This window comes from Ranitomeya imitator, chromosome 7, assembly GCF_032444005.1.
Source record: "Ranitomeya imitator isolate aRanImi1 chromosome 7, aRanImi1.pri, whole genome shotgun sequence".
NCBI lineage: Eukaryota > Metazoa > Chordata > Amphibia > Anura > Dendrobatidae > Ranitomeya > Ranitomeya imitator.
In genome coordinates this window covers 98,873,343-99,017,521 of record NC_091288.1, presented here as the reverse complement: position 1 = coordinate 99,017,521, position 144,179 = coordinate 98,873,343, and the positions used below count along the sequence as shown (strand labels likewise).

The 144,179-nt window shown below is 45.7% G+C and overlaps 1 protein-coding gene and 1 long non-coding RNA gene across 2 annotated transcripts; one reads left to right on the top strand and one right to left on the bottom strand.

Moving 5' to 3' along the window:
• Positions 1 to 28,485: 28,485 nt before the first annotated feature.
• On the bottom strand, positions 28,486 to 139,978 carry ZDBF2 (zinc finger DBF-type containing 2). The gene is made up of 7 exons (XM_069733680.1): positions 139,868 to 139,978; positions 121,187 to 121,286; positions 119,858 to 119,909; positions 117,395 to 117,446; positions 66,281 to 66,386; positions 42,297 to 42,424; positions 28,486 to 31,416 (listed from the first exon to the last, which is right to left on the bottom strand). Exons 3-7 carry the CDS (start codon positions 119,907 to 119,909, stop codon positions 28,803 to 28,805), a joined length of 2,952 nt encoding a protein of 983 aa, XP_069589781.1. The 5' UTR covers positions 121,187 to 121,286; positions 139,868 to 139,978; the 3' UTR covers positions 28,486 to 28,802.
• On the top strand, positions 70,769 to 72,420 carry LOC138644823 (uncharacterized). Its single transcript, XR_011314663.1, has 5 exons — positions 70,769 to 70,834; positions 70,914 to 70,985; positions 71,181 to 71,372; positions 71,533 to 71,689; positions 72,075 to 72,420. It is a non-coding gene; the product is annotated as an uncharacterized lncRNA (long non-coding RNA).
• Positions 139,979 to 144,179: the final 4,201 nt, after the last annotated feature.

Here is a 144,179-nt window from a genome sequence, read left to right as displayed (position 1 = left end):
TAGTAAGGTGCAATTAATGCCAAAAGCCTATAGTTGCATGAAACTTAATAGGCACAATACGCAATCTCTATAAAAAACTCATGAAGAGATAAACTTCCAAAATACGATACCATGCCTGTATGTAGCAGTACCCGTGTAATAGGTCAAAACAAATGTGCACTAAATAAGTAATACGCACGCACATAAATGTAACTTACATAATGCTATGACAGATGTCTGGTGCCTGTGTTGGGACCCCGACAGCGCCGTTTCGCCAATCAGGCTTCTTCCATGAGGGGGCGAGTGTGTTCTATGTGTAGAGGTGCTCATTTTATATGGTAAAGACCAGCCCCGAAATACCTAACAGCTGATAGTAAAGACCGCGTCCCGGATGTATCACGGCGCATGCGTCGGTTACTAGCCGCTCATAGATAAAAAATGACTTCCGGACCTCCGCATCTGGAGCGCAAGCGTGGAACGCTCGCGTCACCCTATGAGCGGGGCCGGAAGTCACAGAGCAATCCCTGGACACCGGTATATGTGTAAGTATATCGCTACCATAGTGGAGCGAAGCTAGTAGGGGGCGTAACAAGGGCGGGCTATACAATAGTAGCCAAAGTTCAATATCAACAAAATAACAAAATATCTGATAGTGACTAATGTGCATATGTAAGATAATAAATAAGTGTATAAAACAATATATTATGAAAATAAGCAATATAAAAACAATAATAATAAACAAATAACTATAATTCCATAATGAAAAAATATACAATATAATCTATACACTCTATACCCTAAATAAATAATACATAAATTAGTGCTAAAAATGATATATTTTTACTTCCGTAATGGTAATATAGTAACGAGGTGTTAATAGACAAATATTTATAATTACTATAAAAAATTTACATTATATTAAACTGTATATAATAAATAAATGTCGATATGAACATTACATATAAATTAGCAGCAATGGAATAGGTATCTGGGTACATATAAATAAGCAACAATAAAATAGGTATCTGAATATAGACAACAGGTATTATATTAAACAGTATGATATAATAATACAACAAATTAGACAAATTTTGATAGTAGATTGTCGAATCCATGGCAACTGGCTGTTATCAAAATTCCGAAACGATAAGTAAAATGGATTCCCCAATATGATCAACGATCCTAAACATTAAATATAACAAAATGAGACAAACACACTAAAAACCGCACAGAGATGTACATAAAAGAATGCAAGCAAGGGATCAAGAGGGAAAAGGGAAGGATAAAATAGAATGGAATAGAAAAACTATTTGGGAAGGAGAGACAAAAGAGACATCAAGGGGAAAGGGTGAGGTAACTAGTGCAAAGAGGGCCGATGACGCATGGAGCAGAGTATTCATGGCAGTCGGTTTTCTGAAGACATCTGTGATGATCTTACCAGTGGAAGCCACCATCATTTTGAGATCTAGAAACTCTAAAGACCTCCCCCATTTATACGTGAGTTTGATGTTATAATTGTTCTCATTTAACATTTCCATCAGAGATGTTAATTGACCAACACTCCCCTCCCAGATGAACAGGATGTCATCAATGTAACGACTCCACCCTTGTACAAATTCCATTCCTGTCATTTGATCATTTTGAAAAATTCCTCTCTCCCAATAACCCATAAAGAGATTAGCATAAGTGGGGGCGCAAGTAGCGCCCATGGCAGTTCCCTGCTTTTGGAGAAAAATAGTTTTATTAAAGATGAACACGTTGTGTTCCAATACGAACTTAAGTAAAATCAAAATAAGTTCAATTAATGCCTTGTCCAAGTTACTTTGATTTAGATAGTAAGAGGCAGCATTTAAGCCATCCATGTGCCTTATTGAGGAATACAGTGCCTCTACATCTGCTGTCACTAAAATTGCACTATCCTCCAAAAAATTGAATCTAATCTTTGTAAAACAGACGTTGTGTCCTTGATGTATGAAGGAAGTGTGGACACTAATGGTTGTAAGTGAAAGTCTATAATAGTACAAACTGTTTCACATAGACTCTCTTTTCCAGAAACTATCGGCCTTCCTGGAGGATCAAACGAATCCTTATGTAGTTTCGGTAGAAGGTAAAATGTGGCCATTTTAGGCTGTAATTTCACAATGTGGTCAAGTAATCTTTTTGGAATAATCCCTTTCTCATGTGCTGATTCTAAGATTTTAATTAGCTCTTGCTGAAATTGTGTCAGCGGATTATAGGTCATCTTTTTATAACACGATTTTACAGATAATATTTTGTCAGCTTGCCTTACATACATCTTAACAGGCCAGACAACGGTGTTATCACCTTTGTCTGCCTGTTTTATGACCACATTGCTGAGGTTTTGTAGTTCTTTTACTGCCACACGTTCTTCCCTATTCAGATTAGAGTTCCAACTTGGACTGTCGGGTAAAAGTTCAATGTCTCTAGTTACTAATTTTGTAAAGACATCCACTGCTGAGCATGTACTAAGACTTGGAAAAGTTTTGGACTTGGCAATTAAATGTGTAGGGAACTTACCAATCTCAGTCTGGGCATTCTCTTCCAATAGATCCTCAAGATCCCTCAAAGCCTCTCTTTCCATGGCAGTAGGGAACTGTTATATTTGCTAATGACAGGTGTTATGAAGGCAATCCAGAAACACAGTGTGCTTAGCGATCAGAGCGCACACAGTGATCTGACAAATACCCAAAAATACAAGAACGAGCTCTGAGACGTGGAAACTCTGTAGACTGCACACCTGATCCTATCCTAAACACAACTAAAAGCGGCTGTGGATTGCGCCTAACAACTACCTAGGCAACTCGGCACAGCCTAAGAAACTAGCTAGCCTGAAGATAGAAAAATAGGCCTGACTTGCCCCAGAGAAATTCCCCAAAGGAAAAGGCAGCCCCCACATATAATGACTGTGAGTAAGATGAAAAGACAAAACGTAGGGATGAAATAGATTCAGCAAAGTGGGGCCCGATATTCTAGGACAGAGCGAGGACAGTAAAGCGAACTTTGCAGTCTACAAAAAACCCTAAAACAAAACCACGCAAAGGGGGCAAAAAAAACCCCACCGTGCCGAACTAACGGCACGGCGGTACACCCTTTGCGTCTCAGAGCTTCCAGCAAAAACAAAGACAAGCTGGACAGAAAAAAAAGCAACAAAAAAGCAAAAAGCACTTAGCTATACAGAGCAGCAGGTCACAGGAACAATCAGGAGAAGCTCAGATCCAACACTGAAACATTGACAAGGAGCAAGGATAGCAGCATCAGGCGGAGTTAAGTAATGAAGCAGTTAACGAGCTCACCAGAACACCTGAGGGAGGAAGCTCAGAAGCTGCAGTACCACTTGTGACCACAGGAGTGAATTCAGCCACAGAATTCACAACAGTACCCCCCCCTTGAGGAGGGGTCACCGAACCCTCACCAGAGCCCCCAGGCCGACCAGGATGAGCCGCATGAAAGGCACGAACAAGATCGGAAGCATGAACATCAGAGGCAAAAACCCAGGAATTATCTTCCTGAGCATAACCCTTCCATTTAACCAGATACTGGAGTTTCCGTCTAGAAACACGAGAATCCAAAATCTTCTCCACAATATACTCCAATTCCCCCTCCACCAAAACCGGGGCAGGAGGCTCAACAGATGGAACCATAGGTGCCACGTATCTCCGCAACAACGACCTATGGAATACATTATGTATGGAAAAGGAGTCTGGGAGGGTCAAACGAAAAGACACAGGATTGAGAACCTCAGAAATCCTATACGGACCAATAAAACGAGGTTTAAATTTAGGAGAGGAAACCTTCATAGGAATATGACGAGAAGATAACCAAACCAGATCCCCAACACGAAGTCGGGGACCCACACGGCGTCTGCGATTAGCGAAAAGTTGAGCTTTCTCCTGGGACAAGATCAAATTGTCCACTACCTGAGTCCAGATCTGCTGCAACCTATCCACCACAGAATCCACACCAGGACAGTCCGAAGACTCAACCTGTCCTGAAGAGAAACGAGGATGGAACCCAGAATTGCAAAAAAAAGAAGAAACCAAGGTAGCCGAGCTGGCCCGATTATTAAGGGCGAACTCAGCCAACGGCAAAAAGGACACCCAATCATCCTGGTCTGCAGAAACAAAACATCTCAGATATGTTTCCAAGGTCTGATTGGTTCGTTCGGTCTGGCCATTAGTCTGAGGATGGAAAGCCGAGGAAAAGGATAGGTCAATGCCCATCCTACCACAAAAGGCTCGCCAAAACCTTGAAACAAACTGGGAACCTCTGTCAGAAACAATATTCTCAGGAATGCCATGCAACCGAACCACATGCTGAAAGAACAAAGGTACCAAATCAGAGGAGGAAGGCAATTTAGCCAAGGGCACCAGATGGACCATTTTAGAAAAGCGATCACAGACCACCCAAATGACTGACATCTTTTGAGAAACGGGAAGGTCAGAAATGAAATCCATCGAAATATGTGTCCAAGGCCTCTTTGGGACCGGCAAGGGCAAAAGCAACCCACTGGCACGAGAACAGCAGGGCTTAGCCCTAGCACAAATCCCACAGGACTGCACAAAAGTACGTACATCCCGTGACAGAGATGGCCACCAGAAGGATCTAGCCACTAACTCTCTGGTACCAAAGATTCCAGGATGACCAGCCAACACCGAACAATGAAGTTCAGAGATAAGTTTATTAGTCCACCTATCAGGGACGAACAGTTTCTCTGCTGGACAACGATCAGATTTATTCGCCTGAAATTTTTGCAGCACCCGCCGCAAATCAGGGGAGATGGCAGACACAATGACTCCTTCCTTGAGGATACCCGCTGGCTCAGATAAACCCGGAGAGTCGGGCACAAAACTCCTAGACAGAGCATCCGCCTTCACATTTTTAGAGCCCGGAAGGTACGAAATCACAAAGTCGAAGCGGGCAAAAAATAACGACCAACGGGCCTGTCTAGGATTCAAGCGCTTGGCAGACTCGAGATAAGTCAAGTTCTTATGATCAGTCAATACCACCACGCGATGCTTAGCTCCTTCAAGCCAATGACGCCACTCCTCGAATGCCCACTTCATGGCCAGCAACTCTCGATTGCCCACATCATAATTACGCTCAGCGGGCGAAAACTTCCTGGAAAAGAAAGCACATGGTTTCATCACTGAGCAATCAGAACCTCTCTGTGACAAAACCGCCCCTGCTCCAATCTCAGAAGCATCAACCTCGACCTGGAACGGAAGAGAAACATCTGGCTGACACAACACAGGGGCAGAACAAAAGCGACGCTTCAACTCCTGAAAAGCTTCCACAGCAGCAGAAGACCAATTAACCAAATCAGCACCCTTCTTGGTCAAATCGGTCAATGGTTTGGCAATGCTAGAAAAATTACAGATGAAGCGACGATAAAAATTAGCAAAGCCCAGGAACTTTTGCAGACTTTTCAGAGATGTCGGCTGAATCCAATCCTGGATGGCTTGGACCTTAACTGGATCCATCTCGATAGTAGAAGGGGTAAAGATGAACCCCAAAAATGAAACTTTCTGCACACCGAAGAGACACTTTGATCCCTTCACAAACAAAGAGTTAGCACGCAGGACCTGAAAAACCATTCTGACCTGCTTCACATGAGACTCCCAATCATCTGAGAAGATCAAAATGTCATCCAAGTAAACAATCAGGAATTTATCCAGATACTCACGGAAGATGTCATGCATAAAAGACTGAAACACAGATGGAGCATTGGCAAGTCCGAACGGCATCACTAGATACTCAAAATGACCCTCGGGCGTATTGAATGCAGTTTTCCATTCATCTCCTTGCCTGATTCTCACCAGATTATACGCACCACGAAGATCTATCTTAGTGAACCAACTAGCCCCCTTAATCCGAGCAAACAAGTCAGATAACAATGGCAAGGGATACTGAAATTTAACAGTGATCTTATTAAGAAGGCGGTAATCAATACACGGTCTCAGCGAACCATCCTTCTTGGCTACAAAGAAGAACCCTGCTCCCAGTGGTGATGACGATGGGCGAATATGTCCCTTCTCCAGGGATTCCTTCACATAACTGCGCATAGCGGCGTGTTCGGGCACGGATAAATTAAATAATCGACCTTTAGGGAATTTACTACCAGGAATCAAATTGATAGCACAATCACAATCCCTATGCGGAGGTAGAGCATCGGACTTGGGCTCTTCAAATACATCCTGATAATCAGACAAGAACTCTGGGACCTCAGAAGGGGTGGATGACGAAATCGACAAAAATGGAACATCACCATGTACCCCCTGACAACCCCAGCTGGATACCGACATGGAATTCCAATCCAATACTGGATTATAAGTCTGTAGCCATGGCAACCCCAACACGACCACATCATGCAGATTATGCAACACCAGAAAGCGAATAACTTCCTGATGTGCAGGAGCCATGCACATGGTCAGCTGGGCCCAGTATTGAGGTTTATTCTTGGCCAAAGGTGTAGCATCAATTCCTCTCAATGGAATAGGACACCGCAAAGGCTCCAAGAAAAACCCACAACGTTTAGCATAATCCAAATCCATCAGATTCAGGGCAGCGCCCGAATCCACAAACGCCATGACAGAAAACGACGACAAAGAGCATATCAAGGTAATGGACAGAAGGAATTTGGACTGTACAGTACCAATGACGGCAGACCTAGCGGACCGCTTAGTGCGCTTAGGACAATCAGAAATAGCATGAGTGGAATCACCACAGTAGAAACACAGACCATTCAGACGTCTGTATTCCTGCCGTTCAACTCTAGTCATAGTCCTATCGCACTGCATAGGCTCAGGTTTAACCTCAGGCAGTACCGCCAAATGGTGCACAGATTTACGCTCGCGCAAGCGTCGACCGATCTGAATGGCCAAAGACAAAGACTCATTCAAACCAGCAGGCATAGGAAATCCCACCATGACATCCTTAAGAGCCTCAGAGAGACCCTTTCTGAACAAAGCTGCCAGCGCAGATTCATTCCACTGAGTGAGTACTGACCATTTCCTAAATTTCTGACAATATACTTCTATATCATCCTGACCCTGGCACAAAGCCAGTAAATTTTTCTCAGCCTGATCCACTGAATTAGGCTCATCGTACAGCAATCCGAGCGCCAGGAAAAACGCATCGACACTACTCAATGCAGGGTCTCCTGGCGCAAGAGAAAATGCCCAGTCTTGAGGGTCGCCGCGCAAAAAAGAAATAATAATCAAAACCTGTTGAATAGGATTACCAGAAGAATGAGGTTTCAAGGCCAGAAATAGCTTACAATTATTTTTGAAACTTAGAAACTTAGTTCTATCTCCAAAAAACAAATCAGGAATAGGAATTCTTGGTTCTAACATAGATTTCTGATCAATAGTATCTTGAATTTTTTGTACATTTATAACGAGATTATCCATTGAAGAGCACAGACCCTGAATATCCATGTCCACACCTGTGTCCAGAATCACCCAAATGTCTAGGGGGAAAAAAAAAAAAGTGAACACAGAGCAGAGAAAAAAAAAAACTGCACACCTGATCCTATCCTAAACACAACTAAAAGCGGCTGTGGATTGCGCCTAACAACTACCTAGGCAACTCGGCACAGCCTAAGAAACTAGCTAGCCTGAAGATAGAAAAATAGGCCTGACTTGCCCCAGAGAAATTCCCCAAAGGAAAAGGCAGCCCCCCACATATAATGACTGTGAGTAAGATGAAAAGACAAAACGTAGGGATGAAATAGATTCAGCAAAGTGGGGCCCGATATTCTAGGACAGAGCGAGGACAGTAAAGCGAACTTTGCAGTCTACAAAAAACCCTAAAACAAAACCACGCAAAGGGGGCAAAAAAAAACCACCGTGCCGAACTAACGGCACGGCGGTACACCCTTTGCGTCTCAGAGCTTCCAGCAAAAACAAAGACAAGCTGGACAGAAAAAAAAGCAACAAAAAAGCAAAAAGCACTTAGCTATACAGAGCAGCAGGTCACAGGAACAATCAGGAGAAGCTCAGATCCAACACTGAAACATTGACAAGGAGCAAGGATAGCAGCATCAGGCGGAGTTAAGTAATGAAGCAGTTAACGAGCTCACCAGAACACCTGAGGGAGGAAGCTCAGAAGCTGCAGTACCACTTGTGACCACAGGAGTGAATTCAGCCACAGAATTCACAACAGGGAACAGGGAATCCAGATCCGTTTTGTGATGCATTTTTTGGAGTACAATTTTACGGGCAAAAAGGTGCAGGTCTTTTACCACCGTGAATTTGTCTAGTGTAGAGGAAGGGGAAAAGGTTAAACGCTTTTCTAATACTCTAATCTGGATCTCTGATAATTGATGGTCTGATAAATTAATTACCTTCATGCGGTCATTTTGGAGAAAATGTCTGCATACTTTTTATTATTCCCCACTCTTGTCCGCATGAAGTAGTCACTTGTGCTTTCTGACTCACTACACGAAGCACTGCTTTCAGAGCCGGATGGTGTCACTATGGACGTTCCTTTCCCATTAGATGTTAATTTTGTTCTTTTCTTGGGAAAGTGCCATTTAAAGATTTTATCCATTTCATAATCTTTGGAATCCCTCAGATATTTCTTTAGTTTCAATTGGCTAATGTCATGTTCCTACTTATCAATGTCTCTCTCAATGGCTTGCATATAATTTTCCAATTTTTCGGAAGTAAGATGTTTTTTTAGATTTTTTTGCAAGTCATCAATTTCTTTGTCAATTAAGATTAATGATGCTGAATTCTTATTAATAATAATTTTAATGAATTCCAAGGAACACATAGTAGCAGCCTTTTTCCACCTCTTAATCAGTTCTACATCATCCAAATCAAAGGAGGGATAAACCTGCACACGTAGGCCTCTAGGGATAATGTTTTGTTCAACATAATTCTCTAGGGCGGTTCGATTCCACCAAGTTCTAAGTTTCTTATGTATTGCATTTTTATATTGGATCGTAAGCTCTTGATTCTCTGAATTACCATCCTGTGCGGCAGCAGAGGTACCCTGTTTGAATAGATCTGTGGCTTTAGACCGCCAGGAAGATTCCCTAGCTTTGAGGTCCATCTTAAGTAGCCAAGATAATCTGTTAGAAAACAGTAACATAAATATATAATACAAAATCCAAAAAATCATATAAACCTTCAATTAATATTGCAAAACACAATTCTCTATATATATAGGGGAAAGAAAAGGCATACAGAAAGATGTAAAATTGAAAACAACTTTATTAACAATAACCATAAAAGTTACCAACAAAAACCATGAAAATAAACAAACAGGGAAAATCTCTATTAAAAACAAAGCAAACACCAGGCAGATGTAGTATACCAGACAAAATAGGTATGCATTATTTTTGAAAGACAATTCAATACAACTTTTATGTGGAACCCAGTCAATGCAGTCTAAAGAACATAGTCTGTATTGTATGCTATGATATATCAAATATGCCAGAAGACTAGCTGAAAAAATGCAGCACCATATGTGGTGCAACGACTACTATAAAATTAGGTTCACATAGCCTGTATGAAAACAATGCGTCTAGTAAGCGATCAAAAAGGTGCTACATATATTAGACCAAAAAATGGTCAAAATAAGAACTAGAATGTAACGTATGCTGAAGTTGAAAACCTAAATGTATGACCAATACACTATAGAGGGCTGATGGTAAAGTGCTATGTGCTAAATAAATGAGTAGCAGGCATGAAGCAATATTATAAAGATATATAGTAAGGTGCAATTAATGCCAAAAGCCTATAGTTGCATGAAACTTAATAGGCACAATACGCAATCTCTATAAAAAACTCATGAAGAGATAAACTTCCAAAATACGATACCATGCCTGTATGTAGCAGTACCCGTGTAATAGGTCAAAACAAATGTGCACTAAATAAGTAATACGCACGCACATAAATGTAACTTACATAATGCTATGACAGATGTCTGGTGCCTGTGTTCGGACCCTGACAGCGCCGTTTCGCCAGTCAGGCTTCTTCCATGAGGGGGCGAGTGTGTTCTATGTGTAGAGGTGCTCATTTTATATGGTAAAGACCAGCCCCGAAATACCTAACAGCTGATAGTAAAGACCGCGTCCCGGATGTATCACACAAGTAATATCGAAGAAATGTTACCACTAACATGAATTACAATATGTCATGAAAAAGCATTCTCAGAATCAGCGGGATCCGTTAAAGCATTCCAGAGTTATAACCTCATAAAGTGGCAGTGGTCAGAATTGTAAAAATTGGCCCGGTGATTAAGTACCAAATTGGCTGTCACTAAGGGGTTAAACTATATATATATATATATATATATATATATATATATATATTTGTTTTTATTTTAGAGGCAGCAGCAGCAGAGAAGGCGTGCGTGAAAAAGACTATGGGTGCACCCGCTTGTAGCCGAACGCACACAAAAAGGCCACTTTTATGTCCTTTACAACGATTTGAGGAGGTAAGTTGAAATACATGTAAAGACAAAAAAGACAAATTTTACTTTTTTTTCAAAAAATTTTATACGTTAATTAACCTTTTTTTTTCTTTTATAATGTTCAGATATCCCGAAAAATGTATATCCTTCTGCCGTCTCTCCATTCCGGCTTTCGACAGACTGCTGACAATACTGTTGCCCCATCTGACACTGCAAGACACATTGATGAGGAAGGCCATCTCTGCTGAGGAAAGGCTGCTCATCACCTTGCGGTAACAAATTATTTGTTAATATGTCATTATTAGGTCTCTTTCACACATCAGTGTGTCCGGTATGTGTGATGAAAGATTTCACATGTCCCGGAGACACTGGCAAACTTAGAACCACTCATCTATGCACGTCAGCGCGTTTTCAGCGTCTGTGCGTCTGTGGCCAAAACATGCTGACATGGCAGATTTTTACCATTTGCACGTTCCCAAAAGTGTCCCACACACGTGCACACGGAGAACACACATTGATGTCCTCTGTGTGACACACACTGCACTGGTAAAGAAACGCTACAGGAAGCGCTGTTCCCTGGCGGCTGGTGATGAAGATGCTGTCATCATTCTCCCCTGCTCTTTATGATTTCTGAGGCATCAGGGAAGAATGGAATTTGTCTTCATCACCTGCCACCGTTAACTGCGCTTACTGTACTGCTTTTATCCCTGATAGCCATCCATGTGGGAATGATTCAGCACATGGACAACACACGGTTTGCCTCAGGTGTGCCGCACACACACATGGACATGGATATCTCTGGTAGTGTTTTATGTTACCTGAAATATCATGTGTAAAAGACGCCAGGAAACTGTAACCATTTTTGGTTGCTTGCAGATGCGCACACTGTATTTTCCGTCTTATCTACAGCATTCTGTAATTAAGGCCCCGGGTCAGTGGAGATAGATCAGAACAATTAGACACATAATTTTTATTATACCCATGTGTGGGGTGCTGTAGTGTGATCTTATCCCATAGCAGTGTCCAGGTCCTGCGCCTCCCGTCTTGCGATACCACTCTCCTGCTCTACTGCGCAGAAGCACTTTAGTGTCCTGATGAGGATAGAGCAAAGTGCGCAGATGTGCATGCACTGGGCCTCTCACCTTTCCTTGCGTTCGCTCACTGCAGGACTTAATTCTGCCCTCAACAGGCCGGATTAGTTTGTTGAAGCAAGCAGGAGGGCGGTGTCGTTGGCTACACATTGGAGAGGCTGGAAAAGGACCTGCAAGCCCTTTCTGATGTGACTGGCGGTTTATTTTTTGACACCCTTTGTGTTGTGCCGGGTGCTAAGGCCACCATTATAAAATGCTGGACGCAAATTATAGCACCCATAACTGCTGACATGTTTCCTTCCATTTTTGTGTGACATTTCTAATATTCTTTTTTGTTTCTTTGCAGATTTTTGGCCACAGGAGAGAGCTATACATCCCTGTACCTTCAATTTAGGGTTGGTAAATCCACCATCTCTAAAATTGTGAGGTGCACATGTACCGTCATCTGGCAGAAGTTGCAGCCCATTGTGATGACTTCCCCAACCGAGACGTGGCTGCAGGTTGCAGCAGGCTTTCAGTCTGTGGCCAATTTCCCAAACGCATAGGTGCAGTCGATGGTAAACATGTAAGGGTTCAGCAGCCACCACGATCTGGATCACGCTTCTTTAATTATAAGAAGTATTTTTCAGTGGTCCTGATGGCGGTGGCTGATTGTTGCCATTGATGTTGGTGCGTATGGCAGTACTGATGATTCTTGGGTGTTGCGAACGTCACAGATTGGGCTGCAAATTCTTCAAGATGGCGGAACACTCCCAGCCCCAAGACCTTTGCCGGGTTCCACACATCCAGTACCATTTGTGATGGTGCGTTAGCACCACGTTATCAATACAATGTGCTAGTTATCTTGCTGAGGCAAAGCGCCAATGCAAGATTAATACACATGAATTAATACACATGGTGTCAAGAAAAACTACGCACGTGTGGTGCCACAGGTATGACACCTCTATTTTGTAAGCATAGTGCAGACGGGATTTCTGAAAATCCTCTCTTCACTATACTATCACATCTGGATGTTGCTTATTGAACGCTTTGGCAGGACACAGCGTTCAATACACAGCCAACTGTGCTAGACCACATGGAAACATTGAGGCTACATGTATATTTGTGGTTTATAACTTGCCTCCGCAAGGTCCAGCTGGTGATTAGGAACTGAAGCTAGTCATAGAATGGGAACATTTTTCTACTGGGTGACGATCCACTTTTGTCACACGAATTTAGATACTTATGGAAACGGTCCCTGACTGATCTCCATCTTTGCTTTATATCTTTAATTATAAGAAGTATTTTTCATTGGTCCTGATGGCGGTGGCTGATGCCCATTACAAATTTGTTGCCATTGATCTTGGTGCCTATGGCAGTACTGATGATTCTTGGGTGTTGTGAACGTCACAGATTGGGCTGCAAATTCTTCAAGATGGCGGAACACTCCCAGCCCCAAGACTTTTGCCGGGTTCCACACATCCAGTACCCTTTGTGATGTATCGGATGAGGCATTTCCCTTAACGACAATCCTGCTGCACCCATACCCACGAAGGGGACTAAATGCCCGGCGGAGGATTTTTAATTATCGGCTGAGTCGTGCATGCAGATATGTGGAATGCACCTTTGGGATCATGAGTAGTCAGTGGAGGATCTTTCACACTGCCATCCAGCTGGATACTGACACCGTTGACGCTGTGATTAAGGCTTGCTGTGTACTCCACAACTATGCTCGTGAGACCAACACTGACGTAGATGTGGAGTTCCAGCAGCCAGTATTTAATCCAGTAGTCAACGTGAGTCTGGGAAGGCCCTCCAACTCGGGTGTGCGTGTGAGAGAAACCTTCAAGGTATGTACACACGTCAGGAATTTCTTGCAGAAATTTCCTGACAAAAAATGGACATTTCTGCCAGAAATCCGCATGCGTTTTCGACTCGTTTTTTGCGCGTTTTTTCCAAATGCATAGAATAGCGGGAAAAATGTGAGAAATCTGCAAAATTAATGAACATGCTGCTTTTTTTACCGCAATGCTTTTTTTTGCGAAAAAAAAACGCATCATGTGCACAAAAATTGCAGAATGCATTCTAAATAATAGGATGCATATGTCTGCGGTTTGTAATGCGTTTTTATCGTGGAAAAAATGCGAAAAAACCTGAACGTGTGCACATACCCTGACTGACTACTCTATGCTCTATGAGTCCTGAAGGTGCCGTGCACTGGCAATACTCCTGTACTGGTGTTGGGCAGCCTGAGGAGAAGAGAAGGATGGAAGAACTATGACCGACCAATAAAAGATGGCAAGATCGTTACCAAAAGCTAGAAGTAGTGAAGATCCATATGAATCGACTTCAAGATCAATATACAATTGTGTTATGTATATATATTTTTTTTAAATTTTGATGAAATTTCAAGTTAATTAAAAAAAAAGTTTGTCACTTCCATGTGGTGATTTTTCTATATGTGTTGTTTGTTGAAAAAAATATGCTTCTTCACCATCCCATATTTCAGCGGCCATATACCGATCACACAACCCCAATCCCATACTCCAGTGCCCATATACCCATGACACCATCAGACATAGAGGCCTTGTCCCTGTACGCAAAAGTATATGAAAACCAGACATGCCATTTTTAAACATAACTTTATTTTATAACAAATAAACAAATTATGACAAACTTTGTCATACATTTTTCAATATGAAAATAACTGAACTGGCCCTTGTCTTGGCAACGTGCAACTTGACCAGTAAAATGTTGAAATAATTCCAAAAATAATTACATCCTACTGCAAGTTGGTATATTCTGGACAATACCCATAGTTAGTAGGGTCTGTCTGGAAATTGCCAGCCGGTAATGAGCCTGCAGCAGCTGAACATGTGGCACCAGCAGAAGCGGTTGTAACGGAGGCAGAAATGGTCCCTCCCGCTCCAGAATAACTGCCTGAGGCATCGGCGTCATACACAGGAGGCTCTGGGGTTGAAATATTGCCTTCAGTCCTATGTGAAAAAAAGATAAAAATAATTAAGACGGCATTGTACAAGGCTGCGAAGGATCAAATTTTTAGACGCAGCAAAAAGGCCGCTCAATCAAAATGGATGTGCACTATTTTGCTTGTGTGGTGATAACGCATGTTTTCATGAAAGTCATGCGTTAGCACCACGTTATCAATACAATGTGCTAGTTATCTTGCTGAGTCAAAGCGCCAACGCAAGATTAATACACATGAATTAATACACATGGTGTCAAGAAAAACTACGCATGTGTGGTGCCGCAGGTATGACACCTCCATCTTTGTAAGCATAGTGCAGACGGGATTTCTGAAAATCCTCTCTTCACTATACTATCACATCTGGATGTTGCTTATTGAGCGCTTTGGCAGGACACAGCGTTCAATACGCAGCCAACTGTGCTAGACCACATGGAAACATTGAGGCTACATGTATATTTGTGGTTTATAACTTGTCTCCGCAAGGTCCAGCTGGTGATTAGGAACTGAAGCTAGTCATAGAATGGGAACGTTTTTCTACTGGGTAACGATCCACTTTTGTCACACGAATTTAGATACTTATGGAAAAAGTCCCTGACTGATCTCCATCTTTGCTTTATATCATTTTCTAAGAAAAAAACATATTCAAATTAATTTTTTAATAAACTCTAATAATAATTAGTAAATAACATTATAATTACCAATTTGCAATTGCCTGGCCCTGAATAAGAATCCCATTCAGGATAAAGGTCTCGAAATATTTTGGTCCAGGAAAGGTCCCTATAGTGTTTGTCCTCACACTGTGTTCCAAATTATTATGCAAATTGGATTTAAGGGTCATAAAGATTTAATTGTTTTGTTTTTCAAATAAACTTGTGGATGGTATTGTGTCTCAGGGCTCAATACATAACTGAAATCAATCTTAAACACATGTGATAATTAGTTTTCCAGGTGATTCTAATTAAAGGAAAACTACTTAAAAATGATGTTCCACATTATTAAGCAGGCCAAAGTTTTCAAGCAATATGAGAACTAAAAAGAATCTCTCTGATGCTGAAAAGCGTTATATAGTGCAATGCCTTGGACAAGGTATGAAAAAATTAGATACTTTACAAAAACTTTGTGATCATTATACTGTGAAGAGATTTGTGACTGAAACAGAGCACAGACAGAGTTCATGCAGATAAAGGCATAATGAGGAAGGTTTCTGCCAAATTAATTGGATTAAGAGAGCAGCTGCCAAAATACCATTACAAAGCAGCAAACAGTTATTTGAAGCTGCTGGTGCCTCTGGAGTCCCTCGAACCTCAAGGTGTATGATCCTTCAAAGGCTTGCTGTGGTGCATAAATCTACTATTCGGCCACCCCTAAACAGTGTTCATGAGCAGAAACGGTTGCAGTGGGCCCAGACATGCATGAAGACTAATTTTCAAACAGTCTTGTTTACTGATGAGTGTCGAGCAACCCTGGATGGTCCAGATGGATGGAGTAGTGGATGGTTGGTGGATGGCCACCATCTCGCAACAAGGCTGCGACGTCAGCAAGGAGGTGGAGAAATCATGTTTTGGGCCGGAATCATGGGAAAACAGCTGGTGGTGCCCTTTAAAGTTCCTGAAGATGTGAAAATGACCTCTGTAAAGTAAATAGTTGACTGACAACGTTCTTCCATGGTCTAAAAGGAGAAACGTGCCTTCAGGAGCAAAATCATCTTCATGCATGACAATGCCCCATCTCATGCTGCAAATAATACCTGAGTCATTGGCTGCTATGGGCATAAAAGGAGATAAACTTATGGTGTGGCCACCATCTTCCCCTGACCTCAACCCTATAGAAAACCTTTGGAGTATCATCCAGCACAAGATCTATGAGGGTGGGAGGCAGTTCACATCAAAACAGCAGCTCTGGGAAGCTATTCTGACTTCATGCAAAGACGTACAAGCAGAAACTCTCCAAAAACTCAAGAATGCAAGAATTGTGAAGGTGATATCAAAGAAGGGGTCCTATGTTAACATGTAACTTGGCCTGTTAGGATGTTTTGGAGTTAAATAGCTTTTTTGTTCAGTGAATGTGACCTCCTAATGCTGCAAATTCCATAAATGAGCATTTTCAGTTCTTTAAAACATATCAAATGTTTAGAAATTCTATTGTGCCTAATAATTTGGAAAAGTGCATTTTGAGTTTTTATTCATTTTGGAGATTATACTGTTATCATTGGGAGGTTTCTTGAATAAAATTTGATGTATACTCTAACGGGAGATGACTTATTAGACTGACTGTCATTTGCACCGATCATTTAGGAAAATCCGAGAAAAATGTAATCTGCATAATAATTTGGAACATAGTGTATAACACTCAGTCGCAGGGTCCCAAATAGCCGGATAATCACGAACCTACAATGAATACAATAAGTGTCATTAGAGACTATATTCAACAGCGAAGTAATCTTAAAGGAAATATGTGTACATTTTGGTATAGATATCACCCACACCGTAACCCAAGGACAAACAAGAAAGCCAAACACCAAAAAAGACCAAAAAACACAAACAAAACAGAACGGCAGGCCGAACAGAAGAACACAGTCTCGTAACTGCACACTCATGGGCAACAATGCGAAAGATAACTGGGCCCCCTAATTTTTTTAAATCTTTAATAGCAATAGTCTTTTTATATAGGCCAGAGACTTCGTTGGCCCACCTATGCTCCAGGGCCCTGGTGAAACTGCAACCCCTGCCAGAACCTCTTTCACACTTGCGTCGTGTGACGTACGTCGCAATCCGTCGTTTTGGGGAAAAAAAGGATCCTGCAAATGTGCCCGCAGGATGCGTTTTTTCCCATAGACTTATATTAGAGACGGATCGCGACGGATGGCCACACGTCGCATCCGTCGTGCACTGGTTCCGCCGGCATTTGGCAGACCGTCTGCACGAAAAAACGTTCAAGTGAACATTTTTCCGTCCGTCGCATCTGTCATTTTCTACTGTACATGCGCATCCGGAACTCCGCCTCCTCCTCCCCGGACTTCAGAATGGGCAGCGGATGCGTTGAAAAACTGCATGCGCTGCCCACATTGTGGCACAATTTCACGTGCGTCGGCCCGACGCATAGCGATGGACCCGTACATACGCAAGTGTGAAAGTAGCCTAACCACAACACACCTCTATCCCTAATCTCAACACCAACCCTAATCACAATCCTAGCCCAAACAAAAATCCTAATTAAAAAAAGGAAACAAAAAGGCGATGGGCCAAAAATTCACGTGGCCTCCCGTGGAATTTTCAGCAACGGAGTGGGAAAGCTGACGGGCGCGGGCCAGTATTTGCTGCCTGGGAAGGGTGTTATGCTCTGGTGGTTTAGGAGCAACATGGGATGAGCTCTAAAGGAAGTGGTACCTGTACTGACCGCAGTCCCTAAGCTCAACACAACACTAGAAGTAGCCGTGGGATGCTCCTGACACTCCCTAGGCACCTCGTCACAGCCTGAGAACTAACTACCCCTAAAGATAGAAACAGGAAAACTATCTTGCCTCAGAGAAAATACCCAAAGGATAGATAGCCCCCCACAAGTAATGACTGTGAGTGGAGAGGGAAAAGACATACACAGAATGAAACCAGGATGAGCACAGGAGGCCAGTCTAGCTAGATAAATAGGACAGGATGGAATACTGTGCGGTCAGTATTAAACAGTACAAAAAATCCACACAGAGTTTACAAAAATCTCCACACCTGACTAAAGGTGTGGAGGGTAAATCTGCTTCCCAGAGCTTCCAGCTACACAGAATTAATTCATACTGACAAGCTGGACAAACATAGAAAGCACAGAACGGATAAGTCCACAACCTGTGGACAGAAAAGAGCAAGCAAGGACTTAGCTTTGCTGAACTGGTCAGGATATCAGGGAAATCCAAAGAGATGTGAATCCAACCAGGAACCATTGACAAGTGGCACTGGCTGAAGAGAGAGCCAGGCATAAATAGCCGAGGAGAAAGACAATCAGTGGAAGCAGCTGCAGACTGCTAAATCCAAGGAGCAGCCATTCCACTTAAAACCACCGGAGGGAGCCCAAGAGCAGAACTCACAAAAGTGCCACTTACAACCACCTGAGGGAGCCCAAGAGCGGAATTCACAACACAACAGCCCAAAACACAACACAACAGAAGGGGTTAAAATACCCATGGATGTTCCCAGGCTATGAATAGTAACCCACAGCTGTCTGCATAGCCTTTCTGGCTCTAAAATATAGGGAGATCCCCATAAAAACGACGTGGGGTCCCCCTATATTTTTAGGCCAGAAAGGCTAGGCAGACAGCTGCGGGCCAATATTTGTTGCCTGGGAATGGGTTAAAATACCCATGGCCCCTCCCAGGCTATGAATATTAACCCACAGCTGTCTGCGTAGCCTTTCTGGCTCTAAAATATAGGGAGATCCCATACCGAGTGTCCCACGATGATCTGCCATGGAGAACAGACACATCCGGAGATGTGTCTGCTCTTCACAGCTGCAGCAACACACTGACAGGATGTTGTGAATTCTGCTGTCAAGCTCCCTCCTGTGGTCACGAATGGTACTTCGGCTGGTTCTGTCCATGGGCTTCCTCTGGTAGTTGTGAGTGGGGCTGCGGCTTCTGAGATTCCTTCCACAGGTGACAAGGTTAATTCGTTAGCTGGCTGCTCTATTTAACTCCACCTAGATCATTGCTCCATGCCACCTGTCAATGTTCCAGTATTGGTCTGTTCACTCCTGGATCGTTCTTGTGACCTGTCTTCCCAGCAGAAGCTAAGTTCCTGCTTGTTTTTCTTTAGTTTGCTATTTTTCTGTCCAGCTTGCTATTTTGATTTTTGTCTTGCTTGCTGGAAGCTCTGGGACGCAGAGGGAGCGCCTCCGCACCGTGAGTCGGTGCGGAGGGTCTTTTGCGCCCTCTGCGTGGTCTTTTTGTAGTTTTTTGTGCTGACCGCAAAGTTACCTTTCCTATCCTCAGTCTGTTCAGTAATTCGGGCCTCACTTTGCTAAATCTATTTCATCTCTGTGTTTGTATTTTCATCTTTACTCACAGTCATTATATGTGGGGGGCTGCCTTTTCCTTTGGGGAATTTCTCTGAGGCAAGGTAGGCTTTATTTTTCTATCTTCAGGGCTAGCTAGTTCCTTAGGCTGTGTCGAGTTGCATAGGGAGCGTTAGGAGCAATCCACGGCTATTTCTAGTGTGTGTGATAGGATTAGGGATTGCGGTCAGCAGAGTTCCCACGTCTCAGAGCTCGTCCAATATTATTTGTAACTATCAGGTCATTCCGTGTGCTCTTAACCACCAGGTCCATTATTGTCCTTACCACCAGGTCATAACACAGGAGCTATGGCTCCTGTCAGTGTGTAACTGCGCATGCGCGAGTTTACCGGAGTTCATTGACCCCGATACTCTTGCTTTACGGCACTGCTGCGTGGGAAAGTGCCGTAAAATGAGAGACCGGAGCAGCAAAACTCCGGTAAACTACGTGATACACTGCTAGGAGCATCGCTCCTGGTGGTGTATCGCCGGAGAGCAAGCGATCGGCGTGGGACACTCGTTGGGATATCTGTGGATAGGGAGTATGGATTTATTTTATTATTTTTGGACTTTTTCTCTGGGGAAACGAGCACTTCGCGTACCAGTGTGCTGTATGGTATGTAGTCTATGTTCTATGTTGTAGGTACTGTCTGTCATGTACGTTACATGTATTGTGTGTGTATTGTATGTGTTGTGTTTTTTGTTTTACTGACAATTGCGCAAAGTCGCCGAACACAGGGACTACGCTCCCATCCTAATACCGGATAGGAGCAGTAGTCCCATACGGCGACTTAGCACAATTGGGTGGCACTATCGTCACATGGGGACACATACACACAGACAGACCACACACATAGACAGACACACACACACACACATACATACCAGATCTATCAGACGCCCGACATCAATGCCCATGCGATGATGTGCCTCCATGATGGTCACTTCCGACTTTCAGGACACTACTCTCTGCCCACACACTTCCTCCCGCCTGACATCACTTCCTTGAGCGGCGGTTTCTGACACCCTAATCCACAGCAAACCTGCAAATATTTTTACATCTGCGGTTTTTGCTGCGGATTTGACCCACACAATGGAAGTCTATGGGTGCAGAAACGCTGCAGTTCCTCCAAAAGAATGGACATGCTGCGGAAAAAACAACGCTGCGTTTCCGCACGTTTTTTCCACAGCATGTGCATAGCGGTTTTGGTTTTCCATAGGTTTACATGATACTGTACACCGAATGGAAAACTGCTGCAGATTTTTGACGCTGCGGATCCGCGGTAAAAACTGCAACGTGTGAACATGTTTAATCAAATAAATTAAATTTTATTTTTCCTTTTTTGGGTGTTTTGTCTTTGAAGAGGTTTTTTCTGAAATAAAATCTGGTAGAAGTCTTGTAGAAAACACAGGGGTAAATTCATTAACAGGAGAAGTTTTTTTTTAAAGGGGGGGAGGTAGATTTGGCTTTACTAATGGGAAACATAAAAATTCACATTCCACAGTTTTATTACTGTATTAATAGACTGAGATAAAAGGAAACTATCGACTATTGCTGCTCACTTCCAAAAACCGTTTTCCATCTGATCATTGACTGTGTAGTATTGCACTGCGACCCTACTCAGATCAGTGGAGAAAAGAAAGCCCCAATGCACTCTAGCAAATGAGTTATAACGAGCGAGAAAAGCCCAAAACACATTTGCTCGTTGCTCGACGGCTCCAGGCAGAGTATGGACACCCAACTTTAAAAAATAGTTGCACAAAAAGGGGAGATCTTTCAGACAATTAATGTAAAAAGAGCATACTTAGTCTGAGTGTCACTTTTTACTATTTGTTATTGCAGTTATACATATGACAAAAATAAATGGTTCAAAATTTATAAAATTTGTCTTCATTAGCGGGAGAAAATCTCCAATTTTTGTTGTTTAATTTCCTATAAAAAAAATAGGGCAAAACTTGTATTTTTCATTTTTTCTCAAATACCAAACATTTGCATAGAATTTTCAGTATCAATACCTCTGAATTGGTTAATGTCAACTACAACTAGAATGGACTAAAAATATACTGTTATCATAAATAATTTCTTGTCATATTGTCATTGATAAAAGGGATAATGTAGACGATAGCTCATTGAATACATTACCTATTTATCTTCATAATTATGACCAAGGTAAAAACAAGAACAGAAAACTGCCGACCCAGTGGTATTACATAGCAATACATTTCAAACATAAATTACAAACTATACAAAAATAATCTGTGAACACAAAACAACTTAAATTGACTACGATAAGTGCTTTACAAGATAGCGACCATATTATTACTTTTCATGTATTCAAATTGATTAGTCATTTTTACATATGATCTCTATTTTGTGTAGGAAACAAAAGTTGCATCTTTCAGGAGTTAGGGAAACATTCTCTGGACAGAATTACTCCTGGAGAATTAATGCTATAAACCTTTTCTTTACTAGGGTCTAATAGCGGTGCTATGTCTCCAAGAAACATATGACACTTAGTGATGCTTTTCAGAAAAGCCTCAAGTTTAGACATAAATTCAGCTTATAGATTATTTGTATAAATCGATTGTTTATAAAACACAATTTTCCAATTTCTCACAGGTTCCAGACTGTTATTACATTAAATTTAAAATGTAAGAATAGTGTTAATTGTAAAATATTGAGAAGACTACATGGCAGATCAGTTTTGAAAATGTACTAACAGTTTGTCAACAGTGGTGGAGCGAGCGTGTGACTTCGGCGTGCTCAAAAAATATGTCCCACTAACAAACAGGCAATCCCTCCATTTTTTTTGCGGCTGTCGAACAGCTGGGAGACATACAGCTGCGGGGACTCGAACATTTGTTTGAGCACGTCAAAGTCACTCGGTTAGCACCCGAACATGTATGGACAACACCTTATATATGAGAACGTTTGCTCACCACTATTTTTCAACAGTTTAAGTATTAATACAGATTGCTGTCTAATACATTTTAATGTCCAATCACTATATTCCCTGGTTTTAACTGACAAGATAAAAAAAAACTGTGGAACTGTACAAAAATATACAGTGGGGCAAAAAAGTATTTAGTCAGTCAGCAATAGTGCAAGTTCCACCACTTAAAAAGATGAGAGGCGTCTGTAATTTACATCATAGGTAGACCTCAACTATGGGAGACAAACTGAGAAAAAAAAATCCAGAAAATCACATTGTCTGTTTTTTTAACAATTTATTTGCATATTATGGTGGAAAATAAGTATTTGGTCAGAAACAAAATTTCATCTCAATACTTTGTAATATATCCTTTGTTGGCAATGACAGAGGTCAAACGTTTTCTGTAAGTCTTCACAAGGTTGCCACACACTGTTGTTGGTATGTTGGCCCATTCCTCCATGCAGATCTCCTCTAGAGCAGTGATGTTTTTGGCTTTTCGCTTGGCAACACGGTCTTTCAACTCCCTTCAAAGGTTTTCTATAGGGTTGAGATCTGGAGACTGGCTAGGCCACTCCAGGACCTTGAAATGCTTCTTACGAAGCCACTCCTTCGTTGTCCTGGCGGTGTGCATTGGATCATTGTCATGTTGAAAGACCCAGCCACGTTTCATCTTCAATGCCCTTGCTGATGGAAGGAGGTTTGCACTCAAAATCTCACGATACATGGCCCCATTCATTCTTTCATGTACCCGGATCAGTCGTCCTGGCCCCTTTGCAGAGAAACAGCCCCAAAGCATGATGTTTCCACCACCATGCTTTACAGTAGGTATGGTGTTTGATGGATGCAACTCAGTATTCTTTTTCCTCCAAACACGACAAGTTGTGTTTCTACCAAACAGTTCCAGTTTGGTTTCATCAGACCATAGGACATTCTCCCAAAACTCCTCTGGATCATCCAAATGCTCTCTAGCAAACTTCAGACGGGGCCGGACATGTACTGGCTTAAGCAGTGGGACACGTCTGGCACTGCAGGATCTGAGTCCATGGTGGCGTAGTGTGTTACCTATGGTAGGCCTTGTTACATTGGTCCCAGCTCTCTGCAGTTCATTCACTAGGTCCCCCCGCGTGGTTCTGGGATTTTTGCTCACCGTTCTTGTGATCATTCTGACCCCACGGGGTGGGATTTTGCGTGGAGCCCCAGATCGAGGGAGATTATCAGTGGTCTTGTACGTCTTCCATTTTCTAATTATTGCTCCCACTGTTGATTTCTTCACTCCAAGCTGGTTGGCTATTGCAGATTCAGTCTTCCCAGCCTGGTGCAGGGCTACAATTTTGTTTCTGGTGTCCTTTGACAGCTCTCTGGTCTTCACCATAGTGGAGTTTGGAGTCAGACTGTTTGAGGGTGTGCACAGGTGTCTTTTTATACTGATAAGTTTAAACAGGTGCCATTACTACAGGTAATGAGTGGAGGAAAGAGGAGACTCTTAAAGAAGAAGTTACAGGTCTGTGAGAGCCAGAAATCTTGATTGTTTGTTTCTGACCAAATACTTATTTTCCACCATAATATGCAAATAAATTGTTAAAAAAACAATGTGATTTTCTGGATTTTTTTTTCTCAGTTTGTCTCCCATAGTTAAGGTCTACCTATGATGTAAATTACAGACGCCTCTCATCTTTTTAAGTGGTGGAACTTGCACTATTGCTGACTGACTAAATACTTTTTTGCCCCACTGTATAAATTCTCGGTTCTAATCAAACATTACTATTTGTGATAGATGTTTTCAGAAAACACTTTCCCTAGGAGCAGTTTATTCATATACAGCTTTGGCAAAAATTAAGAGACCATTTTCAGTTTGTCTGATTTTTCTCTTTATAGGTATGTTTTTGAGTAAAATGCAAATTGTCTCCGAATTTCCAAGCAATACATTTTGTTTTTGTTTTCTGAAATGAGAAATGGTCAAAATAACAAAGATGCATTGCTTACAGACCTTAAATAATGCAAAAAAAAGCAAGCAAGCAATGCATTTTTTTGTTATTTTGACCATTTCTCGTTTTCAGAAAATATATACAAAATTTATTGATTGGAACTTCGGAGACATGTCAGTAGTTTAAAGAATAAAAGAACAAATTTACATTTTACTCAAAAGAGTAAAAGAGAAAAATCAAGACAAACTGAAAATATTTTCCAGTGGTCTCTTAATTTTTGCCAGAGCTGTATACAAAAAACACAAACAAAAAAACTATGCTTTCCTCACTCTCCCCAAGTTTAACAATGAGTCTCTGCCGCCGCATTGTGTGTGTCTGTGTGTCCAGTTTCCGCAGCCCTGATGACTACAGCCAATCAGTAAGCTCAATTGAGTTCATGATTTCAGAGCTGTGAACACTGCAGACAACAGACACCAAGAGCAGCGGCAGAGACTCGGTGGTAGATCTGGGAAGGTGGAGTTTTCTTATTTTTAATACAAACTGCATCTGGGGACATGAGGTTTTCTGAACACAGAGAACCCTTTAAAGGGAACCTGTCAGCAGGATTGCGCACAGTAACCTACACACACTGAGGTTGGCACCGTTATACTGAATAAAATGATATCTTGGTTGATGAAATCCGTCTTGTGGCTGTTTTTTAATCTTTATTTTCAGCTTTGTGTTAATGAGATTCTTGTGTCCTAAGGCTGGGCTGGTGCATGTGGTGCTCTGATTAGATATTCATAATGCAGACTGCTGACAGGTCACTGATCCCTCACTGACCTGCCCCCTAGTTTGCATAATGAATATACTAATGTATTTGAAAAAAAAAGCATGTCACAATCAAAATTGCAGCGCCTGCGCACTTTCTCTTACCAGTTAATGCCTATTATATTCCTGTCTTTCAAAGAAAAAAAATCAGAATCAATATTGCGCCGTCGGGTGCGCTATATTATCATGTTCTGAAAGATGATACTGTGCAAGTGACGCTGCCAAATCCTTGTTGCTGCAGCCCAAAAAATGTACAGTACAACAAAATGACGCTGGCTCTTGCGCATTAGCACCTCTCGGTACGCGATAGATGCTACTGCGCATGCACCGCCTCTGGCACCATTTTGTTGTAGTGTAAATATTTTTTTTTACTGCAGCATCAAGGTGCCGGCGGAGGCACTTGCGCTGTAGCATCTATCTCGCACTGAGAGATGCTAATGCGCAAGTGCCGTCGCCATTTTGTTGTAGACTGTGGTGCGCAGTAAAATCTATCAAAATGTGAGATGCTAATGAGCAGGTGCACCCAACAGCGCCATATTGATGGTGATTTTCTTTTTTTTAAACACTGGAAGATAATGGGCACTAACCGATAAGAGAAAGTGCGCAGGCGCCGTCATTTTGATTAAGTGACATGATTTTTTTCAAAAACATTAATTAGTATATTCATTATGGAAACTAGGGGGCAGGTCAGTGAGGGATCAGTGACCTGTCAGAAGTCCGCATTATGAATATCTAATCAGAGCACCTACACCCCAACCCTGCCTTAGGGCGCAAGAATCTCATTAACCAACTTTTATCTAATTTGTTTGCAAGACCTAAAGAAGCACCCACAGCTATTTATTTTCTTCAATCCTCACTAAATTATATATACATACACACACACACACACAGTGCTCAGCATAAATGAGTACAGCACCTTTCATTTGAAAGCTACGATTTTAAACAATATCTCACTGAACACAAGAACAATTTCCAAAATTTTGAAAAGACTTCGTTTCATAGAGCATTTTTTTAAACCTGTAACATGAAAGTAAGGATAATAATGTAACTTTCATTAAAATTCATTGATGCAAAATATGCAAATATATGTGCGTATAATATATGTATATACATTCATACACAGCCAAAAGCGATACCTTTTCTTGTACATTCAGATTGAAGGAAACAAAGACACAAAGGAGACGTGATACAAACCAGTCTGTGTGGTAAACTTTTGATTCCTCAAAGTACCTCCCTTTTACTGATCACAGCTTTACACCCCACATTCTCTCTAGAAGCGTCATCAAGTAGTCCCTTGGAATTAATGGCTTTCCAAAACTCTTGAAGGCGTCCACAGGGGTGCTGAACGTTGGTGGCTCCTTTGCCTTCACTCTGCTGTCTACCTCATCCCAAAGCAGCTCACTTGGGTTGGGTGTGTGCAGAGACAATGTCTTCTGACACAGCAGCTTTCCTTCTTGGTCATATAGCACTTACATAATCTGGAAGCGTGTTGTTCATCACTGTCTTGTTGCAACACAAATGATGCCCCACTAAGTGCAACCAGACTGAATGACATTTTGCTGCAGAATGCTGTGGTATCCATGCTTGTGAATGTACCCTGAAATTGGAGTAAATCAACACCAGAAAAGAAACCCCACAACTCTCCTGCATGCTTCACAGTGGGCTCTGTACATCTGGAGCCATCTGCTCACCTTCCCTGCATTTCACAAAGTTTGGTACCAAAAGTCTCAAATTTTGGTTTACACCGCAAAACAAATTTCCACTAATCAAATGTGCAGTCTGTGTGTTACGTGGCAAAAACAAGTCTCTTCATCTTCTTTGCAATGCTCAGTTGTGGCTTCTTTGCAGAAATGTGACCATAATTTGCAGTCTCCTCTGAATATTTGATGTTGAGAGGCATCTGATGTTGAAATGTCTCTGATACTTTAACCCTTTCAATTTTCGGTTTCTGAAGCTGACTGCACTAATGAACTTATCCTCTGCAGCAGAGGTAATTATTCCTCTTCCTTTTCTTTGGCAGTGCTAATGAGAGCAAGTTTCATTTTAGTGACAAATGGTGCACTTGAGGATATCTTAAAGGTTCATGTCTTAAAGTAAAGATGGACTGTTTCTCTTTAACTAGTTCACTGGTTCTTGCTTTATTCGGACTTAGAACAGATATGAAATAGGGCTCAGCATTGTAAGGAATTATGTACCAACACTGCCTCGGCAAAACACACCTGATGGTAAAAACTTTCTGAAGGCTGGTGATTCTAAAAACAAACTCTTAACAAGGTGCACCGGTTCAATGGAAGCCATTCCCGATTACAGGATAAAGCTGCTTGAGAAAATGCAAAAGGGTATTTACAGCTGTCAGAGTAAAAGGGAGGCGCTTTAGGAATCTAAGTTGTAACACAATCTGGTTTATTTCACATGTAATTCTTTACTCCTTGTTTCAATGTGTACATTTGTGGTTTTACTACCTTTAGTCTGAATCTAAATATGCATATTCAAATTGGAATGAGAAAAACCATTGCATGCCCACGTGTGTGTAAACTTTTGATTAAGTACTGCATAACAAGGTATAAGTATGAAAAATATTTACAGAGTGCAGTCTTCCCAGTTCTCTTCTGGATCATGTGACCTCTAATCAGATAAACCGGCTCACATAGGGGTTTATATAAAGGCCGAAAGATACTTTCTAAATGTACAACTATAGGGCTTCGGAGTCTTAGACTTACATTAAGAAAGCATCATTGTAGTAGTTGATGTGTGAGCAGGGAAAGCTGAAGAGTGGTCACATGCTCCAGAAGTGGACTGAAAGCACCACTCCAGCGTTTTTTTTTTTTTATTACAGTACTGGTGTAGTACTTCTAACATAAGCTCACTGCATTTGGTCTCATACTTACCTGTCTTTGTCTGTTATTGGCATCACTCTGATCGATCTCCTGCAGTTTGTGACCTGCAGGAGGGATCCGGAAGTCACAACTGAATGTAAGTCTATGAGAGCCAAAATAAGGCTCTCATAAACTTACATTGAGAGCTTGTAACTGTAACCTCTGACTTCCTGACAGTCAGAAGTTGCAGTCACAAGGTGGCACCGTGGGACCAGAGCGGCGCCTATAAAAGAACATGGTGGCTACTAAGTATAAAACTAGGGACAGGGAACTGAAATTAGTAGCACCAATCCAGAGGTGAAAAAAACTACTGGAGCAGCGTTTAAAACTGCACTGAAACCTGGGTAAGAGTATTTTAATACACTTACACTACAACACATACTTTTGAAAAGCATGAGAGAAAAAAAAATATTGCTGGGAATGCAAGTTTAACTCTCAACAGCCTATAATCTGATATTTCCTTATATTCATAAGCTGTACATTTTTTTATGTTGATTTGATATCAAATATACAATACAGTTCAATGACACACAAACAGTTATAATACTTTAGTTGACATAGCTTTATAAAATAAACAACTCTAGAATTTTACAATAAGTATCTATAAAAATGGAAATGTGTAAAATAATTTTGAAATAAGCTTAATCAAAATTTCAAATTCATAAAAAAAATAAAAAACATTTTATTAGAAAACCCGTTTTCCAGCAGACAGTGTTTTAGAAGTCAAACAGTCCAACAGTAGTTTCATCTGACTTTTTTATTTGTTGTTCTGTTAGTCCTTGCACTAGAATCTGTAGTTGAAGCTTTAAGCCCACTCCTCAGTTGGTGGATAGTGCTATAGATGGGACCCTCAGAGACTCTGCTACGAGTTCTGTTAACAATTGTGTCCTGGTAGTTCGTTTGAGTATTATTTTTAGAAATGTTTGGCTTTCTTTTTGCAGGCTTTTCAGAAACAAATTGTGATTTTGCAGGTGCTTTCCCATTTCTACTAGCAAACAGACTTCTTTGGCCTCTAACTTTCTTACTGGGTTGAAAAGTCTGACCTATTCCCCTGGTTGATTTTGCAACTTCAGAAGATGATTTTCTACTTGGCTGCTTATAGCGTGTTGCTTTTCCTTGGGTTAGTTTCTTAACCATTCTCTGGGGATTATCCTTCGATTTTGTAACAATTCTAGATTCCATTCTTGCCCTGGTTATCCTTGTTGAGGGTTTAGAAGAATCTCTTCGTATAATTTTCTTTGGTTTTAATGCTTTTGCAATAGATTTTGTAATCATGGAACTTTGCTGGATGTCCTCCATGGTTCGGGAAAAACTGCTTTTAAAGGGTAAAAGTGAAAAATTTGCATATGGTTTATCGGGGTGCAAAGTTTTCACTGTGTCATTACATTCTGGGCTCACCGATAACTCAGATCCTTTAACGCTTGTATTTAGATCTTTTCCTGTACTAGATTCAAAATGTAGAGTGCCAGAAGAACAATTGCTTAAAGACTTCTTAGAATTTGTGGACTCCTTCTGCTCAAAATCTAGGTTATCAACATTCACATCACTACTTAGTGTACGGAACAGCTTTCGTACACAAGGTGCCTTAATGCCTCGCATTGAGTTTCGTGGAGGTGTTTTAAGTATGCGGTTTGTTAGAGGGTCATAATATTTTGGAGTGGATTGCTTGTATTTATAAAAGACCGAGTCCCTACTATCAGTAGAGTATTTATTACGACCTCTACTACAAATGGAAGCGGCTTTACTAGTATTTGCTTTTAAGTCTGGGTGAGAAAGAACATACACCATAGTTTTCGGTTGTAAAGGAGTTAATATTTTGGTATACGATTCTGGAAGTTTTAACGCACACATCCGAGTTTTCATATCTGGTGTCTTTTCATCCACAAAATCAAAAACTGGTGGTTGTTCATTTTTCAGGATTTTCTTTTTTACCACAGGAAAATTGACCAAACTTGTTTGAGTACCATGGCTGACTTTAACCACCTGGCATCTTGAAGCTTGTCTCCACGTTCTTCTACAGGGTTTAGGAAGTGTGGATTGAAATACTTTTTCAGATTTAATACTAGCAATATCAGAATGGTGATCTAACAGCGGTAGCATATTAAAGGTTTTGGTTTCTTTTTGGTCTTCATTATTTGCTTCACAATTCTCTTTTGTTATTTTCATTTTATGATGTTTCTTGCTGCTACCATTTATTAAAGATCCATCCTCAAAGTAGCAGTGGAACTTACCTTTTCTAAACTGCTTAACGAGAGCTTCTACTTTTAAGTCGTCTTCATACATTACTTGTGACCAGGTTTTACCAACAAAAGAAGGAGGCACATGAGGCAGAGCGGTAAGGATTTGTTCTTCAGGGTCAGGCTTTATATTTATTTCTTTAAATGGGGTTGTTCTCAGAACACATTTAAGCTTCGATTCGTAGTCTTCATCAACATTTACACTGGACTCCAGAAAATCTAAATGCATTCTCTTTGAATGATCATCTTCAAACTGAAGAGGAACTTTCCAGTCAAAACTTAGACTTGAGGCCTTTGTGTAACCAGTAATTGATTTAACGTTTAAAGAGAAAACACTTTCTTTATCTTTTTCTTGCAGTATCAAAGCTGAGGATTCAGGGCAGTATTTCCATATGACTTCTTCGATTATGTCATCCACAGTTGTTTTATTACTTATTAATAACTTTATCTCTGCGTCTTTTAGCGTTTTAAATCCATCATGACCACCAGTAGCATCTCTTTGCTTTTTGTCCTCCAGACAATCCCTGAGAATATGGTCTTTCCGCTCCTGAGATTGTAACACGTTTTTGATTCCAGATACTGTTCCTGAGGTCAAGTTATAAGAGCTGCCTTTGGGACCAAGTTGTGTGTTTTGTAAACCAGATGAAGAACATGTGGTTACATTAAGCCCAGGATGCCTTTTTCCGCTTTCATAATTTCTCTCTAGATTTTCACTTGATTCTACGGATAATACAAAATGAGGTGTTTCAAAATTATTGTTTTTCCCTAACTGCTGGCAAGAGGAATTCAAGGGTAACGTCTTAATTGGAGAGGAGAAAGTCATAATATTTGCTGCTTTACTTTCAGATTCCTGGCAACCAGTTTGCATACTCGGATGTGCTCCACCACTTTTGCAATTGTGTCCCTGTGCAGGATTTGTGTCACGAGTCTGTGTAAATGTCATTTTATTGTAGTTGCACTTTGAAGTTTCTGCAGAAACATTGTTAATGTCCAAGCACCGACTTAGTAACATAGAAGGAGGAGGAGGTTCATGTCTTTGTGTTTGCAGTGCTAGATTACACAGTTGGTTTCCATTAGTAGAAGAAAGCATATTTGCTTCAGGTATATCATCATAAGTTGGTCTGAAAAACAAAGAAGAAAAAAGTTTATTGGGGTAAAAACACAGAAATAATATTTATACTATACAAAAGTGTGCAAAGTCATGATCAAACACCAAGTTAGTGGGCTGAAAAAGAAATCCATAAAATTCTACCTTTATTTATTTATTTATTTATAAAAAGGCCAAGAGGAAAGCAAAATCCATGAAGAATAGAGGAATTTATCAAGCCACAAAAAACTGATTCAGATTCACAACCTACTACTTACATTTAACGAATAAAATAAAAAAAATACACAGTTGAAACTAGAAATTTACATACACCTTATAAAAAGATAAACATGCATGTCTTTCTCAGTATCTGACATGAAATCAGAATAATTTCCCAGTTTTAGGTCAATTAGGATGACCCCAATTATTAATATTTGCCAAATGCCAGAATAATGAGAGAGAGAGAGAGAATGTTTTAAGGAATTTTTATTACTTACTGCAAAGTCAAAAGTTTCTATACATTTCATTCGTATTTGGTACCATTGCCCTTAAACTGAATGACTTGGGTCAAACGTTTGGGATATCCTTCCACAATCTTCTCACAATAGTTGGTTGGAATTTGGGCGCATTCCTCCTGACAAAACTGGTGTAACTGATCCAGGTTTGTAGGTCGCCTTGCTTGCACTTGCCTTTTCAGCTTTTGCCCATAAATTTTCAATAGAACCGAGATTAGGGCTTTGTGATGGCCAGTCCAAAACATTGGTTTTGTTATCCTTAAGCCACTTTGTTACCATTTTGGCAGTATGCTTCGGGTCATTGTCCATTTGGAAGACCCATTTCCGCCCAAGCTTTAACTTCATGGCTGATGTCTTGAGACAACATGATGCTGCAACTCCCGTGTTTCACAGTTGGGATGTTGTTCTTAGGCTTCCAAGCTTCTCCCTTTTTCCTCTGTGGTCATTATGCCCAAAAAGTTACATTTTAGTTTCATCAGACCACAGGACGCGTCTTCAAAAATTAAAATCTTTGTTCCTGTGTGCATTTGCAAACATTAATCTGGCGTTTTATGTTTCTTTTGGAGTAATGGCTTCTTCCTGGCACAGTGGCCTTTCAGCCCATGCTGATACAGTACGCGTTTCACGGTGGATATTGACACAATCTTACCAGCTTCCGCCATCACCTTCACAAGGTCTTTTGCTTTTTTCCTTGGGTTGATATACACATGTCGGACCAAAGCACGTTCATCTCTTCCTGAGCGGTATGATGGCTGGACATTCCCATCTTGTTTGTACTTGCGTATAATTGTTTGTACAGATGAACGAGGCACCTTCAGGTATCTTGAAATTGTACGCAAGGATGAGCCAGACTTGTGCAAGACCACAATTCTCTTCCTGAAATTTTGGCTGATTTCTTTAGACTTTCCCATGATGCTACACAAAGAAGCAGTGTGCTTCAGGCATGCATTAAAATACATCCACAGGTGTGTCACTATTTAACTCAGATGTTGCAAAAAAGCCAAAACTATCAGAAACTTCCAAACACATGACATCATCATACGGGCAGTCCAGAACTGATCAAATGCATAGTAATCTTATTGCATGTAAACTTTTGACTTTGCAGTAATAATAAAGCCTTAAAAAATGTGCTCTCTCAATATTCTGGCGTTTGGCAAATATTAATAATTATGGTAATCCTAATTGTCCTGAACCGGGAAATATATATATTATGTGGCATAGCGACTGGTCATGTGATTAATGGGCAGTATGTATTGCAGAGGTGGGCGGCCCTGTGATGGAAGCCTGGGTGTGTTTTGCTCAGCAGATCTACTGCTGAGGGATTTGTTTTACATTGGGAAGGCTTCCAGGTGATTGGAGAGCTGGGTGGGTCCAGTCACCTACAAACCCACCCAAAGGGATGTGCCTGAATACCCAAGATGAAGCCTGTATATGATTGTGTGTTTAAGGACCTGCGGTGATGTCAAGATCACCTGACTAGCCATGTGATCGGTATATGGGGGTGGTTACACCTATGTAATGGAGGTGTGCTTGGCACATGGGAGAGAGTGCTGGCTAGTCTGAGCCAGAGCAAGGAGGCCTGTGAAATGCTTCCGGAGTGGACGGTCTGATAACCGTGTGTGATACTGACCGGGGTCAGAGATACTGTGTTAACGCTATGGGATACCTCTGAGGATAAGAGACATCCGGGAACCTATGTTGCCAACAGGTAACGGACTGTAATCCGTGTTATGCTGACCGGGGTCAGTGAGGGACTGTGGTTCCACTGTAAAGCTGAATGTGTACAGACGGTGTTCAGGCTGTTGCATATTACCAACTTCCTGAGGCTGCGATTTATGCTGATGTGGCAATAAACCTTAGAGACTGTTTTTTGTAAGAAAATCGTGCCTGTGTGCGTTAATCAGCTACCAAGCGAGTGTCCCTCAAGACACACAGTAAGCACAACTTTTCTACACATATTATATATATCTACTATATCTAAAGGTCACTTCCGTCTTTCTGTCTGTCCTTCTGTCTGTAACGGAAATCCCACGTCGCCGATTGGTCTTGCCAGCTGCCTGTCATGGCTGTCGCGACCAATCAGCGACGGGCACAGTCAGGCCTAGAATTAGTCGCTCCCTACTTCCGTCCAGTCAGTGCCCGGCGCCCGCTTCATACTCCCGTCCAGTCACCGCTCACACAGGGTTAATGCCAGCGTTAACGGACCGCGTTATGCCGCGGGTAACACACTCCGTTAACACTGCTATTAACCCTGTGTGTCCCCAACTTTTTACTATTGATGCTGCCTATGCAGCATCAATAGTAAAAAGATCTAATGTTAAAAATACTTAAAAAAAACAAAAAACCTGCTATTCTCACCTTCCGTCGTCCGACGATGCGCACGCCTGCCGCCAGCTTCCGTTCCCAGAGATGCATTGCAAAATTACCCAGAAGACTTAGCGGTCTCGCGAGACCGCTAAGTCATCTGGGTAATTTCACAATGCATCCTGGGAATGAAAGATGGCGGCAGGCGCGCACGCATCGGCACAGCTTCGCTGGATCCCGGCGGGTCAGTATATAACTATTTTTTATTTTAATTATTTTTTTTTTTTTTAACAGGGATATGGTGCCCACACTGCTAAATACTACGTGGGCTGTGTTCTATACTGCGTGCTATATACTACGTGGCCACTGTTAGATACTATGTGGGCTGTGCTATCTTTACGTGGGCTGTTATATATTACGTGGCCAGTGTTACATACTACGTGGGCAGTGTTATATACTGCGTGGCTGTTATATACTGTGTGGGCTGTGTTATATACTACGTGGGCAGTGTTATTTACTGTGTGGCCTGTATTAACGCATTGGGTATTCTACAATACGTATGTATGTATATAGCAGCCACATAGTATATAGCACAGGCCACGTAGCACTCTTATATACTACGTGGCCTGTGCTATATACTATGTGGCTGCTATATACATACATGCATATTCTAGGATACCCGATGCGTTAGAATCGGGCCACCATCTAGTATATACAGTGGGGCAAAAAAGTATTTAGTCAGTCAGCAATAGTGCAAGTTCCACCACTTAAAAAGATGAGAGGTGTCTGTAATTTACATCATAGGTAGACCTCAACTATGGGAGACAAACTGAGAAAAAAATATCCAGAAAATCACATTGTCTGTTTTTTTTAACATTTTATTTGCATATTATGGTGGAAAATAAGTATTTGGTCAGAAACAAAATTTCATCTCAATACTTTGTAATATATGCTTTGTTGGCAATGACATAGGTCAAACGTTTTCTGTAAGTCTTCACAAGGTTGCCACACACTGTTGTTGGTATGTTGGCCCATTCCTCCATGCAGATCTCCTCTAGAGCAGTGATGTTTTTGGCTTTTCGCTTGGCAACACGGACTTTCAACTCCCTCCAAAGGTTTTCTATAGGGTTGAGATCTGGAGACTGGCTAGGCCACTCCAGGACCTTGAAATGCTTCTTACAAAGCCACTCCTTCGTTGCCCTGGCGGTGTGCTTTAGATCATTGTCATGTTGAAAGACCCAGCCCCGTTTCATCTTCAATGCCCTTGCTGATGTCTCACGATACATGGCCCCATTCATTCTTTCATGTACCCGGATCAGTCGTCCTGGCCCCTTTGCAGAGAAACAGCCCCAAAGCATGATGTTTCCACCACCATGCTTTACAGTAGGTATGGTGTTTGATGGATGCAACTCAGTATTCTTTTTCCTCCAAACACGACAAGTTGTGTTTCTACCAAACAGTTCCAGTTTGGTTTCATCAGACCATAGGACATTCTCCCAAAACTCCTCTGGATCATCCAAATGCTCTCTAGCAAACTTCAGACGGGCCTGGACATGTACTGGCTTAAGCAGTGGGACACGTCTGGCACTGCAGGATCTGAGTCCATGGTGGCGTAGTGTGTTACTTATGGTAGGCCTTGTTACATTGGTCCCAGCTCTCTGCAGTTCATTCACTAGGTCCCCCCGCGTGGTTCTGGGATTTTTGCTCACCGTTCTTGTGATCATTCTGACCCCACGGGGTGGGATTTTGCGTGGATCCCCAGATCGAGGGAGATTATCAGTGGTCTTGTATGTCTTCCATTTTCTAATTATTGCTCCCACTGTTGATTTCTTCACTCCAAGCTGGTTGGCTATTGCAGATTCAGTCTTCCCAGCCTGGTGCAGGGCTACAATTTTGTTTCTGGTGTCCTTTGACAGCTCTTTGGTCTTCACCATAGTGGAGTTTGGAGTCAGACTGTTTGAGGGTGTGCACATGTGTCTTTTTATACTGATAACAAGTTTAAACAGGTTCCATTACTACAGGTAATGAGTGGAGGAAAGAGGAGACTCTTAAAGAAGAAGTTACAGGTCTGTGAGAGCCAGAAATCTTGATTGTTTGTTTCTGACCAAATACTTATTTTCCACCATAATATGCAAAAAAAATGATAAAAAAAACAGACAATGTGATTTTCCGGATATTTTTTTCTCAGTTTGTCTCCCATAGTTGAGGTCTACCTATGATGTAAATTACAGACGCCTCTCATCTTTTTAAGTGGTGGAACTTGCACTATTGCTGACTGACTAAATACTTTTTTGCCCCACTGTATATATCTATATATATCGGATGAAACACGTATTGAACACGCCACCAAATTTCTTAGCATACATATTTATAAAGGTGCTGTTAGCATGAAATTCTCACCAGATGTCAGCTTTGCTGCCTCCAATCGTCAGGACACTTATGCAATTGACTGACGAGTGATGGACCCATCTATAAAAGTATACCTAAAAAAAGGCAACCCACCAGTAGTACTGTATGTGCTCCAAAATTGTAGCTCAAGAGATACTGATTATAATCCACTGATAGTAAAATACATATATTGATATAAAAATAATGCAAGTTGTTAGAAAATAATACAAATATCAATATAAAATTATTGTTAATCTCCATAATCTACAAAGATGATAAAGCAGATCTGTGCAATTCGAACAAAGTGACTGTGCTAATAGATTAAATGATCTAGGATGAGGTTTTATGCTTGTACAATAGCTCTCTTGGCTGGGAAAGCTTTCTGGCCCAGTGAAGTGGTAGATCTGAAGTTGACTATCTGACAATAAAAGGTAAAGCCTTCAGAAACATGTAGGAGCAATACTGAATTTTGGACACTAGATGCCGCTAATGACGCTGCTGTAAGGTTAGACAATGATGGTCAGCGTTTGTGTGCTTGCGGAACCGAACCTACTGGATCTACCACAGCTAGGGACCATACTGGATCTACCACAGCTGGGGACCATATTGGATTTACCACAGCTGGGAAGCTTAAAATCTTCCCAATCAGATGAATTACATAACCATAAAACCTCATCATACACACCAAATATGCGGTGCAAAATATGCAGCAAAAACCACCACGTGTGAATATAAACTTGGTGTTCTAATTGTTGTCTCTGCTTTGCAGACCCCTAAGTATGCTAATTAGTATGCTCGGAACACGCTTGGTGTGATCACATGGCTCAATGCCCTATTCTGCTGACTGCTATTGCATCTCTCAGTGATGATTGCCTTGTCTGGAGCAAACACTGCAGAGAAAGCTCAGGGAGCCTCTGTCAATTACCAGTGATGACGGCAGGAACATGCACAACTAGTGGGTGCAACTGTGTACTGAGCTTCTTGGCCACACCAAGGGTGCACCAAAAACCCCAATTAGCGTGTTTGACTGAACTTTAGTTTCTGCAGAACAGAGGCAGTGACTAGAACTCTAAAGGTGCCATTTTATAGAGGCTTTATCCCCTACAAGGCAATATGCTTAAGTATATCCTGTCAGTTTGAGCTGACAGGCTTCTTTTAGAGGGAACCTGTCAGCAGGATTGTGCACAATAATCTACAGTGTCAGATCGGCACCGTTATACGGATTAAAATCATACTTGGTGATGAAATCCGTCTTGTGGTTGTTGTTTCATCTTTATTTTCAGCTTTGAGTTAATGATATGCTTGGAGCAGCCTGTGTGGGGTCTTCATGTGGTGCTCTGTTTAGGTATTCATACTGATGTCTTATGACAGGTCACTGATCCCTCGCTGACCTGCCTCCCATTTTACATAACAGGCGGTGCCTGTGCTGCAGCATGATCGCATCTATAATGTGCATTGTTTTATTTAGCCATATACATGGATTCTGAAAAAAAAAATTGTTCTCAAAATGGCGCCAGACGCGTTGGCGCAGTAGCGTCTCTTCAGTGATCTGATAGATCAGTGTTTCCTTAGTATTGCATAGATGATGGAATTGATACATGAGCAGGTGATGAAATTATCACCTGTGCAAAACTAAGGATATTCTGAAAACGTGACCTGTTGGTGGGTCTTGAGGACTGGAGTTGAGAAACACTGCAATAGCTGCTACTGTGCTGGCGCCATTATGCTAAAGGGAAAATAAAATTGTCTCCACCAAGATGGTGCCGACGACACTTGAGCAGTAGCTCAATTATTAAATGCACATTATACATGTGATCATACTGCAGGCGCCGCCGCCAATGCCTGTCTGCTGAAGGTGATGTTTTTTTCAATACATATAATAATCAGCATGTAAAATAGGGGGCAGGTCAGTAAGGGATCAGTGACCTGTAAGAAGCCATACAGATGAATACATAAGCAGGGCACCACATGAAGACCCCCACAGGCCGCCCCAGAGCACGAGCATATCATTAACCCCTTAGTGACAGAGCCAAATTTTTTTAATCTGACCAGTGTCAATTTATGTGGTAATAACTCTGGAATACTTCAACGAATCCCAGTGATTTTGAGACTGTTTTTTCGTGACACATTATACTTTATGATAATGGTAAATTTAGGTTATGTGTTGTGTTTATTTATAACAAATATCAGAAATTTGAGAAAAATGTTAAAAAATTAGCAATTTTCAAACTTTGAATTATTATCCCTTTAATCCAGATAGTCACACCACAGCAAAACATTAATAAATAACATTTCTCTCATGTCGGCTTTACTTCAGCACCATTTGTAAAATTTTATTTTATTTTGTTAGCATTTTAGAAGGTTTAAAAATGTAGCGGTAATTTTTCATTTTTTCAAGGAAATTTACAAAATTTATGTTTTTAGGGACCTATCCATGTTTAAAGTGCCTTTAGTTAACCCATATATTGGGAAACCCCCAAAAGTGATACCATTTTAAAAACAGCACCCCCTGACATATTGAAAACTGCTGTCAGGTAGTTTATTAACCCTTCAGGTGTTTTTTTTAGGAATTAATGCAAAGTGGCATGACAGAAATGAAAATGTGTATTTTTACCACCTAAATGCCACTAACTTCTGAACAGATTACTACAGCAGTCAGACTCTAAGGCCGCTATTTGGTCGTGAATTGCTATGGCAAACATCAGGACCACAAAATCATAATCTGAGGGCACCAATTTGGATAAAGAGGAAGCCCCCAAACTCTGTTAACCATTTATAATGATGTAGTCACTACTGACAGCAGCATCTAAGGGGTTAAACAGATTTGGACGGTGCAAACACTGATTTTGGCTGATGCAGCAAATTGTCAACTATTGTGTACAGCCGACAGCTGCTGGATTATCACCTGTATGGGAATGCCATTTTCTTATATCTCAGGTCAGTTAAAAGACGTATTGGTGGTCATTAAGGGGTTCACTGAAAACTGAATATAAAGATTAAACAACAACCACAAGATGGATTTCATCACTCGGGTATCATTTTAGTCAGTGTAACAGCGCCGACCTGACACTGTCTGTAGGTTACCACCCCCTGCCCTACTTTTGTACGTGCTGTGGGTGGCACGGTGATTGTTCTTATCTGTTATCTATTTGCCTATTATCCTAAATAAAGGTTTTTCTAGGTTTTCATACATTTGGACTTCTGACTGCAGTTCTGTTGATTGAGTCGACTTATGTCCATGCAGTTTGTCCAGTATGGTCCTAATTCAGTCCCATTTTATAAAATCAATGATTTATACCCTATTGGGAAGATAATTATGTTGGTGACTGTGTGGTTTTGCCACAAAATCTTTTTGGCTGTAGGTTACTGTGCACGATCCTGCTGACAGATTCCTTTAAAGGGAACCTGTCACCCCGAAAATCGCGGGTGAGGTAAGCCCACCGGCATCAGGGGCTTATCTACAGCATTCTGTAATGCTGTAGATAAGCCCCCGATGTTACCTAAAAGAGGAGAAAAAGACGTTATATTATACTTACCCAGGGGCGGTCCCGCTGCTGGTCAGGTCAAACGGGCGTCTCTGGTCAGCTGCGGCGCCTCCCATCTTCATTACAAGACGTCCTCTTCTGATCTTCAGCCACGGCTCCGGCGCAGGCGTACTTTGCTCTGCCCTGTTGAGGGCAGAGGATAGTACTGCAGTGCGCAGGCGCCGGAAATGTCAGAGGCCCGGCGCCTGCGCACTGCAGTACTTTGTCTGCCCTCAACAGGGCAGAGCAAAGTACGCCTGCGCCGGAGCTGAAGATCAGAAGAGGACGTCTTGTAATGAAGATGGGGGACACCGCAGCGGACCGGAGACGCCCGTTTGACCTGACCAGCAGCGGGACCGCCCCTGGGTGAGTATAATGTAACGTCTTTTTCTCCTCTTTTAGGTAACATCGGGGGCTTATCTACAGCATTACAGAATGCTGTAGATAAGCCCCTGATGCCGGTGGGCTTACCTCACCCGCGAATTTCAGGGTGACAGGTTCCCTTTAAAGACTGGACTGTACAGCACGGTTTTAAATTAATCGTGCCTAAAGCCACCTGTGTCTCTCTCCACTGGCCACCAAGAAACTGAGGTAGGCTGAGAGATGCAGGGGAACAGAGATGCAAGGCCGCTGAGAACCCTCTGGCAGGTGAGAGATGCAGGGCCGCTGAGAACCCTCTGGCAGGTGAGAGATGCAGGGTCACTGAGAACCCTCTGCAGGTGAGAGATGCAGGGCCGCTGAGAACCCTCTGCAGGTGAGAGATGCAGGGTCACTGAGAACCCTCTGCAGGTGAGAGATGCAGGGTCACTGAGAACCCTCTGCAGGTGAGAGATGCAGGGTCACTGAGAATCCTCTGCAGGTAAGAGATGCAGGGCCGCTGAGAACCCTCTGGCAGGTGAGAGATGCAGGGCCACTGAGAACCCTCTGCAGGTGAGAGATGCAGGGTCGCTGAGAACCCTCTGCAGGTGAGAGATGCAGGGCCGCTGAGAACCCTCTGGCAGGTGAGAGATGCAGGGCCGCTGAGAACCCTCTGGCAGGTGAGAGATGCAGGGCCGCTGAGAACCCTCTGGCAGGTGAGAGATGCAGGGCAGCTGAGAACCCTCTGGCAGGTGAGAAATGTAGGGCCGCTGAGAACCCTCTGGCAGGTGAGAGATGTAGGGCCGCTGAGGACCCACTGGCAGGTGAGAGATGCAGGGCCGCTGAGAACCCTCTGGCAGGTGAGAGATGCAGGGCCGCTGAGAACCCTCTGGCAGGTGAGAGATGCAGGGTCACTGAGAACCCTCTGCAGGTGAGAGATGCAGGGCCGCTGAGAACCCTCTGCAGGTGAGAGATGTAGGGCCGCTGAGAACCCTCTGGCAGGTGAGAGATGTAGGGCCGCTGAGAACCCTCTGGCAGGTGAGAGATGTAGGGCCGCTGAGAACTCTCTGCAGGTGAGAGATGTAGGGCCGCTGAGAACCCTCTGGTAGGTGAGAGATGTAGGGCCGCTGAGAACCCTCTGGCAGGTGAGAGATGTAGGGCCGCTGAGAACCCTCTGCAGGTGAGAGATGTAGGGCCGCTGAGAACCCTCTGGTAGGTGAGAGATGTAGGGCCGCTGAGAACCCTCTGCAGGTGAGAGATGTAGGGCCGCTGAGAACCCTCTGGCAGGTGAGAGATGCAGGGCCGCTGAGAACCCTCTGGCAGGTGAGAGATGCAGGGCCGCTGAGAACCCTCTGGCAGGTGAGAGATGTAGGGCCGCTGAGAACCCTCTGGCAGGTGAGAGATGTAGGGCCGCTGAGAACCCTCTGCAGGTGAGAGATGTAGGGCCGCTGAGAACCCTCTGGCAGGTGAGAGATGCAGGGTCACTGAGAACCCTCTGCAGGTGAGAGATGCAGGCCCGCTGAGAACCCTCTGCAGGTGAGAGATGTAGGGCCGCTGAGAACCCTCTGGCAGGTGAGAGATGTAGGGCCGCTGAGAACCCTCTGCAGGTGAGAGATGTAGGGCCGCTGAGAACCCTCTGGCAGGTGAGAGATGTAGGGCCACTGAGAACTCTCTGGCAGGTGAGAGATGCAGGGCCGCTGAGAACCCTCTGGCAGGTGAGAGATGTAGGGCCGCTGAGGATCCACTGGCAGGTCAGAGAACCTTTCCATAAACATGAGACTAGATCATACATTTGTCAGAAAGAATATGTGATGCCCCAGTTTTACCTTATATCATGATAATTTTGGGGGTGATATTGGTGTACATCCTGCAGGAAACGCTCCATCAACATGCTGGTTCCTAAACGGTTCCTATTGCAGGTGGACAGCTGTTTGTGATTGTCACTTGCGAGATGCTAGGAAAACATTAAAATAATAATTGAAAACAGCTTGTTAAGAACACATCAGTGCACTTTCAATGCAGTAGGAAAGGCAAAATTATGTTCAACTTCTCCAAGGTTCATTTTACAAATGAAAAGTAAAAAAAAAATAAAACTAGCCTTCCATTCATGAATTGTCGCTAACATCTGAAGAGCTGAAATCAACATCTTAGAATACAATAAGACTATAGTAAGTGTGCCTCTAATAAGATAACCTGTAAAGTAAGCAGTTTGTGTCTGAAGGAGTCTCTACAACAGCTTTACTCAGAAACAAGTATTACCTGCCTTAATATTCTCCAAAATCTTAGATATAGGTGCACACAGTATAGTACAAGACACTGGGATAACCTGCATTAACATTTTCCTCCTGTGAGAAGCTGGCCTTGTTCTGAAGACTACTGGACCAGTGCACGTAGTGCGGAGTCCACAGCTCTAAGAGATGCAGACTTTTTTCAGCACGGAGCACTAGTTATGTCGATCTTACTGTGGTGTTTTATTAGAGATTTGATTGCTCATCAGTTCAGCCTCAGGGATCAATGTTTCCATTCAGTGACAGTAACAGAGCAAGACGTGCAGGCTGGATCTTATGCATACATAAGGCCAGACACGAGATTGGTAATCAGGTAAAATAATCATACTTTTGTTCATGTCTCAGAGCCATTGTTTCATATGAGACCCTTATTGCATGCATGTTAATTTGTGAATGCCTGTTGATTATGAAATGCTTCAGCCCACTGCACTTTACTAACCTACACAATTTAGGATGGATATGCAGGTCAATTGAACAATAGATCAATGAAGGACTATCTCCCCCCGCCTTCCCCCAATCATGTAGAGCAGGGGTGGGCAATTAATTTTCTCGAGGGGCCACATGAGAGACCATGACTGTTGTGGAGGCCCGAACTAATAGCTTGAAATTAATTCTACTCAATATTACTTTATTACTATTAATTGTATCACTTAATATTGAGCATAATTAAGTATGCCGACACCCCCTATATATCTTTGAACCCCCCCTCACAGCCCCTTATATACACCATGAGCCTCACACAACCTACTACATATGCGACATGAGCCCCACACAGCCTCCCTATATACGGCATGAGCCCCACACAGCCTCCCTATATACGGCATGAGCCCCACACAGCCTCACTATATACTGCATGAGCCCCACACAGCCTCCCTATATACGGCATGAGCCCCACACAGCCTCACTATATACTGCATGAGCCCCACACAGCCTCCCTATATACGGCATGAGCCCCACACAGCCTCACTATATACTGCATGAGCCCCACACAGCCTCCCTATATACGGCATGAGCCCCACACAGCCTCACTATATACGACATGAGCCCCACACAGCCTCCCTATATACGGCATGAGCCCCACACAGCCTCCCTATATACGGCATGAGCCCCACACAGGCTCACTATATACGGCATGAGCCCCACACAGCCTCCCTATATACGGCATGAGCCCCACACAGCCTCACTATATACGGCATGAGCCCCACAGCCTCACTATATACGGCATGAGCCCCTCACAGCCTCACTATATACGGCATGAGCCCCACACAGCCTCACTATATACGGCATGAGCCCCACACAGCCTCCCTATATACGGCATGAGCCCCACACAGCCTCCCTATATACGGCATGAGCCCCACACAGCCTCCCCATATACGGCATGAGCCCCACACAGCCTCCCTATATATGGCATGAGTCCCACACAGCCTCACTATAAATGGCATGAGCCCCACACAGCCTCCCTATATATGGCATGAGCCCCACACAGCCTCCCTATATACGGCATGAGCCCCACACAGCCTCCCTATATACGGCATGAGCCCCACACAGAATCCCTATATACGGCATGAGCCCCACACAGCCTCCCTATATACGGCATGAGCCCCACACAGCCTCCCTATATATGGCATGAGCCCCACACAGCCTCCCTATATACGGCATGAGCCCCACACAGCCTCACTATAAATGGCATGAGCCCCACACAGCCTCCCTATATACGGCATGAGCCCCACACAGCCTCACTATAAATGGCATGAGCCCCACACAGCCTCCCTATATACGGCATGAGCCCCACACAGCCTCACTATAAATGGCATGAGCCCCACACAGCCTCCCTATATACGGCATGAGCCCCACACAGCCTCCCTATATATGGCATGAGCCCCACACAGCCTCCCTATATACGGCATGAGCCCCACACAGCCTCACTATGAATGGCATGAGCCCCACACAGCCTCCCTATATACGGAATGAGCCCCACACAGAATCCCTATATACGGCATGAGCCCCACACAGCCTCACTATAAATGGCATGAGCCCCACACAGCCTCCCTATATACGGCATGAGCCCCACACAGCCTCACTATAAATGGCATGAGCCCCACACAGCCTCCCTATATACGGCATGAGCCCCACACAGCCTCACTATAAATGGCATGAGCCCCACACAGCCTCCCTATATATAGCATGAGCCCCACACAGCCTCCCTACATACGGCATGAGCCCCACACAGAATCCCTATATACGGCATGAGCCCCACACAGCCTCCCTATATATGGCATGAGCCCCACACAGCCTCACTATAAATGGCATGAGCCCCACACAGCCTCCCTACATACGGCATGAGCCCCACACAGCCTCCCTATATACGGCATGAGCCCCACACAGAATCCCTATATACGGCATGAGCCCCACACAGCCTCCCTATATACGGCATGAGCCCCACACAGCCTCCCTATATATGGCATGAGCCCCACAGCCTCCCTATATACGGCATGAGCCCCACACAGAATCCCTATATACGGCATGAGCCCCACACAGCCTCCCTATATACGGCATGAGCCCCACACAGCCTCATTATAAATGGCATGAGCCCCACACAGCCTCCCTATATACGGCATGAGCCCCACACAGCCTCACTATATATGGCATGAGCTCCACACAGCCTCCCCATATACTGCATGAGCCCCACACAGCCTCCCTATATATGGCATGAGCCCCACACAGCCTCCCTATATACGGCATGAGCCCCACACAGCCTCCCTATATACGGCATGAGCCCCACACAGCCTCCCTATATATGGCATGAGCCCCACACAGCCTCCCTATATACGGCATGAGCCCCACACAGCCTCCCTATATATGGCATGAGCCCCACACAGCCTCCCTATATACGGCATGAGCCCCACACAGCCTCACTATGAATGGCATGAGCCCCACACAGCCTCCCTATATACGGAATGAGCCCCACACAGAATCCCTATATACGGCATGAGCCCCACACAGCCTCACTATAAATGGCATGAGCCCCACACAGCCTCCCTATATACGGCATGAGCCCCACACAGCCTCACTATAAATGGCATGAGCCCCACACAGCCTCCCTATATACGGCATGAGCCCCACACAGCCTCACTATAAATGGCATGAGCCCCACACAGCCTCCCTATATATAGCATGAGCCCCACACAGCCTCCCTACATACGGCATGAGCCCCACACAGAATCCCTATATACGGCATGAGCCCCGCACAGCCTCCCTATATATGGCATGAGCCCCACACAGCCTCACTATAAATGGCATGAGCCCCACACAGCCTCCCTATATACGGCATGAGCCCCACACAGCCTCCCTATATACGGCATGAGCCCCACACAGAATCCCTATATACGGCATGAGCCCCACACAGCCTCCCTATATACGGCATGAGCCCCATACAGCCTCCCTATATATGGCATGAGCCCCACAGCCTCCCTATATACGGCATGAGCCCCACACAGCCTCCCTATATACGGCATGAGCCCCACACAGCCTCCCTATATACGGCATGAGCCCCACACAGCCTCATTATAAATGGCATGAGCCCCACACAGCCTCCCTTTATACGGCATGAGCCCCACACAGCCTCACTATAAATGGCATGAGCCCCACACAGCCTCCCTATATACGGCATGAGCCCCACACAGCCTCACTATAAATGGCATGAGCCCCACACAGCCTCCCTATATATAGCATGAGCCCCACACAGCCTCCCTACATACGGCATGAGCCCCACACAGAATCCCTATATACGGCATAAGCCCCACACAGCCTCCCTATATATGGCATGAGCCCCACACAGCCTCACTATAAATGGCATGAGCCCCACACAGCCTCCCTATATACGGCATGAGCCCCACACAGCCTCCCTATATACGGCATGAGCCCCACACAGAATCCCTATATACGGCATGAGCCCCACACAGCCTCCCTATATACGGCATGAGCCCCACACAGCCTCCCTATATATGGCATGAGCCCCACAGCCTCCCTATATACGGCATGAGCCCCACACAGAATCCCTATATACGGCATGAGCCCTACACAGCCTCCCTATATACGGCATGAGCCCCACACAGCCTCACTATAAATGGCATGAGCCCCACACAGCCTCCCTATATACGGCATGAGCCCCACACAGCCTCACTATAAATGGCATGAGCCCCACACAGCCTCCCTATATATAGCATGAGCCCCACACAGCCTCCCTACATACGGCATGAGCCCCACACAGAATCCCTATATACGGCATGAGCCCCGCACAGCCTCCCTATATATGGCATGAGCCCCACACAGCCTCACTATAAATGGCATGAGCCCCACACAGCCTCCCTATATACGGCATGAGCCCCACACAGCCTCCCTATATACGGCATGAGCCCCACACAGAATCCCTATATACGGCATGAGCCCCACACAGCCTCCCTATATACGGCATGAGCCCCATACAGCCTCCCTATATATGGCATGAGCCCCACAGCCTCCCTATATACAGCATGAGCCCCACACAGAATCCCTATATACGGCATGAGCCCCACACAGCCTCCCTATATACGGCATGAGCCCCACACAGCCTCATTATAAATGGCATGAGCCCCACACAGCCTCCCTTTATACGGCATGAGCCCCACACAGCCTCACTATAAATGGCATGAGCCCCACACAGCCTCCCTATATACGGCATGAGCCCCACACAGCCTCACTATAAATGGCATGAGCCCCACACAGCCTCCCTATATATAGCATGAGCCCCACACAGCCTCCCTACATACGGCATGAGCCCCACACAGAATCCCTATATACGGCATGAGCCCCACACAGCCTCCCTATATATGGCATGAGCCCCACACAGCCTCACTATAAATGGCATGAGCCCCACACAGCCTCCCTATATACGGCATGAGCCCCACACAGCCTCCCTATATACGGCATGAGCCCCACACAGAATCCCTATATACGGCATGAGCCCCACACAGCCTCCCTATATACGGCATGAGCCCCACACAGAATCCCTATATACGGCATGAGCCCCACACAGCCTCCCTATATACGGCATGAGCCCCACACAGCCTCCCTATATACGGCATGAGCCCCACACAGCCTCACTATATACTGCATGAGCCCCACACAGCCTCCCTATATACGGCATGAGCCCCACACAGCCTCACTATATACGACATGAGCCCCACACAGCCTCCCTATATACGGCATGAGCCCCACACAGCCTCCCTATATACGGCATGAGCCCCACACAGGCTCACTATATACGGCATGAGCCCCACACAGCCTCCCTATATACGGCATGAGCCCCACACAGGCTCACTATATACGGCATGAGCCCCACACAGCCTCCCTATATACGGCATGAGCCCCACACAGCCTCACTATATACGGCATGAGCCCCTCACAGCCTCACTATATACGGCATGAGCCCCACACAGCCTCACTATATACGGCATGAGCCCCACACAGCCTCCCTATATACGGCATGAGCCCCACACAGCCTCCCTATATACGGCATGAGCCCCACACAGCCTCCCTATATACGGCATGAGCCCCACACAGCCTCCCCATATACGGCATGAGCCCCACACAGCCTCCCTATATATGGCATGAGTCCCACACAGCCTCACTATAAATGGCATGAGCCCCACACAGCCTCCCTATATATGGCATGAGCCCCACACAGCCTCCCTATATACGGCATGAGCCCCACACAGCCTCCCTATATACGGCATGAGCCCCACACAGAATCCCTATATACGGCATGAGCCCCACACAGCCTCCCTATATACGGCATGAGCCCCACACAGCCTCCCTATATATGGCATGAGCCCCACACAGCCTCCCTATATACGGCATGAGCCCCACACAGCCTCACTATAAATGGCATGAGCCCCACACAGCCTCCCTATATACGGCATGAGCCCCACACAGCCTCACTATAAATGGCATGAGCCCCACACAGCCTCCCTATATACGGCATGAGCCCCACACAGCCTCACTATAAATGGCATGAGCCCCACACAGCCTCCCTATATACGGCATGAGCCCCACACAGCCTCCCTATATATGGCATGAGCCCCACACAGCCTCCCTATATACGGCATGAGCCCCACACAGCCTCCCTATATATGGCATGAGCCCCACACAGCCTCCCTATATACGGCATGAGCCCCACACAGCCTCACTATGAATGGCATGAGCCCCACACAGCCTCCCTATATACGGAATGAGCCCCACACAGAATCCCTATATACGGCATGAGCCCCACACAGCCTCACTATAAATGGCATGAGCCCCACACAGCCTCCCTATATACGGCATGAGCCCCACACAGCCTCACTATAAATGGCATGAGCCCCACACAGCCTCCCTATATACGGCATGAGCCCCACACAGCCTCACTATAAATGGCATGAGCCCCACACAGCCTCCCTATATATAGCATGAGCCCCACACAGCCTCCCTACATACGGCATGAGCCCCACACAGAATCCCTATATACGGCATGAGCCCCACACAGCCTCCCTATATATGGCATGAGCCCCACACAGCCTCACTATAAATGGCATGAGCCCCACACAGCCTCCCTACATACGGCATGAGCCCCACACAGCCTCCCTATATACGGCATGAGCCCCACACAGAATCCCTATATACGGCATGAGCCCCACACAGCCTCCCTATATACGGCATGAGCCCCACACAGCCTCCCTATATATGGCATGAGCCCCACAGCCTCCCTATATACGGCATGAGCCCCACACAGAATCCCTATATACGGCATGAGCCCCACACAGCCTCCCTATATACGGCATGAGCCCCACACAGCCTCATTATAAATGGCATGAGCCCCACACAGCCTCCCTATATACGGCATGAGCCCCACACAGCCTCACTATATATGGCATGAGCTCCACACAGCCTCCCCATATACTGCATGAGCCCCACACAGCCTCCCTATATATGGCATGAGCCCCACACAGCCTCCCTATATACGGCATGAGCCCCACACAGCCTCCCTATATACGGCATGAGCCCCACACAGCCTCCCTATATATGGCATGAGCCCCACACAGCCTCCCTATATACGGCATGAGCCCCACACAGCCTCCCTATATATGGCATGAGCCCCACACAGCCTCCCTATATACGGCATGAGCCCCACACAGCCTCACTATGAATGGCATGAGCCCCACACAGCCTCCCTATATACGGAATGAGCCCCACACAGAATCCCTATATACGGCATGAGCCCCACACAGCCTCACTATAAATGGCATGAGCCCCACACAGCCTCCCTATATACGGCATGAGCCCCACACAGCCTCACTATAAATGGCATGAGCCCCACACAGCCTCCCTATATACGGCATGAGCCCCACACAGCCTCACTATAAATGGCATGAGCCCCACACAGCCTCCCTATATACGGCATGAGCCCCACACAGCCTCACTATAAATGGCATGAGCCCCACACAGCCTCCCTATATATAGCATGAGCCCCACACAGCCTCCCTACATACGGCATGAGCCCCACACAGAATCCCTATATACGGCATGAGCCCCGCACAGCCTCCCTATATATGGCATGAGCCCCACACAGCCTCACTATAAATGGCATGAGCCCCACACAGCCTCCCTATATACGGCATGAGCCCCACACAGCCTCCCTATATACGGCATGTGCCCCACACAGAATCCCTATATACGGCATGAGCCCCACACAGCCTCCCTATATACGGCATGAGCCCCATACAGCCTCCCTATATATGGCATGAGCCCCACAGCCTCCCTATATACGGCATGAGCCCCACACAGCCTCCCTATATACGGCATGAGCCCCACACAGCCTCCCTATATACGGCATGAGCCCCACACAGCCTCATTATAAATGGCATGAGCCCCACACAGCCTCCCTTTATACGGCATGAGCCCCACACAGCCTCACTATAAATGGCATGAGCCCCACACAGCCTCCCTATATACGGCATGAGCCCCACACAGCCTCACTATAAATGGCATGAGCCCCACACAGCCTCCCTATATATAGCATGAGCCCCACACAGCCTCCCTACATACGGCATGAGCCCCACACAGAATCCCTATATACGGCATGAGCCCCACACAGCCTCCCTATATATGGCATGAGCCCCACACAGCCTCACTATAAATGGCATGAGCCCCACACAGCCTCCCTATATACGGCATGAGCCCCACACAGCCTCCCTATATACGGCATGAGCCCCACACAGAATCCCTATATACGGCATGAGCCCCACACAGCCTCCCTATATACGGCATGAGCCCCACACAGCCTCCCTATATATGGCATGAGCCCCACAGCCTCCCTATATACGGCATGAGCCCCACACAGAATCCCTATATACGGCATGAGCCCTACACAGCCTCCCTATATACGGCATGAGCCCCACACAGCCTCACTATAAATGGCATGAGCCCCACACAGCCTCCCTATATACGGCATGAGCCCCACACAGCCTCACTATAAATGGCATGAGCCCCACACAGCCTCCCTATATATAGCATGAGCCCCACACAGCCTCCCTACATACGGCATGAGCCCCACACAGAATCCCTATATACGGCATGAGCCCCGCACAGCCTCCCTATATATGGCATGAGCCCCACACAGCCTCACTATAAATGGCATGAGCCCCACACAGCCTCCCTATATACGGCATGAGCCCCACACAGCCTCCCTATATACGGCATGAGCCCCACACAGAATCCCTATATACGGCATGAGCCCCACACAGCCTCCCTATATACGGCATGAGCCCCATACAGCCTCCCTATATATGGCATGAGCCCCACAGCCTCCCTATATACAGCATGAGCCCCACACAGAATCCCTATATACGGCATGAGCCCCACACAGCCTCCCTATATACGGCATGAGCCCCACACAGCCTCATTATAAATGGCATGAGCCCCACACAGCCTCCCTTTATACGGCATGAGCCCCACACAGCCTCACTATAAATGGCATGAGCCCCACACAGCCTCCCTATATACGGCATGAGCCCCACACAGCCTCACTATAAATGGCATGAGCCCCACACAGCCTCCCTATATATAGCATGAGCCCCACACAGCCTCCCTACATACGGCATGAGCCCCACACAGAATCCCTATATACGGCATGAGCCCCACACAGCCTCCCTATATATGGCATGAGCCCCACACAGCCTCACTATAAATGGCATGAGCCCCACACAGCCTCCCTATATACGGCATGAGCCCCACACAGCCTCCCTATATACGGCATGAGCCCCACACAGAATCCCTATATACGGCATGAGCCCCACACAGCCTCCCTATATACGGCATGAGCCCCACACAGCCTCCCTATATATGGCATGAGCCCCACACAGCCTCCCTATATACGGCATGAGCCCCACACAGCCTCACTATAAATGGCATGAGCCCCACACAGCCTCCCTATATACGGCATGAGCCCCACACAGCCTCACTATAAATGGCATGAGCCCCACACAGCCTCCCTATATACGGCATGAGCCCCACACAGCCTCACTATAAATGGCATGAGCCCCACACAGCCTCCCTATATACGGCATGAGCCCCACACAGCCTCCCTATATATGGCATGAGCCCCACACAGCCTCCCTATATACGGCATGAGCCCCACACAGCCTCCCTATATATGGCATGAGCCCCACACAGCCTCCCTATATACGGCATGAGCCCCACACAGCCTCACTATGAATGGCATGAGCCCCACACAGCCTCCCTATATACGGAATGAGCCCCACACAGAATCCCTATATACGGCATGAGCCCCACACAGCCTCACTATAAATGGCATGAGCCCCACACAGCCTCCCTATATACGGCATGAGCCCCACACAGCCTCACTATAAATGGCATGAGCCCCACACAGCCTCCCTATATACGGCATGAGCCCCACACAGCCTCACTATAAATGGCATGAGCCCCACACAGCCTCCCTATATATAGCATGAGCCCCACACAGCCTCCCTACATACGGCATGAGCCCCACACAGAATCTCTATATACGGCATGAGCCCCACACAGCCTCCCTATATATGGCATGAGCCCCACACAGCCTCACTATAAATGGCATGAGCCCCACACAGCCTCCCTACATACGGCATGAGCCCCACACAGCCTCCCTATATACGGCATGAGCCCCACACAGAATCCCTATATACGGCATGAGCCCCACACAGCCTCCCTATATACGGCATGAGCCCCACACAGCCTCCCTATATATGGCATGAGCCCCACAGCCTCCCTATATACGGCATGAGCCCCACACAGAATCCCTATATACGGCATGAGCCCCACACAGCCTCCCTATATACGGCATGAGCCCCACACAGCCTCATTATAAATGGCATGAGCCCCACACAGCCTCCCTATATACGGCATGAGCCCCACACAGCCTCACTATATATGGCATGAGCTCCACACAGCCTCCCCATATACTGCATGAGCCCCACACAGCCTCCCTATATATGGCATGAGCCCCACACAGCCTCCCTATATACGGCATGAGCCCCACACAGCCTCCCTATATACGGCATGAGCCCCACACAGCCTCCCTATATATGGCATGAGCCCCACACAGCCTCCCTATATACGGCATGAGCCCCACACAGCCTCCCTATATATGGCATGAGCCCCACACAGCCTCCCTATATACGGCATGAGCCCCACACAGCCTCACTATGAATGGCATGAGCCCCACACAGCCTCCCTATATACGGAATGAGCCCCACACAGAATCCCTATATACGGCATGAGCCCCACACAGCCTCACTATAAATGGCATGAGCCCCACACAGCCTCCCTATATACGGCATGAGCCCCACACAGCCTCACTATAAATGGCATGAGCCCCACACAGCCTCCCTATATACGGCATGAGCCCCACACAGCCTCACTATAAATGGCATGAGCCCCACACAGCCTCCCTATATATAGCATGAGCCCCACACAGCCTCCCTACATACGGCATGAGCCCCACACAGAATCCCTATATACGGCATGAGCCCCGCACAGCCTCCCTATATATGGCATGAGCCCCACACAGCCTCACTATAAATGGCATGAGCCCCACACAGCCTCCCTATATACGGCATGAGCCCCACACAGCCTCCCTATATACGGCATGAGCCCCACACAGAATCCCTATATACGGCATGAGCCCCACACAGCCTCCCTATATACGGCATGAGCCCCATACAGCCTCCCTATATATGGCATGAGCCCCACAGCCTCCCTATATACGGCATGAGCCCCACACAGCCTCCCTATATACGGCATGAGCCCCACACAGCCTCCCTATATACGGCATGAGCCCCACACAGCCTCATTATAAATGGCATGAGCCCCACACAGCCTCCCTTTATACGGCATGAGCCCCACACAGCCTCACTATAAATGGCATGAGCCCCACACAGCCTCCCTATATACGGCATGAGCCCCACACAGCCTCACTATAAATGGCATGAGCCCCACACAGCCTCCCTATATATAGCATGAGCCCCACACAGCCTCCCTACATACGGCATGAGCCCCACACAGAATCCCTATATACGGCATGAGCCCCACACAGCCTCCCTATATATGGCATGAGCCCCACACAGCCTCACTATAAATGGCATGAGCCCCACACAGCCTCCCTATATACGGCATGAGCCCCACACAGCCTCCCTATATACGGCATGAGCCCCACACAGAATCCCTATATACGGCATGAGCCCCACACAGCCTCCCTATATACGGCATGAGCCCCACACAGCCTCCCTATATATGGCATGAGCCCCACAGCCTCCCTATATACGGCATGAGCCCCACACAGAATCCCTATATACGGCATGAGCCCTACACAGCCTCCCTATATACGGCATGAGCCCCACACAGCCTCACTATAAATGGCATGAGCCCCACACAGCCTCCCTATATACGGCATGAGCCCCACACAGCCTCACTATAAATGGCATGAGCCCCACACAGCCTCCCTATATATAGCATGAGCCCCACACAGCCTCCCTACATACGGCATGAGCCCCACACAGAATCCCTATATACGGCATGAGCCCCGCACAGCCTCCCTATATATGGCATGAGCCCCACACAGCCTCACTATAAATGGCATGAGCCCCACACAGCCTCCCTATATACGGCATGAGCCCCACACAGCCTCCCTATATACGGCATGAGCCCCACACAGAATCCCTATATACGGCATGAGCCCCACACAGCCTCCCTATATACGGCATGAGCCCCATACAGCCTCCCTATATATGGCATGAGCCCCACAGCCTCCCTATATACAGCATGAGCCCCACACAGAATCCCTATATACGGCATGAGCCCCACACAGCCTCCCTATATACGGCATGAGCCCCACACAGCCTCATTATAAATGGCATGAGCCCCACACAGCCTCCCTTTATACGGCATGAGCCCCACACAGCCTCACTATAAATGGCATGAGCCCCACACAGCCTCCCTATATACGGCATGAGCCCCACACAGCCTCACTATAAATGGCATGAGCCCCACACAGCCTCCCTATATATAGCATGAGCCCCACACAGCCTCCCTACATACGGCATGAGCCCCACACAGAATCCCTATATACGGCATGAGCCCCACACAGCCTCCCTATATATGGCATGAGCCCCACACAGCCTCACTATAAATGGCATGAGCCCCACACAGCCTCCCTATATACGGCATGAGCCCCACACAGCCTCCCTATATACGGCATGAGCCCCACACAGAATCCCTATATACGGCATGAGCCCCACACAGCCTCCCTATATACGGCATGAGCCCCACACAGCCTCCCTATATATGGCATGAGCCCCACAGCCTCCCTATATACGGCATGAGCCCCACACAGAATCCCTATATACGGCATGAGCCCCACACAGCCTCCCTATATACGGCATGAGCCCCACACAGCCTCATTATAAATGGCATGAGCCCCACACAGCCTCCCTATATACGGCATGAGCCCCACACAGCCTCACTATATATGGCATGAGCCCCACACAGCCTCCCCATATACTGCATGAGCCCCACACAGCCTCCCTATATATGGCATGAGTCCCACACAGCCTCCCTATATACGGCATGAGCCCCACAGCCTCCCCATATACTGCATGAGCCCCACACAGCCTCCCTATATATGGCATGAGTCCCACACAGCCTCCGTATATACAGCATGAGCCCCACACAGAATCCCTATATACGGCATGAGCCCCACACAGCCTCCCTATATATGGCATGAGCCCCACACAGCCTCCCTATATACGGCATGAGCCCCACACAGCCTCCCCATATACTGCATGAGCCCCACACAGCCTCCCTATATATGGCATGAGTCCCACACAGCCTCACTATAAATGGCATGAGCCCCACACAGCCTCCCTATATACGGCATGAGCCCCACACAGAATCCCTATATACGGCATGAGCCCCACACAGCCTCCGTATATACGGCATGAGCCCCACACAGCCTCACTATAAATGGCATGAGCTCCACACAGCCTCCCTATATATAGCATGAGCCCCACACAGCCTCCTGTTGTGAATTCTGTGGCAAAGCTCCCTCCTGTGGTCACAAGTGGTACTTCGGCTGATTCTCTCTGTGAGCTTCTGTTGGTGGAGGGAAGTGGTACTGCGGCTTCTGAGTTTCCTCCCTCAGGTGATCTGGTGAGGTCGTTAGGTGCTTCTCTACTTAACTCCACCTAATGCTTTGATCCTGGCTTCCTGTCAATGTTCCAGTGTTGGACTTGCTTTTCCCTGGATCATTCCTGTGGCCTGCTGCTCTGCATAGCTAAGTTCTTCTTTGCTATTTTTTCTGTCCAGCTTGTCTAATTTTTTGCTGGAAGCTCTGGGACGCAAAGGGTGTACCTCCGTGCCGTTAGATCGGTACGGAGGGTCTTTTTGCCCCCTTTGCGCGGTTTTCTTTAGGGTTTTGTGTAGACCGCAAAGTTACCTTTTCTATCCTCGATCTGTTAAGAAAGTCGGGCCTCACTTTGCTGAATCTATTTCATCTCTACGTTTGTCTTTTCATCTTAACTCACAGTCATTATATGTGGGGGGCTGCCTTTTCCTTTGGGGTATTTCTCTGAGGCAAGGTAGGCTTATTTTCTATCTTCAGGCTAGTTAGTTTCTCAGGCTGTGCCGAGTTGCATAGGCAGAGTTAGGCGCAATCCACGGCTGCCTCTAGTGTTGTTTGGAGAGGATTAGGGATTGCGGTCTGCAGAGTTCCCACGTCTCAGAGCTCGTTCTATGATTTTGGGTTATTGTCAGATCACTGTATGTGCTCTGACTGCTATGTCCATTGTGGTACTGAATTGCCTTTCATAACAGTACAGGAAGCCAAAAGTACTAATGATTCTCAATAGATGGAAAAAAGAAGTTCGGAGACCATTTTTTTTTTTCTTTGCACTGTGTTTTGCCTTTTTTTTCCCCTAGACATTTGGGTGGTTCAGTACACAGGTGTAGCGATGGACATTAGAAGTCTGTCTTCATCTGTGGATCAGCTCTCGGCAAGAGTACAAAAGATTCAAGACACTATTGATCAGAAATCTATGTTAGAACCAAGAATTCCTATTCCTGATTTGTTTTTTGGAGATAGAACTAAGTTTCTGAGTTTCAAAAATAATTGTAAACTATTTCTGGCCTTGAAACCTCGCTCCTCTGGTGATCCAGTTCAACAGGTTTTGCTTGTTATTTCTTTTTTGCGCGGCGACCCTCAGGACTGGGCATTTTCTCTTGCGCCAGGAGATCCTGCATTGAGTAATATCGATGCATTTTTCCTGGCGCTCGGATTGCTGTACGATGAACCTAATTCAGTGGATCAGGCAGAGAAAAATTTGCTGGCTCTTTGTCAGGGTCAGGATGAGATAGAGGTATATTGTCAGAAATTTAGGAAGTGGTCCGTGCTCACTCAATGGAATGAATCTGCGCTGGCAGCTATGTTCAGAAAGGGTCTCTCTGAAGCCCTTAAGGATGTCATGGTGGGATTTCCTATGCCTGCCGGTTTGAATGAATCTATGTCTTTGGCCATTCAGATCGGTCGACGCTTGCGTGAGCGTAAATCTGTGCACCATTTGGCGGTATTACCTGAGCTTAAACCTGAGCCTATGCAGTGCGATAGGACTTTGACCAGAGTTGAACGGCAAGAACACAGACGTCTGAATGGGCTGTGTTTCTACTGTGGTGATTCCACTCATGCTATCTCTGATTGTCCTAAGCGCACTAAGCGGTTCGCTAGGTCTGCCACCATTGGTACGGTACAGTCAAAATTTCTTCTGTCTGTTACCTTGATCTGCTCTTTGTCATCATATTCTGTCATGGCATTTGTGGATTCAGGCGCTGCCCTGAATTTGATGGACTTGGACTATGCTAAGCGTTGTGGGTTTCTCTTAGAGCCCTTGCAGTGTCCTATTCCATTGAGAGGAATTGATGCCACGCCTTTGGCCAAGAATAAGCCTCAATACTGGACCCAGCTGACCATGTGCATGGCTCCTGCACATCAGGAGGTTATTCGCTTTCTGGTGTTGCATAATCTGCATGATGTGGTCGTGTTGGGGTTGCCATGGCTACAAGCCCATAATCCAGTATTAGATTGGAAATCCATGTCGGTATCCAGCTGGGGTTGTCAGGGGGTACATGGTGATGTTCCATTTCTGTCAATTTCGTCATCCACCCCTTCTGAGGTTCCAGAGTTCTTGTCTGATTACCGGGATGTATTTGATGAGCCCAAGTCCGATGCCCTACCTCCGCATAGGGATTGTGATTGTGCTATCAATTTGATTCCTGGTAGTAAATTCCCAAAAGGTCGACTGTTTAATTTATCCGTGCCTGAGCACGCCGCTATGCGCAGTTATGTGAAGGAATCCCTGGAGAAGGGGCATATTCGCCCGTCATCGTCACCATTAGGAGCAGGGTTCTTTTTTGTAGTCAAGAAGGATGGTTCACTGAGACCTTGTATAGATTACCGCCTTCTAAATAAGATCACGGTTAAATTTCAGTACCCCTTGCCATTGTTATCTGATTTGTTTGCTCGGATTAAGGGGGCTAGTTGGTTCACCAAGATAGATCTTCGTGGTGCGTATAATCTGGTGCGAATCAGGCGAGGAGATGAATGGAAAACTGCATTTAATACGCCCGAGGGTCATTTTGAGTATCTAGTGATGCCATTCGGACTTGCCAATGCTCCATCGGTGTTTCAGTCCTTTATGCATGACATCTTCCGAGAGTACCTGGATAAATTCCTGATTGTGTACTTGGATGACATTTTGATCTTCTCGGATGATTGGGAGTCTCATGTGAAGCAGGTCAGAACAGTTTTTCAGGTCCTGCGTGCTAATTCTTTGTTTGTGAAGGGATCAAAGTGTCTCTTTGGTGTGCAGAAGGTTTCATTTTTGGGGTTCATCTTTTCCCCTTCTACTATCGAGATGGATCCTGTTAAGGTCCAAGCCATCCATGATTGGACTCAGCCGACATCTCTGAAAAGTCTGCAAAAGTTCCTGGGCTTTGCTAATTTTTATTGTCGCTTCATCTGCAATTTTTCTAGTATTGCCAAACGATTGACCGATTTGACCAAGAAGGGTGCTGATTTGGTCAATTGGTCTTCTGCTGCTGTGGAACCTTTTCAAGAGTTGAAGCGTCGTTTTTCTTCTGCCCCTGTGTTGTGTCAACCAGATGTTTCTCTTCCGTTCCAGGTCGAGGTTGATGCTTCTGAGATTGGAGCAGGGGCTGTTTTGTCGCAGAGAGGTTCTGATTGCTCAGTGATGAAACCATGCGCTTTTTTTTCCAGGAAGTTTTCGCCTGCTGAGCGAAAATATGATGTGGGCAACCGAGAGTTGCTGGCCATGAAGTGGGCATTCGAGGAGTGGCGTCATTGGCTTGAAGGAGCTAAGCATCGCGTGGTGGTATTGACTGATCATAAGAACTTGACTTATCTTGAGTCTGCTAAGCGGTTGAATCCTAGACAGGCTCGTTGGTCGCTGTTTTTTGCCCATTTTGACTTTGTGATTTCGTACCTTCCGGGCTCTAAAAATGTGAAGGCGGATGCTCTGTCTAGGAGTTTTGTGCCCGACTCTCCGGGTTTGTCTGAGCCGGCGGGTATCCTCAAGGAAGGAGTAATTGTGTTTGCCATCTCCCCTGATTTGCGGCGGGTGCTGCAAAAATTTCAGGCTAATAAACCTGATCGTTGTCCAGCGGAGAGACTGTTTGTCCCTGATAAGTGGACCAATAAAGTTATCTCTGAGGTTCATTGTTCGGTGTTGGCTGGTCATCCTGGAATCTTTGGTACCAGAGAGTTAGTGGCTAGATCCTTTTGGTGGCCGTCTCTGTCGCGGGATGTGCGTACTTTTGTGCAGTCCTGTGGGATTTGTGCTCGGACTAAGCCCTGCTGTTCTCATGCCAGTGGGTTGCTTTTGCCCTTGCCGGTCCCGAAGAGGCCTTGGACACATATCTCTATGGATTTTATTTCTAATCATCCCATTTCTCAAAAGATGTCAGTCATTTGGGTGGTCTGTGATCGCTTTTCTAAGATGGTCCATTTGGTACCCTTGTCTAAATTGCCTTCCTCCTCTGATTTGGTGCCATTGTTCTTCCAGCATGTGGTTCGTTTACATGGCATTCCAGAGAATATCGTTTCTGACAGAGGTTCCCAGTTTGTTTCAAGGTTTTGGCGAGCCTTGGGCATTGACTTGTCTTTTTCCTCGGCTTTCCATCCTCAGACCAATGGCCAGACCGAACGAACCAATCAGACCTTGGAAACATATCTGAGATGCTTTGTTTCTGCTGATCAGGATGACTGGGTGTCCTTTTTGCCTTTGGCTGAGTTCGCCCTTAAAAATCGGGCCAGCTCGGCTACCTTGGTTTCGCCGTTTTTCTGCAATTCTGGGTTCCATCCTCGTTTCTCTTCAGGGCAGGTTGAGTCTTCGGACTGTCCTGGTGTGGATACTGTGGTGGACAGGTTGCAGCAGATTTGGACTCATGTAGTGGACAATTTGACCTTGTCCCAGGAGAAGGCTCAACGTTTCGCTAATCGCAGACGCCGTGTGGGTCCCCGACTTCGTGTTGGGGATCTGGTTTGGTTATCTTCTCGTCATATTCCTATGAAGGTTTCCTCTCCTAAGTTTAAACCTCGTTTCATTGGTCCGTATAGGATTTCTGAGGTTCTTAATCCTGTGTCTTTTCGTCTGACCCTTCCAGATTCTTTTTCCATACATAAAGTATTCCATAGGTCATTGTTGCGGAGATACGTGGCACCTATGGTTCCATCTGTTGATCCTCCTGCCCCGATTTTGGTGGAGGGGGAATTGGAGTATATTGTGGAGAAGATTTTGGATTCTCGTGTTTCTAGACGGAAACTCCAGTATCTGGTTAAATGGAAGGGTTATGCTCAGGAAGATAATTCCTGGGTTTTTGCCTCTGATGTCCATGCTACCGATCTTGTTCGTGCCTTTCATGTGGCTCATCCTGGTCGGCCTGGGGGCTCTGGTGAGGGTTCGGTGACCCCTCCTCAAGGGGGGGTACTGTTGTGAATTCTGTGGCAAAGCTCCCTCCTGTGGTCACAAGTGGTACTTCGGCTGATTCTCTCTGTGACCTTCTGTTGGTGGAGGGAAGTGGTACTGCGGCTTCTGAGTTTCCTCCCTCAGGTGATCTGGTGAGGTCGTTAGGTGTTTCTCTACTTAACTCCACCTAATGCTTTGATCCTGGCTTCCTGTCAATGTTCCAGTGTTGGACTTGCTTTTCCCTGGATCATTCCTGTGGCCTGCTGCTCTGCATAGCTAAGTTCTTCTTTGCTATTTGTTTGCTATTTTTTCTGTCCAGCTTGTCTAATTTTTTGCTGGAAGCTCTGGGACGCAAAGGGTGTACCTCCGTGCCGTTAGTTCGGTACGGAGGGTCTTTTTGCCCCCTTTGCGTGGTTTTCTTTAGGGTTTTGTGTAGACCGCAAAGTTACCTTTTCTGTCCTCGCTCTGTTAAGAAAGTCGGGCCTCACTTTGCTGAATCTATTTCATCTCTACGTTTGTCTTTTCATCTTAACTCACAGTCATTATATGTGGGGGGCTGCCTTTTCCTTTGGGGTATTTCTCTGAGGCAAGGTAGGCTTATTTTGTATCTTCAGGCTAGCTAGTTTCTCAGGCTGTGCCGAGTTGCATAGGCAGAGTTAGGCGCAATCCACGGCTGCCTCTAGTGTTGTTTGGAGAGGATTAGGGATTGCGGTCTGCAGAGTTCCCACGTCTCAGAGCTCGTTCTATGATTTTGGGTTATTGTCAGATCACTGTATGTGCTCTGACCGCTATGTCCATTGTGGTACTGAATTGCCTTTCATAACAGCCTCCCTACATACGGCTTGAGCCCCACACAGAATCCTTATATACGGCATAAGCCCCACACAGCCTCCCTATATACGGCATGAGCCCCACACAGCTTCATTATAAATGGCATGAGCCCCACACAGCCTCCCTATATACGGCATGAGCCCCACACAGAATCCCTATATACGGCATGAGCCCCACACAGCCTCCCTATATACGGCATGAGCCCCACACAGCCTCCCTATATACGGCATGAGCCCCACACAGCCTCCCTATATATGGCATGAGCCCCACAGCCTCCCTATATACGGCATGAGCCCCACACAGAATCCCTATATACGGCATGAGCCCCACACAGCCTCCCTATATACGGCATGAGCCCCACACAGCCTCATTATAAATGGCATGAGCCCCACAGCCTCCCCATATACTGCATGAGCCCCACACAGCCTCCCTATATATGGCATGAGTCCCACACAGCCTCCGTATATAGAGAATGAGCCCCACACAGAATCCCTATATACGGCATGAGCCCCACACAGCCTCCCTATATATGGCATGAGCCCCACACAGCCTCCCTATATACGGCATGAGCCCCACACAGCCTCCCCATATACTGCATGAGCCCCACACAGCCTCCCTATATATGGCATGAGTCCCACACAGCCTCACTATAAATGGAATGAGCCCCACACAGCCTCCCTATATACGGAATGAGCCCCACACAGCCTCATTATAAATGGCATGAGCCCCACACAGCCTCCCTATATACGGCATGAGCCCCACACAGCCTCACTATATACGGCATGAGCCCCACACAGCCTCATTATAAATGGCATGAGCCCCACACAGCCTCCCTATATACGTCATGAGCCCCACACAGCCTCCCTATATACGGCATGAGCCCCACACAACCTCCCTATATACGGCATGAGCCCCACACAGACTCATTATAAATGGCATGAGCCCCACACAACCTCCCTATATATGGCATGAGCCCCACACAGCCTCCCTATATACGGCATGAGCCCCACACAGCCTCCGTATATACAGCATGAGCCCCACACAGAATCCCTATATACGGCATGAGCCCCACACAGCCTCCCTATATATGGCATGAGCCCCACACAGCCTCCCTATATACGGCATGAGCCCCACACAGCCTCCCCAAATACTGCATGAGCCCCACACAGCCTCCCTATATATGGCATGAGTCCCACACAGCCTCACTATAAATGGCATGAGCCCCACACAGCCTCCCTATATACGGCATGAGCCCCACACAGAATCCCTATATACGGCATGAGCCCCACACAGCCTCCGTATATACGGCATGAGCCCCACACAGCCTCACTATAAATGGCATGAGCCCCACACAGCCTCCCTATATACGGCATGAGCCCCACACAGAATCCCTATATACGGCATGAGCCCCACACAGCCTCCCTATATACGGCATGAGCCCCACACAGCCTCACTATAAATGGCATGAGCCCCACACAGCCTCCCTATATATAGCATGAGCCCCACACAGCCTCCCTACATACGGCATGAGCCCCACACAACCTCACTATAAATGGCATGAGCCCCACACAGCCTCCCTATATACGGCATGAGCCCCACACAGAATCCCTATATACGGCATGAGCCCCACACAGCCTCCCTATATACGGCATGAGCCCCACACAGCCTCCCTATATATGGCATAAGCCCCACAGCCTCCCTATATACGGCATGAGCCCCACACAGAATCCCTATATACGGCATGAGCCCCACACAGCCTCCCTATATACGGCATGAGCCCCACACAGCCTCATTATAAATGGCATGAGCCCCACACAGCCTCCCTATATACGGCATGAGCCCCACACAGCCTCCTCATATACTGATTGAGCCCTACACAGCCTCCCCATATATTGCACGACAGTATACAGCCTTCCCATATCCTCACCATATGCAGCATGTCACCCCCATAGCCTCCCCGTGTGCAATATGACACCCCCATAGCCTCCCCATGTGCTGCATGTCACGCCCATAGAATCCCCATGTTCACCCCTATAGAATCCCCATGTTCACCCCATACAATCCCAATTTCACCCCCATAGAATCCTCATGTTCACCCCATAGAATCCCCATGTTCACCCCATACAATCCCAATTTCACCCCCATAGAATCCTCATGTTCACCCCATAGAATCCCCATGTTCACCCATATAGAATCCCCATGTTCACCCCATACAATCCCAATTTCACCCCCATAGAATCCTCATGTTCACCCCATAGAATCCCCAGGTTCACCCCCATAGAATCCCCATGTTCACCCCCATAGAATCCCCATGTTCACCCCATAGAATCCCCATGTTCACCCCCATAGAATCCCCATGTTCACCCCCATAGAATCCCCATGTTCACCCACATAGAATCCCCATGTTCACCCCATACAATCCCAATTTCACCCCCATAGAATCCTCATGTTCACCCCATAGAATCCCCATGTTCACCCCATACAATCTCAATTTCACCCCCATAGAATCCTCATGTTCACCCCATAGAATCCCCATGTTCACCCCATACAATCCCAATTTCACCCCCATAGAATCCTCATGTTCACCCCATAGAATCCCCATGTTCACCCCCATAGAATCCCCATGTTCACCCCCATAGATTCCCCATGTTCACCCCCATAGAATCCCCATGTTCACCCCATAGAATCCCCATGTTCATACACATGAAGAAAAAAAAAAAAAACACCACATACTGTTCCCAGGCACCCTGCTTCTGTCTCCGATGCGCTGACTCTCTGACAGTACACAGCTGACACAATGACATGACATCATTGCGTCAGCTGTTTCCCATGCTGATTAGTGGAAGAAGTGGCCGGAGGCCCCTCCTCCATCAATGCTGACTACGGGAGACAGCGAGTGAGCGGGCGGGCACGATGCGGCCCTCAGGTTTTCAGCCCCATGGCTGCCTCGGTCCATGGGACCGCAGGCCGCACTTTGCCCAGGTCTCATGTAGAGAATTGTCCTGAATGGGAGCTGTGGGTATAAAGTTTCTGGCTCCCTATGCAGAGGGTCTCTTCAGGAACAGCCCAAGGAGCCATGGCTCCATCTGGTGGAATACAGGTCTGCTCCTCTGCCAATCACTGAACTCATAAAGATGTTTGAAGAACCCTGGTTGGGACTATACTATATGATGTTGTTGGATGGTGCTGGGTACATGTGCTACAGGTGTGATATCCATCATCTGGATGTGAGGAACTATTTAAAGGACTGTTGCTGTTGGCTGGAGTGGGATACAGGTGTTACTGTTGTCATATCGTTGTCTGGAAGAGCATGGACTGTGACTACAAACTATACTGGTGGGAGAAACAGAAGCCGTGGGTCAACTAAAAGTTGGCACAGTGGGTATCTCCTGGAACAGAGGCATTGGAATTATCTGCCCCAGGATGGGATCTTGTGGTCTGGGGACATTTCGTTGTGACCACCTACCCAGAATTGCTGTAAGACTGTGGACATAAGGAATAAAAATATTTACATTGTTAAGCTGCCAAGGTGATTATTACAACCCACAAAATCAGCTCTTCACACATCTTTTGGCCACTTTTCATTTTTTTCCTCTCCTTCAAAAGAGACTGATTTTTTTTCCATCAAAATATTATGGCTTGCGTAAGTTACCATGTTAATGGATAATGACACTGCGGCAACAAATATATATATATTTTTGTTATTTTAATGTATTGAATACGATGGGAGAGGGATTTGAATTTTTTTTTGTTAACGATTTTTTGTATGATTTTTTTTAGTCCGTTTAGTTTACTTGGCTATACAATCTTTAGTTTTGCAGTATATTGTTAAGTTACTGATCTGTCATAATGTACAGCCACAAAGAGGAGTTAAACTAACAGGGCTCAATGAGATTAAAAGGAAAATCTTACTTAGAAGATACATAAACTCCACAAAATCCAATTACTAGCTACAACTTTGACTTCTCATAACATGCAATAGAAATAATGTAACAATAGTAGAATCCATGTCCTCCTACATGCTGCACATTATTACGATACGTGCAATACAGCTTCATTCCTCACAGAGCGCCTCTGCTGTAAGCTTACCTTTTCTAGGTTAATGTAATGTACTTGGCAACAACTGCAGTATCCTTGTCTGTAATGCCCCGGAGGTATACCGTTTCCTGGCTGCTCCGCGATTTGAACATTTTCACTTGAAAAGCAAAAATGTATAAGTAACATAAAACAAAAGAAATACATTAGGTTTCACATCATTATTTACTACATTATTACTTCAATTTAGATTGTGAGCCCCATCGAGTACAGTGCCAGTAATGTCTGTAAAGCGCTGTGGAATTAATGGCGCTATATCAATGAGTAAAATAAATAAATACATTTGTAGTATCTGTCAATGTTATTAGGGGAACGGTTTGTTTGTCTAATGGCGCTTGTCACAAGGTTCAAACTAAAAAATCTGGACATATGTAACCGTGTATCTGGAGAAAAGAAGTTACTCCATGTTGTTGAATGTGTGCTATAAGACAATTATATTAGGCATGTATTGTGCTTGTGGACCTGCAACTTCAGAAATAAATAGGCATTCTCTTTCCTCCTCCCTGCATTTATTTAGTTAATTTTTAGCTGGGAAAAAAATTAAAAGGCATTTTTGGCCTTTAATGGGGTTATTCCTTCTCATAGGAGACGTCTGCAGTCACGGAGTAACTGTTGGCTTCTAAATCATGACAGTGTGCAATGTGCACATTTTCATGATTCAAGTAAATTCTTCATGGTAATGTGTCATTCATCATATGAAAGCGGAACTTCAAGTACACAAATCACATGGGTGCGGTCACAGAAAACTGTGGTATCATGGGAAACGCATTGATCACAACTCAGCAGTCTGCAGTCACATAGAGAGACTGCAATTGTTCTTATGACACACCTGTACTTAAAATTGTCTTAAAAGTGGGTGAAAGGTGGTGCTAACGTAAAAAAACAAAACAAAGCACCCATTCACCCTGCCACTTCTGCATTCTGTTCTCTGCTCTCCTGGCTATTTCTTTTGGCAGAGACTGTTCCCTAAAGCCCTCCACTTAAGGAAGCAGTCAGCACAGAAAAGTAGTGAGCGTCAGGAAGGTGGGTGTGTTTTTTTTCTTTTTAAATTTTAGCACCGCAAGGATCCTATATTTATAACACTTGTAAGTAGCTGACAACCCCTTTGAAAGCACACGAATACTTTCACAAGAAAAGGATTATATTGCAGAACTCTGCTGCATAATAATTTATATAAATCCCTCACTATTGCGGAGCTCAGACAGCCAAAGTCAGTGCTGCGGGCTACACTAAGCTGTACAGCATCCTTTACCTACTGCCAGACTACCGTCTTCAGAATGGAAGAAAGTCTTAGGATTTTACAAGGCCGACCTCTGCGCTGAAGACCATGGCTAATGGTGACAGGCAGGATGCTGAATAGTTCTGTCGGGCTGTACTGCGGGTCACCAGCACAGTCATTGAGAAAAACTATTACACTGCAGAAACCTGTACTAGTGTCACTTCCTTGTGAACCTGGAGGTACGTTATGAAGGTAGCCAGTCACTCAGTGCATGCACCGGGATGTTGTTCTTTTACATAGGCCCGAAAATACTGATAAAGCGTCACTAACCCAATACATCAAAGTTTGTCCTGCAGGCTATAACTGGGGATGCATTGGCAGCACACTTATTGTACTGTATGTTTAATTAACTAAAGCAACTCGTCCTAAAGTACACTGGTAGCTATATATTTGCTTTTTCCTCTTTACAATGGGACCTTATGATGCATGTTCTCCAATGTATGCTAACATGATGTGGAAGAGTCTAAGTTATACTATATAGTAAGGAGCATACTATAATCTTACATTTTATAATTATGATTAGATATAATTACCATACTTAGCAATGAGTGAACAATCCAATCCATTCAGTCCAATGACTTTCAGTAACAAAATAATCATAAAATGAGCTAAACCCGGTAAAATTGGACACTTCTTGATTCGGTTTACAAACCTCTGTGTGGCAATTAACACCAACAGTAAAGTATTCACACCCTCTGTATACATCACTCAAGGTCTGACAGGTTTAATATGTTCAGAACTTTCTTCTTTACGTCACCGGATACTTCAATTTCAATACATCCAAAATTTGAAATGTTAATTTCCAGGGCAAAAGCAATTAACGTCACTTCACAGGTCTGTACAATCTCCTCTCTGTTTCTCGGCATAATTCGTCATCAATAAGGATCCATGATGTAGTTGGTGAATATGTGAGAGCAGTGATCATTTAAATGTATCAGGAGGAAAGAAGATCCAATAAAACATTTGGAAACAAACTTGTGAAGATAGTCCACTGGTAAGAAAACCAATATCCAATGTAAAGGAGGATAGTACATCCTAAAGACATATCAAAATTAAACACCGCTGTTCAAGATCTATTCAAGCTCATTTTATTTTAGAACATTATTATTTTCTTCATATATTAGTTTTTATAGTTTGTATATAGCAGCCAAAATACTGATAATACAATAAGGAAGATTTATAAAACTACAAAAAACAAGTAAACAGGCGGACGATATCTTGCACACACCATGTTATCAGCAGCATGATTCTGCTCATTTGATGGGAGACTGAAGACTTGCTTACATATAGGAGCTTATGTCTGCATCAGTATAACAAACATCACATGCACACACATATGTATATTCACATAGTACACACACATACGCGAACAGTGCTCAGCAGAAATTATTACACCCCTTTGAAAAAAATATATATATTTCGATGTAGAGTGACGCTCAACTTGTCTATTCAGACATAAGTGTTTCAGATGGGATCAGATCTAGAGACATTTTTGGCCACAATCACTTTCACCCTGTTCTTCTCCATAAATGCATCAAGTGTGTTTTGGATCATTGTCACGTTGCAAAAGTGCATGTCTACCAAGGGCACTTAAAGCAGTACATCTGTGAATTCATGACACCTGACACCAGTAGCACTTATGCAGCTCTACTTAAGTATTATGACACCACATTTTACTACACGAACCAGGAATTTTGAAAAATTCATGGTTCCTACAGTGAAAGATGGTGGTCGCATTGACCTCATGTGGGGCTTCATGAGTGCTGCTACTGTTAGGGAGCTACATTTCATTGATGATATCATGAAATCACAGATCTACTGATTTATAGTGAAAGAGATGATACTGCCATCACCCAGTGCCCTTGGAAGACATGCACTTTTCCAATATCACAATGATCTAAAACAGACATCTGTTGCATTTTTTAAGAAGAAAGTGAAAGTGTTTCACTAGCCAAATGTCTCCTGATCTGAACCCAATTGAACTAATCAACTAATTTGAGTAAGACTGAGGATGTTGTGATAAAAGTTATATTATAAACTTAACTTTTATGTTATGGTTCAAAAAAAATGTTATACGAAACCCAGTCTTGTCAAATATTTTAGAAGATGTTGTTGTGTTCAGTAAGATATTGATTAAAATATTTATGTTAAGCACTGTATTATAAATAGCACACACACACCAATACACAGAGCACACACGTACCAATGAATATACAAAGATCACACACATATCAATGCATATACTACAGAAAGTATTCATACCCCTTTAAGGCCGGTTTCACATTTGCGATTGTGTCCGCAGCGTTTCTTCCGCAATTATCCGTATGTGTTGTGTATTCCTATCTTTAACATTAGGGATGCAGGTGTCTACGTTCGATTGCGTTTTGCCACGTTTGACGACGCATGCGTCGTTTCGTCGTCTGCGGTTTGGCGCGGTAAACGCTACATGTAGTAATTTTAGAGGCGTCAATTTGCCGCCTAGAAATGTAAGCGGTGGTTAGCGGAAGGAATGCGGCAAAAAAACACATTGCTGTCTATGTGAACGCATGCGGCCGCAAGCACATGCGTTTGCTTGCGCTTGTGAACGCATGTGTGAAGAAAAAACACCGTGTGCACAGCTCACAAACTGGTGCTAAGACTTAGGTTCCCAAACCGTCAATATATGTAATATAAAAGTCTAGCACTCAACTTCAGTAACCGTAGAAGCAATTGTAACCTTAGAAACGATTTATTAGTAGCACAAGAAACGTTTCATTCCCTTGGGACTTTCATCAGTCAATATGTAGAACGCCCTAGTATAAAAGGAGTATCTAGAAGTAAGCTGGAAAGCACATAGGATACGGTGGAAAATGTCCACCTGCTGGGTAAAGCACCCGCAACTTAAGATGCTGGATGGGGAGGGGAAGAGAAACCACCTCGAGACACAGCGTCCACCGCAAGTCTCTGTGAACGCATGTGTTGCACCAGAGAAAAACATGTCTAGACACTTATTAGCCACCCCTCACATACAAGGTGATAAAGGGAGGGAGTGGACATTTACAGGTCACTACTCAGCAGACAGAGAAGCAGAGCAGACAGACAAAAGCACTTTAGAGGAAACAAGACTCTGAACAATGGGAGTATATCCTAGCCAATGCCTTTATTTTCTATTTTCTGTCTCTACATGTCCTAATTTCTGCCATTTCTTTCTTTCTGCATGAATCAGAATGTCATCTTCTTCTGATGAAGAGCAACGTCATGGGCCTTCTCAAGCCGAACATGTCAATAAAGTGAGTACTCAACTCCTCAGATTGATAAGTATTCACTGTCACATCTACACATGTGACAATTTTTTTTTCCTTTTTTTAGAGCACTTCTTCCACTGCGGCAGAGGGTGAGCAGGAGTAGCGGGGTCACGGTCGGGTGGCAAGGGGGCAGTGTGTAAGTATACCTGGCTGACTGTTTACTGTATCCTCACTTTAGTATTCTTGAATCTTCCTTTCCTCTTTCTTTACATTTTTCTTCTGGACTCCTTTTTTATCTTGACTTTCATTATTCATACCATTTCTCAGCCTCTGTTTTCTTTCTTTTCCTTATGTTAATGTATCAACATTAATGTCTTCATTTATTTTTTAGGTTCCAGAAAGGGATGAGGACCTCATTGACAACGATATCCTCATCTCCCTGGTCCATGAGCGAGTCCCGTTGTAGGACACCTGGGTTCCCCAGCACTCGGACAATGTGATGATTCGGCGGCTATGGAATGAGGTGGCCAAAGCGATGTGGGATGGCTGGGACAACGCCCCGACTCGGCCTGAAATGCATTTTGTAAGTATTGCAATGCAGTGTGAAGCAGCAGAGACCTTGGCCGTGCTCACACAACTGTGTGTGATGACACAAACTCTCAGGAGTTTCTCTCATCACACATAGTTGTGTGAGCACGGCCAAAAGTACATTGTCTAACTATTATTTTTTGTTTTTTCACCAGTGCTCAAAGTCAAAACACGTTGGCGTTCGATGAAGGACCGCTTCAACAAGGACCTGCGTCAAGAGAGCCGTGTTCCCAGTGGTTCTAGAGCAAGGATCCGAAAGTATAAATACCAACGCATTCTGGCATTTTTAAGACCGGTACTTTCCCAGAGAACGTAAGTATTTTTCCTGTGTATTAGGTTGTGTTGTATTGCCATAATCTGTATGTTTCTGGTGGCTCAGTGGATAGAACTGCAGCCTTGCAGCGCTGGAGCCCTGGGTTCTAATCCCACCTTGGACAACATCTGCAAGGACTTTGTATTCTCCCCTTGTTTGCGTGGGTTTCATCCGTGTTCTCCGGTTTCCTCCCACACTCCAAAGACATACTCATAGGGAATTTAGATTGTGAGCCCCATCGGGGACAGTGATGATAATGTGTGCAAAAACTGTAAAGCTCTGCGGAATATGTTAGCGCTATATAAAAATAAAATTATTTATTTATTAACAGGAGTTGGCGTTTTTTTAGTTTTTGGTATTCATTTTCTTTTCCTTTTTTCACAGCACATGGAGCAGCACTGTTGACCCAGGTTCTGGTGCGGTCCTTCATTAGACAGCAACGAACCCGTCCCAGCCATCCTGCAGCAAGTGGGCCTGCCACACTAACTGGAGACCAGGAAGATGGTCCATCAGGTGTTCCCCTTTCCCAGTCCTCTGCCCCTTTTTTGGGGGGCTCCTCCCGGCAGCGGCAGAGGGCATCGGACAGGTCACTCATGCCCGAGTTTTTGAACTTGAGCTCGGTTTTTCACGATGGACTCAAGGCTTTGGGTGACCGACTGGATACTGCCATTAGCCATATGAATACACGTATTCTTACCTGAAGTAGAAAAAACACTTATAACACCATATCAACCGCAAAGTGGTTTCACTTTTGAGATAGGAAGAGCCATTCAAGAATTTTTGAAGCAACTTTTCAAGTATTTTTTTTAAAGAAGACCAACAAAAAAAAAAAGAAGAAAAAACTCGTAGTTACTTACAGATAACGGTATTTCTCTGATCCCATGACGGCACCACAGAGAGGGATCCGCCCTCAGGGACAGGAAACCTACAGGTGAAAAAGGCGGTACCTCTCTCCCCAGAGGCATAGCTAGGGTTTTGGTTCAGGGGGGGGCGAAACTTCTGAGTAGGCCCTTAACCAGGTAACCTTGATTACAACTCGGTGAGGCGCCCTAATAGTGGAGGAGAACCTCAGCAGATGACCGCGCTATTACTGAAGATAATCTCTATATAAAGACCAACATGGATATTACCGCCATATGGTAGATACCAGCCCTACAGAACATATGAGATCACAGCACAGTTACATGACAACTTCTTCCAGCTACAACTCGTCTGCAGAGAATACAACAAAGACACATTTCACTTCTCACATTCCAGCCCCATCACCATCTATTCCCAACCTGCACAACCAGGGGTGAACCTAAACACACTGCTGCCTGAGGCAAACTTCAAAACGGCGTCCCCCCAAACACATATACAGTACAGCCCCCCTATAGGGCTCCCATCTCATATACAGTCCCCCCATACATTACATGAGTGATAACTATTGTACATTCTACAACAGGTCATAAATCAGACAGTATAGTCCTCCATACAGTATTCTGGGCACCACAGCGCTCCTTACTGAATAATGAGCCCCATATATTGCTCCATACAGTATTGTGGGCACCGCACAGCGCCCCATACAGAATAACATGCCCCATATATTGCTCCATACAGTATAATGAGCCCCACATGATGCTCCATACTGCATAATGGCCACACAGTGCTCCATACTGTATAATGGCCACACATGATGCTCCATACTGTATAATTGTCACACATGATGCTCCATACTGTATAATTGTCACACATGATGCTCCATACTGTATAATGGCCACACATGATGCTCGATACTGTATAATAGCCACACATGATGCTCCATACTGTATAATGGCCACACAGTGCTCCACAGTTCCACCAACATAGAAGAGGATTCTTTACTGTTAGGGCAGTGAGAATCTGGAATTGCTTGCCTGAGGAGGTGGTGATGGCGAACTCAGTCGAGGGGTTCAAGAGAGGCCTGGATGTCTTCCTGGAGCAGAACAATATTGTATCATACAATTAGGTTCTGTAGAAGGACGCAGATCTGGGGATTTATTATGATGGAATATAGGCTGAACTGGATGGACAAATGTCTTTTTTCGGCCTTACTAACTATGTTACTATGTTACTGTATAATGGGCACACAATGCTCACACATGATGCTCCATACTGTATAACGGCCACACAGTGCTCCATACTGTATAACGGCCACACATGATGCTCCATACTGTATAATGGTCACACATGATGCTCCATACTGTATAATGGTCACACATGATGCTCCATACTGTATAATGGCCACACAGTGCTCCATATTGTGTAATGGCCGCACATGATGCTCCATACTGTATAATGGCCACACAGTGCTCCATACTGTATAATGGCCGCACATGATGCTCCATACTGCATAATGGCCACACAGGGCTCCATACTGTATAATGGCCACACATGATGCTCCATACTGTATAATGGTCACACATGATGCTCCATACTGTATAATAGCCACACAGTGCTCCAGACTGTATAATGGCGACACATGATGCTCCGTACTGCATAATGGCCACACAGTGCTTCATACTGTATAATGGGCACACAATGCTCCATACTGTATAATGGCCACACATTATGCTCAATACAGTATAATGGCCACACATGCTGCTCCATACTGTATAATGGCCGCACATAATGCTCCATACTGTATAATGGGCCCACACGATGCTCCATACTGTAAAATGGCCACACATAGTTACTCCTACACACGCGGCTGCGCTCCGTACACCTCGCACACACGGCTCCGCTCCATACACCTCGCACACACCCGGCTCCGCTCCATACACCTCATACACACCTGGCTCCGCTCCACACACCTCATACACACCCGGCTCCGCTCTGTACACCTCATACACACACGGCTCTGCTCCATACACCTCATATACACCCGGCTCTGCTCCGTACACCTCATACACATCCGGCTCTGCTCCTTACACCTCATACACACATGGCTCCGCTCAATACACCTCGCACACACCCGGCTCTGCTCCATACACCTCAGACACCTGGCTCCTCTCCATACACCTCATACACACAGGGCTCCACTCCGTACACCTCATACACACCCGGATCCGCTCCGCACACCTCATACACACCCGGCTCCGCTCCATACACCTCACCTCATACACACAAGGCTCCGCTCCATACATCTCATACACACGGCTCTGCTCCGTACACCTCGTACACATTCAGCTCTGCTCCATACACCTCATACACACACGGCTCCGCTCCGTACACCTCGTACACATTCAGCTCCGCTCCAAACACCTCATACACACACGGCTCCGCTCCATACACCTCGTACACATTCAGCTCCACTCCATACACCTCATACACACACGGCTCTGCTCCATACACCTCATACACACCCGACTCCGCTCCGTACACCTCATATACACCCGGCTCCGCACACCTCATACACACCCGACTCCGCTCCGCACACCTCATATACACCCGGCTCTGCTCCACACACCTTATACACACACGGCTCCGCTCCGTACACCTCATACACATTCAGCTCTGCTCCATACACCTCATATAGGTGGTTGTGTTTTTTGTATTTCAGCACAAATGGAGTAATTTTCTCGCTTATTGTAGCTTGCCGTGCCCAGATTTATAGCAGCATATAGAGGAGCATCATTTTGTTACACCTATATGGGGAAGGGTGTTTTGTTGTTGTGTTTTTAATTGCTTTTATATTGATATTTGTGTCCATGTGTTCATACAATAAAACTTTGACTTTTTTCTTCATTTTGTAGCAGGTGTGCACATACCGTATATACTCGAGTATAAGCCGACCCCCCTAATTTTGCCACAAAAAACTGGGAAAACTTAATGACTCGAGTATAAGCCTAGGGTGGAAAATGCAGCAGCTACCGGTAAATTTCAAAAGTAAAAATAGATTCCAATAAAAGTAAAATTAATTGAGACATCAGTAGGTTAAGTGTTTTTGAATATCCATACTGAATCAGGAGCCCCATATAATGCTCCATAAAAGTTTGATGGGCCCCATAAGATGCTCCATAGAGATATTTGCCCTATATAGTGCTGCACAAGCGTTATGGCCTCATAAGATGCTCCGTACAGTCACTTGCCCCATATAGTGCTGCACAAGTGTTATGGCCCCTGTAAGGATTTCACTCACTCAGCTGCGACGGCTGACACTCAGGAGACGTGTTCCTTTAAAGTTCACTGGGTTTATTGCTTCATAAACCATGTGGCAAATAACAGAAAGCAAAATGGGCCTTTGGTTCAGGCAAAGAAAAGCAAGTGTCCAGTTCATCCGGCTCAGTCCTGAAGCCGTAACACACTCAGGAGGGTTTCACCTCCACACATATCTGCTGTGTAAAGGATTAGCCAGTCTTATAAAGAGCTAACCCCACCCAGTAACCCATCACATGATTAGCCATGTGGTCTGACATTACCACAGGTCCTGAAACACATATACAAGATTATGTGCAAGAAAGGAATACTCCGGGCTACATTACAGCAACCAGGCACTTATGTGGCACATACCTCCCATCGACTACAAACCCTTTAGCCATGCTACATACCTCCCCCCTCTGCCTAAAGCCGTGGGGCTTGGCACTTTCCCCCACTAAACAAGGGATTCTCGATAGGGCATCCGCATTACCGTGCAGCTTTCCGGCCCTATGTTCCACATGGAAACTGAAGTCCTGCAGGGCTAAGAACCAACGGGTGACTCTAGCATTTCTTCCTTTCGTTTCTCTCATCCACCTAAGCGGGGCATGGTCAGATACCAGTCTAAATTTACGTCCCAGCAGATAGTACCGCAATGTGTCCACTGCCCATTTTATGGCCAAGCACTCCTTCTCAACGACTGAGTAGTTCTTTTCAGATGAGGACAGCTTCCTACTCAGATAGAGAACAGGATGCTCCTCCCCATGTAGTTCTTGGGAAAGGACTGCTCCCACCCCAACATCTGAGGCATCTGTCTGAAGAATAAACTCTTTCTTGAAGTTTGGGGCCATCAGAACGGGTTGCTTACACAAAGCGTTTTTCATTTCTTGGAAGGCTGACTCTGTTTCTTCGGACCACTTAACCATTACTGATTTTGTCCCTTTTAGCAGGTCAGTCAGAGGCGCAGCCATCGTGGCGAAGTTTGGGATGAACCTCCTGTAATATCCCACGATTCCCAGGAAGGCTTTAACTTGTTTCTTGGAAACTGGTTTTGGCCATGTTTGGATTGCCTCCACTTTATTGATTTGGGGTTTTATTTCTCCATGACCCACTATGTATCCAAGGTACTTAGCTTCTTCTTTACCCAAGGCGCACTTCTTCGGGTTTATAGTAAAACCGGCCTCTCTTATAGCATCCAACACCGCTTGGACTTTCTCCAGATGACTCTCCCAGTCCGGGCTAAAGATGACGATATCATCTAGGTACGCAGCAGCGTAGGCCTTATGGGGTGCAAGGACTCTATCCATAGCCCTCTGGAAGGTCGCCGGAGCTCCCTGTAGGCCAAACGGCATCCGGGCATATTGGAAGCATCCATCAGGTGTCGAAAAGGCCGTCTTCTCCTTGGCTTCCTGTGCCATGGGGATCTGCCAATACCCCTTTGTCAAATCCAAGGTGGATATATATCTGGCGTGCCCAAGCCTTTCGATGAGCTCATCAATACGGGGCATGGGATAAGCGTCGAACTTGGAGACTTCATTCAACTTCCGATAGTCGTTGCAAAACCTCCACTCTCCATCAGGTTTTGGGACCAGGACAATTGGGCTCGATCAACCGCTCTTGGATTCCTCAATGACCCCAAGCCTCAACATACGCTCCACTTCCTTGGAGATAACTTCTCGACGAGCCTCAGGAATACGATAAGGTTTCACATTTACCCGCACATGTGGCTCTGTTAGGACCTCGTGCTCTATGACCTTCGTGTATCCTGGCAATTCTGAAAACAGGTCCCTGTTTTTCTGGAGTAACTCCCGGCACTGCTGTTTCTGGGTCTTTGATAGCGTCTCTGCTATAGTAACCGCTCCAACCTCACCTTCTGGGTTGCTTAACAATGACGGAGTTGCTGTCGGCTCTCTATCATGCCATGGCTTGATGAGGTTGACATGGTACACTTGGAATGGTTTCCGTCTTCCTGGTTGGTGAATTTTATAATTTACCTCACCAAGTTTCTCGACAACCTCATATGGCCCTTGCCATTTGGCCAAGAACTTGCTTTCCACCGTTGGAACTAACACAAGAACTCGGTCTCCCGGATTGAACTGCCTCACTCTCGCAGACCGGTTGTAGACCCTGGCTTGAGCTTCTTGTGCTTGGAGAAGGTGTTCTTTCACGATAGGCATCACCTTTGCAATCCTCTGCTGCATCAGGGCCACATGCTCAATGACGCTTCTGTGGGGTGTGACTTCGGCCTCCCAGGTTTCCTTGGCTATATCCAGGAGTCCTCGTGGATGTCGGCCATATAGAAGCTCAAACGGTGAGAACCCTGTGGAGGCCTGTGGAACTTCACGAATGGAGAACATCAGATAGGGTAAGAGACAATCCCAGTCTCTACCGTCTTTCTCTATAGCTTTTCTCAGCATGCTCTTTAGTGTCTTGTTAAACCTCTCAACAAGGCCATCTGACTGGGGATGGTACACCGAGGTCCTCAACTGGGAGATCTTCAGGGCTTTGCATAACTCCCTCATCACCTTGCTCATGAAAGGTGTACCCTGGTCAGTCAGGATCTCCTTTGGCAGACCTGTCCGGGAAAAGATATGGACCAACTCGCGGGCTATGCTTTTTGAGGAAGAATTTCTCAAGTGAATTGCCTCAGGATAGCGTGTGGCATAGTCCAGGATGACTAATATATACTGATGGCCCCGAGCTGATTTAACTAAGGGACCGACCAAGTCCATGGCAATTCTCTCGAACGGTACCTCAATAATGGGCAGTGGCACAAGGGGGTTCCGGAAATGAGGAGTAGGAGCAGTTAGCTGACATGTAGGGCAAGACCTGCAATAGTTCACTATTTCCCGGTGACACCCAGGCCAATAGAACCTCTGCACAACCCGTTCCTGCGTTTTTTCCACCCCCAGGTGTCCACCCAAGATGTGTGAATGGGCCATGTCCAACACTTTCCGTCTATACGGACCCGGCACTATCAACTGCTCTACCAACTCCTCCCGTATTTTCGTGACACGGTACAACAACTCCCCCCTCAACAGAAAATGGGGAAATCTTGTGTCTGCCCCCGGCTCCTGTACCACCCCGTCAATAACTGTGACATTATTAAAGGCTTCCCTCAGAGTGGGGTCCCTATGTTGGGCAGTCCCAAAATTTTCACCGGTAACTTCTAACTCCAGAATGTCAGATGTAGGGGATACTTCCTCCTCATCCCCAACCAGAACACAAAAAGGAAAACTGTCTGCCTCTGGGTGTGGCGATACCCTTCCAGGGTTCACTGGTTCCCTGCCAGGCAGCTCAGAACCATTTCCCCACAAATCCCAAAACAAACAGAAATCCCGGCCAATAATTATAGGGTGCAACAAGTCCTGAACCACGCCGACTATGTGGGACTCAGTGCCACATGCCGTTTCAATGTCCACCCTGGCCATAGGGTAGTCCTTTGCATCACCATGTATGCACCGCACTCCGACCTTCTTTCCTGGGAGCAGGTGGAGAGGAAAAGTGGCCCTCACCAGGGTCACTAGGCTCCCCGAGTCTAACAGTGCCGTTACTTCTCGACCGTTCACCTTTACGGGACATGCTTGAGGTCCCTCGTTGGATGGAGAGTTCACACTACAGGCTGGATACGCATAGTATGAACAACGGCGTCCCATGCTGCAGTCCATCTGCTCAGTGGTTTGGGAACAACGGGCAGCTATATGTCCTGGCTTGTGGCACCTCCAACAAATAATATCACCCGTGGGGACCTTGGGCACCACCTCCCCCGCCCTTTGTGACCTTGGACGCACCACCCCTTTTTGGGACTCAGCTGCCTTCTGGGACCCCCAGTACGGCATGGGCTGCCTCCCGAAGGAGCCTTCCAACCCTTGGTATCGCTCAACCAGTCCGATCAGCTCGCCGGCATTCTGGGGATCACCCTGGGCAACCCAAGACTGTATAGGCCTCGGGAGGGAATGGACAAACCGATCCATCATCACCCGTTCTACCATCTGTGCAGGCGCAGAGGATTCTGGCTGCAGCCATTTCTGGACCAGGTGCAACAGATCAAACATTTGGGAACGAGGTGGTTTGTCCCGGTGATAGCCCCAGGAGTGAACTCGCTGTGCCCTGACAGTCAGTGTCACCCCCAAACGTGCGAGAATCTCGGCTTTCAATTTGTGATACTCTTTGGCATCCTGCAAGGTCAAATCATAGTACGCCTTCTGGGGTTCTCCCGTCAGGTATGGCGCAAGTACCTCTGCCCACTGCTCTGGCGGAAGTTTTTCCCTCTCGGCGACCCTCTCAAACACCGTCAGGAAGGCCTCAACATCATCCCCGGGAGTCATTTTCTGCAATGCGCGTCTTACCGTCTTCCGGACGTGGGTGTCATCAGCCAAACCTGGGGTTGGGGCGCTCGCCTTGCCCTGGATGGCGGTTGCCAGAAGCTGCATCTGCTGCTGATGCTCCTGCTGGCTCTGCTGCATCTGCTGCCGTTGCTCCTGCTGACTCTGCCGTTGCTCCTGCTGGCTCTGTTGTATCTGCTGCATCAACAGCCTGTTGGTCTCTTGCTGCCTTTGCTCCTGCTGGCTCTGCCTTTTCTCCTGCTGTGACTGCATCTGGACCAAGTGTTTCAGCAGGTCCTCCATTTTCTCCGGCAATGCTTGCTGGCTTGCAACAGCCTTGACCCAGGACATTCAAAAATAAACTCACGTCTCCGCTGGGAACGCTGCCCGCATTCTCCACCAATTGTAAGGATTTCACTCACTCAGCTGCGACGGCTGACACTCAGGAGACGTGTTCCTTTAAAGTTCACTGGGTTTATTGCTTCATAAACCATGTGGCAAATAACAGAAAGCAAAATGGGCCTTTGGTTCAGGCAAAGAAAAGCAAGTGTCCAGTTCATCCGGCTCAGTCCTGAAGCCGTAACATACTCAGGAGGGTTTCACCTCCACACATATCTGCTGTGTAAAGGATTAGCCAGTCTTATAAAGAGCTAACCCCACCCAGTAACCCATCACATGATTAGCCATGTGGTCTGACATTACCACAGGTCCTGAAACACATATACAAGATTATGTGCAAGAAAGGAATACTCCGGGCTACATTACAGCAACCAGGCACTTATGTGGCACATACCTCCCATCGACTACAAACCCTTTAGCCATGCTACACCCCATACAGATGCTCCGCACAGCCACTTGCCCCATATAGTGCTGCACAAGTGTTATGGCCCCATACAGATGCTCCGCACAGCCACTTGCCCCATATAGTGCTGCACAAGTGTTATGGCCCCATACAGATGCTCCGCACAGCCACTTGCCGCATATAATTCTGCACAAGTGTTATGGCCCCATACAGATGCTCCGCACAGCCACTTGCCCCATATAATGCTGCACAAGTGTTATGGCCCCATACAGATGCTCCGCACAGCCACTTGCCCCATATAGTGCTGCACAAGTGTTATGGCCTCATACAGATGCTCCGCACAGCCACTTGCCCCATATAATGCTGCACAAGTGTTATGGCCCCACTATAGTGCTCCGTACAGCCACTTGCCCCATATAGTGCTGCACAAGCGTTATGGCCCCATAAGATGCTCTGCACAGCCACTTGCCCCTTATAATGCTGCACAAGTATGGTCCCATAAGATGCTCTGTACAGTCACTTGCCCCTTATAATGCTGCACAAGTATGGCCCCATACAGATGCTCAGCACAGTCACTTGCCCCTTATAATGCTGCACAAGTATGGCCCCATAAGATGCTCCGCACAGCCACTTGCCCCATTTGCTTTTGCTGCCATAAAAAAAAAAAAATCACATACTCACCTCTCTTCGCTCAGGACCCCGGCACTTTTACCTGCTCCTCCGTCTTCGGCACTGACGTTCAGCAGAGGGCGCGCACTGACTACGTCACCGCGCCCTCTGACCTGAGCATCACTGCTGAAGACAGAGAGACACCCGGACCGAGGAGCAGGTGACTATCGCGCAGCGCAGCGCTCCCCCTCCCCGTATACTTACCTGGTCCTGGCACTGCATCCCTGCTTCTTCCCCGGCACTGCATCTTCTTCCTGTATTGAGCGGGCAGCGTCACCGCTCATATACAGTAATGAATATGCGGCTCCACCTCTATGGGAGATGGAGCCGCATATTCATTTCTGTAATGCACGGTAACATGTGACCGCTCAGTACAGGAAGAAGCTGCAGCGCCGGAAGAAGCAGGGACGTCCAGGGACCACGCCGGGAGCAGGTACAGTAAGTATAATTACACAGCCCCCGCTCCCCCTCACCTGCCGACCCCCGGGTATGACTCGAGTATAAGCCGAGAGGGGGACTTTCATCCCAAAAAACTGGGCTGAAAATCTCGGCCTATACTCGAGTATCTACGGTATTTATGCATTGGCTTTTTCTTCTTTTTTTGATACACCTTATACACACACGGCTCTGCTCCGCACACCTCATACACACACGGCTCCACTCCATACACCTCGTACACACACGGCTCTGCTCCGTACACCTCATACACATGCAGCTCCGCTCCGTACACCTCATACACACCCGGCTCCGCACACCTCATACACACACGGCTCTGCTCCATACACCTCATACACACACGGCTCTGCTCCATACACTTCATACACACACGGCTCTGCTCCATACACCTCACACACGGCTCTGCTCCATACACCTCATACACACACGGCTCTGCTCCATACACCTCATACACACACACGGCTCTGCTCCATACACCTCATACACACACGGCTCTGCTCCATATACCTCATACACACACGGCTCTGCTCCATACACCTCATACACACACGGCTCTGCTCCATACACCTCATACACACACGGCTCTGCTCCATACACCTCATACACACACGGCTCTGCTCCATACACCTCATACACACACGGCTCTGCTCCATACACCTCATACACACACGGCTCTGCTCCATACACCTCATACACACACGGCTCTGCTCCATACACCTCATACACACACGGCTCTGCTCCATACACCTCATACACACACGGCTCTGCTCCATACACCTCATACACACACGGCTCTGCTCCATACACCTCATACACACACGGCTCTGCTCCATACACCTCATACACACACGGCTCTGCTCCATACACCTCATACACACACGGCTCTGCTCCATACACCTCATACACACACGGCTCTGCTCCATACACCTCATACACACACTGCTCTGCTCCATACACCTCATACACACACGGCTCTGCTCCATACACCTCATACACACACGGCTCTGCTCCATACACCTCATACACACACGGCTCTGCTCCATACACCTCATACACACACGGCTCTGCTCCATACACCTCATACACACACGGCTCTGCTTCATACACCTCATACACACACGGCTCTGCTCCATACACCTCATACACACACGGCTCTGCTCCATACACCTCATACACACACGGCTCTGCTCCATACACCTCATACACACACGGCTCTGCTCCATACACCTCATACACACACGGCTCTGCTCCATACACCTCATACACACACGGCTAAGCTCCATACACCTCATACACACACGGTTCTGCTCCATACACCTCATACACACACGGCTCCATATACCTCATACACACACGGCTCTGCTCCATACACCTCATACACACACTTACCATGGCAACCAGCACAGCAGAGTCTGCAATCCATGGAGGTCCCGATCATGTGACCCCTGACTCCTCCCCTCCTGTGACGTCATCACAGGTCCTGTTTGCATAGAGCAGCCAATAGGTGAAGTGCTGCTCTGCAGGTGCAGGGATGAACGGCTCATATTGCACACCGTGGGTTGTGAGCAGGGGTGCGCGCACCGCACTAGTGACAGCAAATGTCAGGGATTATGGAGAGTCAGTACCAGATTTTCTGACCGCCGCTCTGCCGCCCCCTGTCTTTCAGTGAGGACTGCTGCCTGAAGCAAACGGCTCAACTTACCCCATGATAGCGGCGCCCCTGTGCACAACCGCCTCATCCTACGGATACCCCAATGCTGAGTCGCTGCTGCCATATGTGTCCCTATTACCTGATACCCCAATACTGGGCCTCTGCTGCCGTATGTGTCCCTATGACTGCCCCTGACACCCTAATACTGAGCCGCTGATGCCGTATGTGTCCCTATTACTGCCCCTGATACCCCAATACTGAGTCACTGCTGCCGGACATATGTGTCCCTATTACTGCACCTGATACCCTAATACTGAGCCACTGCTGCCGTATGTGTCCCTGCACCTGAAGCAACTCTCTACAATATAGTAATGCTGGGTGCAAGTGCCCTAGAAAACACTGCCCATATTGTGCCCCTAGAAAGTAATATTGCCCTGTGTGCCCCTTTGATAGCCACAGTTACCTGAGTTCCCCTATAACAATAAGTGCCCACTTTACATTTAATAAAGTCCCGAGTCTCCCCTTGTACAGCCCCCTATACACAGTATACTGACTCCTTAGTAGCCCCCAAACTGTTTGATGGCTCCAACACTGTATAATAACACCCACACTGTAATCTCCATACTGTATGATGGCCCCCTAGATAGCCTCCATATACAGTAGCATAATGCACCAAATAGTCCACAATATAGTATAATGCACTTCCCATAGGCAGACTCTATAGCATACGGCAGCCCCCATAGGCAGACCCTGTAATAAGGCAGCCCCCCATATAGGCAGACCCTGTAATAAGGCAGCACCCCCCTAGGCAGACCCTGTAATAAGGCAGCAGACCCTGTAATAAGGCAGCAACCCATAGTCAGACCCTGTAAAAAGGCAGCCCCTGTAATAAGGCAGCACCCCCATAGTCAGACCCTGTAATAAGGCAGCACCCCCATAGTCAGACCCTGTAATAAGGCAGCCCCCCATAGTCAGACCCTGTAATAAGGCAGCCCCCCCATAGGCAGACCCTGTAATAAGGCAGCCCCCGCCCCTAGGCAGACCCTGTAATAAGGCAGCCCCCCCTAGGCAGACCCTGTAATAAGGCAGCACCCCTATAGTCAGACCCTGTAATGAAGGCAGCCCCCCCATAGGCAGACCCTGCAATAAGGCAGCAACACCCATTAAAAAAATAAAAACTCACCTCTCTTCTTTTTGGTTCCTGCGCTGCTTCTGCTGATCTGACAGCGGGCGCCGGGCAGTGACGTCATCGCGACCGCTGTCAGTGTCGGCGACGTCAGATGCCGACACTGACAGGGGGATGATGGGAGAAGAAGTGCAGCGTGATGACGGTGGCCCCACCCACCACCCCCCCCCCCCCCCCGCCTGCTCAGGGGCCCAATAGCAGCAGAGCAGGGGGATCGATTCTCCCTGCTCTGCCGCAGAATGTAACTGTATCGGCGAGCTCGAATGGTTATACAAAAAAAAAATGTTCAATTCAAGCTAAATAGAGGCCTTGCGTGGCTAATTTACTAAATAACATTCTAGTGTGCACACCTATACATGAAGGGAGGGAATGTATGGGTGCCGTCACAGGATCAGAGAAATACTGTTGTCGGTAAGTAACTACGATTTTCTCTTTCCCCCATGATGGCACCATGGAGAGAATTATATAGATTGTACATTGGGGGGGGTGGGGGGGGGGACCACTGCCTCCAGAACCCTTCTCCCAAAGGTGAGGTCTGAAGAAGAGGTCAAGTCTAGCCGGTAATGATTAAAGAATGTAGGGAGAAGACCAAGTAGTGGCTCTACATATCTGCTCTATCGAGGCGCCGGCTCTCTCTGCCCAGGAAGTCGCCACCGCTCTGGTTGAATGGGCTCTTATCTCCTCCGGGACGGCTGCTCCACACGAGGAATAGGATAGCGTGATAGCGTCTCTTATCCATCTTGCCAGTGTGGCTTTTGATGCTTTCTATCCCTTCCGTGGACACTGGAAGCATACAAAAAGAGACCTATCCTTCCTACACTCCCCCATAGCTACCAGATACTGGACTAGGCATCTTTTTACATCTAACGTATGCAGCACTTCTTCCCCCTCACTTTTGGGATTGGGGCAGAAGGAAGGCCGAGAGATTTCTTTGGTCCTATGAAACTGTGATACAACTTTCGGGAGAAAAGTTGGGTCGGTTTTAAGGATGACTATCTTCCAGTATCTGAGTAAAGGGCGGGTATGCCAATAAAGCCTGTATATCGCTAACCCTACGGGCTGATGTTAAAGCTACGAGAAGGGAGGTCCTTAAGGGATGGTTTTCAATGGAACCTCAGACAGAGGTTAAAAGGGAGCCTTAGTTAATGCATTCAGGACTAAGTTTAGGTCTCAGGGAGGAGTAGTATAAAGGGAAATAGGCCTGGATCTACTTGCAAATCAACAAAGAACATATATTACCAAAACAGGGAGAATAATCAAGTGTCTAACATGTAATCCCTTAAAACTAAATACTTTAACATAATATTATTTTAAAAATACATTATCCCAGTGCAAGACATAACACAATAGGTCTATTCCAATAACCTAGCAATTTCTCTATACTTAACTGCTATCCCTTCCTAGCAGTGGAGGTTGGCACCCTAATAGACTCAATTATTTGGCGCCCCCACTCCGCGACGGCTGTCCCCGACTAGCCCTATTAAATCCTACTTCGCTAAAGGTGGGAAAACAATAAGCAATATAAAGAGATGAAGGGAAGGAGCTTATTAGAAGGTCATTGTACACGGTTAAATAGCCCCCATCCAACAAATTGCTAAGCCTCTCAAAAGATGAGATGTACCCTGTAATGCCAATGAATATGAAGGAATTAACCAATACAAACCAGGTAAATATAGTAGCAGCTTCAAATTGAAAAGGATCCTAAACCCCAGAAATAAAGAGGGGGAGGGGGAAGGGGGGGAACCATATAAACCAATAGATGATAGGTTAAACAGCCTGGTTCAAAATAACAGTGATATGTACTTGATAGTTCACATGGAGACATACAAGATACTAAATAAACAAACTTGTGAAAATCAATAAGTAATTCAGAAGAAGCATATCAGGGTGTTAACCCAATAAAGACTTAGCTTCCACCACAGCCTCCAATTTAGCGAACATCAATAAATGATTCAAGAAAAGCATGTCAGGGCAGGGCCGGAGTCAGCACCCGGCGTACCAGGGTAAGTGCCGGGGCCCTGAACAAATGGGGGGCCCACTCGTGGCCGGGATACCAGGGGGCCCGGGCCACTCTCCCAGCAGCTTCGGCACTACGTGAGCTCAGCCGTCACTTAAATAAACATGGCCGCCCACAGTGCACTGTGCAGCGATGTCTCTGCTAGTAATGACGCGACCAGGAGGACACAAGCAAAGTTAAAGGCACAGTGTCTGCCTGACCGCATTATTAGCAGCAGATACAGCTGCAGAGTGCACTGTGGGTGGCCATGTCTGTTTAAGTGACGGCCTTCGATCAAGCAGCGCTCCCTCCATAGCCACATGCCAGAGGAGCCTGATGGGTGACAAGCCTGGGGGAGGTGAGTGAGGCTTGTGTCTGTCTGTATGTCTGTGTATGCCTGTATGATGTGCATATCTGTGTATATCAGTGTGTTTGACTGTACATATTTATGTATTTTTGTGAATTTATCTTCAAATATATGTATGTAAATATCTGCGTATTGCATGCATGCATGTCTGCGTATTGCATGTGTGTGCATGTCTGCGTATTGCATGTGTGTGCATGTCTGTATTGCATGTGTGTGCATGTCTGCGTATTGCATGTGTGTGCATGTCTGCGTATTGCATGTGCGTGCATGTCTGCGTATTGCATGTGCGTGCATGTCTGCGTATTGCATGTGTGTCCATGTCTGTGTATTGCATGTGTGTGCATGTCTGCGTATTGCATGTGTGTGCATGTCTGCGTATTGCATGTGTGTGCATGTCTGCGTATTGCATGTCTGCGTATTGCATGTGTGTGCATGTCTGCGTATTGCATGTGTGTGCACGTCTGCGTACTGTATGTGTGTGCATGTCTGCGTACTGTATGTGTGCATGTCTGCGTATTGTGTGTGTGCATGTCTGCGTATTGTGTGTGTGCATGTCTGCGTATTGTGTGTGTGTGAGTGTGCATGTCTGCGTACTGTAGATGTCTGCGTATTGTGTGTGTGCATAGCTGCCTATGTGAAGGATGAGGGGGAAGGCTAGGCCCTATGTAGTATATCTTTATTTCTCCGCCGTATCTGTGCATCATGAATCGTGGTATGTGGGCCCACTGAGACTCTTTTGCCCGGGGCCCACAAAAACCTGGAGCCGGCCCTGTGTCAGGGTGTTAGCCCAACAATTTAGTTTCCAACCACAGCCTCGACGCGTTTCCCCATCATACGGTTCATCAGGAGGCAAAACATGGAACCAGCTACTCCATAGATGCAGGTGTCATGATGCAAAGACAGACCTGACAGGTCACCTGCATCTATGGAGTAGCTGGTTCCATGTTTTGCCTCCTGAAGAACATATAATAAGGTATTTAAAAGGGATAAGGTATTTTTAAAATATTATATTAAAGTATCTGGATCTACTTGCAGCCTTAATAAATCTTACTATCCAAGGATTTTTAGCCAGGTCATAGTTGTACAAAGCCCCTAGCGCTGCAACCTGAACTTTCAAGGTGCTTGTAGACAACCCCTGTTCCAACCCCTTTTGTAAAAATTCACGGATTTTGTTTATTGGGACTTTCCCGGTTAGGTCGGCACCTGATACTGAGATTAATTTTTTCCACACACGCCCATATGCCTTGGTAGTTACTGGTTTCCTGCTTTGTAGTAGGGTGGATATTAAGTTTGAAGAGAAGCCCCTACTGCTCAGGAGTTCCCTCTCAAATGCCAAGCTGTCATGTGTAAGTTTTGTACATGTGGATGATTCATTGGCCCCTGGGACAAGAGGTCCAGAAGGACGCAAGGGTCTGAGATGGACATCATCCTCAGCCACGAAAACCATACCCTCCGTGGCCAGAAAGGTGCTATTACAATAACTCTTGCGTTGTCCTCCCGAATTTTCCTCAACACTAAGGGATTCGGTGCTATTGGCGGAAAAGCGCAAGCTAGATGGTAATTCCAGTGTATTGTGAAGGCGTCGAGATCTACTGGGCCCCCCCAGGGATTGATTGAGCAGAAGGTCCCTATTTTCCGATTCCGACTGTTCTAAATTCCCGCCTAGGGATGCCCCAGCGTCTAATATTTCCCATTGTAGATCTCAGGTATGGCTTTGTGCCCACTGGACCGCCGGGATACAGGCTGTCATTGATCCCAGCAGGGACATCGCCTTCCTCAAGGTAGTGACTGGGGAGTCTGTTATGCGTGATATCATTTGCATCATATTTTGAATCTTCCCCGGTGGGAGATAACATTTCTGTTTGTTTGAGTCTAGGATTATCCCCAAGTACTCTTCTACCTGACTCGGTATGACTCTGGACTTGGATAAGTTCAGCATCCATCCCAGACTCGTTACAGACCTCATGACTATGTCTAGCTGTTTGCAGTGATGAGAGGAGACGCCTATTACTAAGAGATTGTCCAGATACGGGACTATTAGAATGTTTCGTTCTTTTATGTTGGCTACAACTTCTGCCATTATTTTGGTAAATACTCTTGGAGCAATGGCCAGGCCGAAAGGGAGTGCTTTGAACTGGTAAAGTTTTACCTCCCCCTGAATCGTTACTGCTACTCTGAGTAATTTTCGGTGGTCCCTGTGGATGGATACATGATAGTACACATCTCATAAGTCTAATACAGTCATGAAGCACGATGAAAAAAGCATTTTTACACTTGATTTTATTGTTTCCATTTTTAAATGTTTGATTTTTCTAAATTTACGATTGTCCTGTACGTGACGTCTGGTTTCTTTCGGAGAAAGAGAGGGGAGTAAAAACCTTTGCCTCTTTCCTGGTAGGGGACTTCTTGTAGCACGTCCTTCTCTATCAGATTCAGAATTTCCCCTTGAAGGGCTAAACTTCCGCTGCTTTTTGAGGGATTATTACAAAGGAATTAGGCCCCCTCTTATTATGTCTAGGATCCATGAGCTTCCGGATATTTTTTCCCAGGCCGGGAAAAAGTAGGCCAATCTTCCTCTGACGCGGGGAACACCTTCATTGTTGTTGCTTTTTGTTATCAGGGGGTTTATTGAACATAAATCCTTTGCCTTTATTTCTTTTATCCTCCCATCCATCCTTATTGCCTTTCGGGAGCTTTCGCAGCATGAATCTTCTGCTCCGAAAAGGCCGTCTGTAGGACTGGCTGGGGAACCCAGGAAAAGATTTTTTCTTGACTCCTGCTTTGTCCAGGATGTCATTAAGAGTTGACCCAAACAGGAACTCGCCTTCACAAGGGATGGAGCACAACTTAGTCTTAGTCTGCAGATCTCCAGGCCAGCATTTGAGCCATAGGGCACGCCTTGCAGCATTTGAGAAGGAGGTGGACCTGGCCGCTTACCTGGCTGAGTCTACAGATGCATCCGCTAAAAATGCTGCTGCTCCTCTCATTACAGAGACTGATTTTTGAAATACCGTATATACTCGAGTATAAGCCGATATTTTCAGCCCACTTTTTTGGGCTGAAAATGACCCTCTCGGCTTATACTCGAGTCATAGTCAGCGGGGGGGATGGGGGATTGGCTTGGGGGTGGGGGACGGCGGGGGAGCGGTGCGGTGACACTCACCTGCTCCTGGCGCTGTCCCTGCATATCCGATGGTCTCCGGGCAGCTCTTCCTGTGTTCAGCGGTCACGTGGTACCGCTCATTACAGTAATGAATATGCGTCCATATTCATTACTGTAATGAGCGGTACGTGACCGCTGAACACAGGAAGATGCCGCCGGCTCCCGGAGACCATCTGACAGTGAGACGCTGCCAGGGACCGCGCCGGGAGCAGGTGAGTATATCGGGGGAGGTGAGCATTGCGTGATAGTCACCGTTCTCGTTCAACCGCTGCGCGCCGCTCTGTCTTCCATCCTCTGCACTGTACAGGTCAGAGGGCGCGATGACGCGATTAGTGTGCGCGCCGCCCTCTGCCTGAACAGTCAATGCAGAGGATGGAAGACAGAGCAGCGCGCAGCGGTGGAACGAGGAAGGTGACTATCGCAAGGGTCGGGGGTCTGAGCGAAGAGAGGTGAGTATGTGATTTTTTTTTATTTTAATCGCAGCAAATGGGGCAAATGTGTGGAGCATCTTATGGGGCCACAATGTATGGAGCATCTCATGGGGCCACAATGTATGGAGCATCGTATGGGGTCACAATGTATGGAGCATCTCATGGGGCCATAATGTATGGAGCATCTCATGGGACCATAATGTATGGAGCATCTCATGTGGCCATAATGTATGGAGCATCTCATGGGGCCATAATGTGTGGAGCATCTCATGGGGCCATAATGTGTGGAGCATCTTATGGGGCCATAATGTGTGGAGCATCTTATGGGGCCATAATGTGTGGAGCACCTTATGGGGAATAATGTTTTGAGCATCTTATGGAGCCATAATGTATGGAGCATCTTAAGGGGCCATAATGTATGGCGCATCTTTTGGGGCCATAATGTATGGAGCATCTTAAGGGGCATAATGTGTGGAGTGTTGTGAATTCTGTGGCTGAATTCACTCCTGTGGTCACAAGTGGTACTGCAGCTTCTGAGCTTCCTCCCTCAGGTGTTCTGGTGAGCTCATTAGCTGCTTCATTACTTAACTCCGCCTGATGCTGCTATCCTTGCTCCTTGTCAATGTTTCAGTGTTGGATCTGAGCTTCTCCTGATTGTTCCTGTGACCTGCTGCTCTGTATAGCTAAGTGCTTTTTGCTTTTTTGTTGCTTTTTTTCTGTCCAGCTTGTCTTTTGTTTTGCTGGAAGCTCTGAGACGCAAAGGGTGTACCGCCGTGCCGTTAGTTCGGCACGGTGGTTTTTTTTTGCCCCCTTTGCGTGGTTTTGCTTTAGGGATTTTTGTAGACTGCAAAGTTTGCTTTGCTGTCCTCGCTCTGTCCTAGAATATCGGGCCCCACTTTGCTGAATCTATTTCATCCCTACGTTTTGTCTTTTCATCTTACTCACAGTCATTATATGTGGGGGGCTGCCTTTTCCTTTGGGGAATTTCTCTGGGGCAAGTCAGGCCTATTTTTCTATCTTCAGGCTAGCTAGTTTCTTAGGCTGTGCCGAGTTGCCTAGGTAGTTGTTAGGCGCAATCCACAGCCGCTTTTAGTTGTGTTTAGGATAGGATCAGGTGTGCAGTCTACAGAGTTTCCACATCTCAGAGCTCGTTCTTGTATTTTTGGGTATTTGTCAGATCACTGTGTGCGCTCTGATCGCTAAGCACACTGTGTTTCTGGATTGCCTTCATAACACCCGTCATTAGCAAACATAACAGTACAAGGAGCCAATCTAATGATTCTCAATAGAGGGAAAGAAAAAGTTCTGACATCATTTTTTTTTTTTTTTTTTCTGCTCTGTGTTCACTTTTTTTTTTTCCCCTAGACATTTGGGTGATTCTGGACACAGGTGTGGACATGGATATTCAGGGTCTGTGCTCTTCAATGGATAATCTCGTTATAAATGTACAAAAAATTCAAGATACTATTGATCAGAAATCTATGTTAGAACCAAGAATTCCTATTCCTGATTTGTTTTTTGGAGATAGAACTAAGTTTCTAAGTTTCAAAAATAATTGTAAGCTATTTCTGGCCTTGAAACCTCATTCTTCTGGTAATCCTATTCAACAGGTTTTGATTATTATTTCTTTTTTGCGCGGCGACCCTCAAGACTGGGCATTTTCTCTTGCGCCAGGAGACCCTGCATTGAGTAGTGTCGATGCGTTTTTCCTGGCGCCCAGATTGCTGTACGATGAGCCTAATTCAGTGGATCAGGCTGAGAAAAATTTGCTGGCTTTGTGCCAGGGTCAGGATGATATAGAAGTATATTGTCAGAAATTTAGGAAATGGTCAGTACTCACTCAGTGGAATGAATCTGCGCTGGCAGCTTTGTTCAGAAAGGGTCTCTCTGAGGCTCTTAAGGATGTCATGGTGGGATTTCCTATGCCTGCTGGTTTGAATGAGTCTTTGTCTTTGGCCATTCAGATCGGTCGACGCTTGCGCGAGCGTAAATCTGTGCACCATTTGGCGGTACTGCCTGAGGTTAAACCTGAGCCTATGCAGTGCGATAGGACTATGACTAGAGTTGAACGGCAGGAATACAGACGTCTGAATGGTCTGTGTTTCTACTGTGGTGATTCCACTCATGCTATTTCTGATTGTCCTAAGCGCACTAAGCGGTCCGCTAGGTCTGCCGTCATTGGTACTGTACAGTCCAAATTCCTTCTGTCCATTACCTTGATATGCTCTTTGTCGTCGTTTTCTGTCATGGCGTTTGTGGATTCGGGCGCTGCCCTGAATCTGATGGATTTGGATTATGCTAAACGTTGTGGGTTTTTCTTGGAGCCTTTGCGGTGTCCTATTCCATTGAGAGGAATTGATGCTACACCTTTGGCCAAGAATAAACCTCAATACTGGGCCCAGCTGACCATGTGCATGGCTCCTGCACATCAGGAAGTTATTCGCTTTCTGGTGTTGCATAATCTGCATGATGTGGTCGTGTTGGGGTTGCCATGGCTACAAACCCATAATCCAGTATTGGATTGGAATTCCATGTCGGTATCCAGCTGGGGTTGTCAGGGGGTACATGGTGATGTTCCATTTTTGTCGATTTCGTCATCCACCCCTTCTGAGGTCCCAGAGTTCTTGTCTGATTATCAGGATGTATTTGAAGAGCCCAAGTCCGATGCTCTACCTCCGCATAGGGATTGTGATTGTGCTATCAATTTGATTCCTGGTAGTAAATTCCCTAAAGGTCGATTATTTAATTTATCCGTGCCCGAACACGCCGCTATGCGCAGTTATGTGAAGGAATCCCTGGAGAAGGGACATATTCGCCCATCGTCATCACCACTGGGAGCAGGGTTCTTCTTTGTAGCCAAGAAGGATGGTTCGCTGAGACCGTGTATTGATTACCGCCTTCTTAATAAGATCACTGTTAAATTTCAGTATCCCTTGCCATTGTTATCTGACTTGTTTGCTCGGATTAAGGGGGCTAGTTGGTTCACTAAGATAGATCTTCGTGGTGCGTATAATCTGGTGAGAATCAGGCAAGGAGATGAATGGAAAACTGCATTCAATACGCCCGAGGGTCATTTTGAGTATCTAGTGATGCCGTTCGGACTTGCCAATGCTCCATCTGTGTTTCAGTCTTTTATGCATGACATCTTCCGTGAGTATCTGGATAAATTCCTGATTGTTTACTTGGATGACATTTTGATCTTCTCAGATGATTGGGAGTCTCATGTGAAGCAGGTCAGAATGGTTTTTCAGGTCCTGCGTGCTAACTCTTTGTTTGTGAAGGGATCAAAGTGTCTCTTCGGTGTGCAGAAAGTTTCATTTTTGGGGTTCATCTTTACCCCTTCTACTATCGAGATGGATCCAGTTAAGGTCCAAGCCATCCAGGATTGGATTCAGCCGACATCTCTGAAAAGTCTGCAAAAGTTCCTGGGCTTTGCTAATTTTTATCGTCGCTTCATCTGTAATTTTTCTAGCATTGCCAAACCATTGACCGATTTGACCAAGAAGGGTGCTGATTTGGTTAATTGGTCTTCTGCTGCTGTGGAAGCTTTTCAGGAGTTGAAGCGTCGTTTTTGTTCTGCCCCTGTGTTGTGTCAGCCAGATGTTTCTCTTCCGTTCCAGGTCGAGGTTGATGCTTCTGAGATTGGAGCAGGGGCAGTTTTGTCACAGAGAGGTTCTGATTGCTCAGTGATGAAACCATGTGCTTTCTTTTCCAGGAAGTTTTCGCCCGCTGAGCGTAATTATGATGTGGGCAATCGAGAGTTGCTGGCCATGAAGTGGGCATTCGAGGAGTGGCGTCATTGGCTTGAAGGAGCTAAGCATCGCGTGGTGGTATTGACTGATCATAAGAACTTGACTTATCTCGAGTCTGCCAAGCGCTTGAATCCTAGACAGGCCCGTTGGTCGTTATTTTTTGCCCGCTTCGACTTTGTGATTTCGTACCTTCCGGGCTCTAAAAATGTGAAGGCGGATGCTCTGTCTAGGAGTTTTGTGCCCGACTCTCCGGGTTTATCTGAGCCAGCGGGTATCCTCAAGGAAGGAGTCATTGTGTCTGCCATCTCCCCTGATTTGCGGCGGGTGCTGCAAAAATTTCAGGCGAATAAACCTGATCGTTGTCCAGCAGAGAAACTGTTCGTCCCTGATAGGTGGACTAATAAACTTATCTCTGAACTTCATTGTTCGGTGTTGGCTGGTCATCCTGGAATCTTTGGTACCAGAGAGTTAGTGGCTAGATCCTTCTGGTGGCCATCTCTGTCACGGGATGTACGTACTTTTGTGCAGTCCTGTGGGATTTGTGCTAGGGCTAAGCCCTGCTGTTCTCGTGCCAGTGGGTTGCTTTTGCCCTTGCCGGTCCCAAAGAGGCCTTGGACACATATTTCGATGGATTTCATTTCTGACCTTCCCGTTTCTCAAAAGATGTCAGTCATTTGGGTGGTCTGTGATCGCTTTTCTAAAATGGTCCATCTGGTGCCCTTGGCTAGGTTGCCTTCCTCCTCTGATTTGGTACCTTTGTTCTTTCAGCATGTGGTTCGGTTGCATGGCATTCCTGAGAATATTGTTTCTGACAGAGGTTCCCAGTTTGTTTCAAGGTTTTGGCGAGCCTTTTGTGGTAGGATGGGCATTGACCTATCCTTTTCCTCGGCTTTCCATCCTCAGACTAATGGCCAGACCGAACGAACCAATCAGACCTTGGAAACATATCTGAGATGTTTTGTTTCTGCAGACCAGGATGATTGGGTGTCCTTTTTGCCGTTGGCTGAGTTCGCCCTTAATAATCGGGCCAGCTCGGCTACCTTGGTTTCTCCATTTTTTTGCAATTCTGGGTTCCATCCTCGTTTCTCTTCAGGACAGGTTGAGTCTTCGGACTGTCCTGGTGTGGATTCTGTGGTGGATAGGTTGCAGCAGATCTGGACTCAGGTAGTGGACAATTTGATTTTGTCCCAGGAGAAAGCTCAACTTTTCGCTAATCGCAGACGCCGTGTGGGTCCCCGACTTCGTGTTGGGGATCTGGTTTGGTTATCTTCTCGTCATATTCCTATGAAGGTTTCCTCTCCTAAATTTAAACCTCGTTTTATTGGTCCGTATAGGATTTCTGAGGTTCTCAATCCTGTGTCTTTTCGTTTGACCCTCCCAGACTCCTTTTCCATACACAATGTATTCCATATGTCGTTGTTGCGGAGATACGTGGCACCTATGGTTCCATCTGTTGAGCCTCCTGCCCCGGTTTTGGTGGAGGGGGAATTGGAGTATATTGTGGAGAAGATTTTGGATTCTCGTGTTTCTAGACGGAAACTCCAGTATCTGGTTAAATGGAAGGGTTATGCTCAGGAAGATAATTCCTGGGTTTTTGCCTCTGATGTTCATGCTTCCGATCTTGTTCGTGCCTTTCATGCGGCTCATCCTGGTCGGCCTGGGGGCTCTGGTGAGGGTTCGGTGACCCCTCCTCAAGGGGGGGGTACTGTTGTGAATTCTGTGGCTGAATTCACTCCTGTGGTCACAAGTGGTACTGCAGCTTCTGAGCTTCCTCCCTCAGGTGTTCTGGTGAGCTCATTAGCTGCTTCATTACTTAACTCCGCCTGATGCTGCTATCCTTGCTCCTTGTCAATGTTTCAGTGTTGGATCTGAGCTTCTCCTGATTGTTCCTGTGACCTGCTGCTCTGTATAGCTAAGTGCTTTTTGCTTTTTTGTTGCTTTTTTTCTGTCCAGCTTGTCTTTTGTTTTGCTGGAAGCTCTGAGACGCAAAGGGTGTACCGCCGTGCCGTTAGTTCGGCACGGTGGGGTTTTTTTGCCCCCTTTGCGTGGTTTTGCTTTAGGGATTTTTGTAGACTGCAAAGTTCGCTTTACTGTCCTCGCTCTGTCCTAGAATATCGGGCCCCACTTTGCTGAATCTATTTCATCCCTACGTTTTGTCTTTTCATCTTACTCACAGTCATTATATGTGGGGGGCTGCCTTTTCCTTTGGGGAATTTCTCTGGGGCAAGTCAGGCCTATTTTTCTATCTTCAGGCTAGCTAGTTTCTTAGGCTGTGCCGAGTTGCCTAGGTAGTTGTTAGGCGCAATCCACAGCCGCTTTTAGTTGTGTTTAGGATAGGATCAGGTGTGCAGTCTACAGAGTTTCCACGTCTCAGAGCTCGTTCTTGTATTTTTGGGTATTTGTCAGATCACTGTGTGCGCTCTGATCGCTAAGCACACTGTGTTTCTGGATTGCCTTCATAACACCTGTCATTAGCAAACATAACAGTGGAGTATCTCATGGGGCATAATGTGTGGAGCATCTTATGGGGCATAATGTGCGGAGCATCTTATTGGGCCATAATGTGTGGAACATCTTATGGGGCCATCAACCTTTATGCAGCATTGTATGGGGCAAATATTTATATGGAGCACCTTATAGGGCCATTATTAACTTTATGCAGCATTATATGGGGCATATTTTAATATGGAGCATTATATGGGGCGTATTTTGTAGGGAGCATCTTATGGGGCCCATCATGAACTGTATGGAGCATTATATGGGGCTCCTGATACAGAATGGATATTCAAAAACACTTAACCTACTGATGTCACAATTAATTTTACTTTTATTGGTATCTATTTTTTTTTTTGACATTTACCCGTAGCTGCTGCATTTTCCACCCTAGGCTTATACTCGAGTCAATAAGTTTTCCCAGTTTTTTGTGGCAAAATTAGGGGGGGTCGGCTTATACTCAAGTATATACGGTAGTTTCTCTGGGGTTTTTCCCTTTCAAATGAGAATCTAAATGGTCCAGCCATACCATTAAGGCTCGAGCAGTACACTTGGCTCCTATAAGCTGGTTTTAATCCTCCCCCAGCAGCCTCCCAGGAACCCTTTAAAAAAGTTTCCGCTTTTTTATCCATTGGGGTCTTTTAATGTCCCCATGTCTTTGAAGGGCAGGGCAAATCTTTTGGAGGCTTTTGCTATTGCCACATCTAGCTTCGACGCTTTCCCCCAAAGGGAGCATACAAGGTCATCAAAGGGATATTTCCTTTTTGGAGTTAGGAGAACCTTTTTATCTGGTCTTTTCCACTCTCTTTTAATTAGGGAGTGGTTTTTTTTTTTATTTATTGGGAACACCCTCTGCTTTTTTTTGCTCTAACCCACTAAACATTAGGTCCTGGGCTGTTTTCTTAGGTCGTTCATCCACTAGCCCCATGGTTGCTCTTACAGCTTTTACGAGAGCGTCAGTCTCTTTAATCGGGAAGCAGCTGCAACCCCCTTCTGAGGATGATGAGGAAGACTGGGAAAATGATGAATTACTTAAATCGGACAAGTCACTCTCTGCTTCACTAACACTAGATTCAGGGGATCTATGTCTGGGTCTATGTTTTTTCTTTGAGCTTTTAATGCCTTTGAGGGCATCTTCTTCCTGATTTTTTATCAGTGTTCTAAGGTCTGAAGCAAAATTCAGGGATTCTTCTTGGATTGTTTGCTCTATACATGCAGTGCAGAGCTTTTACCCCCACGTAGTGGGCAGCTCTTCTCTGCATATAGCACATGTCCTGTGTTTGGACTTAGCTACATATTTCTTTCCCTATATTTCTTTCCCTAGAAAAAGCATTAAGCTACTTACCGGTAGCGGCATTTTTCGGAGGCCCATGACAGCACCACGAGAGAGGGGATCTGCCCATTAAGAACAGGAAACCTACAGATACAAAAGGGCGGCACCTCTCCCATGTATCAGTTCTATTACAGAGCCTGAGAGGACTACCGCGGTTAATAGCATACAAATATAAACAAACAATCATATACAATATCTTAGCAAAAAACTGTAATATTTTTTTTTAATTTAACCTTTGTCCGGCTGAGTAGGTACAATTGTAACTATTTCATTTTAAAATTGCAATAACTTTTTTTTTCTTTTTTTTTTTTTCGAAAAGCCGTAGAGGGCTGAAATTTTGTGACATCTCTGCAGTTTTGGTCCAGAATATATTGGCCAAATTTCAATAAAATATATATGAAGGTACAATTGTACCTCTGCAGCCTGTTAACGTTGTAAAATTATGCAGCCTGACAAAGGTTAAGGAAGTGCAACCCCCACGTGAATAAGGAGGGAACTAAGGGTGCTGTCATGGGCCTCCGAAAAATGCCGCTACCGGTAATTAGCTTAATGCTTTATTCGGACTCCCATGACAGCACCACGAGAGATTTACAAAGATGTAAGCCACCTTAGGGAGGGACTACAGCCTGTAGCACCCTTAACCCGAAAGTGAGATCTGAGGAGAATCCCAAGTCCAACCGATAGTATTTGAAAAAGGTGGAAGGGGATGACCATGTGGCCGCCTTACATATCTGGTCTATTGATACTCCAGATCTTTCCGCCCAGGATGATGCCATGGCCCGGGTGGATTCGCCTTCAGATTCTGCGGAGCCGGACCTCCACCTGATGTATAAGCCAGAGAGATAGCCTCCCTTATATCATTTGGCTAGAGTATATTTTGAAACTCTGAACCCTTTCCTAGGACCTTGGAAGGATAAGAATAGCGCATTATCCTTCTTCCAAGCATCAGTGACTGAGATATACTGAAAATGCATCTTCTAACATCTAATGTATGGAGTTCTTTTTCTCTAGGGTTAGAAGGATTAGGGATAAAAGATGGCAGAACTATCTCCTGCGACCTGTGAAATTGGGACGCTACTTTTGGCAAGTAAGCTGGGTCCAGCTTGAGGACCACTCTATCCTGTAAGAATTCTGTATAAGTGGGAAGTCTGGAAAGTGCCTGGATGTCTCCTATCCTGCGAGCCGATTGTGTAGCTACCAGGAAAGCTGTTTTAAGGGACAACATTTTGATTGAGGCTTCTTGTAAGGGTTCAAAGGGGTCTTTCGTCAAAGATGAAAGAACTAGATTTCGGTCCCACGGTACCGTCTTGTTTTTAAGCAAAGGTCTAGCTCTACCGACTGCCTTAATGAACCTCGACACCCAATAGTTATTGGCAATATTACAAGAGAACAGGGCACCCAGGGCTGAGACCTGTACTCTCAGTGTACTTGTGGAAAAGTTTAATTCTAACCCCTTCTGCAGAAATTCTAAGATCTGGCGTATCGGCACCCCTTCTTTGATGTTGAAATCTGAAAAGGCCAGGAACTTCCTCCAGGTTCTAGAGTAGATTTTTGTTGTTATCCGTTTCCTACTCTTTAGAAGGGTATCTACCAAATTTGGGGAGAAGCCTCTGTCCTTTAACAATGACCGCTCAAACTCCAAGCCGTTAAATGGAGTCCCATCACTTGTAGATGGCAGATTGGTCCCCGGAAAAGCAAGTTCGGGATATCTGGTAGTACCCAGGGATCGCCTACCGACATTGTCCTGAGCCATGCGAACCAGGCTCTCCTGGTCCAGAATGGGGCAATCAGAATGACTTTCGCTCGATCTTCCTCACCACTAGAGGTAACAGGTTCAATGGTGGGAAAGCGTAAGCCAAAGGAAGATCCCATTTTATCAGGAATGCATCCACAGCCAGAGGATTCTCCCTGGGATTCAGAGAGCAAAATCTTTTTACTTTTTTGTTGTCTCTGGTGGCAAAGAGGTCCACCACCGGTTGACCCCATCTGCGGACAATTTGATTGAAAATGTCGCCGTTTAGAGACCATTCTCCTTGTTTTAGCGTATTGCGGCTGAGAAAGTCTGCTTTTACATTTTCTTTCCCTTTGATGTGAAGAGCAGTCAAAGATTGAAAATTTGTCTCTACTGTTTGGAACAGGCGATCTGCCACCTGCATCAGAGCCTCGGAACGTGTTCCACCTTGATGATTTACATAAGCCACCGCCACCTGATTGTCCGAGAGGATCCTGACGCGGTGTCTCTGCAGATATGAGGAGTTTCTTTTTACTGCTAATTCGATCGCCATTAACTCCCTCTGATTGGATGAAGATGTTGTGCGGGGGTCACATTGTCCCTGAACCACAATGTCACCCATGTGGGCCTCCCACCCTGAGGGGCTAGCATCTATGGTTATCACCCGAGTTATATGTGTTACCCAGGGAACGCCTGCAGATAAATTATCTTTATCTAGCCACCACCTAAGGGATCTAAGGGTTAATGGCCTCAAAGTTATCCTTTTGCGTAAGGCCCCTCCCAAGGCTTTGTCATTGATCAAGACGTCTTTCTGTAGGGATCTTGTGTGAAGTTGAGCCCATTTGACAGCTGGAATACATGATGTAAGTGACCCTAACAAGGACATAGCTTGTCGAAGAGTCATGGAGGGTGTATTAATTGCTTTTAATACCTGTCGTTGAATTTGATCTGACTTCTCCATGGGAAGAAGACACTGTTGTGTAGCTGAATCTAACAACAACCCTAAAAACTTTTGAACTTTTAGTGGCTGTAACCGAGATTTTTCATAATTTATTATCCAACCCAGGTGTTCCAACTTAATTCTAGCTACCTCCAATTGTGACAAGCAATGATCCATTGAATTCCCCGCTGAGGAAATCATTTAGGTAGGGGACAATAAGAATATTGGTTTCCCGTAAATGTGCAATAACTTCAGCAATTATCTTTGTAAATACCCTAGGGGCGGAGGGGCGTGGCCTAGCGAGCGATGTGAGCGGACGTGCGACGGATCTCTCTCCCCGCACCGCTCCTTAATACTCACCCTTGAAGGCGCCGCCGAGCGCCGAAAACCGGGCGGAGACGCTCCGTAGGACCCCTGGGCACGAAGGAGAGTACCGGAGGCAGTGAGAGGAGAAGGGCGGCGACGCCGCGCCGAAAACAGGCGGCGCCCCCGGCTGGCGCGAAAATCCAAGATGGCGCCGTGGCAGAGGAGGAGGCGGCCAGAGGCAGAACTGCATACCGCCGGAGGCTTGAGGTAATCACCCGGCTGGAACGGTTTGCTCGGATGGAGGAGGGGGGTGCCCTGCTGCTGGGCCCTGAAGGGCCAGAAGAGGAGGAAGTCCCGCAGAGGCAGAGGAGAGGAGGGGAAGATTCCCTCAGTGTGGTGGAGGAGCAGCTGTCTCCAGGGAGGATGCAGGAGGTGCACGGTGCTAATAATATGACACCTGCTGCCAGCCCAGTACAGGCTAAGGACTCTGAGGGTGCACAGCAATCAAACGTGGGGGAACCTACACTGCAGGACATTTTCTCAGTCGTTATACACTGCAAATCTGCCCTGGCCGCGCTAAATCTAAGGGTGGACGATTTAACAGTTGAAATGAAGTCCCTTAATTCTGCTATGCGTAAAGTGGAGAAAAGAGTGGAGGTGGTGGAGGAGCGCGTGAGCAGTGTGGAAGATCAGACAAGTGAACTGTTGAAAAGAGAAAAGAGATACATTCAGCGCATTGCGGAACTGGAATTTAAAACAGATGACCTGGAAAACCGTTCCGAAGGAACAATCTAAGAATAATTGGGGTGCCGGCGAAGGTGGAGGGGAATAATCCTACTGAATACATCGAGGCATGGCTTAAAAACTCTGTGGGAGGAGCAAACCTTACTAACCACTTCTCTGTGGAAAGGGCCCATAGAGTCCCCACACGACCCCTGCCGCCTGGATCTCCCCCTCGAGCCCTGTTGGCAAAAATTTTGGACTATCGGGATCGGAAAACCCTACTAAGGAAGGCCAGGATCAGTGACGGCCTAAGTATAGACGGAAATCGGATCTCCATTTATCCGGATTATTCGGCATCGGTGCAAAAACTAAGAATGACGTTCGGGGAAGTCAAGCGACGGCTCCGAGACTTGGACCTAAAATATTCGATGCTATACCCGGCCAAGCTCAGGGTGGTGGCACTGGACCGTGTTCATTTTTTCCAGAACCCGGAGGAGGCTATGCACTGGCTGGATACCAATACCAAGAAAATTGGCGCGGATCGGAACTGATGAGACTGACGCTGAGATTTCGTCACTCGTCTGGCTCCACCCCCTGATTGTGATTTTTGAACTTGATTTGTGTCTTTAGACAGAATGCACCCAAAAGTTTAAAACAGTGTGCTCGGCGGCGCAAAAAATATTTCATGTTGATAGCGGTGGGAGGGGGAGAGATCGACTGCAAAGGGCTTAGTTCTAGGTTGTATCAAGAGCTCTCAGTTCTCATACAGAGAAAGAAAGTTTGTTTTAGTTGAATTCCATTGAGTTTCAGATGGGGGAGTTGGGGAAGGGGGAGGGGAGGGGGGGGGGGGGGTATCGGGGGAGACCTGAAGGAGACTGCTCTAACTCATCATTTTGTTTCTAGGAAATTGGAGGGGATGTTAATATTATAAGCTGGAATGTTAGGGGATTAGCGGACGCCACTAAACGCGCGGCAATATTTCAGTATTTACTGAAACAGAGGCCCTCGGTGATCTGCCTGCAAGAAACCCATCTAGTGGAGGAAAAAGTTGATATGTTACAGAAACGGTGGGTGCGCAAGGCGTATCATTCGACGTTCTCTAGTTACGCGAGGGGAGTGTCAGTCTTAATTCATACTAATACCCCATTTGAGGAAGTTGAGGTCAAAATCGATAAGGATGGTCAATATGTTTTGTTAGTGTGTAAAATCTTTAATCGTTTAATGTGCATAGTATCACTGTATATACCTCCGCCATACTCTGGAAGGAAGATCCAGGACATATTGGAGTCTATAAGAGGTTGGGATGGGATCCCCCTTCTGGTGGTGGGTGATGTAAACAATATAGCAAACGACCATTGGGACAAGAGTAACCACGCATCACAGCGCAGCGACGGTAATGACACTCCCTTTGGTAACTATCTCAGAGAAATAGGTCGGATTGATCTTTGGAGGGTTCGCAATGCCAATACATATTCCTACTCCTGTTACTTGACTACATATGGTTCGATGTCAAGAATTGATGTCGCCTTGGGTAACGATAGGATGAACGAACTGTTAAACGGGGTGGAATATAATCCCAGGATTTTATCAGACCATAGCCCTGTGCAGGTCTCTCTAAAGTTGTCAGGTCAGGAGGGTTTGGGGAGGGCGGGCTGGAAAATCCACCCAGTCTGGTTACAAATATTGGACATAGTAAAGGTGGGGGCAGAAATAGAGGAGTTTTTTAAGATCAATGAAGGGAGCGCAGAATGTCACGTAGTGTGGGACACCATGAAAGCGTATTTAAGGGGAATTTTGTTTAGGGACGTCTCAAGACATAAGACAAAGACCAGAGAGCGGGATCGGGGTGTCTTAGAGGAATTGAAGGCAGCTGAGGCGGCATTGGGGGAACATCGTACTAAGGAATCTCAGAGTCGTATGAGGGCGGCTCAGAGGGAGGTTGACCAGTTATTTTTGAAAAAGGCGGAGAGGTTGAGGGCCTTCCAGAGAGAAACCTTCTACTCGGAGGGGGAGAAGGTGGGGCACTTGCTCTCGGTAGTGGCGTCCGCGCAAAGAGACTCTTCACATGTCTACTCTATTAAGACGGAGGAGGGAACGTTGGTCACTCAGGGGGAGCAGATCTTGGAAGTGTTTAGGAAATTCTATGACAAATTATACGCGTCCAGTGTGGAGAGGGGATCCGAAGATATGGCGAGCTATTTGGAAGAGATTGATTTGCCCCGTTTGAGTAGAGAGGAGTGTGAATTATTGGAGGAACCGATTGGGGAGGAAGAATTGGGGGCCGCATTGGCGGGTGTTGCGGGGGGTAAGGCTCCGGGAGCGGATGGCATTCCAGCTGAGGTTTATAAGACCTTGAAAGAAACTCTGTTGGCCAAATTGGTAGGGGTGTATAATAGTTCGTTGGAAAGAGGGGAGTTACCTTTGTCAATGAGAGAGGCTATCGTGGTGGTTATCCCTAAGGCTGACAAAGATCCACTGATGCCAGAATCCTATAGACCAATTTCACTTTTGACTGCCGACATTAAGATTTTGGCAAAAGCCTTGGCAAATAGGTTAAGTAGGGTGATAGATAAATTGGTACACCCTGATCAGTCAGGCTTCATGCCTAACAAATCGACGGCACTCAACCTGAGAAGGCTGTTTCTAAATTTACAAATCCCTTCTGACAATGCTGGTAAACGGGTTGTGGTATCTTTGGACGCCCACAAGGCCTTTGACTGTGTGGAGTGGAGCTACCTGTGGTCAGTGTTGGAACGTTTGGGGTTCGGACCTAAATTCATTTCATGGGTGCGGCTGTTGTACTCTTCCCCAGTGGCAAAAATCAAGGTGAACAACGTCCTCTCTGAGACTTTTTCTTTGTCTAGGGGAACTAGACAGGGCTGTCCTCTGTCTCCACTGCTTTTTGCCCTGGCGGTGGAGCCCCTCGCTGCGAAAATTAGAGGTTCCCGGGAGGTGAGAGGATTTATGTACGGGGTTTCGGAAGAAAAGGTAGCGTTATACGCAGATGATATTTTGCTCTTCTTGGAGGATTCGGGGGAGTCCCTGGCAGGGGCGGAGGCCATTATTGAGGAATTTGGGAGCTACTCTGGTTTGAGAATCAATTGGGAAAAGTCCAATATGATGTTAGTAGATGGGGATTATGAAAATAGTGAAATGAGGGACTCTCCTACAAAGTTGAGGTTAGTAGATAAATTTAAATATCTGGGGATCCAGATCGTGTTACCTCTGACGAGTTTTGAGGAGCTAAATCTGGCGCCACTTTTGCGGAAGATACGAATTAAGGTTCAGGCGTGGAAAAAGTTGCATATATCGGTTATTGGTAGAATAAATCTAATAAAGATGATTGTGATGCCGCAACTCCTCTACGTGCTGCACAACTCCCCTATATGGATATCGCAGAATAGATTTCGGAGGATTAAATCTCTGTTTGGCGAGCTGATTTGGGGCGGGAAAAGTCCTAGATTTAAACAAGAAATTCTACAAAGACCAAAGACGGAGGGAGGAGTGGCACTGCCTAACCCATGGCTATATTTTCTGGCTTCACAATGTCAACATTTTAGGGGATGGGGAGTGGAATCGGGTTGGGAGCGGACACCCTGCAGCTTGAGGAAATTGATGGGGTCAAGGGTACTGAGCGAGGGTCTGGAGGGTGGGCATTTCCGAGAGAAGGGTGCTAAATTCTGCACTACTAGGCTTATCCAAAAGGTTTGGGACAAAGTTAAGGGAATTAGGGGAGTGAGGGCACTTACTAGGTTTTCGCCCATATGGAATAACTGTCTCTTGCAGGAGTTTAGACAGATGGAGGGATTTCATGTTTGGAAGGGAGCTGGAATCTCTCGGATGAGCCAAGTCTTGCACCAAGGTAGAATTAAGAATTTCGAAACATTACAGGAGGAATTTCTGCTGCCAAACTCTGAACTGTATCAGTATAGCCGCATTTCTCATGCATATCGGGCACAATGTAGGAGGGGGCCTATAGTGATCCAGGTGGATCTAATGCTAGATTTTATCCTCATGGGGGAAGGCACAAAGGGGGTGATCTCGGGAATATATGAATTCCTTCTATTTTCTTTCTTAGAGGGGCATCCTATCAGAGCCAGGGCGAAGTGGGAGGCTGACTTGGGGGCGATTGACGGCAATCAGTGGGACTCAATATTGGAATATGTGCCCAGGATCTCGATGAGTGAGCCTGGGAGGCTGTCACAACTGTTTGTTATACATAGGGCTTATAGAACTCCGGACATGTTGTTCAAAGCTGGTCTAAGACCTAATTCCGAATGCCCTAGGTGCTCGCAGTCCGAAGCAGGTATCCTCCATATGATGTGGCAGTGCCCCAGGTTGTCCTCGTTTTGGATCGTGGTGATAAATAAAGTGGGACTAACATACAAATGTTCGGTACCACGTGATCCTCTGGTATGCGTATTGGGCTACGTGGAGGAGATTGTAACTGATAACTCGTACAAAACAGTTATTGCTAGATTACTGTTTATCGCGCGAAAGTTGATCGCTAAGTTCTGGATTAGGGTAGAGCCACCAACGAGAAGAGACTTTATGATGCAGGTGGATCATATTGTTGCATTGGAAAGGAGCATCTATTCTAAAAGAAACAAGATGGACACTTTCAATAGGCTGTGGAACCCCTGGCTCGAGGCGACGTGATCTGGAGACTTTGCTCTTGCTTTTGGGTCCTCTGTTCCCGTGGGAGCAGTGTCGATATGACACCTTCTCGTTCCTGGTTAATGATGGTCATTTGGGTAGATCGGAGCGGTTCTTGTTAGGTCTCTAGAGGTTGGGGTGAGGGGGGGGGAGGAAGGCTGGTTTGGGGTTAAAAAGTTTATTGAAAAAGTAAACATATGTGTATTGTTTGCAGCAATGTAATCTGCATATATTTTTCTTACTGTTTAATAAAAACATTTGATTAAAAAAAAAATACCCTAGGGGCGGAAAATAGACTGAAGGGAAGAGCCCTATACTGAAAATGGTGAACTACTCCCCCTATTAAAACTGCTACCCTTAGGAATTGTTGGAAATCTGCATGGATGGGTACATGATAATAGGCATCTTTTAAATCCACTACTACCATGAAACAGTTTTTAAGCAGCATTTTTATTGTTGAATTGATAGACTCCATTTTGAAGGTATGTTTGACCAGAAAATAATTAAGGTACCTAAGGTTTATGATGGTCCTATATGTTTTGTCAGGCTTCTGAATAAGGAACAGGGGAGAGTAAAACCTCCTTTCTCTTTCAGATTCTGGAACTTCGATCAAGACATTTTTAGAACAAAGAGCCGTCACCTCTTCTTCTAAAGCCGACTGTTCAAGGGAAGAAGAGCGTAAGGGAGTCCATTTAAAATTATCCCGTGGGGTACGACTAAACTCAAGTTTGAGTCCCTGATATATAGTGTTCTGCACCCAAACACTATTTGTGATCTTTGTCCATGCTGGAAAAAAGTCTCCCCCCCCCACTGGGATTGCTAGTCATTGGTCTGGCTTCTTTCTCTCCCTCGAGAAACGATGGAACATAAATCCTGTACCTCTTCTACGCTTATCTTCCCATCTAGACCGATCTCTAACGGGTGAAAATGTACGCTTCCTTCCCTGACCAAATCTCTTCTTATTGAAGGGACGGCAGTAGGACATGGATAAATTAGGGAACTTTTTTTGTCATCTCCGGCCTTTTCTAGGAGCTCATCTAAGGCCGTACCAAACAAATATTCTCCCTTGCAAGGAATGGTGCAGAGCTTTGACCTCGTCTGTATATCTCCCGGCTAGCATTTTAACCACAGAGCTCTTCTAGCCGCACTAGAGAGTCCTGCTGCCCTAGCCGCCATCTTAACTGAGTCAATAGAAGCATCTGAAAAGAAGGCAGCAGCCTCCTGAATCACCAGTAGAGCAGTTAAAATAGAGTCTCTAGAGGCCCCCTCCTTTAACTAGGATTCTAATTGGTCCAGCCAAACCATCATTGACCTGGCTGTACAAGTTGATGCTACCGCAGGTCTTAAGGAACCGGCTGCCATTTCCCAGGTACCCTTAAGAAAGGTGTCGGCTGTCACGGCCACTCCTTCCGCTCATTCTAACCCGCTGCGGCGCGCTCCCCCTGCAGGCGCGCGTCCTCTCCTTCATTCTCTGCTCTCTGGTTCTCGTCGGGTGCGCGTGCGCACTACCCACTCCAGCACTTCCTCTTTCTGATTTGCAGGCGCTCTGTATCTCCTCTCTGTGATCCTGGAGGACCGTGACCTGGAAGTCCTCCAGCACTCCATGTATATAAGGTGATTCCTTCCTCTGCTCCTTGCCTGTCTGTCATTTGTGCTTCTGTGACTCAGGTCTACCATTGTCTTTGCACTGCCTGTTCTGAGTCTCCGCTCTGTCCAGCTGGTTCAGCTTCTCTGCCTTCCCAGGCTTCCTTGTCTCCTCGTCCAGTCCAGTCCTCCCAGTGTCCTCTCCGTACTATGTAGTCTGGAGTCTCTGTCCTGTCCCGCTTCCTTTGTGTCTTCCCCTTCGCAGTTCTCCTTTGGTCTCACCGGTTCCAAGCTCTTACCTAACTGTACTTCATCTTGTCTCACTCTGTCTGTCCTGCGCCGAGCTTCTCTATCTTGTACTTCCTACTACCTGTCTCCGGGTTCCAGCTTCTGCGGCAATAGTCTCCCTTGGGTCTGCCCCTAACGCTCCCTGTATAGGGGGTGGTCTACCTGGTCAGCTCACCCTTGGGAGGTTCATTGTCGTGGATCTGCGGGTCCACCCCAGGTATTCCAATAGGACTGCACTCGGATGACATCTGAGTGCAGTCTGATTCTGACATCGGCCTTCCTGTCAAAGGGGTCCTTAAAGGGACTCTGTCACCTGAATTTGGCGGGACTGGTTTTGGGTCATATGGGCGGAGTTTTTGGGTGTTTGATTCACCCTTTCCTTACCCGCTGGCTGCAATATTGGATTGAAGTTCATTCTCTGTCCTCCATAGTACACGCCTGCGCAAAGCAATCTTGCCTTGTGCAGGCGTGTACTATGGAGGACAGAAAATGAACTTCAATCCAATATTGCAGCCAGCGGGTAAGGAAAGGGTGAATCAAACACCCCAAAACTCCGCACATATGACCCAAAACCAGTCCTGCCAAATTCAGGTGACAGGTTCCCTTTAAAGGTTCCCATATCCTCGAAGGGAAGAGAAGCTCGTTTTGCAACTTTGGCCACTGCCGCATCTAATCATCTCGCTAATTTAGGGGCCTTCTCCCAACTGCAGACTGCCGGGTCATCAAAGGGATATCTGCGTTTCTGTGCTGGTGGCAAGGAACCTTTTTTCTCAGGTTTCTTCCATTCTCTATTAATAAGCTCCTGAATCTTTTTGTTTAGCGGAAAAGCCTTCTTTTGCTCCAATCCACTAAACATAATCTCTTCCTTGGATAGCTGAGGTTTGGGTTCTGTTATGCCCATTGTTCCTCTGACCGCCTTAACTAATTTATCTATCCTTTCAAGGGGTAGACAAAAGCGGCCAGTGTCTTCATCCGAAGAGGAGGACGATAAAGCCGAATCGCAGGAACCTTCATCTCTATCCTCATCCGCCGAAGAGTCAGAGACCAGGGAAGCTTTGTATTTAGAGCTTCCTGCTTGAGACAGGGACTTAATGGACTGTTTAACTTCCGCCCTGACCATCTCTTTCAGGCTTGCTCCCACATTAAAGGATTCCTCCGCTACCTGAGGGGGCAAGTAAGGCAATCTAGTCTATGAAGATCTAATGCCCTCCACCCTCTCCCCTTCCATGAGACCTCACCGTCTGCTGGATACAGGGGGTACAGTTTTTAGGGCACGAATAGGGTAAGGGAACTCCGCAGATGGCACACTCTTTATGTTTAGCCTTACCAATGCATGTCTTCCCCTAAAATAAAGAATATGAGGGGAATCACGTTACTGAGAGAACATTCTCGTAGATCACTTACCAGTGGTTGCCCAAAAAGAAAGATACCGGAATATGAGGGGGATTATTCCTGGCTGATGCTCCTGACCCCTGTCTGGAGGAGCTTTTGCGACCAGACTCATCACTCCTCCTGTCATGCTCCTTTCCTTTAGGCTTCTGACATACCTTATCCAGCAGCTGAGGCTGCTGCTCACGATCACTCTCCATACCTCATGGAATTGAGGCCAGAAGCAAGGGACCGGATCTGGAGCTCGTTTAAATACCCCTCCTCCGGTCAGCAGATTCGCCAAGCGCTCCCCCTGAATCGCTGTCCGCCTCTCCCCCCCAGGTGTAGGAGATGGGCCTGTGAGTGAGCGGCGTGCAAATCCCGGTGGGCGCCGCCATAATGAAGACACCGCACATGCGCGGAACTCCGAGACCCGGAAGCAGATGTCGGCTCCGCCCCCAGACATCACCCCGGCCCGCAGCGCTTCCTGTTGGCGCTGGGAGCAGCGTGGGACGCCCGGCTAGCCAGCTGTGCACCGGACGGCGCCACCCCAATGCCGCCGCACAATACACAGCCCGCAGTACCAGCCACACACCCCGGGAGGAGCCACAACCAGGTGGAAATACCTCGCGCTGGCCTGGAGACAGAACACTGCCGGCGACTGCTCCCTGCTATGAACGTCACCGCCATGCAGCCCTGCCAGGAACACCCTGACATCTCCAGGATCTCCACACCGGCCGAGGTAGGAGACCTCCTCTCTACCTGAGTCAGCCGGCCTGGGATCCTTAAAAATTCTGTAGGATCCCGTCCCTTTATGAACAGGAAACCAACTGATACGTGGGAGAAGTGCCGCCTTTTTGTATCTGTAGGTTTCCTGTTCCTAGTGGGCGGATCTGCTCTCTCGTGGTGCTGTCATGGGAGTCCGAATAAAAGATAAACCCTAATTAAAGGGTGGACTTTAACGAAGATCACTCACCCTCCTGTAGTAAGAGAGATACGTCTCTGGCCTAGGGATTATGTCCACAACTGGATCCACTTCTGGCCGTGCCGTTTTGCCGGAGCCTCTGCTGCGCTGAGACCCTGAGCGACCACATCTGCTGCGCTGCTGGGAAGAGGTGTCTTCCTTACGCTGTTGTCGCTGCAGGTGCTGGCGTTGCTGGTGCTGCCTCTGCCTTTGAACATGCTTGGGGGACTGCACCTGGATGTCCTGCTCCTCTGGCTTCTCATGGTCACTCATGGTGATCTAGGCACTATTTCCCCGACATTCAGGGGTTTAAATAGATTTTCCAGGCCCTTTGCCGCCCCAGGTGACGCAGTGCTGTGGAATCACTGATTTCCCAGTGATGCACCACGTCGTCACTGGGAATGCCTCTCGCGCATGCACACTACTGTTTTTCCCAGTAGTGCATTGCGCTGCTCGCGCCATAGGGGGGTTCGTCTCGGGCGTATTCCGGGGTCTCAGGTCCCATGTTCCGGGAATATGCAGTGAGGTGGACGCTGCTCTAAGTGGCTGGGCCCGCAGCATGCAAAACTGAGGTGGAAGCCACCACCCTCACGCCGCCATGTTAGAAGAGTCTGACCGCCGTCACTTAACCGCCTGGCAGATTTTTTCCCGGGAGAGGCAGACTCGGGTCGCTTTCTTCACTGCCTCTCCCCGCGCACCCTCAAGGTGTCTGCCGACCCCGGCGGTGGCGCTTCGGGGGGAGAAGAAACAACCGCCCCAGCCGAGGCAGGGAGCCCTGCTGCCTGGTTTGAACTGGTCAGCCCTCGGCATCCCACGATGATCTAAGGTATGTCCGTGCTGTAGGTTCCCCGTCATGATAGAGGAAAAAATGGTGTGCACTCAGGTCTAAATTACGAGGTGCTGGCGTAACGGACCTAGATGGCCCCAGAGTTGAGTAGTAGAAATTCACCGCACACTCTTAGATGCTGGTTTGTAGACGTGTATTTACACTTTTATTCCAATTATTCCAAAAGTAGTTTCAGACAGAAAAAATAACCCACAAGCAGTGCAGAGATAAAGTATGATATAACAACCCAACGTTTCGACCCTCCTGGGTCTTAATCATGGGGTTACTTGGTAGGAGATGCCAAAGTAGAGGATGTAGGACCCTTAGTCTTAGGGTAACCGAAACTGCTGAAGGTGTGGTGTCCAGGGTGATGGAGCGGCGCATCCTCGTCCTGCTCGGTGTCCGGCTGTCCCCTTCATGGACAGGAAACCAACTGATGCGGGAGAGAGGTACCGCCTTTTTAACCTGTAAGTTTCCTGTCCCTAAGGGCGGATCCCTCTCTCCGTGGTGCCGTCATGGGGGAAAGAGAAAAAAAACTTATCAAAAAACACTGTGGACAGTGTCTTTTAGGCAAGTTTCACACATCAGTTTTTTGTTTTCAGGTTAAATCCGGCTAATTTTTTAAAAAACGGATCCGACGTAAATTGTGAAAAACTGATGCGCCGGATCCATTTTTTAGCTTTATCCGGTCTTTAATGCGCATGGATTTTTTGACTTCCTGATTCGAGTGAGAGTGAGAGAGAGACCAGAACAGAAAATCTGCATGATTTGTATGGGAAATGCTTTGAAAACCGGATCCGGGCACTGGATTCATTGTTTCACACCTCCGTTTCATGTGTTTTTGGCAGATTCCGTCACTGTGCGTTTTTTTCCGCCGGACAAAAAAACGTTGCAGGGGACGTTTTCTCCATCCGCCGGAAATGACTATTTGGACGGATCCAGAAAAAAACGGATGAAACGTCTGGCCATCAGGCACAATCCGGCGCTAATACAACTCTATAGGAAAAAAACAGATCCGGTGTAAAAAAAAAACGGATCAGTTTTTTCAAAAAATTGCCAGATTGTGCCTTAAACAAAAAGCCTGATGTGTCAAAGTAGCCTTAAGGGCATGTGGACACAACATCCTCAACATGCTTTCGGTCCCGCCAAGTTTTCCTAAGTGAAGCCACTTCAGGAGAAAGCAAGAAGTCTTTTTCCATAAGCAGCTTCGCTGATGGTCTTGCTGCCATTTTTTTGAGACAGTTTCGCTGCAGGAGATTTTCCCAATACTTTCAACAATAGACAGGGCAGTTTTGAAGCCTCTCTAAGAATGAACATGTCACTTTTATTAACCATGTCACAATTTCTGAACCGTAAAGCAGTTAAAAGACGTGACATAAGACATCATATTGTGCACAGCAATCTAATTTTTATGTTGCTAGGCATTATGTTGATAATTTGAGTGGTTTTGTAGGGCCTTGTTAGGCAGATTCCACGCAGAATCCGACTGACAACAACGCTGTGTGCACAAATCATGAAAATTGTAGTTACTTTTAAACTTCTTAAATGGGTTTTCTGGGGTCAGGAGAAATTTCTGCAATCACTCAGTTAGCAAAATTGCAAAAGTAGGCTTCATCAAGATGGCGCCGGTGGCACCTACGCAATAGGATCGAGGCAGGCACCACCGGCGCCATCGTCAGGGAGCCCAATTTTTTTTTCTCTGCCAAACTAGGGCCAGCGCAGTAGTATCTGTGGCGTTCCAGCGCCATTTTGACAGAAGAAAAATGCCCCGCCCCGGAGCATGAGAAGCTCATTAACTGAAAATAAAGATGAAACAACAACCACAAGATGGATTTCATCAACCAAGGTATCATTTTAATCACTATGATGGTAACAATATGACAGTGTCTGTAGCTTACTGAGCACAATCCAGCTGACAGGTTCCCTTTAAGGAGAGAGCAATTTTTAATTTTTGCCCTTTCATATTTCTTGGTGTATACAACTGTATAAAGGCTTGTTAGGCTACTTTCACACTAGCGTAGTTTGGAATACGTCGCAATGCGTCGATGAGAAAAAAAAACGCATCCTGCAAAGTTGTCTGCAGGATGCGTTTTTTCCCCATAGACCAACATCAGCGACACATTGACACATGTCGCAACCGTTGTGTTGTCGCGGACCGTCGGCAGCAAAGAACGTTACATGTAACGTTTTTTGCTGCGTCGTGTCCGCTATTTACTCTGCCCCCACCTCCCTGCAACTCACAATGGGGCAGCGGATGCGTTGAAAAACTGCATCCGCTGCCCCCGTTGTGCGGCGCTTACACAGTATGCGTCAGTACGTCGGGCCAACGCAGCGCGACGTCCCCGTACCAACGCTAGTGTTAAAGTAGCCTTATTTGTAGGACAAGTTGTACTTTTGAATGCCAGCATTCACATAATCACACAATTTGCGGAAATATGGAGAAAAGAAGAAAATACCTACAATTTTTCCATTATTTTGGGGTTTTCTATGTTTACTTTGGAATAAGTAGGAGCTGGCAACATGATTCTTCAGGTCGGTACAATTACACAGATACCAAATTACACCAAATATTTATAGTTTGTTTTTAATTTTACCTGTTTTAAAGAAAATCTAATATACCGTATATACTCGAGTATAAGCCGAGAATTTCAGCCCATTTTTTTAGGCTGAAATTGCCCCTCTCGGCTTATACTCGAGTCATACCCAGGAGTCGGCAGGGAAGGGGGAGCAGCAGCTGTTTAATAATACTCACCTGCTCCTGGCGCGGTCCCTGCACGTCCCTGGTTCTCCGGGTGCCGGCAGCTTCTTCCTGTATTGAGCGGTCACATGGTACCGCTCATTACAGTAATGAATATGCGGCTCCACCCCTATGGGAGTGGAGTCGGGTCCATATTCATTACTGTAATGAGCGGTACCATGTGACCGCTCACTACAGGAAGAGGCTGCGGCGCCGGAGAACGAGGGACGTCCAGGGACCGCGCCAGGAGCAGGCGAGTATGACGGGGCAGTGCGTGATATTCACCTGATCTGCGTTCCACCAACAGCCACCGCTGTGTCTTCCCCGTCCTCTGCAGTGACACTCAGGTCAGAGGCCGCAGTGACGTGATTAGTGTGCGCGCCACCCTCTGCCTGAACGTCAGTGCAGAGGACGGGGAAGACACAGCGGCGGCTGTTGGTGGAACGCGGACTGGTGAATATAGCAAGTGCCGGGGACCTGAGAGGTGAGTATGTCTTTTTTTTTTTATCAAAGCATATGGGGAAGATGTCTGTATGGAGCATCTTATGGGGCCATGTGCAGCATTATATGGGGCAAATATCTCTATGGGGCCATGTGCAGCATTATATGGGGCAAATATCTCTATGGAGCATCTTATGGGGCCATAATCAGCATTTGTGCAGCATTATATGGGGCAAATATTTCTATGGAGCATCGTATAGGGCCATAATCAGCATTTGTGGAGCATTATATGGGGCAAATGTCTGTATGGAGCATCTTATGGGGCCATAATCAACATTTGTGCAGCATTATATGGGGCATATTTTAATATGGAGAATCTTATGGGGCCCATCATAAACTGTATGGAGCATTATATGGGGCAGCAGTAGCTGCTGCATTTTCCACCCTAGGCTTATACTTGAGCCATTAAGTTTTCCCAGTTTTTTGTGGCAAAATTAGGGGTCTCGGCTTATACTCGGGTCGGCTTATACTCGAGTACATACGGTACATATTTTTAAATTTTGGTTTGTGTGCCGTTTTCTGAAACCCACAACTTTTTTTTTTTTACATTTTATTGGTGCAATTTTTAGCTATATATGACTTTTTGAACAGTTTTTATGGATTTTTGAGGGTAGCACAGTAACAAAAAATGATGTTTATGTATGGGTTAACTAATTTTCTACTTCGATAGAGAGGACTTTTATGGATGCAATGTTGCCAAATAGAATTTTTTTTCTTTATTGTTTAATTTCTTAGAAAAACAAATTTTTTCATTTTTATTCTTTTTTATATCACTCTAGAGGGCTAAATATTAGGAACTTTATATCTACATTGCTTTACTCATTTTGGAGAGATCCCAATTTCAGTGCCAGTGTGTTTCCAGCCATAATTTAATACACAAGCTTGAGGACAGACAAGGCTACACCAAGACTTTTATTCTACAGAGTAATTACAATCTTACGCTGGCTCTAACAAGTGTAAGCAAAATCGTCTGGTTTACATCCAGAAAAAATTTTTCATGGTTTTTCGTAGTCATCCACGTGTCCGTTTTGTAGATGTATATTGCATTGTTTTTTCTTTGAACACTTTAATAATTAAAAAGTAAAATTCAGTTTTCTATGTTTATAATTGTACGTCATCCGTGAAAAGCATGACACATGGATGGTAACCCTTATATGATCTGTTCTTTGCACACCCATTGACTTATACTGAGCAAGTCTGAACCAGAATATGGCTCACAGTAGTGTCGGCTGTGATTTTTTTACACTCAGGCCATCAGTGTGTAAAATGTTCATGTGAGTTACCACATTTACTTGCATTGGTCAGTGAGCTGTACATATGCCAGCAGTTTTGCATATGGACAGCTCAGACGTTTAATACATTTGTCTGCATAAAATCTGTGACAGAAACAAAATGAACATATTCTCATCTGCAAATAAGCAAAAAGCAATAATGCATATACATAACATAAAGTACTTAGCAAACACTGTTTTTGATTATAAAAAGCATAAAAGACATCCCACCAGCGCCAAGGTGTACCCAATCAGGATGATGCTAATTGCCAGTATTAAACTCTTTCCTTATGTCAAAAATGGCCTCAATGTGAACAAGGGCCGAACAGGATCGGGGCCCAACTATGGACCCCCAGCAAAGCTATATAAACAGCAAAGCTATATAAACAGAATGCCCAGCTCAAAGAAAGGGATGCCATCCCCTTGCATGCACTAAGTGCAAAAGCCTAAAGCAAAACCTTGGCGTTGGTGGGATGGCTTTTGTGCTTTTTTTAATCAAAAGCAGTGCTTACTGAGTACCCCATGTTATTTATATGCACTATTGCTTTTACTTACCGTACTTATAGCAGAGTATCCACTCATTTTGTTAGTGACCAGTGTGAACATGCTCCTACACATTGCATGTATAACAACTTATATCCACAGTTCATTTATTTCAGTTTTGTTTCATTTGAACAAACCCTTAAAAAGTGATTTTCATATAACTATGGAAATAGCTGTGGTTTTTAAATACTCAGTAATACCAACATACAGGGATTAGAAAAATACATTACTTAACTGGGGAGTGATTTTTAAGACACTCAATGTATTGCTATGACCAGTGTAAGATGCAGCCTAAATGCAGACTGCAGGTGAGGATTAAGCATCGATGGTGAAATTACAGAATTGTATCGTGCTGTTAACTATTCATTAATAAGGTACATAGAATGTAAAAATATAAAAAATGAATTATAGACAGCCAACGTATAGACGGTATAACTAAAGGTCACATAAGCATGTGCAAAGCTAATTAAATGATTAGGCCCTTACCTGCTGCTGCTCTCCACCTTAATATAATCTGCTTCTCCTTTCCCATCGACATCTGCAAAAGAACCATGTGCAGAGAATTGTAAGGTGCATGATAGAGTTGGGATGAAAGTCTGCAGTGAGTCTAGGTGCCTGCAGACTGCCATGTCATGACAAGGTGCAGTGCGCCTGCTGCCATGAGTCCGATCAGGGGCGATCAGGCGGTCATGCAAGCGCATGTTTGCTATTTGCACGTGCTGACGAGATATATTTGATGTTTTTTACGAACCCCAGTGTTGTGATCGCCGTTATTAACGGTATAACAGCGACCACAAAAAAAAAAAAGTCTGTTTTTCCATTTAATTTCCCCCTCTTTTGATGTGATCCCACAAAAATAGTAAATCAAACCCCCTTCATCACCCCCTTATTTAGATAAAAATAAAATAAAGAAAATGTATTTATTTCCATTTACCCATTAGGGTTAGAGATGGGGCTAAAACTAGGGTTAGGGTTGGGATTAGGATGTACTGTGTTTATTTACATTTTTCCATTAGGGTTAGAGTTGGGCGAAAGGTAGGGTTAGGCTAAAGTTAGGGTTAGGGATGTAGTTATGGTTGGGATTATTGACAGGGTTGGGATTAGCGTTAGGGGCGTGTTGGAGTCAGGGTTGGAGTTAGAATTGGGGGAGTTCCACTGTTTAGGCACATCAGGGGGTCTGCAAAGGCAACATGGCGCCACCATTGATTCCAGCCAATTTTGCATTCAAAAAGTCAAAAGGGCTCCCTCCCTTCTGAGCCCTGATATGCGCCCAAACAGTGGTATTCTTCCCACATATGGGGTATCGGCGTACTGAGGAGAAATTGCACAACAAATTTTGTGGTCCATTTTCTCCTGATACCCTTGTGAAAATAAAAAAAATTGGTTCCAAAGTAATTTTTTTGAGAAAAACGTAAAATGCTTATTTTTTCCTTCCACATGGCTTTAGCTCTCGTGAAGGGTTAATAAACTTCTTCAATGTTTTTGCGCACCTGCGGTCCTTGAGACCTCTATGGTTACTGATGCCGGCCTGCTGTGAGCGCCCAACTGTGATCGGCGCTCACAGCACACCTGCATTTCTGCTACATAGCAGCGATCTGATGATCGCTGCTATGTAGCAGAGCCGATCAGACTATGCCAGCTTCTAGCCTCCCATGGAGGCTATGGAAGCATGGCACAAGTAAAAAAATGTTTTTAAAAATATGAAAAAAATATAAAAAATATAAAAGTTTAAATCACTCCACTTTCGCCCCATCCTAAATATAACAATTTTAAAAAAAACAAACCTACACATATTTGGTATTGCCGCGTTCAAAATCGCCCGATCTATAATAATAATAATAATAATCTTTATTTTTATATAGCGCTAACATATTACGCAGCGCTTTACAGTTTGCACACATTATCATCGCTGTCCCCGATGGGGCTCACAATCTAAATTCCCTATCAGTATGTCTTTGGAATGTGGGAGGAAACCGGAGTGCCCGGAGGAAACCCACGCAAACACGGAGAGAACATACAAACTCTTTGCAGATGTTGTCCAAGGTGGGATTAGAACCCAGGACTCCAGCGCTGCAAGGCTGCTGTGCTAACCACTAAGCCACCGTGGCATTAACCTGATTGCTAAACAGCGTAGCGAGAAAAAAATCTGAAATGCCAGAATTACGTTTTTTTGGTCGCCGTGACATTGCATTAAAATGCAATAACGGGCAATCAAAAGAACGAATCTGCACCGAAATGGTATCATTAAAAACGTCAGCTCGGCACGCAAAAAATAAGCCCTCACCTGACCCCAGATCACGAAAAATGGAGACGCTACGGGTATCAGAAAATGGCACTTTTTTTTTTTTTTTTTTTTTTTTAAGCAAAGTTTGGAATTTTTTTTCACCACTTGGATAAAAAATAACCTAGACATGTTTGGTGTCTATGAACTCGTAATGACCTGGAGAATCACAATGGCAGGTTAGTTTTAGCATTTAATGAACCTAGCAAAAAAGCCAAACAAAAAACAAGTGTGGGATTGCACTTTTTTTGCAATTTCACCACACTTGGAATTTTTTTCCCGTTTTCTAGTAAAAGACATGGTAAGACCAATGGTGTTGTTCAAAAGTACAGCTCTTCCCGCAAAAAATAAGCCCTCACATGACCATATTGACGGAAAAATAAAAATGTTATGGCTCTGGGAAGGAGGGAAGTGAAAAATGAAAATGCAAAAACGAAAAAGGGCTTTGAAGGGGTTAAACTATTTGAATTGACAAGGTCTGGAAATTAGAATATGCGCACAATATTATAATTTTTCAAATAATAGAGCAAGAGCTCAGATCAGCTATAAGGAAGCATTAAACAATTATTTTTCTCCTGAAACAATACTGAACTTTACAACGAACTCGTTCAATATTTATCTGTAAAATAGCCAGTGGTATGTGATCAAGACATTCACAAAAATAGCACCTTGTAATGGAGCAGATGTTTCCTCTTCAGATCGCCGTCTCCTATCATACATCTGCATAATAATAATGAAAGATTAAAGTACCATGTAAGCCGTATTCAAAACGGTCACACAAAATGTACTGCTCGTATGGAATAAACCATGGGGACACATTTACAAACACGTAATCCTGATCTCTTATAGCAGTAGTTGTGTAAGGAAACCTCAAAGCCTTTTCATAATATTAGCTTCAATAACTAGTTTGTGATATAAAGTTGGACTTAAAGGGGTTGACCACTACTAGGACAAACCCTTTTTGATAAAAATGTTTGGCCACCATAAAATAATAAAGCTTATCCTGCAGTGTCAGCACTCAGACTCCCAGGGCTCCTATGCGGTATGGTGACATGCGACACCGGCGCCCAATCAGCGATGGCGTCACTGTCCCGCCTTCAGACAAACGGAACATGAAGAGGAAGCCAGGGCTGCAGCTGATCACAGACTTCCTCTTCTTGCTCAATTCGACAGGCGGCGGGAACAGCCACACTAGCGCTGATTGGGTGCCGGGCACCACGTCTCACAACAATAGCGCAGAGCCCCGGGACCGCAAGTGCGTGAGTATAAGCTTCATTATCTTACGGGGGCCAAGCGAGGGGTATAATTAGAAGTTGTACAAGTAGTGGACAGCTTCTTTAATGATGATACCAATGATGTACATGAGGCTTGAAACCAAGACCTAAGGCAAATGTAGAATAGTGACCCCTTAGTTCTCCCTGCAGAAGCCACCCACTATGCACATATGTGAAGGGAAACTTCAGGGTTTAAGTCTTTAAAAAACACACACTAGCTACCGATTCTGCTTTATAGTTATACTTCCAATACCATTCTAGAAACATGCGCTCAACACAAACTGCAATGCCAAGATGAGGTCATGCACATAAGAAAATCACAGGATGGACAGACTCGTTAACGATATGCAAGTGATAAAAAATTGAAACCACATTTTCAAAACATTTAAATTTATCAGTATCGAGCATGAGCACCATGCGCTGAAATACGCTCACTTTCACCCCTTGGCTGCTATCACTGAGGTTACTAGTGGTTGTCTGAGGAATGTTCGTTCTGCCATGCCAAATGCTCTTGGGCAAATCATCAAGTTCCACTGCTGGCAGCTCCTTTTGCATCTTGTTTTGAAACTTTTTGGTTATATTTTTTCCTTATTTGTATTTCGTTAACATGTCTATCCAGTCTGAGTTTTCTGCAACTCCATGACTTTTCCTTCTTGGGGTTTCAATTTCAATGTTAAAGGCTGTATTTAGTAGAAAAGCACATCTTCCTCATTGAGCACAAACCTTTTAATGGTTGTTTCTCCACTTATACTTTTTTAGTTCCTAGCAGACATGAATGCCAGGCACATCAGTCTCATTAGCCACTATCATCTCTGAAAGAGATCTGAAAAACAGAAAGGAAAGGTTGTGATACTCGAGATGGTTCAAAAAGACAAAACAATCTGAACCAAAGTGGATTTCTCTAATAATCCTTAATGTACGACAAACACGTGTGATAGCAACCCTGCTGCCTAAAGGGAACCTCTCACCACCAAAAACACCATTTACTTGCAGATGTAGTGGAAATCTACAGCTAAAGTACATTATTCATTCTGGGCAGGCTGACTGAAAGAGTGGTTACAGGAGGAAAATTAACGATTCAAAATCTTATTGTGTTAATAATGGAATAACTGTCTTAGGCAGGGTTTCAACAACTGTGTGCAACATCATATCTTTCATCCAGAAAAAAATTGACATAATAGAAGGTCAGCTACTTACTTTAGGTTAATAACTGTAATGGATCCATGAAAAAGGAAGGACATACAGATAGTAACCGATGTGTGATGCTTTTTGTCCACACCCATTGTATTATAAAGGAGGAGTCTGATCCAGAATATAGGTCATAGCACGCGTTGCAATTATTTTTACACATAAACCATCAGTCCGTGTGTAAAACCGTTCACGGGAACTACCTCAGATACTTGCATTTATAATTTGCTCATACAAACAGGCCCTTAAACATATGAAATAAAGAAGCATTACTATAATATGAGACTATATATCATTTAGTGGTAACTGCGATCAAGGTTAATGCACTGGAGTCATCTAAGGGATTTTACATTCAATTGCCATTTGGAAAAAGAAACTATATAATGACCAGTTTTGGCACTTTTTATATTGAGGGGTAGAATGATTATAATACTGACTGCCACACAGAACTCCATAAAGCTGCTTGAAATTGCACATTTTTGTGCAACTTGTAATTGGAAATTTTTGTTTTCAACTAAAATCCTTCTCAAGTTTTACCCAAGTCCTTACCAGCTCCACAACTATTTGAAAGTGGGCGATTTTATCCTAGATCGGGTCTGGTCAATAAGATCATCTTTTATAAAAAATAAAAACAAGTGGCATCATTTATAAGAGCACTGTACTCCCGTCCCTGAACATCTACATTGTGTTTCTGGAAATCTTCACTATTGGGTAGATCCAAGCCTGCTTCTTACATTGGCATTGTCAGTATACAAACTAAGGAAGAGCTGTAGGCCTGAGCAACACGGTGGCTCAGTGATTACAATTGTAGCCTTGCAGCGCTGGGGTCCGGAGTTCAAATCCCACCAAGGACAACATCTGCAAGGAGTCTGTATGTTCTCCCTGGGTTTCTTAACCCACTCCTTAATGATAGGCAATCTATATTATACTCCCCAATGGGGACAGGGATGATAATATGTGTAAAGCGCTGGAATTAATGGTGCTATATAAGTGAGTAAAAGGGCATCTGTCACCCCGGGGATGTATGGTCATACAGGTAATAGAAATGTTACACTAGTCCTACCTGCATGATGCATATTAATGGTCTTGTTGCTGAGAATAATGTTAATGATTTCTTCCAGGCTTCGGGGCGTGTCGTGCCTGGAAGAAATCCCTGCCTCCTCTCCTAGATACTCCCATGCACGTCAGTTTTGGCCCAGTGTCCTGCGCCTGCACTCCCTCAGAATTACATACCTCACCCTCCCATCTGTGGGCACTGAATTCAGGGATCTTCTGCACAGGAGCCGGCAACTTCCGCTCCAGTGACCTTCAGTGTGCGTGCCGATAAGGTGCTCTCCCCACTCCATCCCCGCATTAGTCACCGCTATGTACACATGGTTCCTAGCGATGGCTGTGCAGGGAGAAAGTGGGGAGAGCATCTTATCAGCGCACACGCTGGAGGTCAGTGTGACTCGCTAGCGCCTTTATAGAAGATTCCTACTATAAATAGTAGCACTAAATAAAAAGGACTCTGGAACCGTATAGCAATTTTTTTTTATTACAATACTCAGTGGTGCAGCAGGAATAGAATAAGAACAAAACTTGGCCACTGTTAACCGGGTAACAGATTCTCTGTAATAATGTATGCGCCGAAGTTCCTAAATGAGATAGCCTTGTCTGCCTCTGCAGCATCAGATGTGTTGGGATCACGACAACAATCAAGACATTTTAGAACATTTCAGTCCCCATTCAATTGAATGGATCCTGTAATCAATTTATTTCCGTTTTTCTCATCCCAACATGGAAGTAATTACTGGACATGTGAACATAGCCTTACGAGAGCTCAGCAGACCCACAGACAAGAGTTGGATGGTGGTGGCAGTGGGAGCAGGAGCAGACTTGGGTAGCAAGGTGGCAAAGAATTGCATGAAGACCTCCATCTGGTCTACTGACTAGCAGCACCGTTGTAAACATAAACATGCAAGAGAGAAAGCCGAAGTGATGGGCTAATAGTCCCGAGATCCTGGCCAGCCTCAATGTAGACATCACCACCGCTCCAAGATCTCTCTGGCAACAAGCTGTAAACAATACAACTGAATACATCAGATGGCAGGGGAATGGAGCGATAAGAAAAAGACTCAATTGTAAACTTCCTTATTTTAATACGGTTTACCTGTCTTTGCCCATTTTATAAAATGGGAACATTAATATTAATTTCACATTTACATGCGCACCAGCAAATCAAGCATATGTACATGCAAAATGAATATTCACACCCTTCCTCCGCCTATAATCCCACCCACTCCTACAGGCCATTGTCACTGACGGTGTAGTCAGACAGCTGTGTTATGCCATGTGATCCTCAGACTGGCCGTCTGCTCACCCGACCATGAGCGTGACAGCATGTATTTCTATGCAGCTGTCACTCTCAGGGCAAGAGAGCAGACGGCCAGTCCGAGGATTGTGATGTGATCCTCAGGCGAATAACACTGAATCAGTGCCCCAAGTGCAGAGGAGTGAGCGGGATTATGGGCGGGGGAAACGGGGAAATATTCATTTGCAATTTACATATGCTTGACTTGCCGGCACGCGACTAACTTTTTTCAAAGCTTACAGTAACACAAGATCACGTACAGAAATAAAAGATACATACATTTCCTGAAAGGGCTGCCCAAGCCATATTTTATGATACTATTAGTATACTACACAAAAACCACCTGACAGATTCCCTTTATAAGATGTGTTCTTGTTGAGAAATCATCTTTTATCAGTGTATATAAATTACCTCTTACAGACTCTGGGGCGGACGATGCCTGTAGATAACTCTGCCTCCAGAGATTATTTTACATGAAGGAGGAGTTACCAGTGTGAGGTGTAATGGCCGCTCTCTGCTCTCTCACTGCAGAGCTGTGTGTGATTATACCTGACACATCTGCAGACTCCTCTCAGATTCAATCTCACAGGCAAACAGACAAATTGTTACAATACAGCAGAGCTCAGAGAGCTGAAAAAAGTGTGTAACACCAGCGGAGAAATTAAATTGGTCTTCCTGCAGTTACTTGCTTTACACTGGTAAAGAGTCATCTTCGCAGCAGCGTTCTCCCCAGAGCATGGAACAGGTCATTTACCTTTAAGAAAAATGTGGATTTCTCTGGAATAACACATCAGATTGGAGCTATAACGGTATCATGTTATTCAGCTTCCTACGACCTACATGCCCATATAGACGGCTTAGGAGTAGAGATGGGCGAACCCGAACAGTACAGTGCATGGCAGCACGGCAAACACTGCCGGTCAGACAGCCGTGGTTCCAACGCTGTCAAATGACAGTGAGAGCAAGCAACTGCGATAGGAGGTATAAAGTTTACCTCTGGTCATTGGTGTCGGCTTATGGGACTACTGCTCCCATCAGCCGAAACCAGCTGGCACTAATAACAGTGAGAGCAGGAGCGGCTGATGGGAGTATTCATCAGCCGGCGCTGTAAATAATTAAAAAAAAAAGTCATTGGGTTCCCCTGTATTTTTGATTACTTGCCAGGCAAAACTCACAGCTGGGGGCTGCAACCCTCATCTGTCAGCTTTAGCAAGGTTGGTTATCAAGAATAGAGGGGTACCCATGCAGTTACCAGCCTTGCTAAAGCAGACAGAAGTGGGCTGGTATTCTCAGGCTGTTCAGAAGCCATGAATATTGCGCCTTCCCAAGCTTAAAAATAGCAGCCCCCAGCCGCCCAGAAAAGGCACATGTATTAGATGCTCCAATTCTGGGGCTTTGCCCGGCTCTTCCCACTTGCCCTGTAGCAGTGACAAGTGGGGTAATATTTGTGGGGTTGATGTCACCATTGTATTGTTCGGTGAAATCAAGCCCACGGATTACTAATATAGAGGCATCTATAAGACACCTATCAATTACTAATCTTATAGTTATATTGTAAATAAACAGCGAGGATAAAGTATTTTATTTGAAATAAAAACAAAACAGTTTTCCTTTTATTATTTAAAAATAACAAAACAGTTATACTCACCTAACTCCCATTCCAGTGAATCTCTCGTCTCCTGTCATAGAAAAAAATATAAAAAACAACAATATCCCTCACCTGTCTGTCGTTCTGTCCCACGCCGTAATCCATGTCTGGGGATAAATAGTTTTCAACCTGGGCGGTACCAAGATTTGACCGTCCAGGCTGGGAACCATTGGTGAATGAGCTGCTGCGAGAGCAGCATCAGTGAGCAGCGGTCACCTCAATGAGGTGACCTCCGCTCACTGAGGATGCTTTCCCAGCCGGGCCAATGAACTGCGGTGACCTCCCCTCGTGTGAGATCACCACTAGCACAGTGAGAAAAAGTCTCATGGTGCAGAAGCGAGTTCACCACAGTGAAAGTCTCCCGGTGAACTCGCCTCGGCACCACGAGACATTTTCTCATGGTGCTTAGGTCACCGCAATTCAGGGGCCCGACTGGGAACACAGCCTCAGTGACCTGCGGGAACCTCGATGACGTCACCGCTGCTCACTGATGCTGCGCCCGCAACAGCTCATTTATCAGTGGTTCTCAGGCTGGACATCTTGGCATCGTCCAGGTTGAAAACTTAATTCCCAGACATGGATTACGGTGTGGGACAGAACGTCGAACAAGTGAGGGATATTGTTTTTTTTTTAGTTTCTGTTTTATTACAGGAGAAGAGGGATTCACTGGAATGGACGTTATACTCACCTAACTGTGTTTGTTATTTTTATATAAAAAGAGGAAAAGTGTGTTTTGTTTTTATTTCAAATAAAAGATTTTATTCTGGCTGTGTGTTTATTTACAATGTAACCATAGGATTAGACGCCTCTCCATTACTAAGCCGTGGGCTTGATGTCACCATACAATACAAAGGTGACATTAACCCGACAAATATGAACCCCACTAGCCAGCGTAGGAACCGCTGTCTGACAGCAATGATTTTACCGCCGATCAGATGTTTGCAGCGCTGTCATGCACATATGACAGCGTGGCAAGCACTGGATGTTCGGGCCCCCCATTAAGTGTATGGGGTCCAGGTTCGGGTACTGTTCTGGGACCCTAACCCAATCTTTTTTTTTTTTTAACTGTTTGGCAGAATCCACCGGACCCAAACATCCAGGGGACCACCCATATCTACTTAGGAGGCTTCATCCTACTGACAGATTCCCTTTAGGGCAAATTCCCACTAGGTGTTTTTACAGGGGGTTTTTCTGCAGCAAAACCTGATCTCTTGGAAGGAAAGAAGATGCAGGAAAAAATAGCACTTTTCCTTTCATTTTTTTTTGTGGCGGTCTTGGCATGCTAGATTTGTCTCTTGTGCATGCTGATGTAGTTTAATGTTAAAAAAAAAAATGTCCTATTCCATGGAATCACATTTTGGCAGAAAAAAAAGCAGCAAAACATGATACCTGCGATTTTGGTGCGTTTTTTCACCACCCATTCAAGTCAATGGATGAAAACCGATGAAAGAAGTGATATGCTCAATGTCCAAAAAAACATGCAAAGCACTAAATACCAATAACAAAAAAAAAAGTGCGCGCATGAGATTTCTGAAATCTTATTGACTTGATGATAATTAGCATTAAAACAAAAAATTAATAAAAAAATGCATTAAAAAAACTGCAGGAAAAACGCCTAGTGTGAACTTAGCCTTTATGTGTACAAGGATCCCAAAAATGTGTTCAGTTTGGATTACTATAGAATGACATGACTAGGGTACCATCACATTAAGCGACGCTACAGCGATATAGACAACGATGCCGATCGCTGTAGCGTCGCTGTTTAGTCGTTGTGTGGTCGCTGGAGAGCTGTCACACATACAGCTCTCCAGCGACCAACGATGCCGAGGTCCCCGGGTAACCAGGGTAAACATCGGGTTACTAAGCGCAGGGTCGCGCTTAGTAACCCGATATTTACCCTGGTTACCTAAAAACAAAAAAACACTACATACTTACATTCCGGTGTCTGTCGCGTCCCTCGCAGTCAGCTTCCAGCACTGACTGTGAGCGCCGGCCATAAAGCACAGCGGTTACGTCACCGCTGTGCTCTGCTTTACGGCCGGCCCTCACAGTCAGTGCGGGAAGCTGACGGTGAGGGACGCGACAGACACCGGAATGTAAGTATGTAGTGTTTTTTTTGTTTTGTTTTTTTAGGTAACCAGGGTAAATATCGGGTTACTAAGAGCGGCCCTGCGCTTAGTAACCCGATGTTTACCCTGGTTACCAGTGAAGACATCGCTGGATCGGCGTCACACACGCCGATTCAGCGATGTCAGCGGGTGATCCAGGGACGAAATAAGGAGCTGGCCTTCTAGCTCCGACCAGCGATGTCACAGCAGGATCCTGATCACTGCTGCGTGTCAAACACAACAATATCGCTATCCAGGACGCTGCAACGTCACGGATCGCTATCGTTATCATTCTAAAGTCGCTCAATGTGAAGGTACTTTAAAGCAACTCATAATCCCTTGATATCTTGCACAAAGACTGTAACGGGGAAGATCACAGCTGGAAGAAAAGTCCTACAAAACAAAGCATTTATTATCAAGAACGCCTTAATAAAACAACCCTGCTGGCCTCCGCTCCAATACAGATGTAAAAAGTATGTACCACCATGCAATCCAAACATCTGCCCAGAATGCGCCTCTCCTCCAACCGTTCACTACATCCGGAGCCATCATTGTATGAGCAGTTACTACTCCTGTTGGATCTAGTGTCTTATTGCACATCTCCTGACATAGGAGCCAAGACATTATACAGCTGTCCTTCTTGGCAGACAGCAATGTAAGAAAGGATAATTTGTTTTTTATTCCCCAAGAAAAACAAAACCACACAATTGGTATAATAGTTTATTTTGTTTTGTTTTTTTTACCATAAAGATACAAACTGCTGAAAAGAAACACTAGAGATACAGGAGCATATACCAACCATACAATTAAATAACACAAGACTTCAAATAAAACCATTGTGTTAGATATAAAAATAACGAAGTTCCATATATTTACTAACAGCCGTCAGTGAGAAATGGCTGCACCTTACCCCATTCTAGGCTTGCTGTCCCTACTAGCGAGGTTTCTGGTACTAGGCTAGCCAAAAAACTATGAGCCCAATTCTCGGTACTGAATTTGCAGCTTTTTTAGCCATTTTTTTGTGTTTTTCATTTGTGATTGTTATTTTAATTTGTGCCATTTTTAAAGCCTCTGTTATTTGTGCTTGCTCTTTTGCTTTGTTAGGCCTACACTACACTGCAACTTTTTATAGTAACATAGTAACATAGTTAGTAAGGCCGAAAAAAGACATTTGTCCATCCAGTTCAGCCTATATTCCATCATAATAAATCCCCAGATCTACGTCCTTCTACAGAACCTAATTGTATGATACAATATTGTTCTGCTCCAGGAAGACATCCAGGCCTCTCTTGAACCCCTCGACTGAGTTCGCCATCACCACCTCCTCAGGCAAGCAATTCCAGATTCTCACTGCCCTAACAGTAAAGAATCCTCTTCTATGTTGGTGGAAAAACCTTCTCTCCTCCAGACGCAAAGAATGCCCCCTTGTGCCCGTCACCTTCCTTGGTATAAACAGATCCTCAGCGAGATATTTGTATTGTCCCCTTATATACTTATACATGGTTATTAGATCGCCCCTCAGTCGTCTTTTTTCTAGACTAAATAATCCTAATTTCGCTAATCTATCTGGGTATTGTAGTTCTCCCATCCCCTTTATTAATTTTGTTGCCCTCCTTTGTACTCTCTCTAGTTCCATTATATCCTTCCTGAGCACCGGTGCCCAAAACTGGACACAGTACTCCATGTGCGGTCTAACTAGGGATTTGTACAGAGGCAGTAGTGTTACTGATGGATTTGAACTATTTAGCTATAGCTGTAGTTTAAAGCAATACATTGGGTTGTATGTAATTGGGTGGCGTACAGTTGCCACTAAATAGCTAAAATAAGTCAGTAGTGCTATAAAAAGTCACAGTGAAGCTAAGAACTTACATTAGCCTTTGTGGATGGAGTTTAGGATTTCCAAATGTATTCACCACCAATTGCGACTTTTCAAAAAGTCACAAAACTTGGCACATTTCCCCTCTCCCCACCCCCAGAGCAATTATATATTGAATTACAATTTTTGAGACATTTATGAAAACATGCGGCTTTTTGTGATAGAGTCAGAAAATAGATTAAAGGTAAATCGTTCACGGATGTACTCAAGCTATTAAGATGGGTATACAGGTACTAAAATACTTAAAATAGTCATGCCTGTATGCCTCATATCTGCACCCTTGGTCTTCAGAAATCCTCTTTTAATCGATTATGTTAATCCAGCCTTCCAGGCTCCGAGGCGTGCAATGCGTGGAAGGAAACATGGCCTCCGGTCTTTTCATTTGCGTGCCTGTGGCCGCCCATCAGCATCACAGAGCCCTATGACGTGTAGTGGTTGTCCCGCGCCTTCGCTCAGAAGTTGCGGTATTCCATCCTTCTAGGGGCATTGGCGTCTTGTTTCTTCTGTGCAGGTGCCGGCGCACCTCTGCATTGTGAAACGAGTAGAGCACATGAGATCACTTCACTTTTGGAAGGAATAGGTAGACATGATGTAACCTGCCCTCACTCACTTCATAATGTGGATGTTTGCATAGAGGGAAAAACGCCTTTAAATAGTTTTTTTTTCTCAAAAAAGACAAAATTAATGCAGCAATGATAAGCTCAGGCCAACTAGAGAACATTACTTTCAATTATTTTTCTGGTTAGCCAATACCACTACTACTGCTAGAACCATAAAGATTTGTCCTTCGTAAGTCTCAATCAATGTCCTAATGGACAGTCTTAGCCTGAGACAGGTGAAGCGCTATACATGCTAAAAGCACCTAGTAGAACCGCTCACTGGACGGTTATGCATTGAAACACATCGGATTTCAATGAACATCCAAGGTTTACTGAATCTTTTCCAACAACCTGTATATCATTCTGCTCAGCTTCTCGTAAATCTATACCGTGCTGTACACAAATCACACTGCATGTACCAAAGGCAGGCTAAAAAAAAAGGGAAGAAGCCAGCACTGCTTATGGTCAGAACGCAATAACTGAAGTGCAATTGCACATAAATTCTAACTGTATTTCAAATATGAGACATTTAGCAAACAATTGATCAATTCTTTGAGCTACCCCGCCACTTCACGGCAATCTCATAATGGGGCAGTCCTAATCTTCGTATTTTATTTACGTTGTGCCATTATGGCTTCCTGAATGTATAAAAAAAAAAAAGGACCACATTAAATGCGAACTGTACCAAAGGCAGGCTCCATTAAAGCTTTCAACACCTTAAACAGCTTTTCTAAATGTACAGTTCCCCTAGATAATTAAATCTTAGACTTCTTGAGTCACAAAGACGTGAGGACCTGCTTCTTACACGCACATTATACTGCTGATCCTTCCCTTTACCCACTCTGTTCTAGCAAACACTGTACTAAATAAGTCACCAGTTGTCACAAGGAGCCTATAGTTGGTCACCACTCGGACACTAAGGATATGTTGCCATGATGCAGTCTCACTGCATTTTTTTGCTGTGATTTTCTACCATTTTTTCCACAGATTTAAAAAAAAAATTCAAAGAATTTTTAGTTTTGTTTTTTTTTTAAGTGAATTTGGAGAAATCACAGCAAAAAACGCAGCATGATTGCATATATGAACATTCAGTAAATTATGGATATGGGCTCATAGACTCATGCTTTAAGTGTCCCAAAACTGTCAGCCACCAAGGTCAGGAAAAAAAATAAAAAAAGAAGTAGTGGAATTGTAATTGCTACTTGCCAATGAGAGCCTTGCAGCATCTGCGAAAAGCACTCAAATTCGATTATAGCATGTCCTGCATTCAGAGCTCACACACCCAACATGCAGCCAAAATATGGTGACACGTCATGGTGACAGGGTACCTTTAATGGGACGCCGTCATCAGGTTCTTGCTACCTAATCAAAAAGCAGCATGATGTAGAAACAAAGAATATCACTAGAAGACTAGTAAACCTGCTGCCAGGTAGTCCAACCCTGCCCCCACCACTGATTGGCAGCTTTCTGCCTATGAACAGTGTACTCAGAAAGCTGTCAATCAGTGGTGTGGGCAGGGTTATACAGAGCTCAGCATTTAGAGAGCTGCTAGATCAGCAGAAAACAGTTTCTAAATCAAAACTAAACAAAGCAGCCCAGTAAGTGACATTGCTGAAATTAGGGTCTCTGCCCCTATGTAACGCTGCTCTCAGGTGGGAGAAGCAAATATCTGGTGACAAGCTTCTAACATCACTTTATTTATTGCTAATAATTATATAAATATCACACTCTGCCTCACCCCTCACCCATTCTAGTCTGCTTTGCACCCAAGCCCACTAGACAAGAGATGTTAGGCTATATTCACACTTAGCGGTTTTTACCGCGGAACCGCCGCGATTTTGATGCTGCGGGTCCGCAGCAGTTTCCATAGCGTTTACAGTAACATGTAAACCCTATGGAAACCGCAAACCGCTGTGCACATGCTGCGGGAAAAACCGCGCGGGAACGCAGCGGTTTACAACCCGCAGCATGTCACTTCTTTGTGCAGAATCGCTGCGATTCTGCACCCATAGGAATACATTGAACCGCTTACTTCCCGCATGGGGCTGTGCCCACGTTGCGGGAAGTAAGCGGATAATGTGCGGGTGGTACCCGGGGTGGAGGAGAGGAGACTCTCCTCCAGGTCCTGGGAACCATATTTGGGGTTAAAAAATAAAAAATCTGGTTATACTCACCCTCTGATGTCCGGAGCTCCTGGGCGCTGCACGCGGCCGTCCGGTCAGAGTTGCTGTGCGACCAGGACCTGCGGTGACGTCGCGGTCACATGACCGTGACGTCACGAAGGGTCCTTCTCCCACAGCATCTTTGGAACCGGACCGCCGGGTGCAGCGCCCAGGAGATCCGGACATCAGAGGGTGAGTATAACCAATTTTTATTATTTTTAACATTACTATTGATGCTGCATATTGCTGCATATGCAGCATCAATAGTATAGGCGGAAACCCGCAGCGGAAAACGCGGAACAAACCGCGATAAATCTGCAGGGAGAACCGCAGTTGTTTTGCCCTGCAGATTTATCAAATCCGCTGCGGGAGAACACGCAGGGACCCGACGCAAGGTGTGAACATAGCCTTAGGAGGTCTGCCCTCTGCCACCAGTAATCTACAACACTGTGCGGGATTAAAACTTGGAACACTTCAAAAGATTTAATTTTTCTAAATATTTAATATAAATCACTATTTTCATTAGAGAAATTGTGATATCATTAATTTCATAAATCAGCTCAAAAACAGGCACAACTCATTCTAACCACTCCACCGTAGACTGTTGTAGTGTACGGGATAGAATAGTGAGAGGAGGAGGAGGACAACCTCCATACACTACAATCTACAAGTGCTTCTCACTAAATTAAAATATCATCAAAAAGTTATTTTCGGTTCTTCAACACAAAGTGAAACTCATTATATAGAGTCATTACAAACAGAGTGATCTATTTCATGTGTTTATTTCTGTTAATGTTGATGATTATGGCTTACAGCCAATGAAAACCCAAAAGTGATTATCTCTGTAAATTTGAACACTTCATAACACCAGCTTTTTTAAAATCCGAAATGTTGGCCCACTGAAATGTAAAGAAAATGCACTCAGTACTTGGTCGGGGCTCCCTTTGCATCATGTACTACATCAATGCGGTGTGGCATGGAGGCGATCAGCCTGTGGCACTGCTGAGGTGTTATTGAAGCCCAGGTTGCTTTGATAGCAGCCTTCAGCTCATCTGCATTGTTGGGTCTGGTGTCGCTCATCTTCCTCCTGACAATATCCCATAGATTCTTTATGAGGTTAAGGTCAGGAGAGTTTACTGGTCAATCAAGCACAGTGATGCTGTTGTTTGTAAACCAGGTATTGGTACTTTTGGCAGTGTGGACAGGTGCCAAGTCCTGCTGGAGAATGAAATTTCCATCTCCAAAAAGTTGGTCGGCAGAGGGAAGCATGGAGTGCTCTAAAGTTTCCTGGTAGACGGCTGCGCTGACTTTGGTCTTATCAAACACAGTGGACCTTCACCAGCAGATGACATGACTCCTCAAACCATCACTGATTGTGTAAACTTCACACTAGACCTCAAGCAGCTTGGACTGTGGCCTCTCCACTCTTCCTCCAGACTCTGGGACCTTAATTTCCAAATGAAATACAAAATGTACTTTCGTCTGAAAACAACATCTTGGGCCACTGAGCAACAGTCCAGTTCTTTTTGTCCTTGTCCCAGCTAAGATGCTTCTGGCGCTGTCTATTGGTCATGAGTGGCTTAACACAAGGAATGCGACACTTGTAGCCCATGTTCTGGATATGTCTGCGTGTGGTGGCTCTTGAAGCACTGACTACAGCAGCAGTCCACTCCTTGTGAATCTCCCCCAAATTTTTGAATGGCCTTTTCTTATCAATGCTTTCAAGGCTGCGGTTACCCTGGTTGCTTGTGCACTTTTTCTACCACATTTTTTCCTTGCACTCAACTTTCCATTAATATGCTTGGATACAGCACTCTGAACAGCCAGCTTCTTTAGCAATGACCTTTTGTGGCTTACCCTCCTTGTGGAGTGTGTCAATGACTGCATTCTGGACATCTGTCAAGTCAGCAGTCTTCCCCATTGTTACAGAACCCCCAGCACCAAGAATATGTTATGCAGTATATATTATGTATAATAGGTTCCATGTGAAATGCATCAGTCCACAGGCTGCGCCCCTGGTCAGAGGGGACAAGATATTCTCCTTCTGACCTCCCCCACCTTTGTAATTCCCACAGTAAATATCAGCAGGCTCCGGCGCCCTGCGGCTATTGTAATGTATGTCTGGTCTGCTTTTTCTATTGGCCTGCCCTGTGTATCTGTGTTATATATTCTGTGTGCTGTGAATAAAGTGTGTTCTTTTAGACTGGAAATACGTGGAGTAGCAGTCAGCTTTTATATGCTCTCATGTAATCAAGAAATTCCAGCCAGCGTCCTTCATTCAGAATCCAGCAAAAGCAGAGTGGACCTCCTGAAACATGGGGGGTGCTGAAAGAGGTACTACAGCACAGTAAACCCTGTTACGCCCATGATTGTGGAGCCTACTGAAAGAGACTAAAGGACCTTTTTTAAATGCTTAGGAAGCCTTTCCAGGCGTTTTTTGTTAATTATTCTAATTTACTGAGATAATGACTTTTGGGTTCTCTTTGGCTGTAAGCCATAATCATCAACATTAACAGAAATAAACACTTGAAATAGATCTCTCTGTTTGTAATGACTATATATAGTAGTTTCACTATTTATATTGAAGAACTGAAATAAATTAACTTTTTGATAATATTCTAATAATACTGACTACAGAGGACTTGCTTCTGACAATCACATCCTAATCTCTACCAGTAGAGACCAGACTAGCATGGAGTGATCAGAAAAAGGCTTCTCTGAACTGTACAGACTATCTATAATCCTGACTACAGAGGAGGACCTGCTTCTGACAACACCATAGAATGACACCTTCCACCTAGCCTGCTCTGAGTGCACACACCTGCTTCTGACAACTCCCCCAAAGCCTACTCTGTAGTGCACAGACTAGGACAGTGAGTGAAGGAGGACCTGCCGCTGACGACTCCCCCATAGTCTGCTCTGTAGTGCACAGACTAGGACAGTGAGTGCAGGAGGACCTGCTTCTGACAAATGCCCTCCGAACCTGCCCTGTAGCGCACAGACTAGGACAGTGAGGGAAGGAGGAGGAGGACCTGCTTCTGACAACTCCACTCTAGCCTGCTCTGTAGTGGACAAACTAGGACAGTGAGTGCAGGAGGAGGGGGACCTGCTTCTGACAACTCCCCCATAGCCTGTAGTGTACAGACTAGGACAGTAAGGGAAGGAGGAGGACCTGCTTCTGACAAATCCCCTCCGAGCCTGCCATGTAATGCACAGACTAGGACAGTGAGTGCAGGAGGACCTGCTTCTGATAACTTCCCCCTAGCCTGGTCTGTAGTGCACAGACTAGGACAGTGAGTGAAGGAGGTCCTGCTTCTGATAACTCCCCCATAGCTTGCTCTGTAGAGAACAGACTAGGAGAGTGAGTGTAGGAGGAGGAGGAGGAGGGCCTGCTTCAGACAAATCCCCTCCGAGCCTGCCATGTAATGCACAGACTAGGACAGTGAGTGCAGGAGGAGGAGGACCTGCTTCTGATAACTCCCCCCTAGCCTGCCCTGTAGTACACAGACTAGGACAGTGAGTGAGTGAGTGAAGGAGGAGGACCTGCTTCTAATAACTTCCCCCATAGCCTGCTCTGTAGTGGACAGACTAGGACAGTGAGTGCAGGAGGAAGAGGACCTGCTTCTGATAATTCCCCTCTAGTTTGCCCTGTATTGCACAGACTAGGAGAGTGAGTGCAGGAGGAGGAGGACCTGCTTCTGATTACTCCCCCCTAGCCTGCCCTGTAGTGCACAGACTAGGACAGTGAGTGAAGGAGGACCTGCTTCTGATAACTCCCCTCTAGCCTGCCCTGTAGTGCACAGACTAGGACAGTGAGTAGAGGAGGACCTGCTTCTGATAACGCCCCCCTAGCCTGCCCTGTAGTGCAGACTAGGACAGTGAGTGGAGGAGGACCTGCTTCTGATAACTCTCCTCTAGCCTGCCCTGTAGTGCACAGACTAGGAGAGTGAGTGGAGGAGGAACTGCTTCTGATAACTCCCCCCTAGCCTGCCCTGTAGTGCAGACTAGGACAGTGAGTGGAGGAGGACCTGCTTCTGACAAATCCCCTCCGAGCCTGCCATGTAATGCACAGACTAGGACAGTGAGTGCAGGAGGAGGAGGACCTGCTTCTGATAACTCCCCCCTACCCTGCCCTGTAGTACACAGACTAGGACAGTGACTGAGTGAAGGAGGAGGACCTGCTTCTAATAACTTCCCCCATAGCCTGCTCTGTAGTGGACAGACTAGGACAGTGAGTGCAGGAGGAAGAGGACCTGCTTCTGATAATTCCCCTCTAGTTTGCCCTGTATTGCACAGACTAGGACAGTGAGTGGAGGAGGACCTGCTTCTGATAACTCCCCTCTAGCCTGCCCTGTAGTGCACAGACTAGGATAGTGAGTGAAGGAGGACCTGCTTCTGATAACTCCCCCCTAGCCTGCCCTGTAGTGCACAGACTAGGATAGTGAGTGAAGGAGGACCTGCTTCTGATAACTCCCCCCTAGCCTGCCCTGTAGTGCACAGACTAGGACAGTGAGTGAAGGAGGAGGAGGACCTGCTTCTGACAACTCCACTCTAGCCTGCTCTGTAGTGGACAAACTAGGACAGTGAGTGCAGGAGGAGGGGGACCTGCTTCTGACAACTCCCCCATAGCCTGTAGTGTACAGACTAGGACAGTAAGGGAAGGAGGAGGACCTGCTTCTGACAAATCCCCTCCGAGCCTGCCATGTAATGCACAGACTAGGACAGTGAGTGCAGGAGGACCTGCTTCTGATAACTTCCCCCTAGCCTGGTCTGTAGTGCACAGACTAGGACAGTGAGTGAAGGAGGTCCTGCTTCTGATAACTCCCCCATAGCTTGCTCTGTAGAGAACAGACTAGGAGAGTGAGTGTAGGAGGAGGAGGAGGAGGGCCTGCTTCAGACAAATCCCCTCCGAGCCTGCCATGTAATGCACAGACTAGGACAGTGAGTGCAGGAGGAGGAGGACCTGCTTCTGATAACTCCCCCCTAGCCTGCCCTGTAGTACACAGACTAGGACAGTGAGTGAGTGAGTGAAGGAGGAGGACCTGCTTCTAATAACTTCCCCCATAGCCTGCTCTGTAGTGGACAGACTAGGACAGTGAGTGCAGGAGGAAGAGGACCTGCTTCTGATAATTCCCCTCTAGTTTGCCCTGTATTGCACAGACTAGGAGAGTGAGTGCAGGAGGAGGAGGACCTGCTTCTGATTACTCCCCCCTAGCCTGCCCTGTAGTGCACAGACTAGGACAGTGAGTGAAGGAGGACCTGCTTCTGATAACTCCCCTCTAGCCTGCCCTGTAGTGCACAGACTAGGACAGTGAGTAGAGGAGGACCTGCTTCTGATAACGCCCCCCTAGCCTGCCCTGTAGTGCAGACTAGGACAGTGAGTGGAGGAGGACCTGCTTCTGATAACTCTCCTCTAGCCTGCCCTGTAGTGCACAGACTAGGAGAGTGAGTGGAGGAACTGCTTCTGATAACTCCCCCCTAGCCTGCCCTGTAGTGCAGACTAGGACAGTGAGTGGAGGAGGACCTGCTTCTGACAAATCCCCTCCGAGCCTGCCATGTAATGCACAGACTAGGACAGTGAGTGCAGGAGGAGGAGGACCTGCTTCTGATAACTCCCCCCTACCCTGCCCTGTAGTACACAGACTAGGACAGTGACTGAGTGAAGGAGGAGGACCTGCTTCTAATAACTTCCCCCATAGCCTGCTCTGTAGTGGACAGACTAGGACAGTGAGTGCAGGAGGAAGAGGACCTGCTTCTGATAATTCCCCTCTAGTTTGCCCTGTATTGCACAGACTAGGACAGTGAGTGGAGGAGGACCTGCTTCTGATAACTCCCCTCTAGCCTGCCCTGTAGTGCACAGACTAGGATAGTGAGTGAAGGAGGACCTGCTTCTGATAACTCCCCCCTAGCCTGCCCTGTAGTGCACAGACTAGGATAGTGAGTGAAGGAGGACCTGCTTCTGATAACTCCCCCCTAGCCTGCCCTGTAGTGCACAGACTAGGACAGTGAGTGCAGGAGGAGGAGGACCTGCTTCTGATAACTCCCCCCTACCCTGCCCTGTAGTACACAGACTAGGACAGTGAGTGAGTGAAGGAGGAGGACCTGCTTCTAATAACTTCCCCCATAGCCTGCTCTGTAGTGGACAGACTAGGACAGTGAGTGCAGGAGGAGGACCTACTTCTGATAATTCCCCTCTAGTTTGCCCTGTATTGCACAGACTAGGAGAGTGAGTGCAGGAGGAGGAGGACCTGCTTCTGATAACTCCCCCCTAGCCTGCCCTGTAGTGCACAGACTAGGACAGTGAGTGGAGGAGGACCTGCTTCTGATAACTCCCCTCTAGCCTGCCCTGTAGTGCACAGACTAGGACAGTGAGTGGAGGAGGACCTGCTTCTGATAACTCCCCCCTAGCCTGCCCTGTAGTGCACAGACTAGGACAGTGAGTGGAGGAGGACCTGCTTCTGATAACTCCCCTCTAGCCTGCCCTGTAGTGCAAAGACTAGGATAGTGAGTGAAGGAGGACCTGCTTCTGATAACTCCCCCCTAGCCTGCCCTGTAGTGCACAGACTAGGACAGTGAGTGGAGGAGGACCTGCTTCTGATAACTCCCCTCTAGCTTGCCCTGTAGTGCAAAGACTAGGATAGTGAGTGAAGGAGGACCTGCTTCTGATAACTCCCGCCTAGCCTGCCCTGTAGTGCACAGACTAGGAAAGTGAGTGCAGGAGAAGGAGGACCTGCTTCTGATAACTCCCCCCTAGCCTGCCCTGTAGTGCACAGACTAGGACAGTGAGTGAAGGAGGAGGACCTGCTTCTGATAACTCCTCCATAGCTTGCTCTGTAGAGAACAGACTAGGACAGTGAGTGGAGGAGGACCTGCTTCTGATAACTCCCCCCTAGCCTGCCCTGTAGTGCACAGACTAGGACAGTGAGTGCAGGAGGAGGAGGACCTGCTTCTGATAACTCCCCCCTAGCCTGTCCTGTAGTGCACAGACTAGGACAGTGAGTGAAGGAGGAGGACCTGCTTCTGATAACTCCTCCATAGCTTGCTCTGTAGAGAACAGACTAGGACAGTGAGTGGAGGAGGACCTGCTTCTGATAACTCCCCCCTAGCCTGTCCTGTAGTGCACAGACTAGGACAGTGAGTGAAGGAGGAGGACCTGCTTCTGATAACTCCCCCCTAGCCTGGTCTGTAGTGCACAGACTAGGACAGTGAGTGGAGGAGGACCTGCTTCTGATAACTCCCCCCTAGCCTGTCCTGTAGTGCACAGACTAGGACAGTGAGTGAAGGAGGAGGACCTGCTTCTGATAACTCCCCCCTAGCCTGGTCTGTAGTGCACAGACTAGGACAGTGAGTGGAGGAGGACCTGCTTCTGATAACTCCCCCCTAGCCTGGTCTGTAGTGCACAGACTAGGACAGTGAGTGGAGGAGGAACTGCTTCTGACAACTCCACTTCAGTCTCCGCCCAGTTCTCACCCTCAGTAGTGAAACTTGTGCCGTTCCCGCCGTACCGAGTGTCCAGGCCTCTCTTCTATCACTTTCCCAGCTTTCCATTTCTTTCCGGGGTCGCACATTTCCACTTCCTGCAGAGGAGAGAACCATCGAGTAGCAACGCTGGATAGAACAGCCTTTCAGGGAGCTCCTGGTCAGCCGCTGGGGACGCGCATGCGTGCTTCAGTAACCTGTAGCGGAATACTATATCTCCCAGCTTCTGTGAAGGTATGCTGGGAGTAGTAGTTCAGCACAGCTGGTGTGACAGGTTGGCGATCCCCGCTCCAGCAGGGCCGGACTTTGTGTGTTGTTGCATTGCACTGCTGCTTTATGGCCACAGTTCTCACATATGTCCCGTTTCTTCTGCCGGATTCCAGTTTTCTCACTGTAGAGAATAGAGATTTTTGTCACTACGGCTGATAATAATGCGGTGTTTGATGGCCATAAATCTACATGACCGTCTCCGTGTGTTCGCGCCCTGGTGCTGGTTTTTCCACAGGTTGTGTGTTTTATGTGGATTTTGAAGCCTTTTCTCCCAGCTGCCGGAATACTCTGCAGACCGGATTCAAGTTAGTCTGCAGTTAGCTATTAGATATTAGTTAGGCTACGTTCACACTAGCGTTGTGTGCCGCTGTGTCGGCGACGCAACGCACGCAAAAACGCGGAAAAACGCACGCAAAAACGCTGCATTTTGCAACGCATGCGTCGTTTTTTGCCGAAAATCGGACGCAAGAAAAATGCAACTTGTTGCGTTTTCTTGGTCCGACGCTTGCGGCAAAAAAGACGCATGTGTCGCAAAACGCAACAAACAAAAACGCATGCGTCCCCCATATTAAATATAGGGGCGCATGACGCGTGCGTCGCCGCTGCGTCGCCCGACGCACACTAGCATAACGCTAGTGTGAACGTAGCTACGTTCACATTGGCGTCGCGTCGCTGTTGCGTCGGTGACGCAGCGGCGACGCACGGAAAAACGCGCGCAAAAACGCGCGCGTTTTGCGACGCGTGCGTCGTTTTTTGACGAAATCGGACGCAAGAAAAATGCAACTTGTAGCGTTTTCTTGCGTCCGACGCTAGCGTCTAAAACGACGCACGTGTCGGAAAACGCGTGCAAAAAGACGCACGCGTCCCCTATGTTAAACATAGGGGCGCGTCGCCGCTGCGTCGCCGACGCAACAGCGACGCGATAGTTATTCGATTTTCATGTATGGCAGTTAGCTATTAGTTATTAGCTATTCGATTTTCATGCATGGTGAATTATACATAGAGTGGATATTGTTTGGGTAAAATTTTGATCAGGACTTTGAGACGTTTATTTTGATTACTTGTGGTCCTGGGTTATTCACATAAATCGCTTATGTCGCGCATAATCAAACGCACTCAATCATACGTAAATTCAATTTGAAAACAGGTACCCTTGACCACTAGTACTCAAAATGAACACATCAATGTCCTGAATAATATTTACCAAAAAAAATATCAACTCTGTGTAGTTCAGAAGTTATTCACGTAAATCACTTATGTCGCAAATAAACGCACTCAATCGTACGTAAGATCAATTTGAAAAGAGGTACCCTTGACCACTACTACTCAAAATGAACATATCAATGTCCTGAACAATATTTACCCCCAAAAAATATCAACTCTATGTGTAGTTCAGAAGTTATTCACGTAAATCGCTTATGCCGCGAATAAACAAACGCACTTAATCGTACGTAAGTTCAATTTGAAAAGAGGTACCCTGGACCACTACTACTCAAAATGAACATATCAATGTCCTGAACAATATTTACCCAAAAAAAATATCAACTCTATGTGTAGTTCAGAAGTTATTCACGTAAATCGCTTATGTCGCGAATAAACAAACGCACTCAATCGTACGTAAGTTCAATTTGAAAACAGGTAACCTGGACCACTACTACTCAAAATGAACATATCAATGTCCTGAACAATATTTACCCAAAAAAATATCAACTCTATGTGTAGTTCTGCAGTTATTCACGTAAATCGCTTATGCCGCGAATAAACAAACGCACTTAATCGTACGTAAGTTCAATTTGAAAAGAGGTACCCTGGACCACTACTACTCAAAATGAACATATCAATGTCCTGAACAATATTTACTAAAAAAAATATCAACTCTATGTGTAGTTCAGAAGTTATTCACGTAAATCGCTTATGCCGCGAATAAACAAACGCACTTAATCGTACGTAAGTTCAATTTGAAAACGGGTACCCTGGACCACTACTACTCAAAATGAACATATCAATGTCCTGAACAATATTTACCCCCAAAAAAATCTACTCTATGTGTAGTTCAGAAGTTATTCACGTAAATCGCTTATGTCGCGAATAAACAAACGCACTTAATCGTACGTAAGTTCAATTTGAAAACAGGTACCCTTGACCACTACTACTCACAATGAACATATCAATGTCCTGAACAATATTTACCAAAAAAATTATCAACTCTATGTGTAGTTCAGAAGTTATTCACGTAAATCGCTTATGTCGCAAATAAACAAACGCACTCAATCATACGTAAGTTCATTTTGAAAAGAGGTACCCTTGACCACTACTACTACTCATAATGAACATATCAATGTCCTGAACAATATTTACCCCCCAAAAAATCAACTCTATGTGTAGTTCAGAAGTTATTTACGTAAATCGCTTATGTCGCGAATAAACAAACGCACTCAATCGTACGTAAGTTCATTTTGAAAAGATATACCCTTTACCACTACTACTCAAAATGAACATATCAATGTCCTGAACAATATTTACCAAAAAAATTATCAACTCTATGTGTAGTTCAGAAGTTATTCACGTAAATCGCTTATGTCGCGAATAAACAAACGCACTCAATCGTACGTAAGTTCAATTTGAAAAGAGGTACCCTGGACCACTACTACTCAAAATGAACACATCAATGTCCTGAACAATATTTACCAAAAAAATTATCAACTCTATGTGTAGTTCAGAAGTTATTCACGTAAATCGCTTATGTCGCGAATAAACAAACGCACTCAATCGTACGTAAGATCAATTTGAAAAGAGGTACCCTTGACCACTACTACTCAAAATGAACATATCAATGTCCTGAACAATATTTACCAAAAAAATATCAACTCTATGTGTAGTTCAGAAGTTATTCACGTAAATCGCTTATGTCGCGAATAAACAAACGCACTCAATCGTACGTAAGTTCAATTTGAAAACAGGTACTCTTGACAACTACTACTCAAAATGAACATATCAATGTCCTGAACAATATTTACCCCCAAAAAAATCTACTCTATGTGTAGTTCAGAATTTATTCACGTAAATCGCTTATGTCGCGAATAAACGCACTTAATCGTACGTAAGTTCAATTTGAAAACAGGTACCCTTGACCACTACTACTCAAAATGAACATATCAATGTCCTGAACAATATTTACCCAAAAAAATATCTACTCTATGTGTAGGTCAGAATTTATTCACGTAAATCGCTTATGTCGCGAATAAACAAACGCACTTAATCGTACGTAAGTTCAGTTTGAAAACAGGTACCCTTGACCACTACTACTCAAAATGAACATATCAATGTCCTGAACAATATTTACCAAAAAAATTATCAACTCTATGTGTAGTTCAGAAGTTATTCACGTAAATCGCTTATGTCGCACATAAACAAACGCACTCAATCATACGTAAGTTCATTTTGAAAAGAGGTACCCTTGACCACTACTACTCATAATGAACATATCAATGTCCTGAACAATATTTACCCCCCAAAAAATCAACTCTATGTGTAGTTAAGAAGTTATTCACGTAAATCGCTTATGTCGCACATAATCAAACGTTATTAATCGTATTTAAGTTCAATTTGAAAACAGGTAACCTGGACCACTACTACTCAAAATAAACATATCAATGTCCTGAACAATATTTACCAAAAAAATTATCAACTCTATGTGTAGTTCAGAAGTTATTCACGTAAATTGCTAATGTCGCGAATAAACAAACGCACTTAATCGTACGTAAGTTCAATTTGAAAAAAGGTACCCTTGACCACTAGTACTCAAAATGAACATATCAATGTCCTGAACAATATTTACCCAAAAAAATATCAACTCTAAGTGTAGTTCAGAAGTTATTCACGTAAATCGCTTATGTCGCGAATAAATGCGCTTAATCGTACGTAAGTTCAATTTGAAAACAGGTACCCTTGACCACTAGTACTCAAAATGAACATATCAATGTCCTGAATAATATTTGTCAAAAAAAATATCAACTCTATGTGTAGTTCTGAA

Bases quoted from the DNA above. Each gene is read 5' to 3' on its own strand.
- ZDBF2 (XM_069733680.1), bottom strand. From the start codon at position 119,909: ATGTATGATAGGAGACGGCGATCTGAAGAGGAAACATCTGCTCCATTA. The intron at 66,387-117,394 runs GTAAGGGCCTAA...TTGCTTTTCAAG, and splicing joins AAGGTGGAGAGCAGCAGCAG to TGAAAATGTTCAAATCGCGG. The intron at 42,425-66,280 runs GTAAGCTTACAG...ATGTTTTCCTAG, and splicing joins ATTACATTAACCTAGAAAAG to CATCTCGCAAGTGACAATCA.